The 144,179-nt window shown below is 45.9% G+C and overlaps 2 protein-coding genes across 3 annotated transcripts in view; one reads left to right on the forward strand and one right to left on the reverse strand.

Moving 5' to 3' along the window:
• Positions 1-17,381: 17,381 nt before the first annotated feature.
• Positions 17,382-60,490, reverse strand: FAM167A (family with sequence similarity 167 member A). Its single transcript, XM_045985013.1, has 4 exons — positions 60,366-60,490; positions 53,793-53,890; positions 40,407-41,206; positions 17,382-20,616 (listed from the first exon to the last, which is right to left on the reverse strand). Exons 3-4 carry the CDS (start codon positions 40,773-40,775, stop codon positions 20,353-20,355), a joined length of 633 nt encoding a protein of 210 aa, XP_045840969.1. The 5' UTR covers positions 40,776-41,206; positions 53,793-53,890; positions 60,366-60,490; the 3' UTR covers positions 17,382-20,352.
• A 32,924-nt stretch (positions 60,491-93,414) lies between these two features.
• The window catches only part of BLK (BLK proto-oncogene, Src family tyrosine kinase), a 67,730-nt gene continuing 16,965 nt past the window's right edge, over positions 93,415-144,179 (forward strand). Inside the window, exons 1-3 of one of the 2 annotated variants that reach the window (XM_045985315.1) lie at positions 93,415-93,603; positions 140,065-140,173; positions 142,366-142,417. In XM_045985315.1, coding sequence (XP_045841271.1) covers positions 140,066-140,173; positions 142,366-142,417 — 160 coding nt within the window. In that variant the 5' untranslated portion in view covers positions 93,415-93,603; position 140,065. Of the gene's footprint in view, positions 93,604-117,811; positions 117,838-140,064; positions 140,174-142,365; positions 142,418-144,179 lie in introns of those variants that run through there. The other variant, XM_045985326.1, reaches the window with a different exon arrangement.

Genomic DNA, 144,179 nt, shown 5'->3' on the forward strand with positions numbered 1-144,179 from the left:
TCACCTCAGCCCAATCTCACCCCTGTCCAATCCTGTTTTTACTTAAAAATTTGACATTTTGTTTTTCATGGGTTTGGGGGCATTAAGTTTGAGCAAATTTTGAGAATGTTGCATTAGAATACCAGTCATCTGGGGTACTGGGTTTTCGGATGCCTCCTAAAATTTTGTGCTGGAGGCAAATTCCTGCCTCATCTCACTGTAATGCTGACCCTGTTCCAGAGAAAGTGGTTAACCATGGCTCCCTAGGGCGGTACAGTGGTCTTCATACTGGGTCAGTTCTCTTTAAAGATTAGGTGAGGAAAGAAAAAAAACAAACAAACAAAAAAAAAAACAAAAACAAACAAAAAAAAAAGATTAGGTGAGGAAAGCTAAAAACCGAACTCCACAGGGAAGTCCTGTCTCTAGTTAAAGGGCCAAGTGTCCTACTCATCCAGAGTTCCACTAGTGGTGTGCCGGTAAATGGTCAACAACCTCTTGGTGGAGTGGGGGATGGGCAGGGTGGGCCTGGTATATAGTGTTTGCAGGTTTCCACGGTGTCAATGCTCCCTTCATAGGCATTTTCAAACCACAAACAGGATGTTGTTGAAAGCAGAGTTGGAAAGAAATGGCAAATGGACAGACTCAAGCCGTGAGAGGCATTAAAGGGGATGTTATTATTTGACTCTGAAATCACACCACATTAGCCAAAGATTCACCAGGAAAACGTGTGTGTAGTAAAAGAGATTTAATGCAGAGAATTGGGTATCTAGATGATGGAGGGCCTCAAAACCAACAATGCAAGACTAGGAGCAGCAGAAAGGCATTCCATCTCTAGGCTGAGAGACAGAGGGAAGAGGTGATGAGGGTCATCAGGGCCAGGGACACGGGTCCCCTGGCAGACCTGAGCCCCACAGGACTTGGGACTGCTGACAGCATGTAGATGCTGGTGGAGATGGAGCCAGAGGCAGAGAGGGAGGGAAAGAAATACCACAGCTTCTCTTCTCCTCCCACCTTTCTGTCCCCACAAGTGTCTCCCATTGGGCTAATGGATAGGGGCTTGCAGGCTACAGGATGCCCCCCTTAATATACAGCAGAGCAGGGCAAGGGTGAGGAATGAATCTGAGCACTGCCAGGCCCAGGACTTGTTGATCTAGGCATGGGTACCTAGCATTGGCCCAATTATCACCATGCCTATTGCAAGGCCAATGGGTATAAGTGGCCTGCCCCCATGTTTTTGAGTATTGCTTGGCGATCAGACAATTTATGGAAGGAAAGGCCTCTTTGGCTTAAATAGTTGAGGAATCTAGATCCAAATGTGAAACTTACATAGTTCTTACAGAGCAGAAAACTTTTCCATTGTGCGGATCTACAGATAATATGCTTAGATTTCCTAACAAGCGGAGAGGATAATTGAAATATTCAATAACCTTAAGAGATAACCTGAATTGCAAGCCTTGCAAAGCAGGTTGCAAATCACATTAAGACGACAATAGTTGGAGTACTTGGGGGGGGCTCAGTCAGTTTAAGCATCTGACTCTTGATTTCAGCTGAGGTCATGATCTCAGGGTTGTGAGATCAAGTCCCACATTGGTACCACACTGGACATGGAGTCTGCTTTAGACTTCCTCTGCCCCTCTCCCAGCCCTCTCTAAAAAAAAAAAAAAAAAGTACAAATAGTCATTTGCATAGAAACTGTGAAATAGGAGTGGTTACATGTGTGGAAAGAAATTCTTTTCATCAGTGATTTGGCTTAAGTAAATAATATTCTAACAAACCTCAAAATTTATTTAGCTATATAAGAAACATATTTCTAGTATCAAAGCTGATAGATTATTTTGATGACTGATAAAATCACTAACCTGTCATTCTAAATGAAGAAAATAAGAAAGGAAGCAGAAGACATAATAAATGAAGAAATTATGAAGAAATATGTAATTTTAAATAAAAGAAAATATCAATTATAAGAAAAAGATTATTAATCTTAAAATAAATTATGTGTAAATGCATTTTTGATGACAAAAGTCATAATGAATTTTAAGTCTTTTCAGTGTGGCTGACTGATGGTCATAAAGCTCTGTGAACTGGCGATGAATCTAAGTTGATAAAATTAAGCCAATTTTTAAAAAGATTTTATTTATTTATTTGACAGAGATCACAAGTAGGCAGAGAGGCAGGCAGAGAGAGAGAAGGAAGTAGGCTCCCTGCCAAGCAGAGAGCCTGATGCGGGGCTCGATCCCAGGACCCTGAGATCATGACCTGAGCAGAGGCTTTAACTCACTGAGCCACCCAGGCATCCCAAAATTAAGCCAATTCTTGAATATGACTTTTCAAAAGCATTTTTATGGCCTAGTTGATAATAAAAATATTGAATAAGTAGGAATATCAAACAGTATGATAAGGGCTAAGAAGTTCTTTAGTGAAATTTCCAGTAGTTTCAGTAAAAGCCAAGAGAAGACTCAGAACCAAAAACTAAATTGTTGATGCTAAGAGAAATGGACTGATTAAGACAAAAAGCCACCACCAAATATCAACCTAATGCAGAAGTTCCTGAAAGAATTTCATGTGAGTCTCTGAGTTGAATTATGGCTCAGGCAAGGGTATCATCTGGCAAGTAGTTATAAAAAAAAATTACTGTAAAAAGTTCTAAAAATGAATATGTGATTTGGAAACTACTAGAATGATTTGATGATTTATTTTCATAATAATTTATATGTCTTGATAAGCCATTGTGGTTTGCAGTATCCATAGAATTCAGTTTATTTAGATATGAAATAGAATATATTTGCTGATTTGATTTTTTTTTTATAATTAATTTATTTATTTTTATTTGCTTATTTACAGCATAACAGTGTTCATTGTTCTGGCATCACACCCAGTGCTCCATGCAGTACGTGCCCTCCCTATTACCCACCACCTGGTTCCTCAACCTCCCACCACACCCCACCCCCTCCCGCCGCCCCTTCATAACCCTCTGGTTGTTTTTCAGAGTCCACAGTCTCTCATGGTTCATCTCCCCTTCCAGTTTCCCTCAACTCCCTCTCCTCTCCATCTCCCCATGTCCTCCATGTTATTTGTTATGCTCCACAAATAAGTGAGACCATATGATACTTGACTCTCTCTGCTTGACTTATTTCGCTCTATTTGCTGATTTGATTTGCATATGATTTACATGATCATTCTTGCTGTTAAATATATTCAGGCTGCAGCTGCACGGGAAGCTCATTTCTTTGAGGAGAGGCTAGGGTTGAGTTTCAGTTGATAAGTTGAGAGAGGGGCTTCAGCTACACACCGCACATGGATACCAGCAAAAACACACGAAAGAGCCAGACAGAGCAGGCTCACTGGACAACCAGGTGTGGGCAGGAGGGCTTACTCACTGTTTCAGTCATTCAACGAATACTTACAGGACACCTACTGTGTGCCAGACGCTGTTTTAACTGTGAAGGATACTTGAGGGGGCTAAGAAGATAAAGATTCTGTCTTTCACGGACCTTACATCAAGGCGAAAGAACATAATTAAATAACGGAGTGACTTTTAAAAATTAAGTTTTGGTGTTTGAAAGTTATACAAACCTCTGCCACCAGGGGCACCCCAGTGTTGACCGGGTGGACGCAGCTGGAGAAAAGATTCAATGGGTTGGTGTATGCTGAGCTTGATGGTGAGAAAAGAGGTTATTTTCTGTGTGGTGAGCAAGGAGCCATTTGTGTAGGAACTATGTGTGTCTGAGGAAGCCAAAAATCAGGTTTGTGTCATGCTTTCTGCTCCATACATGTCTCACATAAAGAAAATGCACCCAAAGTTACTAATTTTTAATTATTTTTAAAATTTTAAAAAATTAAAAACTAATAATAAAATAAATAATAAAATTTAAAACTAAATAATTAAAAATTAATAATTAAAAAAGACTTTATTAGTTTTTTATTTATTTGTCGGGGGGTGCGGAGTGAGAGTGAGCTCACAAGCAGCAAGGAGCAGCAGGCAGAGGGAGAAGCAGACTCCCCGCTGAGCAAGGATCCCAACGCGGTAGTTGATTCCAGGACCCTAGGATCATGATCCGAGCTGACGGCAGATGCTTAACCAACTGAGCCACTCAGGCATCCTTATTTTACATGCCATGATGTAATAAAAGGCATAGTTCACTTTAATTTTTTAAATAAATCTGCATAATGAAGTATTATAGAAAGATGAATATGTCAAAATGTTAAAAAGGGTTGAGACCCACAAAACCAGGGAGTATCCATTCGGTCCTCATGTTACTCCTTTTGGTGTCTGAACATCTCATCCTGGAAAACAGGAATAACAACCTCTGCTTCCCTTCCCCTTCCTTCAAAAGCCTGGGCAGAAATAGAAGGAATGGTGCTTATCACAAATGTGTCTCTCTCTACACCACCTCCTTGCCCAGAGAAACGTTTGTGATTTGAGGTATATGTGATCATAAGTAAAAGATGTGTTTTAAAATTTGTAGGGGATGGGTACCTGGGTGCCTCAGTTGGTTAAGTGACTGCCTAAAACCCAGGTCATGATCTTGGAGTTCCAGGATCAAATCCCGCATTGGGCTCCCAGCACTGTGGGAGTCTGCTTCTCCCTCTGACCTTCTCCCCTCTCATGCTCTCTCACACATACTCTCTCTCAAATAAATAAATAAATAAATAAAATCTTAAAAAACAAGATTTGTAGGGCAAAACATAAGGAGACCCGGTGACTGTTTCCTTGACCTACCAGATTTGGCAATTGCATTGACAAACAACCCCAAATGTAACATCAGCAGTTCTCAAGTAGCTTGAGGGTGTGGGGCTCCGGGCTTACAGCTTCATACAAAGCAGATCTCTGTTCTGGATTCTGCATACTCTGTCTGATTTAAATTACTCTTTCCTTTGTGGCCACCACTGCTCTTGTACTTGTCAGATCCTGCCTCCATTTGGATTTGGAGAACACCATGGTCCTTCTTGGAAAACAGAAAATCTGGACACGGACCCTTATCTTCCCCATTCTGTGAGTCACTGGGAGTGAGCTCATGGGATTTCAGTAGGAAGTAATAGTTAGTGTTAGGACCATGGGAGAAGACTGGCCTAAGCTGGTCAGGAGGGTCTAGTATTGACTAGTGAGATCCTGGAAGGCAAAGACAACATCTTATTCCTCGCCGAATGCTCCACTGCTAATGATGCCCCACCCGCAGAATATTTGTTGAACTGAACTGCTAAGTAAAACCTAGTTGAGCGCAGCAAGCAGAATTATAGTCACTCCCTTCTTGCAGAAATACATGTGGAATGGCCCGAGCAAGAAGGTGAATGTTGTATCCCAGATGTACTTCTTAGCTCTGTTACTGTTTCTGAATGATACATTATTGCTCCTGGTGTCCAACTAATTACAACCAAGTTACTTTTCCCAGGGACACAGGGATAAGGGACATCAGAGAATATGGAAAACAAAGTTCCTTGGTGCTTGGACTTGAATCGGAGGTCTGTCATTTCCTCTGTGATCTTGGGAAAGTCACTCAGCTCTCTGAGCCTCAGTCTTCTTTTCTGTAGTAACAGAGATGACACTGTAGTGAAGAGGGGATGTGAGTCTCCGAAAAGAAACGTATGGGAAGACGTCTGGCCGTGGACCTTCTGGTCCAGTGTGGCTGTGGAAGGTTCCTGGTGATGATGACTGTAACTGTGCATGGGCTCAACCAGCAACTGCTACAGAAATAAAGTTGGCAGAACCTATAGGTGATTGCAGACAGGATCCTGTCCCTTGTGCCTCAGTGACACCTGGGGCCAAGGGAGGGGAAAGGCATTTCACAGAATCTTACCTGCCTTACGCCTCCTTCCTTCTGGCCCCTGCCTCTAGGACTCTGTAAAGTTGTGGTTTTCCTTTTCATATATTATTTATTAGTGTTTTTAAAACCTCCTTTTACCCCAGACTGCTTAGGGTTTTTTTAAAAATGAACTTTATTGAGTTATAATGTACTGAGGGATAATTTATCATGTGTCCACACCCCATTCTGATGAGGTTGGACAAATGTATATGTTCACACAACCACATTCAACATACTGGATATTCCTGTTACCCCCAAAGTACCCTGTGTCTCAACCCCAGTTAATCCCTGCCTCTGCCCCAGGTAACCACTGATCTGCTTTCTGTCACCATAAACTGAATTTGTCTTTTGTAAATGGAATTATGCAGCATGTACTCTTTTGTGGCTCACTTCTTTTGCTCACTATATTTCTCAGATTCATCTATGTTACCATATCAGTGGTTGATTGCTTTGATTGCTAAGTGGTATTCTATTGTAGCCCACTTTTTTTTTTTTTTTTTTTGCAAGAAAAGGTGTGCATGCTCGAGCAGAGGGTGGGATGGGGCAGAAGGAGAGGGAGAATCCCAAGCAGGCTCCACAACCAGCTGGGAGCCTGACTGCAGGCTTTGGTCTCATGACCCTGAGATCATGACCTGAGCTGAAAGCAAGAGTCAGATGCTTAACTGACTGAGCCACGCAGGTGATCACAATTTTTTATCCATTCATTTACTAAGGGACATTTTAGATTGTTTCCCCCCCCCCCTTTTTTTTTACAATTATGAGTAAAGATGCTATTTTTATCTCATTTTTATGTATGTTGTGAAGGCTAGCATTCACTTTCTTTCTGTATGAATAATATAAGTGTCCAGGTGTCCCAGTATGATTTATTGAAAAAGTTATAATTTCCTTTAGTGAATTTCCTTGGCAAATTGTTGAATATCAATTAGTCATATACGTGGGGATCTATTTCTGCACTGTCTTCCGTCCATTGATCTCTGTGTCTATCCTTACACTGATACTACACTGTCTTAATTAGTGTCACTCCACAGTGTCTTGAAAGCAGATAGTGAGGGCCTCCAACTTTGTCCTTCTTTCCGAGTTTATTTTGGCATTTGTGGGTCCTTTGTATTTCCATGTAAATTTTAAAATCAGCTTGTCGGGGGTGCCTGGGTGGCTCAGTGGATTCGGCTCAGGTCATGATCCCAGGGTCCTGGGATCAAGCCCCACATCAGGCTCCTGCTCAGTAGGGAGCCTGCTTCCCTTCCTCTCTCTCTGCCTACTTGTGATCTCTGTCAAATAAATAAATAAAATCTTAAAAAAAATAAAATCAAGTTGTCAATTTCCACTAGAAAACCTTGGTGGAATTTTGTTTGGAGTTGTGTCACATCTACAGATTAGTTAGGGAGATTGAGCTTTCTAATCCATTAAAATGGCGTATGTCTCCATTTATTTTGGGCCTCTTTGGTTTCTCTCAACAATGTTTTATAAGTCTCAGTTATAAGTCTTAGCCATGTTTTTTAAAATGTCTCCCTAATTATTCATGTTTTGGGATGCTTATTTTGAAAGGAGCAAGTTCTGGTTGCTAATATATAGAAATACAATTGATTTTCGGTAAAGAAGAAGTCAAACTATCATTCTTTGCAGATGATGTGATACTATATGTGGAAAACCCGAAAGACTCCACTCCAAAACTGCTAGAACTTGTACAGGAATTCAGTAAAGTGTCAGGATATAAAATCAATGCACAGAAATCAGTTGCATTTCTGTACACCAACAACAAGACTGAAGAAAGAGAAATTAAGAAATAAAATAAGGAGTCAATCCCATTTACAATTGCACCCAAAACTATAAGATACCTAGGAATAAACCTAACCAAAGAGGCTAAGAATCTATATGCAGAAAACTATAAAGTACTCATGAAAGAAATTGAGGAAGACACAAAGAAATGGAAAAATGTTCCATGCTCCTGGATCGGAAGAATAAATATTGTGAAAATGTCTATGCTACCTAAAGCAATCTACACATTTAATGCAATCCCTATCAAAATACCATCCATTTTTTTCAAAGAAATGGAACAAATAATCCTAAAATTTATATGGAACCAGAAAAGACCTCGAATAGCCAAAGGAATATTGAAAAAAGAAAGCCAAAGTTGGTGGCATCACAATTCCGGACTTCAAGCTCTATTACAAAGCTGTCATCATCAATACAGCATGGTACTGGCACAAAAACAGACACATAGATCAATGGAACAGAACAGAAAGCCCAGAAATAGACCCTAAACTCTATGGTCAACTGATTTTCGACAAAGCAGGAAAGAATGTCCAATGGAAAAAAGACAGCCTCTTCAATAAATGGTGCTGGGAAAATTGGACAGCCACATGCAGAAAAATGAAATTGGACCACTTCCTTACACCACACATGAAAATAGACTCAAAATGGATGAAGGACCTCAATGTGAGAAAGGAATCCATCAAAATCCTTGAGGAGAACGCAGGCAGCAACCTCTTCAACCTCAGCCGCAGCAACATCTTCCTAGGAACATCGGCAAAGGCAAGGGAAGCAAGGGCAAAAATGAACTATTGGGACTTCATCAAGATCAAAAGCTTTTGCACAGCAAAGGAAACAGTTAACAAAACCAAAAGACAACTGACAGAATGGGAGAAGATATTTGCAAATGATATATCAGATAAAGGGCTAGTATCCAAAATCTATAAGGAACTTAGCAAACTCAACACCCAAAGAATAAATAATCCAATCAAGAAATGGGCAGAGGACATGAACAGACATCTCTGCAAAGAAGACATCCAGATGGCCAACAGACACATGAAAAAGTGCTCCACATCACTCGGCATCAGGGAAATACAAATCAAAACCACAATGAGATATCACCTCACACCAGTCAGAATGGCTAAAATGAACAAGTCAGGAAATGACAGGTGCTGGCGAGGATGCAGAGAAAGGGGAACCCTCCTCCACTGTTGGTGGGAATGCAAGCTGGTGCAACCACTCTGGAAAACAGCATGGAGGTTCCTCAAAATGTTGAAAATAGAACTACCCTATGACCCAGCAATTGCACTACTGGGTATTTACTCTAAAGATACAAACGTAGTGATCCGAAGGGGCACGTGCACCCCAATGTTTATAGCAGCAATGTTTACAATAGCCAAACTATGGAAAGAACCTAGATGTCCATCAACAGATGAATGGATAAAGAAGATGTGGTATATATACACAATGGAATACTATGCAGTCATCAAAAGAAATGAAATCTTGCCATTTGCGACGATGTGGATGGAACTAGAGGGTATCATGCTTAGTGAAATAAGTCAATCGGAGAAAAACAACTATCATATGATATCCCTGATATGAGGACGTGGAGATGCAACATGGGGGATTGGGGGGTAGGAGAAGAATAAATGAAACAAGATGGGATCGGGAGGGAGACAAATCATAAGTGACTCTTAATCTCACAAAACAAACTGAGGGTTGCTGGGGGGAGGGGGGTCAGGAGAGGGGGTGGGGTTATGGACACTGGGGAGGGTATGTGCTATGGTGAGTGCTGTGAAGTGTGTAAAGCTGACAATTCACAGACCTGTACCCCTGGGGATAAAAATACATTATATATTTATAAAAAAAATAAAAAAATAATAAAAAAGGAAATACAATTGATTTTTTGTACATCGACTTTGTAAGTTGCAATGCCGTTAATTTCATTTATTAGTTCTAGTAGTTTTTTGTAGGTTGTTAGGGTTCTCTGTATACATGACCACATAGTCTGTGCTAAAGACAATTTTACTTTCTACTTTCCATGCTTTCTGCTTTTTATTCCTTTTTCTTGCCTGATTACATAGGCTAGAATTCTCAGTTTCCTGATGAAGAGAAGTCATAAGAGTGAGCATTTTTTGCCTCTTCCCAAAGGAAGGATTAAAGTATTTAGTCGTTTGCCATTAAGTATGAGGTTATCCCTAGACTTTTCATATTTCCTTTTCTGTTTGAAGAAGTCTACTATTCTTAATTTGCTACAAGTTTTAAACATCAACAAAAGTAGAAGCTCTTCAGTTTTTTTCCCTACATCTATGAAGATAATTTTTAAAACAAAATTTATCTTGTTATGAGGAACTGTGATTTTTGAATCTTAACCAGCCTTAAATAGCTGGGATAAATCTCATTTTCTGTGTATTGCTATATTGAATTTGCTAGTATTTTTTTTTCATGAGAGATAGTAATCTGTACTTTTCTTTCTTTTTCGTAGTGTTTTTGTCTGGTTTCAATATCAGGATAATGAGGATCTCATACAATGAGTAGGAAAGTGTGCTCTCCTTTATTTTCTGACAGAGTTTCCATAGAATGGTCTTTTTCTTTCTAAATATTTAATAGCATTCGCTGATGAGTCCAATTGGCCTGGAGTTTTCTTTGTGGGACGACTTTCAACTAAGAATTCAATTTCTGGGGGCGCCTGGGTGGCTCAGTGGGTTGAAGCCTCTGTCTTTGGCTCAGGTCATGATCCCAGGGTCCTAGGATCAAGCCCCGCATGGGCTCTCTGCTCAGCGGGGAGCCTGCTTCCCTTCCTCTCTCTCTGCCTGCCTCTCTGCCTAATCGTGATCTCTGCCTGTCAAATAAATAAATAAATTAATTAATTAATTAATAAAATAAGAATTCAATTTCTGTAGTGGCTATAGGATTACTTAGATTTTCTGTTTTTATTTTAGTTAGTTTCAATAATCTTTGTGTCAAGGAGTTTTTCCATTCATCTAAGTTGTCAAATTTAGGTAGAAGGTTTTTCATGATGTCCCCTTATTATCACTTCCATAGGAATCTATGGTACTGTTCTCTTTCACTCCTAATATTGATAATTTGTGTGTATTCTCCCTCTCTCTCTTTAGTTGATCAGTTTAGCTAGAGGTTTATTAATTTTATTGATCTTTCCAATTAACTTACTTATAGTATCATTGATTTTCTCTATTGTTTTTCCATTTCTATTTAATTGATTTATGTAATATTTATTGTTTTCTTTCTGCTTGTAACACATTTAGTTTGTTCTTTTTTCTAAGTTCTTAAGGTAGACAATTAGAAAATGTATTTAGGAATTTTATTTCTTTCCAATAAAAATGTTTAAAGCAAATTCCCCTCTAATGATTGTATTAACTGGAATAGCATAAATTTTGATATATCATGTATCCATTTTGCATGGCTTAAAATAGTTTCTTTTTTTTTGACTTAAGGTATTTTATGATTTTGTCTTTGACTCAAGGACTGTTCAGTAGTATGTTTCTTAATTTTCCAAATATCTGGGGATTTTTCAAATAGATAGATCTAGGGAAGGACAAATTTGCACAGGCTCATTTGGTTTACCTCTCACGACTTCTGGCTCCTCTAGGACACAGTATGCTCAAGACTTCTTTTATCAGTTATCTCTAATGTGTTCTAAAATAATGTTTTCTGTTTTCAAAAAAGATTTTATTTATTTGGGAGAGAGAGAGCACAGACACACACAGAAAGAGAGGGAGAAGCAGGCTTCCTGCTAAGCAGGGATCCCCATGCAGGCCTTGATCCCAGGACCCTGAGATCATGATCTGAGCCGAGGGCAGACACCCAACTGACCCAGCCACCCAGGTGCCCCTGTCTAATGTTTCCTAATCCTGATTTTTTTCCAAGAGCCAGGTGTGGTGTCTTCATACTAGGATGCTTTGATGTTGACTGTGCCTAGAAGGCGTCTTGATTTGCCTTATTCATGGACCATTGGAAGGAGCAACAGCAGAGGGGGCCAGAGACTCAGGCCAGGGGAAGTGACTGTCCAGCCGTCTTGTGTCTTAGCTCAATAGTAACCATCGGATAATACTGTTCCTTCTCAGGATCCAGATGGCCATGTTCTGCGAACACTTGAGGTAGGCGAGACTCAGAAAATCACTCTGAGCCTATTCATTTATTCAGGGCCCTGACCCTTCTGGGTACTGAGTTAGGCACTAGGAGTATAAAGAGGAAACTTCAGCCTTACTGTGGAGTTAGGAGAAGCACAGGAAAAGAGGGTCAAATGCACAAAGGGCAAAGATAAAATCACACACACACATTTTAATATACATTAATCACTGGTCTAGAGAGTGGGTCAGAAATATTCTGATGTTAAGAGTTACTGTAGAGTTTTGTTGCTTAAAGTCAGGAAGTTCACACTTAACAATTTAACATTTGGTGACCAACATCCCTTTGGAATTTGGGCTGGTCTAGAAAGAGACAATTGCACACCTGACGCCTGATGTTATAGAGGTCGTTTGGATGGTTGGGGTTGTTTAAACCTTCCTTTCAATCATTTTTGCATTCAGGTTTTGAGAAAAAAGATGATAGATATAAATTGAATTATTTCTTGAACTTGGGTTAAGAGTAAGTTCCAGAAAGCCCTTCCCCCACACTTTGTTTTAAGGAACTCTGTTCGTAATGTGTCACGTGGACTTCGCTGTGGTGCTAATTGAGATCTTGGTTGGCTGCCAGGGCCAATTAAGGTGAAAATATGCTGTTTGTTGGAGAGGAAGGAGGCCATCTGGAGCAAGGGGTACAAATCTGAGAGGCATCTTCTCCTAAAGGTTAAAAAGACAAAATAAAGCAAGCAAGATCGTAAAACCAAAATGAATTGAGACACATCCGACAGAGCACAATTAGTCATGAGGAAACACACAACAGGGAAGGGAAAGGGCTTGCAAATTAATCATTTTGCTTCTAACTCACGGGAAGAAAGATGGAGGGGGGAACAGCAGAGAGATAGAAGGAGCAAAATGAAGTGCTTGAGTCACTGTCTTAGAAAGTTGTCTCTCTGGGGGAGAAAGCCTGATTGTAGCTGGAGGCCAAGGAAGACTGCTAGAGCTTTGAAACTGGGTGAAGCCAGCGAGGGGAGTAACCTGGAGTAGTTAGGCATTTTGAGAGAACAAGTGACAGAAAAATGGAAAGCTTTCTCCCTTCTCACCGTAATTGGGAAAATGGTCCCAATAATTAGGAGCTGTAGCTTGGAAAAGTGAGAAGGAAAGCACCCAATGAAACAATAGATTTAAAAACTTCCCATATGGTTTTCAGGTTAGTGGCTAGCTTATTTTCTTGGTGAAGGATTGCATTCTGGAACTGAGATAAAACATGAGTTCCACTTTATCAATTTTTAAAGATTTTATGTATTTGTCAGAGAGAGGGAGAGAGAGCACAAGCAGGGAGGAGAGGCATGCAGAGGGAGAAGCAGACACCCATGAACAGGGAGACCGATGGGGGACTCGATCCCAGGACCATGGGATCATGACCACCAAAGACAGATGCTTAACCAACTGAGCCACCCAGAAGTCCCGAGTTTCACTTTAGATAGTGTGAAAGAAACCAAAGTGTTTGTTTCCTGGAATTGGCATAGTGCTTGGCACAAACTAGATATTAAAAAATATTAGCAGATTGATTACATGGTGACAAAGTATTCTAACTAGAGATTTTGGGTTTTGAGTGGTGGAAAGAGCATCTGAGCTTTGAGTTTTTTAGCAAACATGAACAGTGATGACGGCACACACGCCAAGAAAATCAGCAAGTATCAAGGTGTAAGTGACTGTTGGTGTTGAAACTCTGCGGAAAAAAAAATCCGCATGGGACTTGATTCCTTGGTTTCTCCAGCAGAGGGCACTTTAGGGTTTCTGTGACACCTACGGGTCTCCATGACAAAAATGAAAAAATATTTTGTTTCCAGAAGAACTTCATAGGTTTGTTATCTCAGATCTCTGCGAGGTTCCAGCAAGGTGATAGGAGGTGGGAAGGCTGCAGGGAAGACAGGGTGTTGGGAAGAGCCAGGATCAGGATGCATTTCTAGCTCGGTACCAACTGGGTGGTGACCTTGGCCAGCCACTTCAGCTCCTGGACCTGCTTCTTTATTTGCACTAGGAAAAGACCCTGTTCTGATTGCCAGAGCCCTCTGACCTGACCACATGGGATGCATATCACCTCAGCAGCTTGGGGTCGGTATAAGGCCCCTTTTATATTTTGGAAGATTTAATTCTGAGCCCCATTTCATCATGGCAAGTCTGTGTCTTTCCTCTCCGTTCTTTTCTGAGACTCATCCCTCCCTGAGGTTGCCCCTGGCTCTCTGCTTTGCCCCTTGAGGTGGAGACTGTCTTCTCCTCTAAGGTCTGGGCTCCCAGCGTTCCCTCCCACAAAGGTCCGGTAGTTCTGCATGTCTGTGATTGAGGACATCCAGCCTTCCCCCGGGAGGAGTCAGACATTCAGATCTAGAGGAACTTCAGAGAGGCTTCAGTACTTCAGAATCTTCAAAAGCGTCAAGACCCCTTTCCTTGGAACGCTCCTAGACCCGGACACAATTTGTCCACTCCTCTCCAGCAGTCACAGCGGGAGCTGGGGAGGATGGTCTTTGTCGGTGCCAAGAGTCCTGGCTCACCCTCCCCAGAGGAGTTCTTGCTGACTTGCCTTTCATCTACTTCCTGAAAGGGACCACTCAGGAGGTTTTTCTAAGGGAGACTCGCTGTCTCCTCTGCTAGAAAAAGAAGTAGCTGGAAACTTCTGACAGAAACTTGCTCTTAGAAAATCTAGTTCCACCTCCTGGGGCGCCTCGTGACATTTTTATGATGGTTTGTTCCGTCTTGTCTTTCCTTAAAATTAGTAGAATCAACCCAACTTTAGGCTGGGGTGGGGGTGGTCGGCAGATAGCATTTTGTGTTCCTCTGTCTCCTGCAGGAGCAGTGGGGACCTCCTCCCTCCCTGTGGCCAGCCCCCAGGCTCTCCATGATTGCCAGGTACCCCTCCCTCTGCGGGCTGGGCTCTGGTCCTTTCAGCAGGGCCCTGGGGGAGCTGTGCAAGAGGTGGCCTGTCAAAGGCCTGGCACAGAGGAAGAGCAGGCACTGAGATCAGCCGCTCTGCTGCAGCTGGGGTGTGGACGCCAACAGGCTGTGGGGTGCCTGGCAATTCCTCTGGCTGCTGGGCCTTGGATCCACGCCTGCCTCCCAGGACTCCATCTCAGAAACCATGATTTCTGGGCCCTGTTCTAAGACTCACCCAGGACTTTATTAAAAAGGTGGGGGACTCAGCGCAGGAAGGGGATGTCATTCCAAGTTCTTGGACTCTTTGCCAACTCTACGATTTAGAAGAAAATCATCTTTCGCTTCTTCTTGTGCCTTCTCTCTTGGTCTTGTCCCCCTTTCCGCTCTCCCTTCCTCCATAGCCTTCCTTCCCACCCTCTGTTTTCTGCTCTGTGACCAAGGGGTGCGAGCCCAGAGCTAAGGGGAAGGAAAGCCGTCTCTTACCGAAGGACTCAAGTGCAGCGAGCAGCTGCTGTGTCCACAGAGGGACGTACCTGTGTGTCCTCTCAGGAGGAAAGCACTGATCCCTGAGTCGTGTGTGGCCCAGCCTAGCACTGTGCAGCTGACTCAGATCCAGGACTAGTGTCTGCAGGCTAAGGCCCACATGTTTGGTGCTGCGCTCCATCCGGAAGAAGTTTTGTGCCTAACCTTCCCCCCGCCCGACAGATTCACATTTCATAGCATGCATTACTGGACCCATGCATCTGCAGGCACCTGTCTGGGACTGAGGTGTCTGCAGGGGCGGGTTCTCCCAAGGCCTCTCTCCTTGGCTTGCGGATGGCCACCTTCTCCCCATGTCCTCACACAGTCTTCCCTCTGTGTGTGTCTGTGTTCCGATGTCCTGTTCCCCTAAAGACACCAGTGCCAGGCTTGTGACCTCACTTTACCTAAATGACCCCTTGCGAGGCCCTATCTCTAAATATAGTCATGTTCTGAGCTACAGGGCACTGGGACTTGAACATTTGAGTTTTGAGGGAATACAACCCATAACCCTGCATGAGGCTGTTATTTCTTGGTGGAGGGCATCTGCCGAGCCTGCTGAAGTCCAGTGCATCACTCCCTAGCCATCACTTTCCAGACCCTTCCAATGATTCTGTAGCCCCCAGTTCCCCATGTCAGATCCTTCCCTCCTAGAATGCTGGCTGCCACTTCTGCTTTCCCGCCCCAGCCCTGTCTGGTAGAGATGGAACAGGGCGGAGAGTGTTTTCTTGGCCCCCGGCCCATGCCCCCTGAACCATGGCAATCCCTTCCAGGTGAGGCTCACTGTGCAACAGGTGGAAACCTTCCCTGCGGTGCCTGGGCCAGCAGTGGGGAGGTGAGGCCCCCGGGGCGGGGGAGATGAGGAGGCTGGCTCATCATTCCCTCACTCAGGTTGACCTTGGGACCCCAGATGCCCTCTAGCAAGTCATCCTTTGTTAGCATTTCAGCCATCCCTGTGTGGAGAGGCTGGTAGGCAGGGTAACAATGGGGGTTGGCTCTCTGTTTGTGAAATGGTTTAGGAAACACACTAGGGGCAGGGAAGCTGGCACAGGGAGCACACTGCCCGTGCCATCCCTGCTGGCTGGGGAAATACCCACCCTGAACTTGGCACCCTGTGGTCGTGGGGAGGGGGACCCTGCTTGCCAGAGCCCTCAAACGTTTGTAGTTTTCCTTTCCTGAAGCAACTTCCTTTGGAGACCACCTTGCTCTCTCTGTCACTGTTGAATTTGAGCCTATACACACGGTATTTGAAAAGAATCAGGTCTGAAACCTTGCAGTGAGATGGGGCGATTCCCTGAAGAGAGGGCCTGCGGTTGTGATAGGCTGCGGCAGGACCACTGTCAGCTGTCAGCCGCAGGGCCCTACGCACCCATCCCCCAAGCCTTCCTCCCCAGCTGCCCGGGTCACAGACTCCCACCTTTGCCATGGAGAGTCAGGACTCGGGACAGCCTTCTGCTCCTGCTAAGAAGCCAAAGAGAATGCTGTCAACAGAGTTCTGAACCCTTTCTAAATAAGTTAGATAAGATCTGCAGGGGGGTCTGGAAGCCACTGTGGTGGTGACCGTGGTGACCGATGTCATCAGTCCTGGAGGGATACCCTCAGCTGGGGCTGCTGGGCAGCTAGTGTAGCGTCAGGCTGTGCCCCTGAATGGAGCAGCCACACCAGCCCCAGAAGGTCACTTCTGCTCCCTGCAACAGTCTGGTCATCACCTTCCATTTGGTCTCCAGATCTCTAGATGCCGGAGTCTCAGGAGGTGGTACTTTGAGCCTTTCTCTTACGTCCTCTCTCTCTTCCTTGAGGACTTATACAGGCATGGTGCTTTTAATATCATCCAAATACTCAAATCCAGACTCCCAAATTTATGTCTCCAACAATGACCTTTTCCTGAAATCCAGGTCCCTAGAGCCAACGACTCACTCACTCCCCACTGGGATGTACATTGAAATGTACCACACTTGAGACACAACTACTGGTCTTGTCCCTCTGCTCCAATCATGCTCCCCTCAAAGCACCTTTGAGTTACCCTCTCCATCCAGCTGCCGGCCAGCAGGTGGTTCTCCATTCCTCGGTTTCCTTCACATTCCATATCCAAGCCGTTGGCTTCACCTCCAAATTATGTCCCAAGGCATGGCCAAAGTAAAGCTCAAACTCATCCTCCCTGCCTCTCTTCCTTTCTCTCTCCCTCCCTCCCTCTTCCCTCCCTTTCTTCTTCCTTCTTTCCTCCCTCTCTCCCTTCCTCCCCTCCCCCTTTCTTTCTCTGTGTGCTGTAATAGGAACGAGGTAAAAGAAAGCAAATTTCTCCCCCTTACGTAGTATCTCCTTTTGAAATATTTTTATTCACTTCTTCTAACAGCAATATAGAAACACAGAATCATAAAAAATAAGATTATAAATTGTCCATCAATTACGTAATAGCACTTGGTATTGCTACAGGGAGGAGACCCGGGGCTGGGGCAGGCCGTCTCAAGCCTCCCCAGGCTCTCCGGGCCTCTGTGATCTCTGCCAAGTCCATGAAGGCATCACACACTGCCGGGCGTGGCGGTGTCAGTGGAGACCTTGTGGTTTCCACCCAGGGTCCTTGGGGATGACAGAGATGGGTAGATGATGACTTAAATTGCAAACATTGTGTACATGTGGCACACCAGAAGGTGGGCCCAGGATGCTGGCGATGCAGGTGAGGTTACAGGTGACGCACAGACATCACTCGAGCCCCATAAGGCAGGGAATTCACAACACTCAACCGACCTGCCGAGTTACTTGTGTTCCCTGGTGGAATAAGGGGCTAACGGACACAGGGTGATGGATGAGTAAGGAGACGCACCCAGTCCATCCTCTTCCACTCTCATCTCTGGTCCCCTCCCCTTTCTCCCCCATCCTCATCCCCAAATTAAATTCTCTTGGGGTGAATGAAGCAAAAGAGCTGAGACATCTAACCTATTCCAAAAAGTGTGCCTTGATCTCGGTTTCCTCTCAGAGAACAAAGAAAGGAAGGGGACATTAGGTGAGCTGAACAACTAAATTGCCCAGTTGATGACAATTCAATTGGACCGACCAAATCAATTAAATCAGCTTCCGTTGAAGCCAATTCTTTCAATTACTGTAATGACTGATTTCTAGAAAGGGAAAAAAAAATCAGTTTGGCATTATTTTCAGAAGATGGAATGGGCTTTCCTGCGTGGGTGTGGGTGTGAGTGTGTGTGCCTGTGTGCCTCTCTGGAGCGGGTGGCGGGTGTGAGCCAGCCTGCTCCCCTGCTGTCCCAAGGACGTGTCTCAGAGAAGCCCGGCAGGAATGTCTTGATGGGACTGGGCAATGCTGGTACATAATCCCTGAGGAGAGACGGCTTGAGGTCGAGAAAATCCCCCTCCCTTCCTGCCTGAGGGGGAGCAGGTCTAAAGGGTCGGGCGTTCCACCAAGAGGTCTCCTCTGCGGACCAGTCCTCTGGGCCTTACACTTCAGTCACTGCTCAGAGTCAGAGTCAGGCAGAAAACACATCTTAGCTATGTTGCTCTACCTTCTGTGAAGGAAGCATAAAGCTTCTGGCTCTTTGACATCACCAGAAAGAGACCAAGTTCTTCTCTACCTAGGACCACTCATTCATGTCCTCCCACGGCCAGCCCACCAAAGAAAAACAACCTTCCCCATGTGGGTCAGGGCATGTGTGTGTGTGTGTGTGTGTGTGTGTGTGTGTGTGTGTGTGTGGTGTGCATGGGCCCAGAGAGACTCTATGGGAAGATGAAACACGAAAGAACATTGGGACACCTTACTTCGACTATGGAAGTGTGACTGGTAACACGTGTTCTGTGGGTCCACTTTCCAGGCACTGCTCTAAGTTGGACCCAAATATTCAGGACTGCAAAGTGAGAGGTATGCTTGGGGGCTGCACGAGGTGGAGCGTAGAGGACTTGGCAGTTGGTGGGTTTGGCAAAGCACTAGGACCATCTTTGGGGTTCAAGTTCGTTGAAAGATGATGATCTGTCTTGACATTCTCAATGATTTAACCTGTTTGGTCGTCTGTAGCCACTAGGGAGCCGCATAATCTGAGAGAAGTCATCCTCTTTCCCTGGCTTCACTTTACTCCTTTACGCCCAAGGAGCCTTGAACTAGGTGACGTCAAAAGCCACTGGCAGGAGAACCTGCACCAGGTGGCGTCCTATGAGGCTAACTTTCCTCCCTGTTGAGGCCTCAGTCCTCGCCTTGCTGATCCTCATGCTTGTCGTCAGGGAGAACCTTTCAAGTCAAATCCTGAACTACTGCACTTGACCTACCCAACTGGTGTCACCATGTGGACAAAAATCAAACAGCTCTGAACAAGTTAGCAACAGATTAGTAACAGTCTGATTCAATTAAAATTAGTGGTTTAAATCAGGCACAGAATGTCAGAGGAGGCTCAGCATGAGCTCCTGAGCTTCCTCAAGTCTTTTGAGGGAGGGCAGGAAGGGGACAAAGGTGACGCCACCAGGAGAAGTCGGTGCTGGGAAATCCACTGACAGACTTGCCTAGTTCCCTCGGGCACTCCCCTGGAGGAGCAGGGTGGCCGCAAAGGGGTTCTTTGGAGATTGGGATTGGTGTGTGCAGCCAGGGAAGGCAGCAGGGAGAACATCTGTGTTTGCTCCGCCCCCCGGGGCCCCCGTGTGTCCTGGCATGCCCTAGAAACAATCGACACAGCCCTGGTTGTGCCAGGGTCTAAGACTGACAGGAGCTTGGACGGGCCGCTCAGCAGAGAAGCTAGTGATGACTATGGGGCCTGTGTTCCCAAGCTCCACTTTGTCACTCCTCCTGGGTCCCTGTCAGGGCTGCTGAGTCACCTGTCTATGGTGAAACTGAGCCTGTACTTAGAGGACAGCAACAGCAGATGGGCTCATCTGACGTACCTAATCACCTCCTTCCTGGGGCTTTGTGCCACTGGGAAAGTTTTCTGCAAGAACAATAGCGTTTGGTGGCCCCCCTTTGGGATCTCAGATCATAGCACCAGTGATTCTGAGGAAACAGGAATGCGGGTCAGTGAGGGGAGGATGGAGATGCGTCATGATGGGAGTCAGGTCTCACTGAACATCTGGATGGGGCGGCCCTTCTGCAGAACACTTTGGGTCACAGACAGTCGAGGGGTTGTGGGGCTCCACAGCCGGGGCCCCCTGACAGAGCACCTTCCATGGGCCTGAGGGCCCACGGTTCACCAGCCACAGGGAAGCCCTGCCCCTGGGGAGACCCACTCAGGGTGATGCAACCTCCATACCTCCCCGCCTCCCCAACATTCTGTTCTGGCTCCTCTGTCCCCTACTAGGGCTTCTCAGCACAGAGAGAACCTCCTGGAGTTGATATTCATCTTGGTGACTCCAATGAGCTTGAGTGGGGTGGAGAGACTGAAGGAGGAGGCCAGCGGAGAGTCGCAGAAGAGATCAGACAGCTCGTCCCGTTCCTCCAGCTCGTAGGTGGCATCATTGAGCATTCTCCTATGCAGGTCACAGGTCTGCTCGATCTTCAGCTTGCTGATGTCACTGCGCAGGCGCATGAGCTGTCTGGCCAGCTGCTGGTCCTGCAGACGCATCTCCATCTGGAAGGGAGGAAGGGAGGCATCAGCAAAGAGGTGGGCTGGGGTTGCAGCTCCACAATCTCTGACAGACACAGACCTGCTGGTGGGAGACCTAATTAATGGCTTGCACCACCAGCTGGTCCACCTGGAGATATCGGCACACTCCCTGCTCAGGAAGGTGAAAAGACACACACAGCAAGATGACAAATGGGGACAGACGGGTTCCCCCAATAACACTTCATGCCAGGCTAGATTCTATGTCTAAATATTTCTGGAAGAGGCACATATCCGTCCGGCTTAAAGGTTCAGTCTCATTGTTAACAGACACACACGGGTAGAGTAAGAGTATAAAGGAATCCACGGGAGTGGTAAGTACCAAACTGAGAAGGATGATTACCTCTGAGTGGGAAGGAAAGAAGGTGGTTGAGGAAGGTTTATGGGGGCTTCAGCTTTATTGGTAATATTTCATAATTTATGTTGGGTGGTGGGTCTACTGTTAGATCATTCTTTAAATCTTTAAACATTTTAAAATGACTGCAGTATGGTTTTTTTTTTCAAAGATTTTATCTATTTGAGAGAGAGAGAGAGCAAATAAGAGAGAGCATGAGAAGGTAGAAGGTCATAGGAAGAAGCAGACTCCCTGGGAAGCTGGGAGCCCGATGCTGGACTCGATCCTGGGACTCTGGGATCATGACCTGAGCTGAAGACAGTTGCTTAACCGACCCAGGCACCCTCTAATATGTTTTTAAACGTATTTTATTTATTTATTTATTTGAGAGAGAAAGAGAGAGCAAGCAGGAGGAGGGGCAGAGGAAGAGGGAAAGAGAGAATCCCCAAACAGACTCCCCGCTAAGCCCAATTCAGAGTTCTGACCATGAGATCATGACTTGAGGTGAAGCCAAGAATTGGATGCTGAACACACTGAGCCACCCAGGTGTCCCTGTCTGTAGTAGTTCTTAATAACGTTTCAAAACAAACAAACAAATATGTAAATAAATGCTAATATTTACTGAATGTTTTACTATGAACCAGGCATTGTTCTTAGTTCTTCAGGTATGGATTAGTCTGCTCAGGCTGCCATATAAAACCCCACAGACTGGGAGGCTTAACCAGTAGACATTTATTTTTCATGGTTCTTGGGTTCAAGAAGTCCAAGATCAAGGGGTGGGCTGATTCTGTTCTTACTGAGGACCTTCTCTTGGCTTGCAAATGGCCACCTTCTTGCTGTATCCCCACATGACGGAGAGAGAAAGCTCAGCTTTCCTTCTTTTCAAAGGGACATTAACTTCATGATGGGGGCCCCACACTTATGACCTCAAAATCTAATTATCTCCTAAAGGCCGACCTCCAAATACCATCACACAGGGGGTAAGGGCTTCAACATATGAATTTGGAAGGGGGGCACAAAGATTCAGTCTATAGTGGGTACATCAACATGCTACAGATACTCTTCACTACAACTCTGTTAAGTAATATCACCATCATCATCCACAAGTCAGAGATGAAGAGGCAGCAACTCATGAAATCACAAAGGGCAAAAATGGCAGAGTTGTGATGAGAAACCCAGACAAACAGACTCCAGAGCCCAAGCCACTGACAAGAATGTCCCAATTTTGGCTCAGGTCATAGCTTTGGGGTCCTGGGATCCATGCTTATTGGGGAGTCAGCTTGAGTATCTCTCCTTCTCCCTCTCCCTCTGCCCGCACCCCTGCTCGCTCTCTTTCTCTCTAAAATAACTAAATAAGTCTTCAAGAATATTTTATTGATTTAGAATAGCAACAAATTAATGATGGCAGATTCATCAAAGGGCAGCTGGTTATCCATTCATTTGTTATGGAGCCCTTAGTCGTGCCTGAAAGTGGACTAGGTGTTGTCTGAAACCCTTCTGAAGGAGATGGTCATCAGATTTGTCTGAAAGACAATGCCAGCTCATACCCATTGCTTTATCTAATATGGTCTTTGAGGAGTCTTGATTGAACCATTTCTCTGGGGTATTTTCTAATTTGAAGATAGAGCTCTTTGAAAAGATAGGCACTTCATGGTTTAGGTTTGAACTCTGGGTCCAGGAACTGGATCTTAGATATTAAAAGATCCTTTGAAGTTGGAAAGTTTCAGGTTTGAGCAGGTGTCTGGGAGTATCTGTGAGATGGGATCTGTAGGGGTGCCTGTTGGGGGAAAAGGTCTGTTTTTCTAGGGCTAATAGATGCAGACAGAGATCAGAGGACAATTTAGGGCTGAAATCCCATCAGTGTTAGCTGGACAGAGGGGTGAGTGTAAGGCACGTGTCCAGCTGTCTTTGGTGGGACCAGTTCACACACTCACTGAGCTTGGATTCATTCAACTCCGCGTAAGGGAAAGAAGAGAAGTAAGACCACACTTCCCATGGGGCTGAGGATTCTGCCCATTCTACTTGTTTGCGCCCCAAGGACCATGAGGGGGACTGGAAAGCTGCTGTTTTCCCAGCAGACCCTGGTTCTGAGGGTGCCTCAGTGTGAATATCTGCCCCAGGAGTCACTCAGAGTATCTATTGTATTATGATCCCTGAATGTAAGTCCGCTGCTGCATCTGATGCTCAGAGAAACAGTGTTCCAACACCACCGGGAAAATTGGCCCTGTTGGCCCTATTCTCACTCACTAAGGATTTCCCAAGGGTGACTCTGTACCTTGAACATTAATTAGAGCCCTGCCCCCTCCACCCGCCCTTAAGAGGTAACTCTGCTGTAATCAGACCAGATCCAGACAGAAATGAGTTCCCACAGCTAAAAAAATAAAAATTAAAAAACCCCAAAAAACAAACAAAAAACACCTAAGCAAAATGTGCAGTCTCCCTGCTGCCCCACCCCTAAAATTTTTGTTTGAAAGAGAGAGAGAGAGAAGGAGAAGGAGAGAAGAGAGGTCAGCAGAACAGACTCCCTGCCTAGCAGAAGTCCTAAGTAGGACTTGATCTCGGGACTCTAGGATCATGACCTGAGCGAGCTGAAGGCAGTTGTTTAACCAAAAGAGTCGCCCAGGCACCCTAGGATTTTTTTTTTTTTCATTTTTTTCATTGTGGTAAAATACACAGAACATCAAATTTTTACTGTCTTCATCACTGTTAAGTGTACAGCTCAGTGGCATTAAGCATATCCTCACTGATATGCAACCATCCCCACCATCTACCTTCAGATGTCTTCACCTTGTCAAACTGAAACTCTGTCCCCCTTAAACAACTCCCCCTCCCCCCTCCCACCCCCATTTCTCCCACCCCCAGAACCACCATTTCACTTTCTGTCTCTATGAATGGACTGCCCCACCTGCCTTATGTAAGTGGAATCACATAGAATCTGTCCTTTTGTGACTGGCTTATGGCACTTAGCCTCATGTCTACAAGGTTCATACAGGTTAAGAGGCTTTTTAGATTTTAACCTTTGCAGAAATGTTTAGCGGACATAAGTCTTCACGGCTCCTGCTTGCAGTAAGTTGGAAGAATGGCAGCTCCTGAGGAAGGTGGGAGAGCTGGGACGGGGTCTGGCCTGGAGGATGGAGGCCCTCCTGCCTTTTCTGTCTTCTCTGCCAAGGAGGTGCCCAGGCAGCGATGGCCTCACACCCCGTCTTCTGCCACATACTGTCAGGTGCAGTGGAAGCATAGCTTTAGATGAGAGGTATTTCGATCTGTGTTCCGGAAGAGGAAACTGAGGAAACCAACACAGAGAAGTTTAAGGGACTGTCTGGGATTGGCCAGCCAGGGTGTGGTGCACTCAGATCACCGCGGGGCCCATCAGAGCCCAGAGCTGGAGGCCTCTCCATAGCTTCCGCTGACCCGGAGGTGGGCTGGATCCCAGAGGCAGTGAGAAGTGGGAAATCCATTGCTTTGGGGTTAGACTCTTGGTTCCAGTGGGACCCCCTCTTCACTAGCTATGTGGCTTTGGGTGAGTCACTAACACTGCCTGAACTCCTGTCTCTTCTTCTAGAGAGAAGGGATCCTGTTTATTCCAAGGACTATGAGAAGCATAGCAGACAATAAGTGAAAGCCAAGTGAGCTGAAGGCTGCCGGTCAAACAAAGGTAAGAGGTTCACCTTTAAGTTCTTTCTCTCTGGGCCTAGGTGCAGAATGTGGAAACTGGCCAGAACCTCCCACTTTTAAGACTTCATTAAAACAACCGAGATGCTGGCCCTAAAACCTGGTCCCGGTGACTCAATGATCAGTGTGGGTTAATGCTCTCCCTGGCAAAGACTCCACTGTAGGACGTGCTGATTTCTAATCTCCCTGCCCAGGGTGGCCTGTTGTTCCTGCACAATAGAGGCTCTTGCTGGATTCTCAGAGGAGCACCCACAGTGGCTGTAATCCTGTAATTAGGGAATAGTACTTGGTGAAAGGGGGAGAAATGTCAGCGTGTGGTGGCTGTCAGCACATTGCGGTGACAGGGCGTGTTCCCACTGGGTGAGGAAGCCCAGGAAGAAGAAGGCGGCCGATTGGTGGCCTGCTAGCAACCGTGGTGCTTGGCTGTAGCCAACCCAGGTAGGCTGGCCAGCCGCAGAAACTCATGGAAGGATCTCATGGGAGAGGGCTCTGCTGGGAGGTCTCTGGGGCCAAGTCTCAGGGGGAGCTAGAAGACAGGCTGACTCCCGCCTCTGGGCCGGGTGGAGTGAAAGCCGACATTGCAGTTGCAGTGAACCGATGTGGAGAACAGTGAGGCAGTTCCTCAAAAATGACACATAGGATTGCCACATGACCCAGCAGTGCCTCTTGCAGGTAGATCCCTGCAAGAATGGAAAGTAGGGGCTTGAACATTAACTGGTAGCTCGCGTCCATAGCAGCGTTATTCACAAGAGGCGAAGGGTGGGAGTCACCCATGTGTCCGTGGATGGATGCAGAGAAAAACGAAACACGGTCTTCCCGTACAACGGCATGTCCTTCCACCATCTTGACATATCATGGGAGACCTCAAGGATGATATGGAAGAGAGAAGCCAGCCACAAAAGGTACAAGTACTTTACAATTCCACTTACATGACATACCTAAGTAGTCAAACTCGTAGAGACAGAGAATTGAATGGAGGTTGCCAGGGCCTGGGGGAATAGGGGAGTGTGTGTTTACTGGGGACAAAGGTTTGGTTGGGGAAGAAGAAAGCCTTTCTGGAGATGGATGGTGGTGAGCATCACAGCACAAGGCTGTGAATGTACCTAATTAATTATATACTTAAAAATGCTTAAAATGGTAATTTTATGTAATATACATGTATTTTACCACCATTAAAGAAACAGCAAAAGCTACACATTTGGGGGATCACTCTGACCTGGTTTGCCCAGGACCTTCCTGGTTTTAGCTTCCCAAGTCCCACGTCCTAGAAGTCTCTGCGGTCCCTGGCACGTGTGGACGTTGCAGGCGTTGGCGAGGAGGACCTGTCCTGGTCAGCCGGAGGCCCATCTGTGGGATATGTTCTTTAACATGGGTGGCACTGGGGAACCCCCAGACCCTGAAGGAGGAGGAGTGGTCTGGGAGGTTGAAGGCTTCTCTGAAGTAGGTCGGAGGGGTGGTGACCAGAGAAGGAGAGGCTTAGACCAACTGCCGAGGAGAGAGTATTTTGTTCTTTGGTAATGGCTCCAGCAGCGTTTGGGAGAAGCGGCGTGTTTGTGGCCATCTGGATGATTTGCTCCCTTCCTCGGCACCCCTTGCCCACGTGCCCTGTGTTCACTTGCTCAGTCTAAAACCCTGAATGACGTCCTGGCATTCCAGGGAAGCCAGCATGTCCGTTCCTTGAATAAAGTCTTAAATGTGCGAGGTTCAGCTGATAACTTTAGTCCTAGTGGCTCTAGGATGTGCTAGAACACTTTCTTGGGTCTGCTCTCTGCAGGCCTAAAACACCCTGAAGATTTAAGGAGTTTGAAAAAATACAAAAGACACGTAACTAGCAGACCTTCGGGAGCACAAGAAACGATTCTTTCTGATGTGCTGCCTTTGCTCCCCACAGCTCCTGCTTCCTCAAGCGAGTGCCAGTGCGTGGCCTGTGGGACACACCCTCCTCTCTCCAGCACCGGGCCTCCCCGAAGTCCTGTTCCTGACCTGCTTCGTTTTCTTCACTTTCTGGACAATCCTGCACCTCTGCCCCTGGAAGTTTCTGTTTTCTTAATTTGGAGAAGCAACAAGATGGGGACCAGGGCTTGAGACTCGGCCCTGTGCGCCCCTGCCAGCACATCTGGGCAGAGGTTTGCAAATCTATCTCTAAACCCCAGAGAAGGCCCTATGCCCAGGGCAAACCAGAGGAGCTATGAATGAGCAGGACTGAGGCCCACAGAGATTAGCACAGATCTCGGAAGACACAAAGAATTCCACGGTGATCAAGGGCATTTCATTTAATCCCTATTTCTGAGGCTCGGATCTAAGCCACCTCAGCCCCACAGCCACAATTAGGCTCTGACTGATGTTGACAAGAGACAGATAGAAAAATCCAGGCCATTTTCAGAGTAGAAAAATCCAGGCCATATTCTCAGTTGCGCATGAAAGGACAGAACGCGCTGTATTCTCTACAAGACTTCATTCTTGAACCTTAGAAGTAGTTTTTGTGAGCTGCGTGGTGATTTATATAACTTAACCAAAAGGTCCGGCTTATTGTTTTCATCAGTGCTGGGTAGGAACACACTTAGAAGCCTGGAGAAAATATTATTCATTATTTGATCTTGGGTTTGGCCTCTGAGAAAGAGCCAGAATAATGCTGTTAGGAAAGCAAGCAAGTACTGTCACTGAAATGTGCTGCTAGAGGCAACTTTAGGGTCTGGGAAAAATTAAAAAACATTTTTTTCCAACACCCCTAGAAACCAAACTGCTTGGGGATTGATTTTCCAGCAAAGCTGTTGACCTGAGAGGGGGCTGGAACATGCTTCTCAAAGGTCTCTACTCTGGCAGCAGGAGACCACTCTTCCTGGCAAAGGAGAGGCTGTGCTCATGGCTGTCACTCTGATGCCACTGGCCTTGGGCAGGTGCCGGGCTGTCCCTGGCCCGGGGTGTGGGTGGGCGGAAGGGCACCACAGCTCCCATTCCCTGGGCAGAAGATAACCATCTGTCTCAGTTCCTCCGAGGGGCTCTTGTGTTCCCTGGGAGCCACTGTCTAATGGGAGGGAAAGTCTGAGCAGAGCCAGAGCCAGAGAAGAGAGCAGGACCCTGTGAGGGACTGTCTGTCCTCTGTGGCAAGAGTCAAACTCTACGTATATGATCAGACCTTTGATTTTCAAACTCGGAAGGTCCTAGGCCAAACTGCATCTTCACTCACAAGGCTGGCCTTTAAGAAGGACAGCCTGATGCACCCTGAAGAGACCCTAGATCTGTCCCCAGAGGCTCTGGGTTCCAGTTTTCTTTGGTCTGAATGTTTGTGTGACCCCAAAATTCACATGTTGAAACCCTCATGCCCAATGTGATGGTATTTGGAGGTAGGGCCTTTGGGATGCACTTAAGTCATGAATGGGATTGACACTCTGATAAGAAACTCTGGAGAGATCCCTCTGCCTCTTCTTCCACCATGTGAGGACTCAGCAAGAAGTCTGTGACCCGGAAGAGGGCCTTCTCCTGACCACGCTGGTCCTCCGATCCTGGCCTTGCAGCCTCCTGACTGTGAGAATTAGATGTCTGTGGCTGAAAAGCTACCCAGGATGTGGTATTTTGTTGCAGTAGCAGCAAGAGACTAAGACACAGTCCTAGATCAGCCCCTAGTGAGATGAGTGGTTCTGGGCTGTGGTGTGACCCCTTTATGGAAAGGGGATGCTGGTCCCCTTCCCCTACCTGATAAGACTGCCTCCTGGACAGGAGGTGGGCCTGGAAGCTCCACACCCAAGAAAGGAATCCTGTGTCCTTTGAGTGAGAGCAGAAGGGATGGGAAGGACAACTCCCCTCCCACGGTCTGCCCTGGGCCACTCAAGAGGCTAATGGACAGGTCTCCCCACTCTTCAAACCTTTCAAATGTACCGCCAGCCCTCCTGGCTCCCTTACTCTCTCCAGCCTCAGCTCTCCCATTCTGAGTCTCTTTCCCTCCATGGCAGTCACACCGGGTCGTTATTCCCTCTCCTAGAACCACTTCTTCCCTTCCCATCATACTTCAGGACCAGCCCTTGCCCCTAAACCCTGCAGGCTGGAAGAAACTCCCCATCCTGGGTGCCTCCTACCACAGCACTTACATAAGGCTTTGTTGACTCATCTCTCCCCCCTACCAGGTGGCAAAACACCAAGGAGAAATGACTACCGTGTATTCACCAGGCCCATCCCTGTGCCTGGTGCATAGCTCTGGTGCTCAAAAGCCATTTGTTCAGTGAATGAATGAATGAATGAAAGAAAGGAAGAAAGAATGAGTCCATCAATGGATGATACCTCCCTAGAGCCATGTTTTGATTTTCTCCAGCTGGGGCAATTCCAGGGGGCCTTTCCCGTCTTTCTCGCCCAGGCTGTCCTCCAGGCCTGTGGAGAGGCAGTGAGTAGTCTGAACAGAGCACTAGCTTGTGGGTTCAATGTCCTTCATTGATCACTCCCTGATGGTGCAACTCTGGGCAAGTTGCTCAAGCTGTCTGAGTTTCTATTTCCTTATCTGTGAAATGGGCATAATCTTAATGTCTGCTCTCGAGAATGACATGAATAACACACGTATAAGACACTCTGTATGGGACATGAGGTTCCATAAGTAGTTCCACTTTAGCCCCCAGAACTAAATGCTAGGCATTTAGTTATATCCCGTTTGTCACTCTTATCTCTCCCACTAAGTCAAAGGAGTCCTTGAGTGCCGAGGCCTGGTATCATTCCTCTTCCCTCATCAACAGGGCCCGGAGTAGAGCTGGTTGCCAAATCATGCTTCCCACACACTTCGCAGATTATTACTGACACCTGACACCTGTGTCGTTCCTCATAGGCACAGCCGGGTGGGGTTGGCAGGGTGGCGTTAATGTCCCCTTATCACGTGTCTTATCAGGGTTCACAGAGTTGGTAATGCCCAAGTGCTTCAGGTTTTGAAATGGAAGCAGGGATCATCCCAGGTGGGGTGCCCTCAGTTTGGCCGGTGCCGGGCCTTCCCCAACTTCCCGGCCAGTGCCCTGGACAGCCAGCAGGGGCCTCACAGAGCTGCACCGCTCCTGGCAAGCTGCTGGAGCAAGGCCACTAGGCAGACTGCAAGGAGAACCCAGCTCCCTGGCCTCTCTGAAGCAGGATGTCCTGCTGGGGTGTCTCTGGGTGGGAGAGCTGCCAGAGAGGGGCCTCCCTGCGGGGCTGGGTTCCTGTTCCCCGGTGAGCCTGTCGCACTGCCTTCACACTGTATCTACAGGGAGCACTATCGGTCCTGGGTGGGGGTGGCGCTTCCTTAAGACGTTGCCTGGAGGTCAGGCAGCTGTGGCCCAGGGCAGCTGTCAACTGAATGAAGGGGGCTGAGGTGCCCTGACTTCTGTGGAGAGCCCCGGGAAGAGCCTAGAGCACACCTGCTGGGACTTCTAGACTTCTCCTGGGTTCCAGGCTTCCCAGCTTGGAAACGGACAGAGTGGGAGTTTCACACCAGAGGCTGAGCAAGCCCATGAACCAGCCAGAAACACTGGTTGACCACGAGTGAGGACCACTGCTTGTGGGCCAAAAACTCTCTGGGGCTGGGGCTTGTATGAGTAATCAAGACTCCGGGGCACCTGGAGGTTCTATATATAGATTCTCACAGTGCCTTCAAGAGGAAGTGAAGCTAATCTATTCTCTGCCCCTCCTTCCAGGCATGACTGAGGCCATTTCTCTCTCCAAAGTCATTTCACACTCCATTAACCTGGAGCCTGCCTCCTTAGAACAGATGGTTTGGGCCTCATCTGCCTGAGGGAACTGGCAGCAGCCTAGGGCCGCTGGGGTGAAAGCAAAACCCACCTAGGGAGAGTATTTGCTGCTCCTGGGAAGCGGCTGTGACCCAGCTACCCCCATCAGAGTCCAGAGGTGGAACCCAAGTCAGGGCTGCTCCCCTCCCCCACACACCCCAGGAGCTTAGTAAGGCCACCAACTGGTGAGTGCTGTGGAATGTGGCCAACGGTGGCCCTGGGGCTGCTGGCAGAGTGTGAACCAAGGAGGCGGTGGGATGGAGAGGGCTGGGCAGCGAGCCTGGGACAGCTGACTGATGGACACTCACGGGATCTCTCTGCGCATCTCCTCGTTGAAAAACAAGATTGATCAGCCCTTTGGCTCCTTCCTGCTCTAGCATGTGGCGGCTCTGTGCATCCTTCTAGCTAGCGCTGTAAGAACTAGCTCTACCAGAGAGGGTCGTCCTCAGCCGCTGGTGCTGGCGGGCATGCCTGCCCTTCGGGGGAACAGTGAGGGAGGCAGAGAAGCCAGGACTGCCCACTGGCTTGGGACTCTCCTTCTCCCCGGGTTGCTCGTGAGTGCCGGGCCCTCGGTGCAGACGTGGAAACCGTTTCCCCTGCCAAGGGCTCAGCCGCCTTGAGTGAGCTTCTCTGTCAGCTTTCTGTGGCTTTTGCCTGCTCACTGGCTGTGTCTGGCTCAGGCCCGTGCCCAGGGACATGACCAACAACAGCCTTTGGTCAGTGCTTGGGTTTTTTTGTTTTGTTTTGTTTTTTATCTATTTGTTTATTTTTGGCCCTGGCGGAGGCTTGGGGACAGGGGTGGGTCCCGAAGTTTATAAAATAATAATACAGATGGGCCGGGTCTGTGCTACCAGACCCGGCCCGTCTGTATTAGAATAATGAAGACTTCTCCGAGGGAGAGGGGAGTTCTTGGAAAAAGTGCAAAATCGAGCAAACTTTGGAGAATAACAGCCTAGAACTCCAGGAGTTGAGAGGATGTGTTGAACGAGCCTACAACCTCATGAAATACAAAGTGGATTCAAGCTCATTCGATCCCAGGAGCAACTGATGGTGGAGCAGCCGTTCAAAGCAGGGGTTCTGAGGTCAGTCAGCTCTGGGTTCAACTCCCCCACCCTGCTGGTTGATCTTGGCCAAGTTACTCTACCTCAGGTTTCTCATCTGCAAAATGGGGGCAGTGCCTGCCTTAAAAGAGCACTGTATGAATGTTGTGATGACTATAAATGTTCACAGGACATTTAGTGCAGAGACCCTGACTATCTTGGTAGGTATTTATTATATCCACTCTGCCACGTAGGTATTTATTAGATCATTTTACAATGACAAAACCTGGGGATAGGTTAATCAGTTTTCCTAAAGTCACACAGCTAGGGTATAGTAGAACCTGACTGGAAGTCTGGTTTCGTCACAAATTTTATGCTTTTCCCATTCCACCTGTGTCTGGTTAGTGACCCAGTTACATTAGAACCCCAACAGGCACTTGTAAATCTCCTGACACCACCACAGATTAATGGAATCTAAATTTCTATGGAGAGTTGGGAGGGAGCTGTATTTTTTTTTTAGAGAGATTTTATTTATATGTCAGAGAGAGAGAGCACAAGCAGGGGGAGCGGCAGGCAGAGGGAGAAGCAGGCTCCCCACTGTGTAAGGAGCCCGATGAGGGACTCTATCCCAGGACCCCAGGATCATGACCTGAACCAAAGGCAGATGCTTAACAGACCAAACCACCCAGGCACTCCCGGATCTGTATTTTTAACAAATGCTCTGGGTACCTTTTCCAACACTTACTACACATTTACATATGGTGTAGTTATTATAACTTGGAGGGTGCCCCTCAGAGGAATTGGGTTTTCCTTATTATTGGAAAAATGTGAATTGGAAATAAGGAGCTGCTTAATGTCAATCACACTTGAAGACAGGGATTTGGTTGTGGAAGAAGGTAAGGATTTGTGTATTTCCCCTTGGTTAATTTGATTGTCCGCTGTGCCTGGCACACAGCGACCACTCAGCGTGCACGTCAGCTCCCGAAGGATTTTAGAACTGTACTCATTAAACCTCTAGCATAGCTCTTGTCACACTGTGTCATTATGTTTTGTGTCTGTGTCCTCCACAAAAGGGAGAACCCCATAAAGGCAGGAACCCTGTCCAATTCACCCTGGCCCCCAGCTGCACCCAGCTCCTAATTTCAGGTACTCCAGGAACTCTGGCTATAATGGATGAATGGAGGATTGGATCAATGGATCCCCACCCCGACCCTGGCTGTCTCTTACAGCCCCAGGGCTGCCTTCTGCTGCTATTCTTTTTTTTTTTTTTTTTAAGATTATTTATTTGACAGAGAGAGATCACAAGTAGATAGAGAGGCAGGCAGAGAGAGAGGGAAGCAGGCTCCCTGCTGAGCAGAGAGCCCGATGCGGGACTCGATCCCAGGACCCTGAGATCATGACCTGAACCGAAGGCAGCGGCTTAACCCACTGAGCCACCCAGGGGCCCCTTCTGCTGCTATTCTGAGTGGGTACTCCTATCAGGCCTCTGCTCCTGTCTCCCACCTCCCTCTCCTTTCAACTGCAAGACACTTAAGGGAAGGAAAGAGGCAGGACCTGATTCTTGGAGTTGGCTTCATCTCACTGGCCAATGGTCCCCACCTCGTCAGCCCTCACTGTGACTGGGGAATTTCTGTGGATCCAGGTGTCAATTTTCTTATTTTAGTCTAGGAGAATCTATGCCTTTTTTTAAAACCTGTAGATTATAAGGTAAGGAACGTGTACCAATTACATCGGCAAGACAGAGAGGAGCTTGGAACTTTTCTTTCTTTTACCTTTCATTTTTAAATCTTTTTTCTTCCTAGTGGTATATAATGCATTCCTATTTTGGAAACCTCAGAAGCTATAGAAAAGTTCAAAGAATAATACTGGCATTCAGAAATAAAGATCACTGATGTTTTGTCCTATTGCCTTTGCCGGTGACTTTGTTTGTAAATACTTCAGTAAAGACTGAAGTGTTACTAAAGTGTGTGGCCAGATTACTAGAACAGTCTTCCTCCCGCAGATTGCTCAGGCCAGGCAGGCTGAAAGCTCCCAGGTACACTGAGAAGACTCAGAGTTGGGCAAAGGAAAAGCCAGACTAGAAACTCTGGGGACTCGAACCCCAGCTCAGCCAGCACCTCTCTGGGTGGCTCTGAGCATATCCTTATCATAGAATGGCCACAGCTTTCCCAGGCCCTGCTACACGGTGGTTGTGAGGCCTCGCTCACCCTTTACACATGTCCTGTTCCGCAATTAGCAGGGATTTATTTATGTATTTCCTTTAAATATGTTATTTATTTATTTGAGAGAGAGGGTAAGCAAACAGGAACGGGGCTATCAGTAGAGGGAGAGGGAGAAGCAGACTCCCCTACTGAGCAGGAGCCCAATATGCAAGACTGATTCCAGGACCTTGGGATTATGACCTGAGGCAAAGGCAGAACTGAGGCGGAGCCCAACTGACTGAGCTACCCAGGTATCCAGCAGGGTTTTAAATACGGGTTTTTGACAACTCCTGGCCTCACCGACTAGAACACTGAGAGGGTCAGTACCTATACCTAGTACAAAAGTCAGCGATCTGGATCCAGAGCCCGGAGATGTGGGTCTGTGTCCTTGTTTGGCCATATCCTTGCATATGACCTTGGGCAAGTCCCTTAACCTCTCTGATTTCAGGCTTAGTATCTTTCTGAGCCTCAGTCTTCTCCTCTGTAAAATGGGAATAACAAGTACCTCCAAGGCTTCTCCCAGGATACTGTATGTAAAAGTGCTTCGGGGATAATACCATGCTCCCTAGACAGGAGGCAGTACCACGACTATCATCAAACAAGGCTTGGTGTGTTTGAATTGCCACTTAGCTGTATCATTCAGTGGAAATGGGTAACACTGGCCTTGTTGGCCATGCCTGGGACACACCAGTCATGTGCTTGCCAAACAGGCAGCACAGGCAAGAGAGGCTTAATCAGAAGAGGTTGAAATCAAGCTGTGGCCACAGATAGGGCCAGCCAAGTTCAAGTCTGTGACCTGCCACAGCACGTTCTAGAATTACTAAAACTTGTCAGGTTCCTCTTCCCTTTTTCTAACAACCATAAACACATTTTGGGGGGCTTTCTGTGGGTATCAAACACCTGCATGAAACTGCAAAAAACATATTTGCTCACGCCCAAGGATTCTGGCCCCAAAGACAACTCCTGAGGAAGCTGGACCCTTCTGTTTTGTTTTTAGTTTTGGCACCAAACAGGCCAAGTGGAAGATTTTCCCCTTTTCTTTATCTGTCGCATTGGCAAGGGGAACATTTTAGCAGGGTTGGAAAGGAGACAAGGAAGTGTCCCTTTCCCCCTTGTGCTACAAGCTCTAGGACCAAGCACAGAGGTTTGTGAAATGTTCTGAATTCCAGACTCAGCTAGAGAGCCGAGTCCCACATGATCTAGGGCATGCCCTTTCTAGCTCACTCTTTCCTGGAGGACTACCCCTATCCCTTGGCCACCTAGTGAGGCAGCCCCAAAGGCAAGGACCTAAGGCTGGGACTTTCTGACAACAGAAGCAGTCTGGAATAGGAAGAGATGCACCACAGCCACTGGACTGGGCTCTGGGTCCACTTCTTGCACAGAGAGGCTATAACCCTGCCTGTCCTAAGCAGATGCGACAGGATCCCTGCATACTTGGGGAAGCCAAAGGTCAGGACTTCCTAGCTTGGAGGAGTAATGCCGACAGTGTTTGAGAAATCTCCACCTTCCTTGTATCCTCCAATACATGAGACTGGGAGGAAAAGTCTGCCCTGCTCACAGGTCCCTGGAGTGTGTCAGGAGTGACTTGTCGTTTTCCCTTAGGTGAGAGCAGAGAGGGAGAGTGAATCCCGAGGGAGCTCTTAGGATCCTTTCTTGGCTTGAAAATAAGATCCAGGCAGTCACTCTCTGCCTTTGAGCTGGCTCGTAGAAGACAGGGCGTGGACTAGCCCGTCTGTCCGGACCCAGCATGGCCTGCCCCTGAAAGGGTCAACAAGGACAACTCCTCGCCTCCCTGGTTTTATGGACAGTGCCTGGGACAGCCCTGGGCTAATCACAGAGTCATTTGGGGCCTGCCCACTGCTGGGCGCAACCTACTTTGGGGCCAAAACTTCCAACAAAGGGAGGGTTTGGCTTCCCGGAGGGAAAGCAGCCACGTGATTGTCTGAATTACAGATTTTTAATGGGCTACCTTTAGCCTCATAAAGAGAAAAAACAAATTTGCCTATGAGCCTGACACACTGGTGGAGCAAGCCTGCCCAACTATAAAGAAAACATAACTCTGGGCTTAAAATAAAACAAAGGTTATTTGAAACTACTTTCACCGGGTTAAAAAAACAGGTTAATTAAAAAAAAAAAAAAGATTTTGTTTATTTGAGAGAGTGAGAGAGAGCGTGAGAGAGCACGAGTGGGATGGGCAGAAGGAGAGGGAGAAGCAGACTCCCCGCTGAGCAGGTAGCCCCAAGACATGGGGCTCCATCCCAAGACCCTGGGATCCTGACCTGAGCCGAAGGCAGCTGCTTAACCGACTGAGCCACCCAGGCCCCAATAAAAGGTTAATTTTTCATGCCATCAGCAGTGAGTTGTCAGATGACAAATTAGGAAAACAAATTGAAGTTAAATGTTTTGACTGCAATTCTCAAAATGTGAGAATCCGTTTGCTGTGCAGATGTCGAACTCCGTGTTTTCCAACCAGTCTGAGGATTTTATGAGTTGCCTGTTACTATTTAATCCCCAAAGTGGAAGTGGGCAGAAGTGCACATTCAAGTGGGCCTGCCTGCCAGTCTGCATTTGAGCTGCTTTTGACCTCAGACCTACAATCTCTGATGGAATCTCAGTCTTGGACAACTCAGTGTGGGATGCTGGGACTTCCTTCCCAGAGGCCCATTTATGGACTGAGCCCTGAGCCAAAAGGGAAACTAAGGCAATGGCTCACATCAGGGTGTAGGCCTGGGGATCCCTGGGGCTTCCTTCTGTGGTCTCTCGCTGGTCCCCTGGCTCCAGTCCTGCCTGCCTTTCAGTCCTGACTTCTCAAAGTGTGTCCGTGGACCCACAGCATAGCATTACCCTGGAGCTTGTTGGAAATTTGGAATCATGGATCATAATCTTCATTTTAATGGGAGAGCTGGGTGACCTGTATGCACATTAGTTTGGGAGTCACTGCTCTAGGAAGTGTTCCTGAGTGATTTCTGGAGCGCAGATCTGCCCCCATGGTTGCTCATACAGCAGGCCCAACTGGGCCCTTTGCGGGAGGGCTGGCTCTCTTGTTTCTCTCCTCACAGCCCTCTACCCTCAATGGAGAAGGCTGAGTTCAAGCTTTGCCTCTGGCACGTACTAGTCATACAGTCCTAGGCAGGGCCTCTAACCTCTATGAGCCTCACTTTACTCATCTGTAAAATGGAGACAATTACAGCAATCACACAGGTCTGATGTAAGACCAAGAAATAATGGTGTGAGGACTGGGATTATCATTCAGTCTTACTTCTCCCTTGGCCCCCACGCCCATGCATTCTGGTGACTGCTGGCATCTTTGTGAATGTACATTTTTAGGAATCACCCAGCAAAATCCATTGCCTTTGGAAGATACTACATAGTATGTTGGCTAAGAAGAGCATGGGCAACACAGCCAGATGGACTAGAGTTCAAATTTTGACGCTCTCACTTATTGCTACATTCCTGTCTGAGCCTTGGTTTTCTCCTCTATAAAATGTGGTTGACAAGAAAGTGACGTGACAGTCAAAAGAGGTAACACATGTGAAGTGTGTGGCACACAGCAATTAGTGACAAATCTCGGTATTATTATTATTCTTATTGCTATTATTACCCAAACATGGTACCACAGAGAAATGGTGGGAAGGGTGGTAAATACCATACAAACGAACGGGCACTGCCACTCTGGAAAACCGTATGGAGTTTCCTCAAAAAGTTAAAAATAGAGGGACTCCTGGGTGGCTCAGCTGGCTAAAGCCTCTGACTTGGTTTCAGCTCAGGTCATGATCTCAGGGTCAGGAGACTGAGCCCTACATTGGGCTTCACACTCAGCATGGAGTCTGCTTGTCCCAGTCTCCTTACTCCGTCTCTTAAATAAATCTTAAATAAATAAAATCTTTTTTTTTAAAGTTAGAAATAGAACTACCCTACTATCCAGCAATTGCAGTACGAGGTATTTGTCCAAAGAACACAAAAACACCAGTTGGAAGGGATACAAGCACCCTGATGTTTACAGCAGGGTTATCTACAATAGTTACATAAGGAAGCGGCCCAAGCGTCCATCGACTGATGAATGGTCAAAGGAGATGTGGTGTACACACGATGGAGTGCTATTCAGCCAGAAAAAGAATGAAATCCTGTCATTTGCAATGACATGAATGGAACTAGAGAATATACTGCTAAGTGAAATAAGTCAGTCAGAGAAAGATGAATACCATATGATTTTGCTCATACACGGAATTTAAGAAACAAACCAGTTAAGGGGCGCCTGGGTGGCTCAATGGGTTAAAGCCTCTGCCTTTGGCTCAGCTCATGATCTCAGGGTCCTGGGATCGAGCTCCGGGAGCCTGCTTCCCCCTCTCTCTCTGCCTGCCTCTCTGCCTACCTGTGATCTCTGTTAAATAAATAAATAAATAAATAAATAAATAGGAAAAGAAACAAACCGGCTAAGGGGAAAAAAGAAGAGTCAGAGACAAACCAAGAAACAGACCCTCAGCTACAGAGAACACACTGATGGTCACCAGTGGGGAAGGGGTGGGGGACTGGGGGAAAAGGGGGGGGGGTAGGTGGGAGGGCTAGGAGGTGGGGGAAATAGGTGATGGAGATTAAGGAGGGTACCAGCTGATGCCCAAAAGTGTTGAATCACTATATTGTACACCTGAAACTAATATTACACGGTTTGTTAACTAACCGGACAATGTAAATAAAAACAGGAAAAAGTGACTACACCGTATATGAAAAATAAGAAAATATCATGCAGGGTGCCTGGGTAGCTCAGTTGGTTAAGCAACTGCCTTCAGCTCAGGTCATGATCCTGGAGTCCCAGAATCGAGTCCCGCATTGGGCTCCCTGCTCAGTGGGGAGTCTGCTTCTCCCTCTGACCCTCTCCCCTCTCATTCTCTCCCTCTCTCTCTCATTCTCTCTCTCAAATAGATAAATAAAATATTTTTAAAAAAAAAGAAAATATCATGCAAATATAAAGCATTATGAATGCTGATATTCCCTGTACTTATTTCAGCCAGCCTTTGGCAGCCAAGTTAGCCCTGACAATTAGCCCTCCTCTCTTTGCCTACAGAGCATTGCTCTCTCCATTACCAATGGTTGTCCTTGACCTGGCCCATCTGCTTCCCTCAGCCTGTAGTCTGCCTGAGGCACTCGTACAGCTTGGCTTGCAGTGGCTGGGCAGGAAAAGGGGCGCAGGCTGCAGAACTATAGCATACTTTTCAACCTAGGCTGCGTTGTTTGGAAGCATTGGGGCGGTGGGTGGAAGTCGGGGTGGATGCCTGGGACCCACCCAGGGTCTATCAAATATTCTTTTGACAGATCTGAGGTGCATCTAGGTTCTGGGATGTTTTAAGGTTTCCCAGGTGACTAATATGTAGCTGGGGTTGAGAGACCCCTCTCTCATGTAGAGGATGAGGAGGACAAGCTCTAGAGAACTCCCTCCTGGTTTACTTGCAGGGAATACCTTCTCTACTCTCTACCCCAAACAGGGCCCACAGGGAATGTTAATTTATTTCAAAAGCAAACGCCTCCACTCCCAGAAGCAATAAAACCTCAAATGGACCCAGAGCCAAGGAACAGAATCCTTGATTGATGGGGATATTTTTGTTCTCTTTGTGAAAACAAACTAAAGCAGTTCAGCCTCAGGAGTTTAAAGAGCAGCTTTAAAGAGCCCGGCCCCTGGCGTGTCCCTCTCGATTCACCTCCTGAAGCCCCCAGGAGCACCCAGGGGCAGTGGGGTGTCCAGAGACATGGTGTGAAGCCACAGGTGCCCCATTTGCTATGCAAGCCAACTGGCACTCCAGTGACTAAAGACAGGCATGGTGGAACGGTGTTTGGGGAAGCAGTTCCAATGAAAGATTAAACATTAAAACAAAAAAAGACTTCCAATGGATGGGACACCTGAGTCCCTGAGCCTCCCCTTTCCCGTGCCCTAATGATTTATTTCAACCCTGAGGAATTCCAGGCCCCAAAGGGGATTTATTTTTCGGGGTTTTGCAGAGCAAACCAGGGAGAACTCTGCCTACCCTGATGACACAGTGGCTCTCGAGGTACGTGGCCATTGGTTGCTGGCTCACCTGTGGCTAGAGAGGCCCGACTGGGCAGGTGTGACCCGGGCCACAGGTGATGGGGAGGGGCAGGAGTTGAGATCATGGTGAGCATGAGCATTGTGCCCAGCTTTGCCAAGAAGCCACCATGCCTGGGACCATTGATTCTCCTCTGGGCTATGGGCACAGAGTTCTGAACACCCGTTCCCTTTCTCACATGCTGAGAGATGCCCCTGTTGGGAGCCTGCTGACCCCTGGGCAGAGGAAAGGTCAAGCTACTGCTCCCTACTCCCCAGGGATACCTGTTGCTCATGGTCTTTCCCTCGAATGCACCCCCTACAATCAGGTCCTGATGTCTGGGCAGACTCCCACTCGGACTCTGAGACCCAGCCCAAAGCTTTCGGGCCCGATCAACGATGCCACTCTCTGGGCAGCTCCTTAAACACAGTCCCTCCATAAGTACCCGTGACTAGAGGACTAGGGGCTGGCAGGCTGGCTGGCTGCCGTGTGGATGTCATGTCACCGTGCAGCATGAGGTCTACACTGCATTCAGCAGGAAAATGACAGACGTGCAGTTGGGAGGGATAGAGATGGGGAGAGACAGAGAGAGAGACAAAGCAGAGGGAGAGGGAGAGAAATGGAGATAGGGAGAGAGACACAGAGGAGAGAGAGGGAGAGAGACAGAGAGAGGGAGAGAGGCATCTTTTCCAGGGTTGCTTAGAGGGGCAGCCACTTACCAGTTCCTTCCTGAGCCAGGCTATAGCCTCGTCGATACTTTCAAAGCCTTCCAGCTTGCCGGTGGGCTGGGGCCCAGCGTCCTGGGGGGCACTCCCGTTAGGTGGGGAATGCCGCCTGGGCTCTCTCCCCGGGGATGAGGGGTCCTCCTCCCCACTCTCCCCCTGCTCAGCAGCTGGCCTCGGGAAGGGCCATGTCTGCTCTTCCAGCCTGGCCTGCCATTCCAAGTAGGAGGGCCTTCGGGTCTCCAGCCTCAGTTTCTCAGTGAGGGCCTTCAGGCTCCGGAGGTGGTCATCCGGAGGCAGGGCTGCTCCTGCTGGCTCTTCTTCCCCACCTACCACTTCTTCTACTTGGATCTGAGGCACAGACATTCTAGAGTCTGCTGGGGCGGGCAGACATGGGAGGCGGTGGGAGGTGGTGTGGGAATCTTGGTGGGTGGCAGGGTTGGGTCCCACTCAGGAATGCTCTCATCCGGTTGGGGTCAGGGCTCCTGAGTGTATTGCGGGGATGTGAGCAGCTCCCGGAGCTGACAGGGGCCGGCCGTGGATGAGCCACACCGGGTGCCCTCCAGAGCAGCTGTGGAGGGTCAGGATTTAAGATTCTTCCCAGAGTCCTGCTGGTGCCAGTTTCACAAAAGGCAGGAACAGACAAGCGTCAGCAGGAGTCTTTGGGGGCAGATTTGCCAAGAAGATCTATCAGTGCTGAAGGTGCAGGCAGATCTGAGACTGGCGGGGAAGCAGGACTGAGCTCCCTCCTCACGGGCCAGGGCAGGCGGTGAGAAGCTGCTGGCTGGCTGGAGGCCCTGCAGGAAGGATGCAAATGAAGTCAGTACTAATCCCTCCCCTGGCAGGAGGCCTGCCACATTCCTGAGCTCCTCAGGAGGGGAAACCGAGGCTCAGAGAGGTTAGGTGACAGGAATGCTCTTTCAAGCCTTAACTCAACGCACAGAAGTTAATAACACATCAATGCTCTGTACGGTGTCCCACCGCTGATGATATGATTCCACCTCCATTATCTCATTCAGTCCTCAAGGCGGGTCTGTAGTTACTTCTCTCTGCCCCCATTTTACACACCAGGAACCTGAGGCTCTGACAGGTTGGATGACTCACCCGAGAGCTCCTGGTGATCAGCAAGGACAAGACTGCGTTGTCTGATTCTGAGGGATCCGGTCTCTCCTCAGAGCAACAGCGCCCTGTGGGTCCCCAGGCAGACGTAGTTGTGCCCTGGGGTCCCGGGACGCTGACCCCGCCCTGCCCTGTCCATCACAGCCCCTGTCCTCAGGCGCTGGTTCCTCCAGGTCCTTCTGCACACCCTCAGCTTCTTCCTCCGAAGACAACACCTTACCACACCTCTTCCGAGGAGGAAGCAAATAAACCTGCAACCGCTTTGGGAAGAGCCAACCTCCCTCAAGGAGGATTGTTAAACGGAGTGAGGACTGTGACTCACCACCCTTCTAGAAAGATGGTTCTCACATTTACCTAAAATGCCCGCACTCCAGCACCTCGTGGACAAGGGCTGTGGCTCTCTGATCTGATCTGGCCTTCCCATCTCCGGGAAGGTGGTCTGAGCACAGTGTAGAGAAGAGCTCCGAGTCCGAGTAAGAGACTCCAGCCTCCCAGCGGCATCCCTGCACCCACAGGGTCCAGGCAACTGGAGATGGGTACATCAGAATAGGGGACGTTTGACTCAGACCGAGGAGAGAAGTCCTTGGTTCTCAGGCTGATCTTTTAAAACGTGTGCTAACTGCATGCCGAAAAAGAATGAATTTATATGGAACGATGTCCAAGATAAAGCTTACAAGGACAAAAAAAAAACCAAAACAAGGTATTTGTAGTCTGGAGGGCACATTGCTGGTGTGGAAAAGGAGGAGAAGGGACAGATTTTTATTGACTTCTATAAGAATAAAATGATCTCTGGAAGGAGAAAAACTAAAACTAGGAGTTCTGATTACTTGTTTGGGTGATGAGAACTGGACATGGGGTGCTGGGGGATGGCATAGAAAGAGGCAGAGAGTTCAGAGGGAGCAAAATAAAAACAGACTCAGCCCTCCAGGGAAGCTCTGGGGCTTTCCTCCCACCTAGTGATGGAGATGTTCAGGAAGAGCAGACCGGGTGGCTCAGACAGTTAAGCCTCTACCTTCTGCTCAGGTCATGATCTCAGGGTCCTGGGATCAAGCCCCTCATCGGGCTCCCTGCTCAGTGGGGAGCCTGATTCTCTCCCTTTCCCTCTGCCCCTGCTCATGCTCCCTCCCTCTCCTTTTTCTGTCATTCAAATAAATAAATAAAATTTGGGAGCACGTGGGAGGCTCCATCAGTTAGATGTCTGACTTTGGTTCAGAGAGTCCTGGGATCCAGCCCCATGTTGGGCTCCCAAGTCTGCTTCTCCCTCTGTACCTGACTGTGCTCATTCTCTCTCTCTCTCTCAAATAAACAAACAAAATCTTGAAGAGGAAGAAGGAGGAGGAGGAAGAGGAGGAGGAGGAGGACAGACCTTGCTGTCTTTTGGGACTGTTTCTACAATCCCTGCCTGTCACATGATCTGACCAAGGGATATCTGGCTGTCCTCCCCATGCTCTGAGCCTGGCGTGTCTGGAGGTATCCCTGAGGAATGAGGGGGAATATTCTACCCCAACGAATGGCAGAGAAACCTAGTTCTCACCTCCAGCCACCCAGATGGGAATCCCCAGAGGAACTTCCACAAAAATGGATTCCCAGGCTCCACTCACAGGGGTTTGGATTCCATTAATGGGGGGAGGGGTGGGAGCCCAGCTGTCAGCGTGTCTTTAAAGCTCCCCAGGTGGTATGAAGGAGCAGCCGGGGCTGAGAACCCCTGGTCTGGAGCTAGAAACCCTTGACTAGGGGTCAGAGGGCCCAGCTGCAGGTGCTGTCAGGCTTGCTGGGTCTCAGTTTCCTGGCCTATAAAATGGGGGTGATAATAACAATCTCCTAGGTCAGGGGGATTGGCAGAACTAAGGTTTATACGCACTTCCTGCAGGTGTAGCATGCTTTGCTAAAGCAGGGTGTTCTCCTGAGGGGTTTTCTTCGGCTCTCAAAGTCACACAGGGTTCTCAGAATCTCTCTGCATCTAAAGACCTATTAGCAGCCCCTCCCAGGCGCCAGCTGCCTCTTTGCTGAGCTGCCAAATGTGTTTTGAGTGTGCCTCGGGGCAGCTCTACCTTACAGGACTTTTTTCCACCGGACAGCTCTGATGGTTTCCAGTGAAGCTTTTGGGAGAGAATCTAAGGGCAGACAGACAGTAAGCAGTGCTCTCTCTCTCCACACCGCAGTTGCCTGAGCAGATGACACGGGCCGGAAGTCACTCCCCTTCTCTCCCTGAGCAGCATGCTTCCCTGCAGAAGTCAGGGGCAGCTGTGGCTGGAGGGAGAACCTGTTAGGGGAGGGTCTTCCCCTGGGAGTGGGAAAGAGCTATGACTCCATGACTTTAGGAGGCTGCCTCCAAGGGTAGGGGAGTTTATTTTAATTGGTGGTTTCTATAGCGATCCCAAGAAGCCCTGTGAAGACAGTGTCAGAAGGACTTGAAGGCATTACCAGGAGCGCCAATGCACGGTTGAGTCAGCAAATGATGAGTCTTTGATCCGCTGAGCTTAGGGAGTGTGTGAAAGAACGCTTGGACGCATCCTCTCACTCAAGCCTCCCAGTGGCCCCTGAGGAACAGGTGGGATCACCCCATTTCACAAAGGAGAAAATCGAGGCTGGGAGGGGTGGAGTGAGTCAACCCTGACCACAGACGGGGCCAGCAGCCAGACTTGGGCACAGTCTTCAGACTATGGCTGGACTCTCTGTCTACTCTAGAGGGCATGGGCTTTGGGGTTAGACTCCCGAGGACACCCAGTTCTGTGATCTTGGATGTGTCGCATCTCGACCACTCCATGCTTCTGTCCTCTTCTAAGAAATAGGGATAACCGGGCTCGTCTACATAATTTGCTGGGCTCGGTGCAAATGAAAATGCAGCACTCACTGTGGAAAAGTATTTAGGAATTTCAAGATGGCAACCGCAGCGCATTTACCCAAGCACGGGGCCCAGCGGGGCTGCCCGGGTCCCTTGCTCATGAAGCAGGCCCTGGGCTTCATGGGCCATTTCAAGGATTGAAGTAACAAATATCCGGTCCTTCCCACAGTGCCTGTTCTATGGTAAGTCCTAGACAACAGGATACTGTAAAACTGTTATTCTTAAGATGATGAAACCTATCCGTGCTACATCTGTCATGTGATCAGATAGCCCACTCTGTGCAACACGGGGCAGTCATCCCATTCGTCCCAGACCTGCTAGATGGCCCGAGCCACTCTGTGCACCCGGCATCCTTCCCTGGGAGCTCACATCCCCCCAGAAGTTCAGGTGTCCCCCTCCGAGTTTCATCATACAGTGGTGACTAGCAGGTATGCCATGGGAAAAGAGAAAAAAAGCCCAGTTTAGGAAAACACCACTCGTTTATCCCCACTCCCTTCCCTCCCTGTTCCTATTCTAAACACCCCCATCCCCAGCTCAGGGCCCCGGGAGTGACCAGTTTTGACAAGGTGTTATCCACATGATAAGAGCAAAGGCGGGGGGGCGGAATGCCTCAGCCCTGGCCCCCAGTGTGCTCCCCAAAACCTCATTGCTGGGACCTCAGTGTCCTCCTCTGTACAAGGAGGCTTCCTACCCCAACCCCTCTCATGATGATGCTGTGAGGATCGGCTGGAATCTGGTACGTGAAAGTTCTCTGCAACCTTTGAACCCACCTGAGGATTATTATCGCATCAAGGCATGTGTGGGTATGGGGTGGCCTGAGTCAGGGACTCGCCCCTTGATGGGTGTGGCCACCCAGAACAGGCAGGGACTGAGCCCCAGATTGTTTTCCACAGCCCCCAGCACATGCACGTGGTGAAGATTTGCTCAAACAGGATTCGTTGTCTGGTCTTCTGGTCCTTTGACAGCATCCTGGGGATCAATGCCCCTCTGGATGCCCTGGAGCCCGAGAGCCGCTGGGGGGCTGTTCCTGCCCCCTCCAGCTAGGCTGCCAGGAGCTGAGCTGGAGTGTCACTGACTCAGGTCACCGCAGGGATGTAGGCACTTAGAGGGCACTCCATGGGGTGCAGGGGAGCAGACGCCAGTCCTGGACAGCTTCCTGGTCTGAAAGGGTGGTAGGGACTTCCCTCTCCTTTGGACAAACCAGGGACCTGGGAACATGGGCACTGGGAGGAAGAGCCCTCCAATACCTGAGCAGGGGGTTTGCTTTATATCTAATCTAAGTCGTTCCTGCCACTGGGGAACAGATTTTCTCTCACTCTGAGCCTTGCAAAGGCAGACAGCCTGAGGAGGAAAGCCAAAGCACGTTGGCACAACCAGGAGCCCAAAAAAACAAGGTCAGACCCTCATCCCACCAGGCTCGGGCGTGCCCTGCCAGGCAGGCCACCCGGCTGCCAAGAACATAAGATTTCCCACAACAGAACACATGCCTCAGGGGCACATCTACCTTTTTGTAGCAGTGACAAGCCAGAGCCCGGGGACCTACGTTGCCCAGGAGGACTGCTGCTTGAACATGCTCCTGGCTCACTCCAGCCCACAGTGGCTGCGGCGAAGGAGGCCATGCCAGCCATGAGCTAATTCTTGGGCTGCTGGAGAAGCCAGGTGGGTGCAGCTCAGTCTTCCGGCCAATTAGGCCCTTGTGTCATTATGATCTAATCTGTTCACTTGGACAGCTTTCAAACCCACTTCCTAGATGGACTTCATGGGCAGGAAAGGGTGCAGGGGCTGCTGATACGTTTTCTCCTTCTCTTTCTGTCTCTGTCTCTCCAGGATTGAGGTAGGCTGAGCCCATTCCCCTGCTGCACTCACTCCCTGTTGTTTCGCGTTCTAAGACACTCAAAAGCCACCCTCGTCCTGTTTGGATCCCCAAGCTCATGCCTGTTCCCCCCAGTCTGAGGTTTCTTCAGAGAACTGTTTCATATCCTCTCCACAGTATGCAATTTCCTCAAAGTTCCTGTCCCACGGAGGAGCAATCTCTCTCACCCCCTTGGGGTTTTGCACAAGCTGTTCCCTCGGCCTGGAACACTCTTCCCTCCCTCTAGACCTCTGTCTATCATTTCTCAGGGGTTTTCTTTTTTGGGAAGTGTTCCTTGACTCACCCCAGCTGTGTGTGCCCGGGATGCAAGGAGAGCACACCAGCGAAACAATGATCTCATCACAACAACATGAGCTAACGCTTACTCAGAGCAGACGACGCCAGCCATTGTTCTAGGAGCGTTACATGTACAAACACATGAATCCTCACAACGACCCCACAAGGCAAGTAGTATCACTGACCCGTTACACAGATGAGGAGACTGAGAGACACAGAGAGGCTGAGGAGCAGAAGTAATGAATGAGAAAGTGGGGATTTCACCTCTGCCGTCTAGCCCTGGGCTGGATCTTCAACCACTGGACGTACTGGCCCTCTCAAGCCATAGCACTGCTACAAGGAACTTTCCTGATGGCTCCTTTACCAGACTCTGAGCTTCGTGTGGGTGAGAGCCAGGCCTTGCAGCCTGGAACATGCAGCACTGAGCCCCACGCTACTCTCTCTAAAGGTCTGTGGCAAGAAAAAGCAAACAGAACAGATTCCCGCCTGGGCCCCCACCCCATGCCCCGTGGCCTGTGCTCCCTCAGTCTGAGCCAGTCTGGACAGGCTCACAGAAGCAGAGGGGACCTGGTCCCCTCCCCACCTGTCCTCACGAGACCTGCCCCAACCTCAGAGTCCCAGACACAGGCTGTCAGGCGCTAGGAAGACAGGAAGTGCCAGGACAGGGAGGGGGCACTCAGGGCAATCCAGCATCACAGGTATAGCTGAAGGATCTCCTCTGTGTCCAGCGATGTGAGGTAACTTGTACCCCGTGTCCTTTCCCTCTTCCGGAAAGAGCATTTCTCTGTGTGCTTCCTGTTGAGTAAGGGACAGGTGGGACTAGGTAAGGAGAGACAGGGGCCAGGTGATCAGGCTCACCAAAAATCCCAGAAATGCTGAGGCATGACAGAACCCGAGATAAGGGAACATAACCATGCCACCTCATTTGTCACAGCAGAGATGGGACGGTCAAAGGAGAAGCAATCATGGTGCTATCAGGGGTGACATCAAGAAGATTCAAGTTCCCTGGTCAGTGTTCTGTAAAAGACAGACCATAAAAGCCCTCAGGGGTCCCTATTCAGGTCCCTTCTCACTTTGGGAAGCTTTTTTTCTTTCCTTTCTGTTATCATCTTCACTGAATAAACTTTCACTTCACTTCACCCTTTTGTGTCTGCAAGACTCATTCGTTGACTCAGTGAGACAAGAAACCTGAAACCTTTTCAAGGCGGGCACGCCTTCTCTGTCCTGAGTAGGTGGTCACATGACCCCGGCTGGGCCAATCAGAGTCCCCCTAGGTTTCTGTACCAGAATTATCCAGAAACCAGCCATGTTCCATGCTGACCTGGGGTTCCTGGGGGCCATCGTGCTCAGCACAGGGAGAAACTGTGTTTCTGACATTTATAACCAACATAAGCATGTGTTGGACAAAGAATATAAAATAACACAGTGGGTATTTGTGGGTATTTGTCCTGTTTGTTTATCATATCCTGCTTTCAGGGGGCTCTTCATCTTGTGCTGGACGACAGGCTGGGTACCTCTCCTCTGAGCAGAGAGGATCAGATCCTCCCTCCTTGCTGTCCCATGCCCTGACACCCAGCTGAGAGCATGGGACTTGAGCTTAGCCAATCAGATGCTTAGACCCAGGCCTCAGAATGTGGGGTGTGGGGAGCATGAGTGACTCAGTCAGTTAAACATCTGCCTCCAGCTCGGGTCATGATTCCAGGATGCTGGGATGGAGACCCTGCTTCTCCTTCTCCCTCTGCTGCTGCCCCCCCCCCACTTGTAATCTCTCTCTATCAAATAAATAAATAAAATCTTTATTTTAAAAAATGTGGTGTGCATGAGGCTCAGAAGGCTAAATGGTTAGGATTCATTTGTGGTCACATGGGCCTTGGAGGCAGATGTGAAGTGCAGGGGAGGGGGCATTATCTCAGCCTGGTCATCCCTGTAAAGGACTGCTGGAGAACATGCTATGTAACAAGGAATTATATTTGGTTTCCATCCCCAAGTTCTGATACAGAACTCCTGAAACCCTTGGCATGTTCTAAGTGGTGCAATGAGAATGAGGGAGCAATGAGAATATTTCTTGTTGTAATGTCTGGGTTTAGTCCTTAGATTTTTGTTGTTATTGTTGCTTTTAAGATTTTATTTGCTTATTTGTGAGAGAGAGCAGGAGTGGGATGAGGGGCAGAGGAAGAAGCAGGCTCCCTGCTGAGCAGGGAGCCCAATGCGGGACTCAATCCCAGGACCCCAAAATCATGACCTGAGCTGAAGGCAGACGCTTAACGGACTCAGCCACTCAGGTGCCCTTGTCCTTAGTTCTTGAAAGACCCCGTAGAGCCAGAGAGGTGAAAAGAGTGTCCTTTAAACTGCACCAGAGTTTTTGTTAATGAGGGGACTCACGGAAAGGGAAAGCCCACTCTGTGATGAGAAGGTTGGAACTTTCATATCCTGCTTTCAGGGGGCTCTTCATCTTGTGCTGGACGACAGGCTGGGTACCTCTCCTCTGAGCAGAGAGGATCAGATCCTCCCTCCTTGCTGTCCCATGCCCTGACACCCAGCTGAGAGCATGGGACTTGACCCTGCCTTGGGAGGTGGGGGGAAAGGCCTGGAGATTGAGTCAATGGCAAATAGCTAATGATTTAATCAATCGTGCCTATGTAATGAGCCTCCATAACAACCCTACCTGAAGGGGTTCAGAATGCGTCTGGGTTTGTGCACACGGTAATTCCGGGAGGGTGACACACCCGGAGAGGGCATGTGAGTTCTGCACCCCTTCCTCCCACATTACCTTATGTACCCCTTCATTGGCAGGTGAATGCCAGTAAATGCTTCCCCGAGTCTTGTGAACCATTCTATCAAACTAGTGACTCGGAGGAGGGGGTTGTGGGCAATTCCCAATGTCCAGCCAGTAGATGAGAAGTATGGGTAATAATCGGGACTTGTAGTTGGCGTGGGAAGCAGAGACAGTCTGCGAGACTGAACGCTTCCCTTCCAGGGTCTGACACTGTCCTTAGCTCGATGGTGTCCAAATTGAGGGAGACTGTAGGACACCCAGCTGGTGCTCGCAGAGAACTGGAGGGCTGTTTGGTGTGGAAAAATCACACATCTGGTGTCAGAAGTATTTTGGGGATATCGTGTGAGTAAAAACCTAGCACCCCACGGAGTCTGTCTCAGACAAACCATTTAATTCACAGGGTCTTGCATCCCACTCTTTGTTTTCTGGAGCTGCCTTGGTTCTGCCTGTCTTCTCCCTTGGGTCTCTACCGCCCGCCAATTCTGTGAACTCCTTACAGCAGCACTGTTTCTTGTTGCTTAGACCGAGAGCCCTGACTGGAAGGGGAGGGGGATGTATAATTCATTTGGGGAGATAGAATCCATCCCTGAGGGCTCAGCAGTGTCCTAAAACAGCATGCCAACCAAAAAGCTCCCCCCTCCCCACATTTCCACACGCGCCTGAGAGGCAGATGGGGCCCCTCCAGCTGAGAATCACAGGGGCGCCCATTTTGAAAGTGGAGCCATTGCAGTGTCCACCCCGCAGACCTATAGAGAGGATGATAAGAGAGAGTGAAGGGAAAGGGCTTGGCGAACCATCATGCATCTTATAAACTTAAATTCAGGGCAGCTCAGGCCACAACAACTCACACCTGAATTTTTTTCTTTCCTTTTTTAAAGCAGCTAATTTTTTTTTTTCTTTCTTTTTTCCGGTGAGGGGTCAGTAGGTCTGGGATGTGGAGGCAGAGCTTTGACAAGGCAGGCTTTTCCAGCCAGGTTTAATCATAGCCCCCCATGCTTATCTTAAATGGAGGGTTGGGAGTATAGTTGGTGTTTCAGGCCTGACCTCCGGCGGTGGCCCATGCAGGCTGTGAATTTCTAGTGTGTGCTCTACACTGGCCATTGGCAGGAGTGCCTATGACCCGGGCTGAGAGGCTGGGGGACACAGCCCTGAGCCCTACAGAGCTGCCCAAAGGAGCCAGGGAGCTTTGAGGAGCTGCCAGAAAGCAGGTTTTCTCTCCTGTCAGAGGTTGCCATGGTGACAGAAGGAGGAGGGGACACCCGCTGGTCTGGACCTACATAGTTCATCTTTATTCCATGTCTTGGTCTGAGCTGGTGATGGGAGGGAGCTCCTGAGATGATGAAGGAATGACATGTTGCAGAGACTGGACCCTGGTAGGGGTGAACTGTGCTGGAACATTGTGTGTGTGTGTGTGTGTGTGTGTGTGTGTGTGTGTTTATACTGTTGCATGTGAACTCTGAGTGTGCGGAGGGGGGTGTAATAAGGGAAGGGGGACGGTACCAGTGTTGTGCATGTCGATAGGATCTTCCTCAAATGCCTGTCCCCCACCCCGCCCCCATGATCTACAACCCTCAGGAGACAGCTCACCTGCAGGGGCCGAATGCTGCCCCCACAGAAGAACCCTTCATTTCCTACTTCCTGAAGGTCATCTATGTGCTGCCTGGATGCCTCCTGCCGGCAGCAAGTCACTGTGAGAATCCAGCCATGTCCTCTTAAGAGTCCGAGGCTGCTGCCTGCCTTCAAACCTTGGCTCCATCAGTGGACCTCTGTCTGATCGCAGGAACCCACTTCATGCATGTCTGTCCCCTCCACAGGGAGACGGCTCTGACCATCCTTCTTCGTTTTAATCCGTAGCTGTTATCATGCGTCATACAACTCTGATGTTATATGTTGATTTGTTTACTTGCTTATGGTGCATTTCATCCCCCAGAATGTAAGCTTCATGAGAGCAATGATGTTCTCTGGCTCATTCCTGTGACCCTAGCACTCAGAACACAGCAGGTGCTCAGTGACCTTGTTGAATGAATGAAGGGCCTGTCTGGGACTTCCCTGCTCCTCACAAAGAGGAAAGCTCTCCTTTCAAGCTCAGCCAGGGGTTGCTTTCATGCAAAAGTCCTCAAGGATACCTCTCCAGCCAGGTCATTCTTTGAATCCCCCCCCTCCAGCACCCCTGCCTCCTTCATGCTCCCTGTACATTCCCCTGTTTGACATTGAGCTAGGGAGTGTCCTGCCTCCCTGACCAGATGTTTGGCTCCTCAATAGGAAGAGCATTGCTTTCCCTTTTGCGTCCTGAATGCAAGGCTCTACAAATAGTAGGTGCTCAATAAATGCTGGGGATGGTGATGCTGTGAATCCGTGAACACATTCCAGCTAGGGTAGTTTACCTCCAAATCTGCCCCACAGAAGACCTCCTGCAAGTCATAGGTAACACTTTCAAGGTCAGAACGAGTCTGAACTGGGAAGCAGGGTGGCTTGAGGGGGCTGGCCTCAACCTGATGTCTTATCCTTGCCCCATAACCTCATGTTTAAACGTGACCAAGTCTTTGAGCCAAACACCACCTCATTCTCGAACCTTCTGTGTTCTTTCTGAATGCAGCCAATCGCTTCTTTCCCTAACAAATTTTTTTTTAGCACTTTTCTGCACCAACTAGTCTAGGTATTTGCCATTTCTCTCCTTGGGCCCCATGAGTTACATTATGATGTAGCTGGTAGGTGGATGGGTGTCTTCAGCATCCCTTCTATGGGGCCTATCCCAGTGTCATTTCAGTGTTTGGAAGGGGCTGTGAGTCCTAGCTCCCTGCCCATCACCCTCACCCCCAGGGATGCTCATGTGACCCAGACTAAGACATTCATTCTAGCCCTTACTCATCCAACGGATGTGTGGAAGGCCAAGCAAGGCCAGTCTGTATATGTTCATGGGATTCAAATACAGGCATTTGAAGAAACAGGGTGGTTTTCAGCCTGGAGTTTCCAGCCTCATGGAGAAAACTCATTGCACTGAGAAGGAATCAGACTTTAGGGAGGAGAACCAAAAGAGAGGCAGAGACAGAGACATGTCAGTATCTTCAGAGCCACTGGACCCAACAGTGTCCAAAGACAGAAACTCCCACTCCTGTGTACTAATACATTCGCTCCTTTGCTTGAGCTAATTTAAGTTGCACTTCTGTCCCCTGTCATTAAAGGGTCCTGAGTCACCTCCCTGTACTGATTGTGGGATCTGTTTAGGCACAATCTGATTCCAATTCCTCCCCATACTTCTTATGGCTACTGGTTTGGTACCACCAGTTCAATTTTAACACCTATTTTTGGTATAAATAAAAGAAATACATGAATGGCTATTTCCTCTCTGACTAAATACAGGAATAAAAATACAAATTCCTGGAATCAAGAGGAAGAGGTGAAGAGAACCATTTTCTAGTGGCTACGTGCAAACATCTAGTTGAACCTTTGAAATGGCCCTGAGGTAGGAAGAGTGTCTAGAGTTTCCCTGCCTGACAGGTCAGACACAGGTGAGTGAAGAAACTACCATCTGAGCCCAAATTTTCCCAACTCCACCATTGTGACCACGTCTCCGCTGGCCTCAGTTGTAGAAAAGTAACAGGAACACATGCTTTATAGTGTTTCAGTGTTTTAAAGCCCAGGTTCTTAGGAATCCCAGGGGGAAATAAGGCCATTTAAATAGTCCTTTGGTAATACTTCATTTTCTTATAAAATTGATCTGGGCCGTCGAGGAGGATGAGACCCAAACAGATAGACTGATGTCCCCTTCTGTTGATGATGGTGAGCCAAACAGCATGAGGGCCTCTCTCCTAGGCTAGAGCCTGCCTCCCAGAGCAGGGCCTGGCAAGTGAGGGGACCTGAGCCTCAGGAAAGTTCTTCCATTCATGACTATGACACCCCCCTGGACAAGTCACATGACTTCCTGGAATGTGAGTGGTGTGCCTGGCAGGGGAGACAGAACCAATTTCTTTTGACCGTGGTGTTGCTGTTGGGGGCCTGGTGACTCCCAGGCCAGTCCCAGGGGCAGCTGGGATGCCCAGACCTGAGGCTGTAGGCACGGGAGGATGAGCTGATGGGCTGAGGCCCAGCTGGGGATCCCAGGAGGTGCAGAGAGGCTCAGTGGGCTGGGTTCCTAACTCCCCTGGACTTTCCTGCTCCAGGCCACCCAGGCAGCCTCCCTGCCAGGGTCCCAGCCCTGATGCTGGTAGATGGGAAGGAGACAGCCATTTTGGACAAACCCAGCCCAGGGTCGGAGAGAAAAGAGCCCCTAGTCTGAGAATCAGCTCCAGGGACACTGTCCCACCCTGAGCGACAGAGGTGACTCATTTCCCCTCTCAGGGCTTTTGCTTCTCCCCTGCAAAATGCGCAGTTTGGGCACAGCGGCCTCCACACTTCCTTCCACCTTGACACGCGCAGAGTCTAGACCACAGCAGGCCATGGGTGGTCGCCATGTCCATGAGCTAAGAGAGCAGGGGGGCAGAGGAACCCACTTACCCACACTCCCCTGGGGGTCTCCCCGTGGACCTCGGTTTCCGGTGTCCTGTGCTAATGGTCGCACCTCCACTTATCATTGAGAGCTTCTGTTTCCATACCTGGAATAATGAAAACAATCACAACGATTCTGAAATCGCCCTCTACACAAAAGTTCACAAGTTTTTCCCCACACACTATGGTCTGGGCCAGAGAGCCCTTCCTGAGAGTTCAACCACAGACAAACCGCAAACCAGAGATGTCTCGAGACTCGCCTGGGGTCACACAGCTTTGTTAGTGGGGTTGTCTGGGCTCAGATTCCTCTTCTGACTCCATGTTGAGCTTTTACTGTCTAGAATACTGGGAAGCCTTGCTTCGTCTCGCTGGGATACTGTGAGGCAAGGTTCTATAAAAAACACTTGTTCAGACCTTTGCACATTCAAAGTGCTCAGCCCATGCTGAATAATTGATGGGCTCTGCTCCAGCAGCTCAGAGCAGACACACAGGCCTCCTGCCGCACACAGGGCTGGGAACGTGGAAACCTTTCCTATCATTTTGCCCAGTGAAAGAAGTTGCCCAGAAAATCACCAAAAAAGAGTTGTGCTTCCCTGTTGCTGTGGGGAGAGGCCCGGGCTCCTGGGCTCCTCAGACCTGCAGATCTAATTTATGGCCTCAGGGAAAGGAGAGAAGAAAGCACAGGGCTGTTGCAGGGAGGGGGCTGCTGGGCCACCCCGGGGTTAAGGCCACAGTGTCCCCTCCAAGGCTGTGAGGCCCTGGGAAAGGGCTGCTCCGCTCTGACAAGCAGGGAGAAAGGTGCCTGAGAATCCTCAAGTCCTCTGGTGGGGAGGGGTAGGGAGGGGGGTGGCCCAGGGAAGGGAGAAGGGGGAAGGAGCCATGGGAAATGTGGAGTCTGAAGCAGGGGCCCTCCTCCAGGGAGAGCTGATGGAGGCAGAAACGCCCAGGAGGGGGCTGAGGCAGCCCATTGCTGCTCCAGCCCACTGCTGCCTGTGACCACAGCACCTTTCTGGCCAAAGGCCATGGCACTAGGGATTAAGGGGTAGAAAGCAGACGCAAAATGGCCTTTAAAGCAATTTGCAGAAATCAAAGTAGGACACAGTTCAAGCGGGTTCTCTGGCTATAAAGTAGGGAACATTTCACAGCTGACTGAAACTCAGGGTGCCATTTCACCGCTAAGGGCACTGGGGTGCCTGTCGTCCCCTTGTGGGGTGCGGCCCATCAAAGCGTCTCCAGACGGGGATGTGTCTCAGCGCCCACACAAGGCTGATTTAGGAGTATCCAGATCCACAGGATAATTGGCTTCAACTTCAAATAAGCAGAATCAACAAAGTTCAGCTCAAATGAGAATTTGTTTTGATGACAGGGTTTCTATTTTGCTCTGCCTTACAAGTTCCAAAGCCTAATGGTTTAGCAAGGACTTCCTAAGAAGTTTCATGGTGTGCTCTGGGCTTGTGCAAATCACTTCACTTTCATACTCCGTCTGGGCGTGCGGACCTCTCCAGGGACTGAAGAGCCCTTAGCATTTCCCTGTGTTTGGGCAGGGCCCATCCTCGGGAACTGGATGGGGGGCAGGGGTGAGTCCAGGCTGGACTGAGGCTAACTAGCAGTGTCTAGCCTGCAGCTAACACGAGGGCAGAACAGCAGCCACACTGGGCTTTGGAGGGAGAACAGAAAGTGGGATGTGTGACTTTGCTCCCCACTCGTGTCAGCTTGAGCTGCTGGACTGCTGGGCTGCCAAGTTCATACCTCACAGAGGGTAGGACCCGGTAGTGGGAGAAACAGATAGGTCAGGTTAGGGATGGGGCAGGGCTGAGTGTTGGGGGACAGGGGCTGATAGCCCAGTCCCAACACTTACTAATTCTACCACATTGGGTAATTGATTTAACCCTCTAGGCCTCAAGTTCCCCATCCAAGAAATGAGGTTCATACTAGAACTTACTTCAAAGCTTTGGAAGGTCCCAATGAGCTAGAGTGTACGTGAATTCTTAGTCACGTCACTAGTCACTAGCCTGATTAGTCTACTAGTCACTAGTAGGACTGTCCCCTCCCATCCATGACAACACTTGGCTGGGCCTCCCTTGGCCTATCAAAAGGTGGAACGGCTGCCAAACCATTCAAGCTCACGTATATCTGTGTGCTCCCGAATGCTCGGAACATCACTGTCCTGTCAGCTCAGTACTCTGGGCTGCTTGAATGGTCTTGCTTAACCTGCAACCCTGATCAGACTCCACACTCCTTGAGGGCAAGACTATTGTCTTATCTGTCACACAGTGTCTATAATTGATCTTAAAACCCTTCTGCGTGGTCTCATTAAGCTAGCTGCAGCAAGGGCGCATGGCGATGGGGACTCCCCCCTCCTGACCAGTCGCCTCAGGCAGAGGGTCTGCGCTCCAGGGGGACTCTGGCAGGTGCTCTGGCTGTCCTTCTCTCTGCTCCACCCCGGGCATTTGATAATTAACAGAATAAATGTTAAAAATGCAGTCTCCTTGGTGAAAACAGAGGTATTCAAGATATGTGGGTTGGTGAAAATTACTCGAGACATCTTGACCTGGAAAGGCAGGGTGAAGGAACCTAGTGAGCTCTCAGGGGAGGTGAGGTCAGGACACCTAGTGGGACAGATGGCTGTAACCTCACCCAGTCCAAAGAACAAGCTGCATGAATTCTGCTGGGCCTGTCTGCACGTAGTTGTTAAAAAAATGTCTATAGTGGCGCCTGAGTGGTTCAGTCATTAAGCGTTTGCCTTTGGCTCAGGTCACAATCCCAGGGTCCTGGGATTGAGCCGCACATCGGGTTCCCTGCTCGGCAGGGAGACTGCTTCTCCCACTCCCACTCTCCATGCTTGTGTTCCCTCTCTCACTGTCTTTCTATCTGTGAAATAAATAAAAATCTTTTTTTAAAAAAAAAGTGTCTACATAGGGGGATGCCTGGGTGGCTCAGTGGGCTAAGCGTCTGCCTTCAGCTCAGGTTGTAATCTCCAGGTCCTGGGATTGAACCTCATGTCAGGCTCTGAGCTCAGTGGGGAGCCTGCTTCTCCTTCGCTCTCTGCTGCTCCCCCTGCTTGTGCTCTCTCTCTCTCTCAAATGAATAAATAAAATCTTTTTTAAAAAATTGTCTACATATATGGTACAATGTGGTCTGAGGCTTGCTTTCATCCATCCTGCTAACAAGGTTCGCCTTCACCTTCCTTGGAGGGGTTGCCATCCAACAAATAAACAAAAAACAACCCAGCCAAACCCTGGAGTTATGACTTAAGTCAGTTCATAGAATCTCAGTGTCCCCAGGGCACCGCATATGTCAATGCTCACAGGACTAAGGAGGTAGTGTCACTTTCCTTTCACATTGTGGGGGTGAAGGGAGGGGGAGAGTCAGGGCCCTGAGAGGCCTCCCAGGCAAGGATCCTGATCCAGGACCTGGGTACTCATCGCCCTGAGAGTTCCCCAGCTCGCCTCCGGGCCTGCAGTGCCCAGCTCACACTCAGAGGCTCTGTTGGTTTCCTGGAATGAGGAAATGCTGCTCGGCCTTCAGTAAGCCCTGAAACTGTGGCCACAGTGAAGGTCACTGTCTGGGCCCAATATGTAGCCGGAAAACCAGCTCTGAGCTGGGCCTTCCCTTCGAGGTCTCAAGGGACAAGATGTATGAGAAAGTCTTTTGGGATCCATTACTAGCTCCCACAATTAGATCAGATTCTGGGCACGTGTGGGGTCGGGTGGGGAGTGGATTTCTGGCCATACTGGAGAGATTATCTTGAAGAAATGGAGCTCAGGCTATACCCCTGGATAAGCTGAACCCCGGCCCCTTCCCAGGGCTCTGTAAAGGCTGCTGGGCAGGGGCCTGTGGGGAGGAGGCCCCTGATGCCAGAGAGCTTGTTACTCCTCTACCCCTAAGGATGAGAACCTTTCCTGGACTGGGCAGTGCCCACAGGGAGATGGGCTGCTGCCCTGTGCATTCCCTTTCCTAAGGGCTTTTCCTGGTTCCTAGGTGAGCCTGTTGCATGGTTGGGGTAGGGGGTCGGGGAGCATTCAGAAGGAAAGCAGATGGTGTGGGGAGTGCAAGCCTCTAATCTCTCCTCTTGCCCACCTTCCTTCTCCTTTTCTTTCCTTTCTCTCCCACACTTCTCCAGAGAGAAATGGGACGGGGGAAGCTCTGGGCTTTCACGCACCAGGGCAACTGTCCTAACCATGGAAAAGCTGACATTTGCAACCTTCCAAACTCATGTTGGCAAGTCGACCCTCTAGGGCAGCCCAAACTCTACAGGCTGATTGCCACGTTCCCGACTAAACCCCTTTCCCACCTCCCATCTCATTCTCCCTGCTCCCACCCTCTCTGTAGTCCCTCCTCACACCTTCCGAGGTCAGCCTGACCCCTGCTTCAGAATTTGCCTTTTCCTTCCTTTCTCCTCACCCCAATCCACGTCCCAGGGTACATTTGCGTATAGAGAGCCATCCAGGCTAATCCTAGGAGATTTCCAATTAGTAAGAACTCCCTCAACCATATTCTATAAACCAGGGAGCAAACCGGTCAACTTATCATTCATCTTCCAGCTTTGCAAGCTGCTCAACATCCCAGTCAAGCAAAGAGCCACAGCCAGTTACAGCATAGCTCCCAGAGGGGTCTGAAAATTCCAGATGCTCGTGTGGGACCACAGGAGTTTTCCACCAGCAAAATTTACCTACAGAAAACCACCCGAGTATGTGAGGAGCCTAACAAGCAGTTTCTCTCCCCCTGGCCTGGGGCTCCGTGGGTCTCTCTCAGCAAACATTTAGGCACTGCCTTGATTTACTTCCCATCAGAGTCTTGTTTTGGAGGGAGGCCAAGCTGGTAGATACGGAAATGGGACTATTCATCTTGTGGAAATCCATGCATGTATTTGGGAGGACAAGAGAGAAACAAGTGCCTGAAAAGTTGGGGGATGTCTGGTGGGCAGGGAGGAGAAGGGGGTGAGGGAGAGCCCTTCTTTACACTTGAGAAAAGCGTGGTTGAAGCAAGCCAGTCCGGCTGCAGAGCCTTTCAGGTTCCTGACGCAAGAAGTGGATTTCCTCTCTGCACGGGATCCCTCAGGATGGTAACGCACAGTCCCCGGACACAGGATAAGCCCTGCCACAGAGCTCTCATTTTCTCTGGGTGCGCCTGGTTTTCTCCCCCTCTCTGGATCTCTTCCCTCGGATCTCCTAAAGCAGTCTTCCTTTGAGAGCACATGAGGCCGACTCTCCCTGCTCTTTCACTAGCCATACAGAGTTACCTAGTCTCTTGGAGTCCCATCAGCAAAATGGGGATACAGTGTACCCTCTGGGGGCTATTGTGAGAATGAAATGACCAATGGATGACAAGGGTTCTCAAGCAGTGACTGCTCAGTAAATGTACTTAGAAAAGAGCTGTCATCTTTATCCACTCTAAGCAACGCTCATGGCTGCTCTGCCAAACCTCTTAAAAACACACTAGCAGAAACGAGCAGTCGCAGTCGGGCTAGAGGCGCCATGGCCTCCTCGCTCTTCCAGAACTTTGCCCAGCACTCTCCCCTCTCCACCCTTTGCCTGGTGGGTGGCAGGACATCTCTGGGGCATCAGAAGGGAAGCTGCTTTGGAGCCCTGGCTCCCTTAGGCACTTTGGGGATTCTGCTGTTGATGGTGACCTGAGTTCGTCCCACCTGGGATTCACCAGGAATGGCTGGGAGTTGATGGCAACTCAATCTGGGAGAACGTGCCTGTGAGTTTAAGAGGAGGTCATGACCCACCAACCTAGAATCAGTCTACCTTCTGGACCTTCTCAGGAGGAACCACATGCCACAGAGAATGAACACCAGACACAGACAATAAGGGATTATTTTAAAAGCAGAACATCCAACCTGACTTGGTAGAGGGAGACACCTGTGCCCGAGCCAAGGACCACAGACCTTCCTGCCTTCTCTTAGAGAACCCTGGGGTGGAGTGGGGGCAGTCTCAAGGCTGACCTGCTCCTTCCCCTGGTGCCCTTTGGGCGATGCAGTTCCCTCTGATCACACTGGCCTCGGCCCTTCAGAACACCCAGGGCCCAAGTGCCCTGGGTCACTTCTTCTGAGTTAGGGATTGCTTCCTTGGGGCAGGACCTTGATGTCACTGTGCCTGAAGTAGGTTGGAGGGGATAGGGCGGCCTTAGAGACGACAAGCAGTCTGGGAATAGACCTGGAGGGACTGAGTGGGGCTCCTCCCTCTCAGTGTACCCCAAATCTCCATCCAGATCTTGGCCATGGAAGGGGACAGCAAGGATGTGGGAGATAGAGTCCAACAGGCTGTCCCATTCCCCAGGACACAAGTGAGCCCCCAGGGACGGTGAGGCAGGATCCCGCTCTCCTGCGGGAGGGTTGCGGGGTGCCCACTCCAGGGTGCTTTGGGATCCGTGCTCGCCAGCCACTCCCCCCACCCCACCCCACCCCACCCCGTCCCCGCCCCGCCAGAATGCTCTCTGCCTGTGCCTGCTCTAGGGACCTGCGACCCCAAGCCCCCTCCCCTGCAGCCGCCTTTGGGCTACAGCCGCACCACCCCCAGCGGGGCACCCAGCTCCAACCCCAGTCCTGGGAACGTCTCGCCCCGGTCGCGAACCCACCTTCCGAGGCGCTCCAAGGCCCTTTCCAAGGAGTCGCTGAGCTCCCAGCCTTCTTCTCGGGACGTGGGTTCCGGGCGCAGCAGCCTCTGGCCCCGGACTCGGGGCTGAGCTGGCTTCTGCCTCCCTTTCTCTCTGCTCCCGTGAATTCTCGGCACTATTCTTTTTTTTAAGGGACTTTTTTTTTTTTTTTTGCGTTGCGTCAGGGCGGTTGCCTGGCGACGGCGGAGCTATTCCACCCTGAGCGGTTTCAGTCGGGTCTCCGCCAGCCTCTCATTCAAGCCTGTCTGCCCGCCGCTCCCGGGACCTGGGACCCGGGACCTCGGGGTCCAGCAGACGGGCAGCCGGGTCCTAAAGCCCCCTAGTTGCTCTTTCCCGCCAGGAGCCGCCGCCCAGCTCAAGGAGAAGCAAATCACACACATTTGCCAAACCCTAGACGAAACCAAACCCAAATATCCCCCTTTTTAAAAATTTTATTAAATCCGAAACCAAAGCAGTCTTCCCCCCAAGCATGGCAACGTGGCTTTGCCACTGTCAGCAGTTTGCCTGCATGGAGAGGGCAAAAGAACGCCCTTGCAGCGCGGCGCGTGGGCGAGCCCAGATCCGACCTCCCATCCACAGGGGGCTTGAGTTCAAATTCGCAGCAGCTCGTCCCATTACGGAGTGCCTAATATATGCCCCACCATCCCAGCGCCTCTGCAGGGAGATGTGGGCATTTCCAGCTTACAGATGAGGAAACTGAGGCTCAGAGAGACTCCGCAGAAACCAGAGGTTAAGTGGAAACAGAAATTTTTGCAGATCTGTCTCCCAGAGGAGCTGGGAGTGCTCCAGAGGGGCCTGCCTCTGTGTGTTTTCCCCACAAATCACGGGGTGCCTTCCAGCATGTACTTCTCTGTGCTGTGTCAACGACTGGAGATAGTTACATTGGAAGGTCCAGTCCCTGTTGTACCAGCGCCTACAGCTCCAGGACCTACAAGTCATCCAGGACCTACAAGTCATCCCGGACCCAGCCAGGGCTGCCCTCTCCTGGCCTTCAGCCTCAGTCCTGCCTGGACACCCAGGACTGAGGTCTGGAGCTCAAGGGCTCCACTCTCTCCTGGAACCTCTGACCCCAGGGGTGATTACTGGAAGTTGGCTTCATTCTTAGGGCAGCCTGGGGCATGGCCAAGTTCCTTTTTTAAGACACTTGAGGTTGGCAGGATCCTTCGAAATGATCTAATCTGCCATCCTGACAACAACACGGAGTGGGGGTGGGTGCAGAACGGGCGTTGTTTTCCCGATGAGCAGATGTACACAGTGTGGGACTGCAAAGTGACTTGCCCCGCTTCCGTGGGCAGGTCTAGTTGTTTCAACTCAGAGACTGAGCCCCTTGTGCTGCCCTCTGGTGCCCCATCCCTCACCGCAACTCCCAGTCTGGGGCCTGTCCCACTTCCTTCCTTTCTGCCTTCACTAGGATGTCTGGCCAGGGACTTTGTCTAAGGAGACATCCTGCTAATGTGAGCACCTCTTTTTGCTAACAGGTTAATGTTTCTAGCTCACAAGTGACCTTCAACGGGGATTTCTTTGAAAAAAAAAAAAAAAATCACATTATTGACTCAAACTTGATTCTAGAAATATCAGTCCAATCCTTCCACTTCTTCCCATCCCCTCTGCCAGGACCCTGGCCCAAGTCACCGTCAGCCTGCCCCAGCTCCAGCACAGCCTCCTCCGGACCGTGTTGCACCCACTCTTGTCCCCGCCCCTTAGCCAGTGACTCGCCCACAGCCAGAGCACACTCTTCAAAATGGAAATCCAATCTTGGCTTCTTCCTGCTTAAAGCCCTCCAACAGCTCCCGTTCCTCCCAAGAATAAAAACCAGCATGGCCCCTCAGGCCTGCGTGGTCTGGCTCTACCCACCCCTTGGATTCCACCTTACATTGCTGCTCTGCTTTCCACACTGTCATTCTTCTGGGTCCTTCTCCACACCTGCTCCTTCCACCTGGGGCTGGCCACATTTCTGTCTCCTGAGGGAACCCCAGGTTATATGTCCTCATAGTCCTACCTATCTCTCCTTCCTGGACCAGCTTCATTTTTTAGCTTCATTTGTGAAGTTATGTGATTGATTAATATCTGTGTCCCTTTAAGGCTGTCGGCTGAGCGGGACAGGAGCCATGTTTGCAGGCAGAAGGCTTGGTCCAGATTCAGGGACTCAGCCTTCTCTCGGGCGGGGTGTACCTGACACAGGGGCCTGTGCTGAATTCTGAGTATTTGACCTCCTTCGGTCCAGTGTGCTCTGGCCCCAGTGTGGGAAGTGTTCCAGTGTCTTCCTGGAGATTTCCCACCCCATCTGGAAGCGCTTCCTACGGCCTTCACCCTCCTAACCCCTCACTGGGCATGAGGCTCCTGCTCTGCTTTCTGAAGAGTGCACTGTCTTCTGTCTTCTTGTAGACAAGCAGCCAGGCCGGGGCAGGGATCGGGTCTTACTCTGAGCCTCCCATTCAGTCTGGCATATGCCTGGCCAGGAGGGTAGTCGGTGATGAAAGACTGGGAGAGTCAGCGAGGAAGGTGAAGAAGAGGACAAGGAACCAAGTTTCTGTTGGAACAGTCTCAGCCTAATATCTAACCCGACGCAGCGATGAAATGAGTTATGTTTAGACCTCTAGCATAGGGCAGTATGTAGTCATACAAATATTTTCAAAAAATATTTGATGGTGTAGGAAAATGCTACTGATTTCATGCCAAGTAAATAGGGCAGGGATACCAAACATCTCCGTAAATAAGACACTTTGAAAGCTTTATTCTAATATCTAATTTCTAATTTTGTTATATGTGGTTAAAAAAAGGTTAGGAGGGTATATGCATATATGAGCTGCGGTTTTATCTGGGTGGTAGATGAATAGGATTTAAAAACCTTCTATAGACTTGCATTAATTTTCTGTGTTTTCTACAATGACTAGTTTTTGTGAGTAGCAACATCAGGAAACACCACTACAAACTAAAAATGGCCTTGTGTTTGGGGTACCTGTGTCTCCTACTTTCTACGGCCTGTTATGCCTTTTATGTGGGGTGCTGTGAGGTCTGGCTGGAGTCTGGTGATGGGTGGGGATCCCCATGGCCCAGAGTGGTGGGGCCATCTGGGGACTCTTCCCTGTAGTTGGCCGTGTGGACCGGGGAATGCTGGGCCAAAGCTGCAGGAGTAAGTAGGATAGCACACTGGTGCTGGGGCTGCCTTTTGGGTCTGTCCAGTTGTCCAATTTGCCTTTCCAGGGGCAAGACGTGATGATCTAGGGGATGGTCGTCCCGGGTGTCAGGAGCACGTTAGTGAGCGTGTATGCTAGCCGACAGCGGCCTCACTGATATGAGCCCACCTCTTGACAGGTGACAGAGTGGGTTCCTTTCTTGCAGTCCCGAGAGGAGTGGGACAATGTCTTTCTTGTCCCTACAGAAATTCTGTAGGGGTCAAGAAACATTCTCCCTCCTAGCTCTGAGGGTGCCACACTTGGAGAGGTTAGGGGACTTACTCCGAGTCACACAGCTGGTAGTGTCAGGGCTCCCAGAACTGTCGGATCCAGAGTCTAGGGCACAGCCTGTTGCTGCGCACTGATCCTACGGTCCCTGCGAGCAACAGGCAAGGCAGCCTCAGGGACCACAATGTGCTTGACCCACACATGGCAGGCAGGGATGACCTGTCAAAAAGGTAACTTTAGAGCAAAGATTTAAAGGAGATGAAGGACCTGGCAGTCTCTGGTAAGGCCTCGCCTTCCTCCCAAGGAGAGCACAGGATACCCAGCTCAACCCTCCCACATTGCAAACTTTTATCGAAATTCGTCTCACTTGTGCCCACTGGTGTTTCTAAGCTACTCAGGGACAAACTCCATTGTCTAAGGCTCCTGAGTATCCTTCATGGTAATTCAGGTTTGGTCCCCATTTACTGAATGAGAGAAGGAAGGAAGAAATTTCTGTTTGGCCTGATTGTATGGTGACACCCTCTCCTGCCCCAGGGAGAAATTAGGACTTGTGGTCCTGGGCCAGAGTCCGCTAGCTCCCGCCTGCTGCCTTTAGGGGAGAGTGTTCCATCTGGGGGCCCAGTGTGTCAAGAGGATCCAGGAAGTGTTGGTCATTTGGCACCGATCTGGCAACAGTAATGGCTGTCTTCTGCTCTTATCTCTCAGAAGGGGTTAATTGAGCCTGAACACAGAAGGGAGACTGGGGAGGGGGGTAGCGTCCCCTCTTATGGGGACCTCATTAGTTCAAAGAGCATTCGTGGGTGGCTCACTCTGTCACCGGGTGCTAGGCATTGGGGCGTGATGCCTGCAGCTGCTGAGTGTAGGAAGTTAATTAACAAAGCATTGACCTTAGAACTGGAGTGAGGGAGGCAATGGGTTCCCTCTAAGCCCAGATGAGAAGGATAAGTGGGAGCTGGTTAGGAGAGGTTTGGGGGAGGCCTGAAGGTTAGAGGGCAGAAGAGGGACTAGCGTGTGCAGGACCGAAATGCACTTGAGCAGACTCTAAGAGGACATGATGGGCCCACATTAGGCCCCTGGACATGGTCCAGAAGGCAGGGAGTTAAGAAGGGAGTGTGTCATGGCTTTCATATCTCAGAGAGGCCCAGTGGATGTGGGGGCCAGACAGGAAGCAGGGTGGCCACTAAAGAGATTGTTTCCATTTTGCTGGGGGTGAGAGGCCATAGAAGTCCAGACCCATGGCAGGGAGGAGCTCACTGCATTTCCCGGGTGAGGATGGGTGATGGGGGAAGTAGCATGGTGAAGGGGGACAGCAGGTGTCTGGAGGCAGGCAGACTCAGGTTCACGTCCTAGCTCTCCTGGTTGCTGGTACGTATGCCTGTAAAAAGTCACTTGAATTGTCTGAGCTGCAATTACTTCATCTATAAAATGGAAATAGTTTTAATAATACTGTGCTTATAATGGGGAAGAGGACCTGCCGTGGATTCCACACTTTCATTTACTTATTTATATAGTTTTAAAAGATTTTATTTATTTATTTGAGAGAGAATGAGTTGAGCATAAGTTGGGGAGGAGCAGAGGGAGAGGGAGAAGCAGACTTCCCGCTGAGCAGGAGCCCATTGCGAGGCTCAATCCCAGGACTCCAGGATGACCTGAGCCCAAGGCAGACACTTAACCTGCTGAGCCACCCAGGCACCCTGGATCCCACACTTTATAGACCCCTGCTCCGGGCCTCCCACAGGTAAGGTGGCCATGCCTACTCAAGGTCCACACCTTCCCTTCTACTCCAAGCTGTAAGTATCCAGGACCCAGGAATTTCCTGCCCACATTTGGGCCTGTGCAGGCTTCTTTCCTGGTCTACGGAATGTGGGAGAGGGTTAGGGTGTCCCCTGCTTTAGCATAAGGATCCTCATGTAATAAAACAAAAAGGGAGGGCTGTGGGCGGAATTGAGGCCTTCCTCTTCCTATCCTTCCTTGTTCCAGGAATTCATAGGTACAGAATTAGAATCTGCCTTTGAGGTTATAAAGATATATTTGTCAAGGCAGGAGGAAAGAACAAAATTGTCCAACTGTTTGTTAGTCTGGTTTATAACTCTCAAATATTTAGACACACGACATGTGGGCCTCCATTTATCCGTTTGCCTTGGACCTCTCCAGCATTAGTGGTGGGCCCCATTAGAGGCCAGCTTGCTGGCTTGTTGACTCTGAGACGCCGAGCATGCTGCCCGCCGCAGGCAAACGTGAGCGACTGCTCTCTGGGTCACTCTCTTCCCCATAATGGAGTCACAGTGTCTTCTGCAGAGTTTGTCCTTTTGTCTTGTGGAGACACCTAAGAATCATGATCTAGAAGATGCTGCTGAGAGTATTTCTAGGCCCAGCACTGGCACATCTTAGTGACGATGGGAAGGAAGCCACCCTGGGCATGTATAGCATTTGAAGGAAACCAGAAATGATTCCACTAATGAAGGCAGTGAAGCAGCCCTTAAGGGGAAGGGAAAGCCTTCTCGATTCTTCTAAGCATTATCTCCCCTGAGGAGCCTGTTTCCTTTGAATGATGGAAAGAACTCTGGATAGGAACCAGGAGATTGGAGACTTCAGTCCTGGATTTATAACCATGTAGACATTTGTCAAATTACTTCACGGCCCCCCCTCCCTGCCTTGGATGGTTTCCTTCTCACCAAAATGAGGGCTTCAAGCTCTGGCATCTTCTGACCCACGATTCCATGATACTCCCCACCCATCTGTCATGCTGGGCAGTGGGAGGGGGCAGGGCCAGAAACTGCAAAGTGGGAGGGTCTGGCAGATACCCATGTCTGGACCAGCAAGGGGTCCAAACCAGCTAGACAGAGGCTGGGACCAGAGCTAGCAGGTGAAGCTCTCATGAACAGCCATGTCTCCGTATCCTAGAGGAGATCCTGCTTGTTCTCTGCCCTGCTTTAAATTGGTTGGGGGCCTGGGTGGGTGATGAGGTAGTCACAGAGCCACGGGGCAGAATGAAGATGTCTAGGACCTACAATAGAACTCTGTCCGCTCAGGAAGGGAGCACAGGGACACCCGGCTGCTTCACAAACTGAACGGTGTGCCTAGTGGCCAAGCCAACAGCTATTGTTAATGACTTCATTCTTTTCATTTCCGCCAGCCAATGTCTGATGGTACCAGCAGCCAGGAGTGCATGTCAGGAGGAGACATTGTTGCCCTCAGATGACAGGTTGGACTTAAGCATTCTGTCACGAAGAAAACCTGGACCATATGCATGGGCTTTCCAGGCAGATCTAGATCTGCTCCTGGAAGGGAACAGAGTGCTGGACATTTGTCACCAGGCACTGGGGAGGAATTCTAGGGGAAGCTGGTCTGTGGATCTTCATATTCAGCCCCTTTCTGGGAATTCTAGCCAGAGGACGGAACTTCTTACCTGGGGACATAAACCTCCTTATAAGTAACTTCTTTCCTAACATCAGCTCAAACCGACTGCCCCCACAGGTGCTAAAGCAAGTGGGATATACGCCTTCTTTTCTGCCCCATCCTGACTGGTGAGGTTGAAAGGAAGTATATTGTGGTGCGTGGTTCAGGCTTTGGGGACCCTGGTCCTAGTCCTGGCTCTGTCACTTGTTGGGCTGCTTGGGGCCAATATTTAACCCTTCCGAGCCGCAGTTCCTCCTCTACACATTGAGGGTACCAGTATCTTTCACCGTGGGTTATCTCAAAGATTAGACTTACTACCTATAAAATGCCTGCCATAATGTTTGGCAGAGAGTAATCACCCAAGAAACAATGTCTCTTCTGTTGTCCATGCACCAACTGATACTTCGATCGTGTACCAGCTGAAATGAGGTGTGCCTGTTGCTCTTCCTAGTCTAATGCACAGCGCGAGCAAATGTTAAGCAATCAAGCTGGCAGTCCTTCCAAATATCTTAGCTGCCTTGTTTGTCTTTTTGAACATGAGGTAGCTCTGTTTGGAATCTGACATCAGAAAAACAGGACGAAGCACGAGGCAGACAAACATGCCTCAGGGTTGGGCCACGGTTTTCAGGCACAGACTCAGAACACTTTCTGGTGGGGGATGAGGCAAGCCACTCAGCAGGGTCAGCTGTCATTCTACCGACTAGCATCTCATGACCAGGACTGTTCCTGGTTCACAGAGAGAACTGGACAGGAGACAGAGGGAGGGAATAGAGGCAGGCACACAGAGATGGGCTTCCTTACTGCACTCCGGGCTGGGAGAAACAACGGTGCGATTCACAGATTGCTGAACACAGAGAAATTACTTCTTCAGGATCACCCTGACAAATCACTTTCAGGCTCATGTTTCAAGATCAGCTCAAAGTGTTTGGCAAACAGAATCAGCTCTTGTTGAAAATGGTTGTGATGATGTCATAAGCCTCAAAGAAGGAAGAAGAGAGTAAGAGAGAGACAGAGAAATAGAGTTGGGGAGAAGGGAATGGAGGGAGGGAGGGGAGGGTGGAGAGAAAGGGAGAGAGAGAGGGAGAAGGAGAAAAGGAGGGCAAGGGGGGAGAAGGAGAAAGGAAGAAAAGAAAAGGTGATATGGTCTGCATGTGTCCCCACAAAATTCATATATTGGCCCTGGACCCACAATGTGATGGTATTAGAAGGTGGGACCTTGGGCGGTAATTAGGTCATAAGAGTTCAGCCCTCATGAAGGAGATTAGTGCCATTATAAAGAGAGCCCAGAGAACTCCCTCTCCCTGTCTGTCCTGTGAGGACACAGTGAGAAGACAGTCAGCTATGAAACAGGAAGTGGTTTGTACCAGGACCCCCAATCTGTGGTTGCCTTGATCTTGGACTCCCGGCCTCCAAAACCGTGAGAAATGCATTTCTGTTGTTAAGAAGCCACCCACCTTGTGATATTGTCTTAGAGCAGCCCAAAAAACTAAGACAGTGGGATACATTCTTCCTCAGTGGCCTGGGCTCTTGGAGTCAGGCGCCTCTGCAAGTGAACATGACGCAGCCAGAATGAACTAATAACCTGACTCTTCCTCCTACCCCTCTGATGAAGGTCTTGCTCCATGTAGGCCCCGGGTGGTCTAACTGTTGTAGGAAGGGCTGAGTCAGTCCCGGGCTAAGGGTTGTGCAGCTAAGCCTTAGCCACAGTATACCCCCACCTCAAGACAGCCTCACCATGCCTTCTGTCTGAGGACCCACTCTGTTCTCTTTGAACCTGACCTCCATTTCAAGAGCTAATTCCCCACACGGGCATTTCCGCATCCTTAGGCTCATGGCACTGAAGAGGTTGGGTTCTCTCAGAATTCTATCAGTGGGGTGGGGCAGATGACCTGTTGGCAGCAGGGAGAGGAGAGCAGCTTAGAGCTACTATATAAAATCCTCTCAACACCCCCCAACCTGCCTTCCCCCACTGGCCCATCTTACCCTGAAGTCCAGCTGTGTAAAAGACTCAGGCCTATGTAATCTCAGAGGTTAAAAGAAATCAGATGGAACCCAAAAGGAAGAAGTCAGAGGCCAAGTTTAAAATAAGATCCAAACTTTAAACATCATCATCCTTCTGAACTACGTCTTTGCAAAAGACTTCTTGCCATCAGAAGAACCATTAGACTTTTAAAACCCACTCACATACAAACACGCAAATAGATCCCTCTTTGCGAACTATGAGGTACTAGGCTATTTGTACTTGTGTGATTTACCTTAAGTGTTAGAAGGGAATAGAGATGTTTGTTTAATAAATCTGGTCAGGGGTACCTATTTGTAGATCCTAAAATACATAGATTCTCCAGTCTCTCTCTAAATGTATTAATTCCGTTTCTCTCTTCCCTACCACCAATATTCACTCCTCTAACCAGAATTGCTGCCCCTCGACTGTGCTTCCCTGTCACCTGAGGCAGACAGCTACTCTAACACTTCACCCTGAGGTTTGTGTCTCCCATAGATTCCACACCCTGTGAGGTGAAGGATGGTGTCTTACTTCTGTTCCCAGTGCCTGGGACCAGGCTGGACTCTGGTGGGCACCCAATCAGTGATGCTTGTGTAAGTGAACAAATGAGTGAATGAATGAATGAATGAATGAACATGTGTTCTTATAAAGCCTTGTGCTTAGTCTCCTCTGCTAAAGAAGGAATAGGAAGGAAATGAGCTATGTCAGGGATGCCAGGAATGTTCTAGATGGGCAGCTGGCCTTGGGATGGGTGGTTTGAGGGCTAGGCCATTTGTCCTCTCCCACCTAGCAATGAGCTTGCTGGGACTCCCTTCGTTCATCTCAGATGTGGTCTGGCCACCACTGGCCTCACCCACTCTGACTTAGGGAAAGACAGGGAGGGGACTCTTCCCTGTTATTAATGGACCTGTGCGATTGTTCCTCTTTTCTAAGGAGCTACAAGGGAGTAGTAGATGACTTCATTTCCTTTTCCAGGAAATCAGCAGACAGAGAGGCTGAGGCTAAAGAGAGGTCACTTCCCAAAGTGAAGGGAAGCTGGCCCTTCTCTAGTCCTGTAGCTAGTCTGGGACTTCCTTCCCCTCCAGACTTGAGCTCACGAGCAAGGCGCCTGGCAGTGTTTTCCATCCAGGAGTCACCACCTGGGAAAATTCCACAGCTTGCCTCACCTTTCCCCCAGGCCCGGGCAGCTGAGGTATTTGCACCTGGGTATCTGACTGTTCATGAGCCAACCAGGAGCAGAGGAAGGAAAGGCGGCCCTAGTATGTTTCAGGCCTCTAATTTATTCCTGTGATGGTTGTCCCTCCTGATGACTTTGAGCCAGGGAGTGGGACTTTAGGACCCCTCAGGCTTTAGGTCCTGTGTAGGCCAGAAACATTCCATGTGTTTGGGAGACTATTTGGGGCTGGAGTGTGGCTAGGACTGAGGCCAAACCAGAACTGGTGGGAAAGAAACAAGCTAGGTTGGACAGTGCAGTAAGGGCAAAACAGTGGTGATTGGCTTCTTGAGAGGCCCGAGGGGTGAAAAAGTAAGGACCAAAGGTCAGAGCAGCCTGGGTCTTCCTGCTGCTGACTCTGGACTGAGCCCTGCCAGACCCCAACCTGCTGGGGTCACCACAGAGATCCCCATTCCTGGAGTAGTCCAGTGACAGAGGTTTTGGAGCGTTTGGTTTTAGTTTTGGCCCCATTTCTCTGCAGAGGTAGGAAACGTTAGAAATAAGGAAATCAAAATGTTCAAAAAGAAAAGAATAATCGCATGTATTTCCACCACTCATAATTATTATTACTATTTCAGCGTATTTGCTTCTACATTTTCATAGTATATAGTATCTTAACAAGTACACTCGTTGTAAGTAGATCAATTCTTTGAAAAAATTAGAACATTACAGGTAAGGCTAAGTCCCTTTTGACCAGCCTCTGCCACTTGCCCCTCCCCAGGACTATTTCTCTCCCCTCCTCCCAGAAATAACTACTGCCATGAGTTGGAGGTACATCTTCCTTATTCATGATTGTACTTTTGTACTCATACATATACAGAGCATGCACACACAGTTTCATTTTGTTTGTTTTGTCCCCAATGGCATCATCTTATGTGTATTGTTCTGCAATTTGCCCTTTGCCTCCCCAGTAGGATTTGGTGACGATACACATGCATCTGAGCCACTTGGATCCATTCCCCTCCTGATGGATATTCCCATTGTTCCCCATGACAAAAGTACAGTATCATCCTCATCTACCTGGGCTGCCCCAACGTAGGTCCCTGGAGATGACATTGTGGATGACTAGGCCTTCTCCTTTTTGCTAGATACTGACAGATTCCTCTCCATATAGAGATGTAACCACTCACACCCCAACCGCTAGGACCCATTTACCCATTAACCAATCCAACCCCTGCTATGGTCTGATGTTTTTGTGTGATGTGGGAGAACGTTAGCTTGCAGTTAGTTTTTGTTTCTCTGGTTACCGCTGAGATAGAGCATATAATTTTTCCCCCTACCTGGATGTCCAAATACTCTAACACCATTTATTGGATCATTTATCCTGTTCCCACTGGTTCAAAATGTCAGCATTTTAGTATATTTTGTGCTCATATATACATAGATCTTTCTAGTCAGTTCCACTGATCAAGTTATCTACTCCTGAATCAATTAATGTCACACTGTTTTAATTATAGCTTTATTATATGCAGGTATCTGTCTCAGTCATTCTGGGCTGCTGTAACAATACCATAGATTGGATGGTTTAATAGTAAACATTTATTTCTCATGGTTCTCACAGGAAGTCCAAGGACAAAGTATGATAGATCTGGTGTCTGTTGAGAGCCCTCTTCCTGGCTTGCAGATGATCACCTTCTTGTGGTGTCCTTTACATGATGGAGAGTGAAATAATCTCTCTCATGTTTCTTCTTATAAGGGCACTAATTCCATTCAAGAGGGTTCCACCCTCATGACCAAGCCTCTCCCAAAGGCCTCATCCCCTAATACTGTCACATTGGCAGTTAGGACTTCAACATATGAATTTAAATTGGTGGGAACACAAACATTTAGTCCATAACAGTGCTAATATTAGTTTGCTAATCCTCGCAGAAATTCTGCCAGGATCATTTTTTTCTTCTTTTTGTAAATGAGGAATTGGAGTCCAGAGAGTTAACATGATTTGTCCATGGTCTGTCTCATCCAGAACCCAAGGCTGACATGGGCTTCAGATGGGGTTCTGTTGATTCTTCAGCCTGTTTTGTTTTCCTCAGGCCTTGCCACCCTTTGGTGTGACCTGAACTGAACATGGCGCACAACATAAAACAGCTTCATCCCTGAGCTTTTATGAGGAGCCCTAAGGAGTTATGTCCTACATGATTTAATGCCCCACCCCCCCAACCCAAGAGGACCCACCAGACAACTCAGACAACTCTAGAACATTGGATGTACTTTTTGTGACCACAGCCTCAGAAGAACTGAGTTTTTTGAGCACCTGATTTTTCTCTTTGGGACATTGTGATTCTTGAGCTGTGGTGCTATGTTCTTCACTCTGGGTTCTAGAAAACTCGAGGCCAAGTATTTGGCCCTCCTAGAGGACTTCATAGCAGGCTTTGGGGCTACTGTCCTCATTCCTGGCTCCATCTTACTTTTCTACTTATTCTCTCCTTTGAATTATTCTTTTCCCATATACTTTTAATATGTTTTAGTGTATTGTTAATGTGTATTTTTTTAGTTAGACTGCAGCCCCTTCTGGAACAAAGTTGTAAGTCTACCTGTAAATGAGAAGTTAAAGTATTTCAGATAGTGTGGGAGTTATTTGGGGCCTGATCTCAGTGAGTTAGAAGTTTCCGAAGTTGTGTGAGGGCCTCTTCCACTTCAATGGGGAGAATTCTTCAGATTCCAACCCCTGGAGCCACTGAGTCTCCCCAGCCTCAGTCCCAGAGCTGGCTTGTCTAAGGCTTGGTCTGTGTTCCACTGAGTTGCCTGTCTCTGTCTCAGCTTCTGCTTACTGCCCCGTGAGAGGCCAGGACCCTCCTGGGCACACATCCCTGAAACAGCTTCCACTGACTCAGCCATGACTCACCATCAGCAGGCCCCCAGCAGGCCTGGGGTCCCTTGGGGGGTGGTTTGGAGAGGGCCAAGATTTGCCAAGCTGTAGATGTTGCTGACCTCTCTTTAAACTACAGAGAAAGTCTGATTTGTGGCAGCTCAGCCTTCAGGGTTTGAAGCTCCTGGAACATCTGCTCTCAACTCAAACCAGTCATTAGTGGGATTGTGGAATTGAAGTCTGGGAAGAGTTTTCTAAGCAGCCAAGTGTTGGAAAGAAAGGAAGACCAGACCGTGGGTCAGGAGAACTGGAATCCAGTCCTGGTGTTACTGCTTGCCAGCTTGCTGCCTTGAGCAGATCTCTTTACCCCTGTAAAATGGGGATGGTAAGATCCAGATGAGGATTCCTTCATTCAATAACTGTGACCAAGCACCTTCAATGTGCTAAGAACTGTTCAAATGGCTATGGATACAGTGATGGATGAGGAGGTAAGTCTCCTTCTTGTGGGGCTCACCTGTACTCTAGTGAGTGAAGACCGGCAGTGGCAACCAAATAAACCAAAGAACAAGGCAATGTGAGCTATCGATAAGTTCCATCAGGAAAATAAAATGGTGGCTCAAAAGAGAACCCTGGGGATAGAGAAGTTAAAAGTTCCAGAGAAGGCCACTGATACCTTGTGTTGGAGTAGTAGTCATGAGGATGGAGATAAATGGGCAGATTTTAGATCACACTAGAGATAGGACCCATAGGATTTGCTGAATGGGATTGAGATGACTAGTAGGTATTTTAGATTGAGTAATAGAGTCAATGACAGCATTGATGCATTGAATGGGAGAAGTGGGACTGGGAGGGAAAATTGAGAGATTGGTCATGGACATGGTAAGATCCTAAGTTGATAGCCAAGTGGAGATAAGATGAAAGCATTCAAGCGTCCTATTTCAGAGTGTGGTATGGAGATGCAGAGCAGATTCTGAAGGCTCACGCATGGTGAAGGGCTAGCAGAAGTGTGGGTGCAGGTTTCTGTTGTTCTTTACATATTTTCCACCTATTCCAACCCCTTTCAAATGTCCTCTCACTGGTCCCCTCTCCTAGTGCCTCGGGCATCCGTGCTGGCCCCAGACTTCTTCTGTATGTGTTCTGGGGCTGTTCTCATTTCTCAGCACAAAATCCACACCCGTTACATCCTGGGCCCATGCCCAGTTAGCAGACTAGTAGGAAAGCAGCCACAGGATCTTTTTTGCTGAAAATCAGTGACATTGGGCATCTTTTCTCTGGTAGGGTACTTTTTTTCCCTCTCTTTTTTTGGCGGGGTGGGGAGGGGAGGGTTCATGTAGGAGCAAAGGAACAACATCACAGTCCAAAGGCATTACTGATGAAGTTTTAGGATGTTTTAGGTCGGGCCTGGATGTGAGCAGTTCAGTACCCTCTGAGGCCTTAGGATCTCTGTGTGAGGACCTTTCCAGAGCAGGGGTAGGCCCCTTTCCCTCAGAGAACTTTAGAAGATTAAAAGGCTGCTGGCTATACATTATATGTTTATAAAAAATAAAAAAATTTAATAAAAAAAAAGGCTGCTGGCTCCTGGTAAAGGGGTGCCCCAAAGACCCCACGTGGCAGCTCTCATCCTTGCAACAGGCATGGAAATTAATAGATTTGGGTTAACTCTGAAAAAAGGAAACATCTTAGCAACTCTACAGATAATAATCTCCATTGTTTCCAAATTATACTAAAGTGATGGGGTGCCCAATGAACTTCTGTTCCTTGCCCAATATGAGATCCTCTTCTCTGTTAATTCTTTCTAAAGCCCATAATACATTTGTTCAGTAGATATTGGCATTTCTATTTACAACTGAGAGGCAGGATGGTTCCTTAGGAAGAGACCTGGGGCTCTTGGCCAAGTTGGAATCTTTACCTCATCCACAGGATAAGGCCTGGGATCTTTGCAAGAGGGCAGGTGAGCTCTGACATGCCCAAGGGTCCAGCAGAGAACAGTTCATGCTCAGGAACTGAGATGGGACTCAGGGGCCAGCGCCATCTCTGTGCTGCCAAAGGACGCCAGTGGAGAATAGAGGACACCAGTGTTAGCCCATACAGGGTGATTTTCAAGTACAGAGCCTCTGTTGCCTCATCCTTTGGGCACGATCACACCGAATGACCAAGCTTCTTTGTCCCCTGCCTGGTGGGGAAAACACACACCCAGTGTCTCTAGCTTACTGACCTCTGCAGACAGCATGCGTGCGAGAGCCAGACTCTGGGTATCTATTCAACTCATCCTTTTGCTGATCTTGTGACTTTGGGTAAGTCACTTAACTTCTCAGGGAATAGTGAAAGAAACCATTCTATAGAGTTATTTGAGAACTAAAGGAGATTAATACCCATAAAGGGCTGAAAACAGAGGGTGGACATAGTAAGGAGCAATCGAAGTTAGCTGTCATTACTGTCATCTCTACAGCAATCAAGGGGCTCTTGTTGGCCAGGCTGGGGTCTAAAACCAACCCCTGTTGTCAGAGAAGTAGGGTATTATTGCTGATCAGGCCCTGGGTCGTTGCCCTTCTCTGTGACCAAGGAGCATGTCTCCTACCAGAAACAGAGGGACGGCAAATTTTGAAAGGGAGATAGAAAAATCCAACAGAACAAAACAAAAACCAAAGCAAAACAAAAATAACAACTTCTACAATCTTCTATAGATTGCCCCAAACTGTTTTGTCTACTGTCTTAGGGGATAGTAGTAGTCAACTGAAATGAACACTTCTGCAGCATTTAGCCTGTGGGGGTCCATCCAGAGTTGAGTGTTATGGAACTCTGTATGGGTTAGCTAGAACTGCCATAACAAAACACCACAAACTGGATGATTTATACAACAGACATTTATCTCGTAGTTCTGGAGGCTGGAAGTCCAAGCGTAAGGTGTTAGCAGGTTTTGGTTTCAAGGTCTCTCTCCTTGGCTTGCAGATGGTCACCTTTATCCTGTGTTTTCACATGACCTTTCCTTTGTTCATTTGCATGTCCTGTGTCTCTTTTGTGTGTTCAAATTTCTTTTTTTTTTTTTTAAGATTTATTTATTTATTTGAGAAAGAGAGAGAGAGAGCACGAGCATGTGCAAGTGGGGAGAGGGGCAGACAGAGAGAGAGAGAGAGAATCTCCAACAGATTCCCAGTTGGACATGGAGTCCAGTGGGGGCTCAATCCCAGGACCCTGAGATCACGACCTGAGCCAAAATCAACAGTCAGACACACAACCAGCTGAGCCGCCCAGGTACCCCTGTGTGTTCCAATTTCCATTTCTTATAAGGATGCCAGTCAGATTGGATTAGGGCCCACCTCAATGGCCTCATCTTAATCACTTCTTTAAAGGCCCTATCCCCAAATACAGTCACATTCTGAGGTGCTGGATATTTGGGTTTCAACATAGGAATTTAGAGGGGGGCACAATTCAGCCTAGAACTAACTCCATCCACAGACATCTGAGATACACAGAATACACAGACTTGAGGAAGTTTTCAGAAATCACCAGCAGGAACTCAGCAATAGCCAGATGGAAGAGATGCACAGGGCCAAGTATGGTGAAAGGGGTTGGAGCTTCCGTACCATTCCTAATGCCATACTCTCCTCAAATCTCCACGTGTTCATTTATGGGAGAAGCACTCAGAAGCATGTCCTTTTGTTTTTTAAAGGAGGCTTCCTTACACAGGCATGATTGATTACATTGCTGACTATGGGTGATTGAACTCAATCTTCAGCCCCTCTCCAAGCCCCATAGTTTGGGTGGTGTGGTTGGAAGTTCCAACCCTGTAATCATGTGGTTGGTTTCCTCTGCAACCAGATCCCACCCTTAGGTTATCTAGGGGCTTTCTAACAGCCACCTTATTAACATAACAAAAGACAGCTCTGTCATGGCCCAGCTTAAGAAAGTTTAAGGATTTTAGGAGCGCTGTGGCAAAAACTGGGATGAAGACCAAATAAATATATATTTCACAATATCACATGAAGACTTGAACATTTGCCAGTCATCTTTATCCTGCATCCTCCCTGGTCCCCCCAGCAATCCCTGTTCAGTTTGTTTTGTTTTTTCGTCAAGACTTCCTGCTGGAAATAACTGAAAACTCAACTGGAGGAAATTTACAATCTCACAAAACTGGAAAGTTTACAAGTAGGACAGACTTCAGGCTTCATCTAACCCAACAAGCCAACAACATTGCAAAGGACTGGTTCCTTCACACTTTTCTGTTCTTCCAGGTGCAGTGTTGCCTTTGCCCTAATCCGGCTTCTCTATGATCCTAGAGTAGCTACCATGAGCTCCCAGTCCACCGTGCAGAGAGAGGGGTAACTAGAGAAAGTAGGAAGTTCAAATCATGCTCTCCTATCTTATAATTCCAGACAAGAGCTCTGTTATTCACCCTGGTTGGAACCACTTAGAACAATTTCCGGCTACGGCCTCAAGGATGGGATATATTGATCTGTACCCGGGTAGTTTGAGGCCAGATTTCCTCAGATCACTTGGGCTTGAAAGGGAGAGGAGAGGATCCCTGAAAATCTGAGTTTTATGAAAAGGGGGAAGCAGATCTTCCGACATTTTCTTACGACTCTCTCAGCTGCCCAGTCCTGGCAGTCCGGCAACGATGGGAGTCCTCACCCCGTCTTTTGGGTGTGAGAAACGTATAAGTGCAAATTTTTCTCCAAACCCTTCTCAGTTCTCCCTAGCAGACAGCTTTGATGAATGTCTTGTATGTACTCTACAGCTGCCACTCATTTCTTGCCTGGTTCTGATGCATGAGTGGGCCAACTGCAAATCCATACTACAGTTCAGATCCTAGGACATTCTGAGCACCCCGAAAATCCTAAACAACCACATCAAGGCTCTGCCCAGCCTTTTTTTGCATTTACTCCAAATTAGATTTTACCTCATGTGCAGCTCTCTCCTCTGTAGCAGGGAGGGGCAGTCTGAGGGTGTTAAGAGGCCATTCTGAGCAAATAGTACCAGTACACTGCTTTTAAAAGATTTAACACCGACAAGTCAATATAGAGTTTGGCTGCAAACAGTCAGTGCAGCTATGCCAACATGGACGTGCCAGACGTTGAGTGCTCCCTGCCCTCCCTGGGGAAACTTGGATCCGCCCTCAATGTCACTTGTTTCATGAATCCACCAGCACAATTACAGCAATGATGGTAAGATTCTACGCAGCCTTCAAGTGTTGCTACCATGGAGATGATAAATGTCTACACAGGATTCATGTCTCATTACAGCGATGATGGTCAATGTCTGTACGGGATCTGTATGTCATGAATCTTTCTAAATGCTTTGTACTGTCAGCTCACTGAATCCTCACAAAACCCTAAGAGACACTAAGGCATTTTAAGGCAAAGAAACCAACCCCCCTCCCCCGCTAGGTCAGACACTTGCCCAAGTTCTCGGGACTCTTAAGTATCTATGGCAGGATTAGACCCAGCTAGCCTTGCTCCAAACTCCAAGATCTTAGCCACTAAGCTATTTTAGGGATCCACGAGACTCACCTGTAAGGACCCACATTCTTGAGGCATTGTGCCTTCAATTAAAAGAAAAGATAATGAACATTTTCTGAGTGCCTTGTGAGGGCTAAGCACTTTGCATATCTGGTACTCAAGAACCCTCAGGGTTGGGTTTTGTTCTTTTAGTTTTAGAGATGGCAAAGTTGATGCTGGGGGCAATTAGATGGGACGCTAGATTCTCCCAGATGGTGAACCTATAAAACTGGGGATTTCACTTTCAAGCTGTGCCTTGGTCAAGTCTGTGCTTGGCACTCTGGATCCAGTTGCTTCCTAGGTTCCCAAAAGTCCCTTTGAGGGGCTTTATGTCATGTTTTTGACTCTGTGGGGCTTGTTGCCTGAATGGTGGTCAAAATCAATTTAGTGCATCAAAACCAGCATTTAAAAAAGTGAAATAGGGACCCCCTGGGTGGCTTAGCTGGTTAAGCATCTGCCTTCAGCTCAGGTCATGATTCTGGGGTCCTGGGATCAAGCCCTGCTTCGGGCTCCCTGCTCAGCGGGGAGCCTGCTGCTCCCTCTGCCTGCTGCTCTCCTTGCTTGTACTCTCTCTCACTTTCTCTCTGTCAAATAAAATTTTAAAATCTTTAAAAAAAATAAAAATAAAGAACGGAAATAGAACAGAAAAAGAATAAAGCACACAGAAGAAAGGAGAAGAGATAAAAATAGAATACAATAAAATAGAATAGAATAGAAAACATCAAAAATAAGAAGTATTTTTTGGTGAAACTTGGCATTTAGTAATTCATGTGTATATTGAGCTGTAATGTAAACTCTGAGTCAGAATAAAAAACAAATTGGTCTGTGCTCTCCTGACCCTTCATTCGCAGGCATCTCCTCTAGGGCCCAGGGGATGATGATATTTATGATAGACCCTGTACTCGCTCCAGTTTTGAATTGAGCTATTTCTGAAAAAAACAAGTCCATTTCCTGTTGGAGTTCCCAAGGATTAGGGACAATTTTGGTCAACTTTGGGATGGCTGCTAAAAAAACACATTTACAGGGCACCTGGGTGGCTCAGTTCATTGAGCTTTGGACTCTTGATTTGGTCATGATCTCAGGGTCATGAATCAATCCCCGCTTTGGGGTCTCCACTCGGTGGGGCGAGGAGTCTGCTTGAGGATTTCTCTCCTTCTCCCTCTGTGCCTCCCCCAACTCGTGCAAGCACACGTGCCCACACTCTCTATCTCAAATAAATAAATCTTTAAACCAACAAACCAGCAAACCAGCAAACAAACAAACAAACCACATTTCCTTTGTGTCTCTTCCATCCAGCACTCTGAGGTTTTTCTCAGAGCCACAGTCCCAGAATCTCCTCTGTATCTGGATACTATTCCACCTGTGGGCAGAGAACGTTTCCTTCCCATATCCTGGGTCATCCTCTTCTCTCTTTTGATTCTTGTTCTTTTTTTTAAAATTTTATTTATTTATTTGACAGACAGAGATCACAAATAGGCAGAACAGCAGGCAGAGAGAGAAGGGGAAGCCGGCTGCCCGCCGAGCAGAGAGCCCGATGCGGGACTCGATCCCAGGACTCTGGGATCATGACCTGAGCTGAAGGCAGAGGCTTTAACCCACTGAGCCACCCAGGTGCCCCGATTTTTATTCTTTTAAAAAGATCTAGTTTTAGGGTCTATCAAGGTCATAAATGCATGTGATTTAAAGACTCAAAGAGGCTTTCTATGAAGACAAAGGGCTTTTTTTGCCTTTGCCAACTGCCTGCCCTTTTCTGCTTCCCAGAGCCTTAGCTTTTCCAACTGATACTTGTGACATTTACCTCCATTTTGCCAAATAACACACTTAGATTGCTACTTTTTGATTTTTCAGCTTTCGACAAGATCTTTTTATTTCTTACTACAAAATAAATTTAGCTCTTTTTCAGTCTCTTTGAGACACCCTATTTATCTTTCCTGTATAGGTATATAATAATTTTTATTAGATAAATGTTCATTGTTTGTATTATGATTATAAAATCTAATGCAGCTGAAAGGTATCATATACTATATTTACTTTTTCAAACACAAATTAAGTTTTCTCTTGATATAATTGACTTGATTTTTCATTTGCTTAATTATCTATGTTTATCGCTAATTCAACCCTTTGCCCCAAACCAGTTGTCCCTGGTTGTGTAAATCTCTTCTCAAAGCATTCAGATACAACAAGCAATGTGGTAATACTGCCCTACTGAAGACATCCCCAGAGACTCTGACCTGCTCCAAAGTGTATGGGTTGTTTCCTAAGCATGCTTCACAGCTGTACCTCTCTTTTTTTTTTTAAATATTTTATTTATTTGACAGAGAGAAATCACAAGTAGGCAGAGAGGCAGGCAGAGAGAGAGGAGGAAGCAGGCTCCCCGCGGAGCAGAGAGCCCGATGTGGGGCTCGATCCCAGGACCCTGGGATCATGACCTGAGCCGAAGGCAAAGGCTTTAACCCACTGAGCCACCCAGGCGCCCCTGTACCTCTCTTAAAAATCAATATTTTAAGATGTTGCATGACCATTAAATGTCTTTATTCTATTCTCACAATAATTAATAGTTTGGCTTAAGACAGAATTCTAAGTCGGAAATGAGTTTCCCTTAGAACTTTGAAGACACTATTACAGCACTTTCTAGTTTCTAGCATTCCTTTGAAGAGTCTGAAGCTGTTTTGGCCATTAGTCCTCTGTTCACTCTGGAAATGCATAGATATTCCTTTTACTTCATTGTTCTGAGATTTTATGTTGTTGTGCCTTGGTGCAGGTTAATATTTATCCATTGTGCTGACCATGCAGTGGGGCTTTTCAATCTGGAAACTTAACATCTTTCAACTCAGATATTTTCCTTTAACTAGTTCTTGGTTAATTTTCTCCTTTCTCTTTTATTTTTCTATCTCTGTGAGGTTTTTGTTCTCATTTTATTTAAAGTTTGGACCTTCTTGTTGGCTAATTTTCATTTCTTTTCTCTATCTCCTTTCTCTTTTTCTCTATTTCTTTGAGATTTCTTCAGCTTTATTTTTCACTCTTCCATTTCTTGTTGATCCCTAAGACTTTTTATTTTTAAAGTCTCTGTTTCTTCTTTCTTAAACATCCTGTTTTTCTTGTTTTGTGGTTCAATATTATCTGCTGACTCTCTAAGAATATCAGTAATAGTCTTTTTGAAGTTGTCCTTTCCTGTGTAGGTTCTGTTTTCTCTGAGTTGTTTTTTCCCCCTCCTGTTTGTCTCTGATGTAGTAGAGGCTTTTTTTTTTTTTTTTCAAATACTTATTCCTGACTGGTTGCTCATATTTCAGACTGGTGTACTCAAAACCCTTTAGGAAACTCTGAGCCCACGGGTGGGGACTGTCAACTGTCCTTCTTAGAGAGTGATACCATGTAAGCTGTTCCCATAGAAACTCTCATGCTAGCATCTTTAGACTCTGGGCTAGTCAGAGTGCCCAAAGAAGACCTTTCTACTCTCCAGCTTGGAAGCACAGGCCTTGATGCCTGTGCTTTGGATACAGAGTTGGAAGAAAGCTGAGGTTGGCAGTTCTCAATCTTCAGTAAACAAATTTCACTTACTCCGAGACTAGTATATAGCTGTGTCTTCAGTTGTGCCTGGAGTCTCCCAGTACAGAGTTCCTCTGTTGTAACTTCGACCGGGAATAAACCTCCAGGCTTCTGCTGGGATGAGGAGGGGCAGATGCCAGGGTGTGCTGAGTAGGAGACAAAAAGCAATGGGGTGGATTCTAACTGCTTTTTAAATAAACTTTCATCAATTATTCTGTTTTTAGTTTCCTTTTATCCTCCTTTTAAATTTCTGAATCTTCTGGAGATTCTGTGTTGAAAATGAGGTCTATTTTTTCTTTATTGATTGGTTTAGCTAAAGGTTTATCAAAACTGTCTTTTGGTTTCATTGATTTTCTTTGTGTTGGTTGATTTGCATTCTATTTCTTTGATCCCTACTCTATTATTTCCTTTCTTCTACTTACATCACATTTGATTTGCTCTTCTTTTTCATTGATTTTAGGTATTTCTTTTGTTGTTTTCTTATGCTGACTTTTTTTTAAGATTTTATTTATTTATTTGACAGACAGAGATCACAAGTAGGCAGAGAGGCAGGCAGAGAGAGAGAGGGGGGAAGCAGGCTCCCCGCTGAGCAGAGAGCCCAATGCGGGGCTTGATCCCAGGACCCTGGGATCATGACCTGAGCCGAAGGCAGAGGCTTTAACCCACTGAGCCACCCAGGCTGACATTTAAAGTTATAAATTACTCTCAAAGTACTATTTTTTTTCTGCCATAAATTTTGATGTGCTTTTTAAAAATTTTGATTCAGGTTAAGGTATTTCTGAATTTCCCTTCTAATTTCTCTTTTTTGAGGTTATTTAGAAATGTGCTGTTCAATTTCTACATATTTGGAGATTTATTAGATTTATTTCTATTATTGATTTCTAATGTAATATCCCTTGTGGTTGGAGAATGTACTTGAATAATTTCATTCTTTTCACAGTTTTGGGGGCTTCTTTAAAGGCCTAGCATAGGGTCTATCCTGGTAAATGTCCCATATAGACTTGAAAAGAATGGGTATTCTAATGTTGTTGGGTGGAGTGTTTATATGTCAGTTAAATTGAGTTAGTTGTTAGCATTTCTCAGATCTTCAAACTTACTGATTTTCTTTCTACTAATTCTATCAGTTACTGAAAGGAGAATATCAAAATTCCAACTATAATTTTTAGATTATAAACTACATCTTCTTTAAGATTTATTTATTTATTTGAGAGAGAGAGAGAGAGAGAGCATGTGAGTGAGGGGAGGGGAGGGGAGAGAGGGAGAGAGAGAATCCTTGAACAGACTCTCCACTGAGCACATAGTCTGATGCAGAGCTTGATCCCAGGACCCTGAGATCATGACCCAAGCAGAAATCATGAACCAACTGAGTTACCCAGATGCCCCTAAACTACACTTTTTAATTCTGTCAGTTTTTAACTTCACATGCTTTAGGGATTTTGTTGTTGTTTAAAGGCATGCACATTTATAGTTTTTTACTATGTATAGTAAATATATATATATATACACACACACTATATATAGTTTTATTGACCTTTTGTTACTATGAAATAATTCTCTTTTCTCAGTGATAGCTCATCTTGAAGTCTATCTGGTCTGATATTAATATAGACACTCCATCTATATTTATTGTTAGCATCATATAGATTTTCTATCTTTTACTTTATTTGTTGATCTAGCTTCAAAGTTGGTCTGAATTTATTTATTTACTTTTAAAGATTTTGTGTATTTATTTTAGGGGGAGATGGGAGGGGCAAAGGGAGAAGGAGAGAATCTCAAGCAGACTCTACACTGAGCATGGAGCCTAGAGCCCAATGCAGGGCTAGATGTCATGACCCTGAGATCATGACTTGAGCTGAAATAAGAAGTCAGATGCTCAACCCACTGAGCCACCTAAGAATCCCTAATGTTGCTCTGAATTTAGAGTGCATGTTTTGTACCCAGAATGAGGTTGGATCTTGCTTTTTTTTTTTCAGTCTGAGACAATCTTTGCCTTTTGATTGGAGTGTTTAATCCATTTATATTTGATGTAATTAATGTTTATATTTAGATCTATGATGTTACTATTTGTTTTTTACATGTCTCATCTCTATTTTGTTCTTCTGTTCATCCTTTATTACCTGCTTTTTATTAAAAAATATTTTTTGGTATACCATTTAAATTCCTCTTTACTTTTCCCATCAGCTTTATTTAGCTGTTTATTTATGTATTATCATGTTGTCACAAATGGCAGGATTTCCTTCTTTTTAAAGACTGAATATTATATATATACATAAGTTTTCATATATATACTTTATAAATATATATAAAAGTTTATATATATATAAGTTTATATTTATCCATTCATCAATTTAACAGACATATTGTTTCCATATCCTAGCTATAGTGAATAATGCCGAACTCAACATGGGAGCGAAGACCTCTTTGAGAAACAAATTTCATTTCCTTCAGATATATGCCCAGAAATGGGATCACTGTAATTTAATTTTTTATTCTTTAAGAAACCTCCACACTGTTTTACATAATGCCTGTACTAATTTACTGTCTCACCAACAGTGTAGAAAGATTCCTTTTCTGGGTGCCTGGATGCTTCATAGTCAGTTGAGCAGCCAACTCTTGATTTTGGCTCAGACATGACCTAAAGGTCCTGGGATCCAGTTCTGAGTTGGACACTGTGCTCAGTGAGTAGTTTGCTTAAGGACTTTCTCCCTCTCCCTCTCCTCTGCCACTCACTCTCTCTCCAAAAATAAATAAATAGGAGCACGTGGGTGGCTCAGTGAGTTAAAGCCTCTGCCTTCAGCTCAGGTCATGATCCCAGGGTCCAGGGTCCTGGGATCAAGCCCCGCATCGGGATCTCTGCTCCGTGGGGAGCCTGCTTCCTCCTCTCTCTCTGCCTGCCTCTCTGCCTAGTTGTGATTTCTCTCTGTCAAATAAATAAAATATAAATAAATAAATAAATCTCCTTTTTAAAGATTTTATTTATTTGACAGAGTGAGACACAATGAGAGAGAGAACACAAGCAGAGAGAGTGGGAGAGGGAGAAGCAGGCTTCCTGCTGAGCAGGGAGCCTCATGTCAGGCTCAATCATGACCTGAATCATGACCTGAGCTGAAGGCAGATGCTTAACAGCTGAGCCACCCAGGTGCCTCTAAATAAATAGATCTTTTAAAAAGATTCCTTTTTCTCCACATCCTTGCCAACTTGTTACCTTTAGTCTCTCTGATAATCATTTAAATAGATGTGAAATAATACTTCATGGTGGTTTTGATTTGCATTTTCCTGATGACTAGTAAAGTTGAGCACCTTTTCATGTACCTGTTGGCGATTTGTATGTCTTCCTTTGAGAAATGTCTGTTCAGATCTTTGCCCATTTGTTTTTCACTTTCTTGTTTTGTTCTGTTAATGAGTTGTATGAGTTCCTTATATATTTCGGATATTATCTCCTTATCAGACACAGTTTGTGAATATTTTCATCCGTTCCATAGGTTGCCTTTTCATTTCACTGATTTTATCCTTTTCTGTGCAGGTGCTTTTTTCATTTGATGCCATCCTATTTAGCATCTTTTCTTTCATTCTGAGGAGTTGGAGCATTACTGTAAGTCATGTCTAGTGGTGATAAACTGTCTTAGTTTTTGTTTGTCTGGGGAAAACTACATTTCCTTCAATATTAATGGATAATTTTGTTGGTTGTAGTATCCTTTGTTGGTAGATTTTTCTTTCAATACTTTAAATAAATTATTCCAGTCTCTCTGGAGCAGAGAGAGACTACTCCAGATTTACAGGAGTGCAAGGTTTCTGGTGAGAAATCCACTGATAGTCTTATGGGGATTTCCTTGAATGTGATGAGTCTTTTTTCTCTTGCTGCTTTCAGAGTTCTCTTTGTCCTTGACTTTTGATAGTTTGAGTATATTATGTCTTGACATAGTCCCTTTTAGGCTAATCCTATTTAGGGACTTTTGAACTTCATGAATCTGGATGTCCTTTTTCCTCCCAAGATTTGAGAATTTTCTAGCCATTGTGTTTTAAAATAAGTTCTCTCGCTCCTCTTTCCAGAAATCCCATAATGCATAAATTGATTCATTTGTTAGTTTCCCATAAATCATGTAAGCTTCCTTCACTCTTTCTCATTCCTTTTTCTTCTCTAACTAGATAATTACAAATAGTTGAGTCTTTGAGTTTGCAAATTTTCTGCTTGGTCAAGTCTGCTGTTGAAGCTGCCTATTGCATTTTTCATTTTATTAATTATATTCTTCAGCTGTTCAGTTCTTTTTAATGATTTCTTTCTTTTTGTTAAACTTCTCATTTTATTCATGTGTTGCTTTCCTGATTTTACTGAGTTATCTATCTGTATTTTCTATGACTTGCTAAGCTTCCTCAAAACAATCATTATATTATCATAGATTCATAGATTTCCATTTTTCTGTGGTTGGTTATTGAGAAATTTTTGTGTTCCTTTCATAATGTCATGTTTCCTTGATAGTTCATTTTCCTTATAGCCTTGTATTGATGTCTGCACATTTAAGGAAGCCACAACCTCTTCCAGACTTTACAAACTGGCATTGGTGGGGAAAAAGCTTCACCTGTGGGGGGGGGGGGGGGAATCTAGGGCTGGGTGAGGGGCTGCGGATCCAAATCTGGGGGGGCTGTGTAGCTTTAGCTCTAGATCTGGACAAGGCACAATGATATAGTCTCTGTGCAGCTCCAGCAGCTGAGGTCAGCATTAGCAAAGACTGTGGAGGTCCTTAGCAGCCAAGGCTGCAGGTGTCCCTAGTGATGGTGATGGATCCTTATGTGTTGCTGTTCCCTGTTGGCAAAGGCTGTTGGGATCCTCCTGTTCCCTTCATTCCCCACAGGGGAATGTTGTGGCCAAGATCTTTCTTGGTGCTGGATTTGCCATGCAGTTGTGCTCACTGTAGTGGTAGCACTGGTGTCTGAGCATAATGAAGTGGTCATAGTGCCAGGTCTGGTGCACAAGCATGTGTAGAGCAAATGTAGCTCCAGAGTCTGGGGTACAGACAGACTTGGTGCAGCAGGAGCACTGGTGTCTAAGATGTGGGCAAATGTCAAGTGACCATGGCTCTGGAATCAACAACACAGGTGCACTTGTTGTGGTCCTGCCATTGTTTGGGGCATGATTTACGTGGAGGAGCTGCTGAGCTAGGGTATGAGGCATATGTGCAGTTGTTGGGGAGGGGGAGTTGGGGGGGGCAGGGCTGCTCCAGCCCTGGGGGTGCACCAGCAGCTCTTTCTCAGGGCAGGGAGCACAGTAGGGGTTTAGGGGCAGAAGAAAGGCATAGCAGTGGCTTCTTCTTTGGGTGGAGGGCTGAGCAGTATCAACTCCAGGGAGCTTCATCATCTGAACAATAAATACTGTGGGAGCCTTTTGTGGTGAAAGCTTTTGGGTGTCTGCAGGAGTGGTAAGGGCCGCTGCAGTCCTCTAGATCTCCTTTTTCCCCAGGTGAGGAGGTCATGCTGAGGGACTCTCTCTTGGTACCAACTTAGATCAGAGTGGGGCATATGGTGGTCTAGATAAGATACTTTATATGCTTTTCTATGCAGCCATTCTTGGTTTTGTGTCCTGTTGAGTTGCTGCAAGTTCTTAATTATATTTAAAGCTTTCTCAGTGCTTTTTTCATCTGTTCATAGTCCTTTATTCATTACTTTTTTTTTTTTTAATGGGAAGGAGAAGTACTAGGACTGCCTAATCTGCTAATTTGCTAAGATCCCTTTTCATCTTTACCTTTTAACTAAGTTCCTTTGAGGGATGCCTGGGTGGCTTGGCCGGTTAAGCATCTGCCCTCAACTCAGGTCATGGTTCCAGGGTCCTGAGATGAAGCCCCGCAACCAGCACCTTGCTCAGTGAGGAAACTGCATCTCCCTCTCCCTCTGCCTGCCTGTCCCCCCACTCATCCTCTCTATGTGTATGTGTCTTAAATAAATTAAATTAAATTAAAGTTAAGTTCCTTTGAATTTGTTTTCTTTAGTTACTGTCTTGGGCATTACAATATGCACCTTCAATTTATCACAATTTACTTCAAATTAAAACTGATTTTTTTGGTGAAAAAGGAAACTTTGTGCTGGTATAGTTCCATTTCTTCTCTCCTCCCACGTTATTATTTTCATATACATTCATATGTGTTATAAACCCCCAGTGTGATGTTATCATTCTTGCTTTAAACAATCCTATATGTTTTTTTAAAATTATGAGAAGAAAAGGTACTATATATTAATATTTTTATATATGTATTTTTTATTTACCTTAATGCTTGCCATTCCCAGAGATGTTCATTCCCTTTTCTGAACTGGTTACCATCTGATGCCATTTCCTTTCAGCTAAAAGAATTTCTTTTCTCCTTTCTTTCTTTCTTTCCTTTTCCTTCTTTCTTCTGTAGCTTAAGTCAGATAAAAACAAATTCTCTCACGTTTTTTAACATGGAAAATGATTCATTTCATCTCCATTTTTAAAGATAGTTTTATTAGATAGTAAATTCTTAGGTGACAATTCTTCAGGTTTTTTTTTGCTTTTAAGACTTCAAATATGCATTCCACTGCACTCCAGCATCTATTTTTCCCAATTAGAAGTCAATCTTGAGTTGTTTTGTTGTTGCCATACATATGATGCCTTATTTTCCCTCTTGCTGCTTGCAAAATTATCTCTTTTCTTTGGTTTTCTGTATTTTGACCATGATATCAAGGTGTGGTTCTCTTTGTTTGTATTTATGTTACCATAGACTCGGTGGCTTATAAGAACATAAATTTATTTCCCATTCTTCTAGGGGCTACAAAGTCCAAGATCAAGGTGCCAGCAGATTTGGTGTCTAGTGAGAACCCTCTTCATAGGTGGTTATGTTTTCACTGTAACCTCACATGGTGGGGGGGGGCTTTTTTGGGCCCGTTTTATTCTTGGGCACTAATTTTCATTCTCTTCCAGATAAATACTACTGAGAGAATTTGATTTTACCCAACTTACATGAGGCTCCACTCTCTTGACCTAATCACCCCCCAAAGCCCCACCTCTTTATACCATCATTCTGGGCATTAGGTTTCACCGAATGAAATTTGGGGAGACACAAACACTTTGAGACACTCAGATGATAACATTGACTCTTTAAGCAAATGTTATTTACTATTGGTGGAGAAATTTCAACTATGTTTTCTTCAAATCATTTTTCTGTGCCTTTTCTTTTTCCTCTCCTTTGGGGCACCTATTATATTTATACTTGAACACTTTACATTGTCTGGCAGATTTCTAAAAGTCTGCTCATTTTTCTTAACTTTTTTTTTTGGTATCTTTTAGATTGGATTACTATTGATTGCTCTATCTTCAAATTCAAACTCTTTCTTCTGTCATCTCAGATCTGCTGTTGAACCTATCTAGTGAATTTTCAATGTTAGTTTTGTAGTTTTCCGCTCTAGAAAATCCATTTGATTCTTTTTTTTAGAGTTTCCACTTCTCTGTTGAGATTCTATTTTTGTTGGCTCTTTAATGTAATTTCCTTTCATTTTTTGAGCATATTGTCCTTTAATTCCTTGAACATAACTATAATATTTGCTTTGAGGTCCATTGGCTAAATTGAACATCTGGGCCCATTTGGAATCAGAATCTAGTGACTTTTTTCCTGGTCACAGTTTCCTGTTTCTTGGCATGTATGATCATTTTTAGTTGAAAATTAGATATTGTAGTGACTCTGAATTCTGTTTTATTTTCCTGAAAGTTGTTGATTTTTGTTTTGTTTTGTTTTACTAACTTATCTACACCTCGATTGTTTTCCTCCATGGTGTGCAGCACCTAATATCACTGTGAAGTTTTTATCTTTTAGTCTTCTACTTGGTTTTTTACTCTGGCTTTCTAAGGGTATCCCCTGGTTCTGCATTGTTTAACAGTCAGACAGTTATTTGAATGTAAGTTATGCTCAGACACTTTGAAAAAGCAAACCTTCCACCTTCTGCTGCCTCAACTTTATGTGGATGGAGGAACAAATTCAAATCTACAGTTAGCCCTTAGGTTTCCCTTAGTTTTCACTTTCTGCTTCACTCTCTTGGTTCTTCCCAACTCATGCATGTTATATCAGTCAGTAAAAGAGGTATGGAGTGTTTATTAGCTCAGCCCTTTCATGACTCTCTTACTTTCAGGATCTCCCCCATTACCTTTCTGGGTGATTATCTGCCAACTCTGAGCAGAGGCTATAACCTCAAGCAAGCAAAGCTGCAGATTTTCACTTCCTATCTAGAACTGATCCCATGACCTTTAACCCATAAAACTGAAAGATTTTCATCTCCCCATCACAGACATAGCTGTCACCACTAGCTGGTAAGCCAACTGGTTTTCACTAACTAATAGCTCTCAAACCAAGCCCACTATTCATTCCCATTGGAAAAGCTGTGATTCTCACCACTCAGGCTAAGGGATGGGAGGAGGGGGTTGAACCTGTAAGCAAGAAGACCACAAACTCATGGTCATTCTAATGTAGTAGCAGTTTTTCAAGATTAAACAATTCTTCACTTGTTGTTTGGCTTTGGTCATTTTCTAGTGCCCTGAAATGGTTGGTTTTGACATCTTTGTCTAGTTTTTTTGCTTGTTTTCTTCAAAGGATGATTGCTTCTCACACCATCACTCCTTCAGTGAATTTTCAACTAGATTACTTTAATGTTTCTTCTACTCAAATATTTTACTGCCCTTGGTTTTGATTTTGATCAGAAATGTACTGGTGTCAAGAGGTTGGCGCAACCAACATGGAAGGAGAGCTCCAAATTTTGCATAAGTCACCTCAAAAGTGCAAAAATAAACGGGAGAGCCAATGAGGCTGAACATGAAACTGGGGCTTCAGAGTCCAATCTCAGTGTAGCCATAAGAGCCCTCTCTAAGGTTCTTTAACAAACATGTCTAAAAAGGATACTCCTAGCCTCACCTTACACATTTCACAGCTTCCTATCTTCTCCCTTGGGTCCTGCCCCTATCTCCTCTCTGCCTTTCTCCTGGATTCTATGACTCTGTGAGGGTGAAAATGGCTGAAATTAACTTTCACTTCTGCTCAGACAAGTGAAACCCAAGAGCAAGGTCATTTCCTCGTTCTTTTCTGAGTGGCTGCTAGAATCCATTTTTGTTTTTTTCCGACCCCTGTCTATTGGACATAGATAGAAAGGTGACACTTTTTTTCCAGACCACACAAAGACTATCTTACCCTCCCTTTCCTGTAGACATTCACCTCCCCTTGAGCTCCAGTTTTGAACAGATGAGCCAGAGTCAGAGGAAAATATATTTTCTCCTTAGGAAGGTAGATTTCCTGCTTCCCACTACACTTTTAATATGCTCAGATGCAAGTATATAATTTGTCCAAAAGTCACGTATTTAGTCATTTATTTAATTAGACATAATGGTACATAACTCAGGCAGCATCATTTGGATGCTTGATCAGTAAAAGATTCAACCTAGGTATCTGCCTCTGAGAGTTTGAAAGATTCTTAGTCACAAACCATATTCAAAGCCATCTGCTTGGTAACTTCTTCTAATAATCCCTGATGTTCCTATTGCTTCTGCCCCTGTTCTAATACTGTGCCTTGTTGGGATTCTATGGCCACATTTCCCATACCCCGTTATTATGTCTATCTACCAGACATCCTTTCCAGTCTCCCTAGGCTGATTCCCTCATGGGAAGATCATGCTTATTTATACCTCAACCCTGAGACTCTGGCATGTGCTTAACACAGGGCAAATGTTCACAAAAGTTTGTTGTGTTAATTGAATTGAAATAACAAAGCTAAATAATTTCATCTCAAGTCAGCAAGTCTTTAGATCATGAGTTTAAGGAGTTTGGGATTCTTTCAAGTTGTATTTAATGCTTAGATCCAACTCTCAGGTGTCAGGAAATGAGTATAATAGTAAATTAATAAGAGCTATGATTCACTGAGCACAACTCATTTGGGACACTGTTCTAGGTTCTTCACTACCAAGGACAGAAGAAGACAAAGCAGTGTTAAGGATCAGATTTGGGACTTAGATTAGACAAGTTATTTGGAATTTATTATGTACTAAAAACTGTAATACAAATTTTTATGCATTGATCCATTTACTGTGACAAAAAACTTTTGGGGAAATCAGGCAGATTGTTTTCAAAGAGCCTTAGAACCCAAAAACTCCGTGTTGCTGCTGCTGTTGCTATGAACATCTGCAAAAAGCTCTTTCTTACCCCAAACTCACAGCAAATTACTGTCTTAGTCCTAAAATCCATGAGGAAACTGAGATTCTGGACTGTGGTTCCAGGCCAGGAGCAGAAGCAAGCCTATCTGAACTCCATCCCTGCCAATGTTCCCAGACATAAAGGCAGGAGAGGAGCAAGCCCATGGGCTCCCTTTTGTCCCTCGATCAGAAAGCAAGTGACCAGCGACTTACCATGTCTGGCTGGACCAGCAGTTCTCCTAAGGTTGTCTCAGCAATCTTCTTGGTCCTGTTGTTCCCTCAACTGGTGTAGTACTGGACAGCACCTCACCACTCCAAATGATAGGGTCCTTTCCCAATCACTTCTATCATTCTCTGCGCCCCTGAGTTTTCAGAGCCAAGTGCAGTGGGACAATGGAAGAGGCTCTGTGATCAGAATCAATGACAGGTTAGACTGCTATTTTTTTTTTAAATGAGAATTAGCATTTGTTGAGAGGCAATTCTGTGCCCGTCACACCCATTCTGTCATTTGTGCCCATAGTATCTCTGGGCTAGGTATTATTGGCACTATTTGGAAGACAAGACAAAACCAACAAGGCTGAAAGAATGGCTGCCCAGGTCACACAGATGGCACAAGATAGCAGAGACCAACCTCTTTCTTGTCTTGCAGATAAATGCTGCAAGGCAGAGAGAAATGCCTTGTTGAGTTAGCTTGGAGGTTTACTGACTCTGCCAAGTCTGGTGCAGGAAAGCACCACCCATGTCATTAAACCAAACCCCCATGAGAAAACTTTCTAGTAGCAGAGGGTCATTGGAACCAGCGTGGCCCAGGGCCTGAGAAAGACCAGCTGCTTGTGGTCCTTCCTCCCAGGCTTTTCTGGGTCAGCGGTGCCCACTGGACCCAGTGAAGCCGCAGATGCCTTCAAAGTGATCCATGGGAGGGGCGGGGCTCCTTGGGGGAAGCTGGTGAAGCTCTGACCACAGACCGGGGAGTCTGCCACCTCTGCTGGTGCTTGCCGCCAGCAGGAAGCCACGAGCTACAGGAACCAATTGAGACAACCATGATGGGCTTTTTCTTTGGGACTGTATCAGGAGTTGCTGGTTATCACTAGAAGGCTGTGGCATCACGAGGGTGCTGGGATTGAAAAAGCTATGGTGACAAGCTACTGAGCCTTATCAAGGTAAGACTGCATCTTTGTTTTGTTTTGGTTTTGATTTATAAAAACTCATCCATCCAGGGAGATCTTGTTTCTTGGGCTTTCTAAGCTGGAAAAGCCAGTGAATGTGCCACAGAGGAAAGACAGGAGAAGACTGTGGGGTAGGAAATGGGTTGGGCACATGCATACCGGCTGTGGGGCTCCTGGCAAGTTACTCAGCATCTCTATAAACAAGCGTAATGGTACCTAAGAGGCAGACGCGGCAGAGGCTAGCAAGGATGTATGGGGAGTGTCTGACTCAAGGCAAATGATTGGTTGTTGCCCTCTTTATATTTTGCTTGTTTTTAAATAAGGTTTTCCATTTTTCAGACATCAGGGGTAGCGTGATGGAATAGGTTTAATGATTACTTTTTGGGCTAAGCGATCAGTTTCTGAGAAGGAATGAACAGTTGACTACATATTTTGAGAGGTATTTTAAAATTCTAGGGTTTTGACAACTGTTGCAGTCATTTGCTAATTGGCCACTGCTCTCACCATCAACTGTCCACACTACCAAAGAACTATAGAATGGTTATCATCGTGCTGCCACAGTTAGAGAGAAAAATTGTGCATGATATATGTAGATAGTTCTCCTTCCTGGATGGAGTTTGATTCCCTTCACCTTTGGTGCCGAAGGGACTTAGAATAAAGTATGGAAACGGAAGAACAGTAACTCCATAGCGGGGAATGCTGGCAGACACTACCTGAATCAGGTGAATCAAGGTTAACGTCTCGAGGGATAAGTCGTGTTGTATTATATAACTTTGGTTATGGTGCAAAGAGAAACAACTTCCCCTCTGTGCTGGTCTTCCCCTAAACCCTTAGCCCTGATATCATCATGAAAAAACATCAAACAAACCCAAAGTGAGGGAAAATCTACACAATACTTGACCTTTGCCATTGTCAAGGTCATGGAAAAGGAGGAAAAATGGGGAAACTGTTACATGTCAGAGGAGAGTTAGGAGACATGACAACTAAATTCAAAATTCACATCTGGGATTGGAGTGGGTCCTAGGGGGAAGAAGTCATTAATGAAAAAATAGGTGAAATCTAAGTAAAGTCTGGAGTTTAATTAATACCATTGTGCCAATGCGGGTTTCCTCGTTCTGGCAAATGTACCATGGTTAAGTAAGACGGTAATATTAGGGGGACCTGAGTGCAGGGTATATGTGAAGTCTTCAGGCTATCTTTGCAACTTTTCTGTAAGCCTAAAATTATTCCAAAATAAAAAGCTAAAAAAGATTATACTCATCCTGCCTCGGAGCAGATATGGTCAAAAGGTGAGCCTGCTTTGGGAAAACTGGAATCCATGACATGGTGGTTTCTGCCCTCTCTTTGAACTTTCTGGAACATAACAGACCTTTTGCGTTTTTTACCACTGTCTCCCCCAACCCCCACCTGAGTCCTAGAAAGTTCTATATTTCTCTCTCTCTCTCTCTTTTTAAAGATTGTATTTATTTATTTATTTATTTAAGAGAGAGAGAGAGAGAGAGCGCACGCACAGAGGGAGAAGAAGAAGCAGGTTCCCCACTGAGCAGAGAGCCCAATGCAGGACCAATCCCAGGACCCTAAGATCATGACGTGAGCCGAAAGCAGAGGCTTCGCCAACTGAGCCACCCAGGTGCCCTTATATTTCTCTCTCTTTGTGGCATTTCTCATCATTCATGTATTCTTTTATTCAGCACAGTTTTTGAGCCCTTACTGCATGTCAGGGGCTTTAGGGCCAAGTGCCCCCTCCTCTGTCTGCCCAGCAGTGCTCACTGTGCTGGTTCAGGCTCACAGTCCTCTAAGTATACGCCCAGAGACCCAAACCTGACCTCCTCCTTGGCAATGAAGCAGAAGGCCAGAATGGAGGCAAGTTGAGGGCCCTGACCCTGTGTGGAATACCAGGATGGAATCTGCCATCTTCTGGGCCCAGCCGTCCCCACAGAACCTGTGGCCAGCCAAGCAGCTGTGAGCCAAGCTGGGAACCAATTCCCTGGGAGCCCACTGTGCCACCCTCAAGTCTGCAGCAACCCGACAGAGCCACCAGGGGCCAGCATCCTTGCTTGTAAGGGTCACGTGTGTGGGGAGGCAGCAGGAGAGCCAGAGCAACCTGACCCCACCCCCCCAACACATCCCCACCCACCCCCACCCACCCAACAGGCCCAGCAGAGCAGGTGTGCTCTGGTTCACGGGTGATGTCCCAGCCAGATTAGAGAAAGAAGAAAGAATCATGAAGCTGTAGGAAGACAGCACTTAGATGAAAATCACAACAGTTAGATGAAGATCAGAAGGGAGAGCAGCGATTACCACTGGATCTTGGGTCCTTTTCCTGTCACAGCTCCTGTTCCCCCACTGCCAGTCCATCTGCTTTGTCTAAGTCAGCCCCGTGCTGCTCTGGAAAGGTCCAGGCCATGCTCCTCCTGCTCCCTCAGTCTGGGGCCCCCTCCCTACCTTCTCATCAGGGCAAGTCCCACCTGTTCTAACTCCTGCGACCAAAGCCACTGCCTTCTCTTCTGTCCCCAGTGCCCAAATCCATCCCTGTGTCCCCGTGAACTTCCAAAAGATGCTGAGAGCTCCTTGTTTGCAGGAGTTCTGGATCTGTGCTCCCCCAGAATAGGGAGGTGGGCCTCTTACGTCCTCCTCTGGGTGCCAGAGCACAGGAAAGTATCTGGAGCAGGGTGGATGCCCTGTGAAATGGTTCTTGAGGGAAAGGAACAAAGGCAAGTTCTAGAATGCCAGTGAAGATTAAGACAGGAAGAAGAAAGCTTGAAGGCAGAAATGCACGTAAGATTTAATGACCACTCTTAGGTACAGTGGGCTTTGGTGCCATCACCACGCCTGGGGTTTTAACGGGGACGCTTGTGGAAGAAGGTGGTTGTCACTAGGTCTCTGGTGTGTCCCGCTAACTGCAAGGTGCAGTATCGTCCAGAGGAAGATGATGGACCTTGGGGCCAGCCAGTTTTCCTCTAGGATCTAGTTCTGCCACTTCCAGCTAGATGAGTGTGAGCAAAGGCCCCAGGTCTCTGTAAGTTGGGAGCAGGTGCACTCAGCTCTAAGCCCATATATGAGAACTAGATAGAGCAGGATGATTAGAGCATAGAAGAGTCTCTGCATTGGTCCCTGCTGACCCTGCAGGACCTCGGCTCACAACAGGCCACTGTGTGCTTTCTCACCAGAGGGCTGATGCTCAAAACCATGTCATATAAAGAGGTTCTCTTGGGTGCCTTGTCCCTACCTCTTTCTGCGGGCTTCTTCACATACCTTAGTATCTGAACTGCTAGGTTAGGACCAGGGTGAAGCAAGAGAGTCACCTGGCGTACAGAGTTTAAGATAGTCCTCACTCTCAGGGTTGCTTGGGCTCAGGAAATGTTTGTGCAGGTTTCTGTCGTGTCTAAAAGGATACGAGGGGGTCTGCGCTTAATGGATGAAGTCAGGAGTTCAGACCTCCAAGACCGTAGACCCTTGATGAGTTTCATGGGGTCTAGGAGCTCTCTGAACTTGTCTGTAAGGTTTTGTGCACATGTACACTCCCACACCAAACACGCCTGGCTTCTATCACATTCCCAAAAGGATCCACCAACTCCAAATATTTGGAATCACCATGTCCAATATTTAGTAATAATAATTTAATTTTAGCTCTCAGTGTGTTGTGGATCCCAGGAATTAGAAAAAAACGTGAGCATAGGAATACAACAAGGCAGCTATGGCTGAGAGGTTCTCTAGGATAGAGGTTGGATGGCCAGCCTGTGGACCAGAGCGCTTCAGTTCCAAGGTGTTGCCCTGCAGCTTCCTGACGGTGACCTTGGGCAAGTCACCAAATGTTCTTGTGAAATAACAGTAGTTCAACCTCTGTCCATACTGACATAACTCAGGTAGGTTACTTTTACCCCAGAGTCTTACTTCTTTATTTGTCAGTAACAGTTGAAACTGAAAAGTATACAATATTTCCACCTACATTCTATCCAGTTCTCCATGTAAGGATCGCCAGAAGAGTCCCTATAATTTGCAAAAAGCACTTTGCACGTTGTAACTTTTTAAATTAGTTTTTATGTACAATATTTATTTTGAAGTCTCAGAAGAGAGACCATGGTTTTGTTATGTTTCTCAAAGAGGAAATGCATTTAATATGACTGAGAAATGAATCCAGATATTTTGGGTGTGCCCCCCTCCCCTTCCTTCCCCACCATCAAGCCAGTCGGTCCAAGATGCACGGGGTGTTCAAGGGATTACGTTCCAGAATCAGGCTCGGGCACACATTCCTGGTGAGGGTATGTCGCCCTAGGCTTGAGCCGAAGGTTGCTGTAAGAAGTAAGGTAGGAAAATGTGTCATTGTTACTGTGATGCCACTAAGACCGCTGTTCACCATTCCTCTCAGGACCACCCTAAGAGTTGCAGGAGAATTTCTGTCAGGCTCCAGACTTGGGAAATCCATGCTTCTCTGGAGCAATGGATATCCTAAAGACACTTTCTCCTCCAATTAATGATTACCCACTCTGTGCTTTGGACTCCAGGACACTTAGAACCTAATTTGCATCTAACCGCTAGCAATTGGGTAGCCCCATCTCATGGTCTGTATTTCTCTGTAACCAGCTTTACCCTCAAATTTGTTTCTCTACCCTAATTTACACTTTGGTCTTGATTTCTTCATCTCTTTTTCTCTCCTGTTTGTTTCATGTTTGCTTTTATAAGTGGCTTCAAATCTTTTTGGAAGCCCCAGAAAATGAATAAATAAACAAAAACAGAATGGCATTTTTGAAAGAGCTTGGTGCCTGGTGTGGGTTCTCGGTAAGAAGTAGTTCCCTTTCTGTGTACCAAACAGAAACCAATTCCTTGTTTGTTTGTTTTGCCAAAGGGGTCAACCTATGGTGAAATGCTCAGCTGAGAGTCTATTATAGGTGTGTAAACAACTTGTTACACTATCTATTTTTAGATGTTCCACCTTGTATTGTAGCAAAGATTACACATAGTTATTTCATGTTAAGTTTTCCTTTTATTCCTTACCATACAGCCATCAAAAAAACCAAAAAAAACAAAAACGAAATCTTACCATTTGCAACGACATGGATGGAACTAGAGTGTATTATGTTGAGCAGAATAAGCCAATCAGAGAAAGACAATTATCATATGATCTCTCTGATATGAGGAATTTGAGAGGCAGGGCCGGGGTCGTGGGGGTTAGGGAGGGAAAAAATGGAACAAGATGGGATCAGGAGGGAGACAAACCATAAGAGACTGTTAATCTCTGGAAACAAACTGAGGGGGTGGGTGGGGAGGGATAGGGTGGCTGAGTTATGGACATTGGGGAGGGGATGTGCTATGGTGAGTGCTGTGAATTATGTAAACCTGATGATTCACAGACCTGTACCCCTGGGGCAAATAATACATTATACGTTAAAAAAAAAAAAAAGATTCCCTTTATACCTAAGCAAAGTTTTCTAAGGTCCGTAAAATACTTTTTACAAATTTGTTTGTACCTTTGTACTATTGTAACTCTTTCAGAGGGAACCTGGAAGGTGTAAATAAACATCTACAAAAATACTGTTTCTGTTAATAATTTATAATCAGTAAGTTAGTAAAAGTAATAAAAGTTATGTAATTAAAAACCAATTCCTTTTACTCCTGCCATTTCTATAGTAAAATCAGATTTTTTCAAAGAAATTTATTTATTTATTTATAGAACACGTGCTCAGGTTGAGGAGGGCACATGAGTTGGGAGGCTTGGGGGTAGGGAAGGGGTAAAGGGGGAAGGAGAGAGATTCTTAAGGAGCCTCCATGAGTAGCATGGGGCTGACGCGGGGCTTGACCTCAAGACCTAGAGATCACGACCTGAGCTGAAATCAAAAGTCAGACACTTAAGCAACTGAGCCACCCAGGTACCCCCAAAGAAATTTATTTTTTTTAAAGATTTCATTTGGAGATGGGATTAAAAGTGATAATCCATTTCATGATTTTGTTTGGGTGGCTATATGGGAAAGGCTCAAATCTCTTTTCCCTATGCATTCACGTGGAAAGGAATCATTTTCATGTTGTGGTATCTGTCTGTCTGATGGGTTCCCTGGCATCTGTCAGTGCAGCATTGGGTGGGGGAGATGGGGGAGATTAGGTTAAGATAGGTATCTTACAGACTGAGAGCAGTGGTATTCTGGTAATACTGGTAAAGTTTCAACAACCAGCTTTCCGGGAAACAAATATACACACACATACACATGTAAGTTAATTATAAACTGTACTGGTATAAAGAATATGTAACACATAATCCACAATAATAACAAAATATGCAATATCCTTTATTATGGATACCATAGAGATATGGATTCACCATGGAGTGCTTTGACTTTTGCCAAATTCTTGTGTCCATGGTCAAGCTGTAGTTTCAGTTGACACACATGTAAAGGGGTGGCATAGATGTCCTTGATAGTCTCATTTATGTTAAGAAGACCAAAGTGACAGAGACATATTGGGCATAGGCAGCGACGTCACTGGCTTCTTTGCTAAATTGGATAATAGTTTTTTTTTTAAGATTTTATTTATTAATTTTGACAGAGAGAGATCACAAGTAGGCAGAGAGGCAGGCAGAGAGAGTGAGAGGGAAGCAGGCTCCCTTCAGTGCAGAGAGCCTGACGTGGGACTCGATCCCAGGACCCTGAGATCATGACCTGAGCCGAAGGCAGCGGCTTAAACCACTGAGCCACCCAGGCGCCCTGGATAATAGTTTTTAATTACTCAAAAAACTTTTCTCAATTTTTCGTGCTGTTACGACTATGAACAAGACACATTTTAAAGTTGAACCTACATTATGGGCATTTTCTCCATCACCGTATTAAGTCCAGAAAATCAACAACAACAACAACAACAAAATCAGCCCCAGGTTTAAAGCTCCTGCCTATTCCTGTGGTGTAAACACTCCTAGAGAGCCAACTTCAAGCTGCTCACGGGACCTGGCTGCACAAGGGGCTGGGAAGAGACGCCCAGTAGTCACACAGTCAGACAGCATTTCCATCCCACAGATGTGACTGATGTAAACAACCTCAAGAGCAGAGATAATAGTGAAATGTAGTGAAATAACCAGAGAATGGTGACATCTGAGTTTTTATTACCTTCATTTCTAGAATAATTCACTTAATTATATTTTATATAATTTAGATTTTATGTAATTTTAATTTTGTATGGTTTAATTTTGAATAGTGATGTGCTTAGCAAATGGCTCACAAAATTCCCCCAAATTTAGCAGTTAACTCCCACAAACCTGTACAAGTTGGTCTCAGCACACTGCTGATGAGAAGCTGACTATATCAGTTTCAAACCACAGATCATCATCCTGTCTGCATCTGGCTTTGCAAAGCAGGGACAAGTGGAGAAGAGCCTGCCTCCTGGGATTTCCTGAGTCCGGAGCCTTGCAAAGTAGGTCTAGGTACCCAGGGAATCCTGCTATGTACTTGGTGGCAGGAGGGGTGTGCGTGGTGCTGGATAGAGACGTTCTCCCTACAAGGTTCATGTCCCTGCATCAGTTCCGGCTGCTGGTGACCTAACTTTTGGAGACCATAGACCCCTGATGAGTTTCCTGGAGCTTATGAGCTTCTTAAACTTGCATGCAAGCAGGGCATCTGGGTGGCTCAGTTGTTTAAGCCTCTTCCTTCGGCTCAGGTCAGGGTCCTGGGATTGAGCCCCACATTCGGTTCCTTGCTTAGCAGGGAATCTTCTTCTCCCTCTGCTGCTCTCTCTGCTTGTGCTCACTTGTGCTCTCCAGCAAATAAAATCTTAAAACAGAAAACAAAAAACTTGCACGCAAGCTTTTGTGGAGGACCTACGCAACCCTCTGCAAAGATCATTTCTGCAAAGATCTTTCCACCAGATTTCATCAACTCAGGAGGGGTTGGGACTGCTGGCACAAAAAAAGATTGACTTCTGATGAGCTGCCAAGGGGTGAAGGAGGCTTTCCCATGTCATGAGAACATGGGTCAACATGGGATGCTCTTTCTGCTCCACGAATGAGTCCTGGGAAAACTTCACCACCAATGTCAGCTAGATGGACAAAGCAGGCATTTCTTCAAGTGGATCAGAGCTCAGTGAAGTACAGAGGGCTCGTTGTTGGCGATTGTCAGAGGCTGAGATTGGTGGGACGACACCTATTTCCATCTGTCTTGACAACCAGGCCTCATGGCTCTATCACAGGTGTGGGGGAGGTAAAGTGGGGTGTCCCTTGTACCTTGATTTCTGCCAGACCCTTATCTTAGCTGAAGCTGCTTGCCTCCTGGGCTTTCAGAGAAGAGCCAGCTCTTACCCTGTCTTCCTGGTCAAATAAACCTTCCCAAGTTCCTTTGCTCCACCCTGTCCAACAAGCCAAGTGGCCTCTGAGAACCAGCAAATGGAAAATGAAAATAATACCCCAGAGGGACTCCTGGCTCAGACATCACAGGGGACAGACCCTGTGACTGATGTCTTCCTCCGAGCTAGAACCCTGGCCTCTAGAAAGATCTCATTGGCTTGTACGATAGTTTCCTCGCAGAAAGGTCACACTTCTTTGTGGCATAGGAGAAGGGTTTAAAAGCTTCCTCCAGGAGGCCCCTCAGTGAGGGTGAGTGAGGCATGCAGTGAGGGCAATGCCACCTTCATTTCACTGCTGCCAAATGACACTGTAACATTCATGCCAGTGGGTTTGGAACCTTCTGCTTTCAAATCAGCTTCCTCTAATTGCTGCTTGCATGTAAAGCCACTCTTAGGATGTGCACTCCACCCTCCTCCCGGTTCCTTCCCCTCCTCCAATTCATTTGTGTGTTGTCAAACCTGCCACGGAGAGACAGACTACATGTAAGCAAACCCATGCCTCCGTGTTTGGTCCTTCTTTTCCTGTTGATTGGAAAGCCCCTTGACAACTGAATGAAGAAAAGGCATGAGCGGAGTGGGGAAGGACTACGGGCCCATGGGAGCTTGTTTTGCCCATATATGCTATTGTCTTAAGTTTGATAGTTAAGATCTTCTTTGAATCTTCATGGTTACATGCTTTTAGCTCCTTGCAGGTGGGAGTGGCTGCTAGCTGGTCTCCACCAAACACGTGCCCCAAACTCTCCCAGTGTGGTGGTTTGTTGTTGGACGTCAGCCCGAGTGACTGAGGGTGTCTTGCATCTCCCAACTTTCTGAGATTCAGCCTGAGAAGGGAGTGTTTGTGGTTTTAGCCTTGGATATCCTAGAGCTCTCTGGCATTTGGGGGAAGCCATCCATTTTGGAACCTATTTTAAGGATTTTATAACTAGATAGGCAAAAAGAAAATCTCTTCAGGGAAGGAGGTTATTGATATAGGTTATGTTCTCTGTCTGTCTCTCATATACAGACATACACAGACACAGAGACTCACAGGTCCATGCACACACGTGAACACAGACACACACAGACTCACACACACAAGCACAGATGTATGCAGGCACACACACAGAGACAACACACACACACATACCTATCATCAACAACAAAACATCACAAAACCCACCATCACAAATGCTGTTGCAACAAAGTGAAGGAATAAAGTCTGCCCCATAAAGAGATTCACAGGTTTCATCCATTTGGTAGAAATCCAGTTGCTAAAGCACCATCTTCCCTAAAGTTCTTCTCATTCGTTCTTGTCATTGAACAGAGTTTTCTGTTGTCAGATGGCAAGCAATGTCTTCTAGTCCAAGCAGGTCCTGAGAAGGGATAGAACATCCCCTTCCTACTCCCCTCACCTCAGGGCCCAGACTGGTGTGTCGGTGGCCAGCACCAGCACCTGTGTTGACAGGACCACAGGGTTGGGGGACGTCCGGGTGTCACAAGAGGGGCCATGGAGCAGTAGAGGAAGGAGATGAAGGAGACTCTAGGTCTGCCTGAAATCCTCAGGATCCCTGCCTGGTCTTTCACCACCCTGCTAAGGGTGACTAAGTCCCCTGGCATCTCTAGGAGGAGGCTCTATTCCCCGCAGAAAAAACCTAAAACATGGACAAAGTGGGAGTCTTAGCAAAGGTCAGAGGGTGAGAGAGAACACACACCAGTTTCCCTGAGTGAGGGCAATGCTGTGGTAACATTTGTCCTCTCCTTTCTCAGATTTGTCCCCGGATCTCCACTGCTTTAGTTCAGGCCCTTCTTGCCTTTAGACTGGATGACTGCCGAATCATTAGAGCTCCTGACTCTGCCTACAGTGACCCACATTGCAGTGTTTCCTCTGTGTTGCTGTCAAGATGTGTCTGAATCTCAAATGTGGTCCTATCACCCCCAGAGTAAAAATCTTCATTGACTTTTCATTGAACAAAGCCTAGGCCTCGAGGGACCAGACATCTAGTCTACCATCCCAGTTTCCCTCCTGTCATCCTTCTTCAGATGCCTGGGGCCCAGTAGTCCTGTCCCCAACAACTCCCTGTTGCCCATCACACCTCAGAGCTTGTGCTGAGCCCCCTTTTCTGTTTCAAATGCCCATCTGCCTGAGGAGAGCTCCTGGGAATCCTTAAAGTTCCAATCTCAAGGTCTCAGCCTTTACGAACCTTCTTATGGCCCACCCACCCTGACCCAGGCACCAACAGGCATGGCTCACTACTTCTGCCACTGGGTCCAGCAGAGGGTTAGCATAGCAACAGCCTCAATCTTCATGCTAGATGAACACGGCTCTTGCCTTTGTTCTCCAGGTGCACCATTAGGTTGTATCTCCAGTTCCCAGTAGCACACCCAGAGGGCAGAATCCCTTTTCTGTGGTCACACAGATAAGCAGTGACTCACCTGACCCTCAGGCCAGACCTCCTAGCTCCTCACTCTGCCTAGCCACACTATGGGGTGTCTCTCTAAGGCATCTGTGAAATGACCTTGAAGCTCTCCCATGACCTCTTTGCAAACCTAAGGGGTAGACAACACACAACGGAATTTGTCCCTTGGCTTTATTCTCTTTTACCTTCCCAGGGTCACACACAGAAATATGTATTTGGCTCATTTATCATTCATTAAAAAGAGAGAGAGAGAATTGTTGTTTGTGAGAACAAAGAGGCTAAGGAGAAATGTTTGAAATTGTTGACAGGGACATCAGCTTCCCAGAAGGTAGAAGAGTGGATTGAGTGAGTTTATTATGAAGGTGGTCCTATTCCTCTGGAAGAACATCTGGAGGGCTCCAGGAAGTCATAAAAGAGTAGATCTGTGTGGGGTGAATATGTATCTTGGTCCACACTTGGTGTACAAAAATAGAATATCTAATCTGAGCATCCCGATTTCTGCTGGGTATTGGAAAATAACCCCAGTGAGCTCAGCACTCTCCCCCTTTCTCCAGGGTTGGGCCGCAGTTCTGGGGTGGGACTCATGGGGCTTGATTCTTTGGGGGAGCCCATCTGGTCTTCATCAGAAATCCACACAGGCCACTGCCAGGATGTCTCATGCCAGCCTCTGACCCAGGTCAAGCCTTCTTCTAGGACTTCTGTGCCACATCATGGGGCGGGGGAATCATGGCACCACTTCTGGGCCACTCTGGACTGAGGGACTCTCGCTGAGATGCCCTGAGCTCCTGTCTGCCCAGACTGGCTCACTGCATTTCTCTCAATCTGAGCCAAGAGAATTCTCTTATTTCTACTTTATCTCCCTGGGGCGATGCCTTCAACATGGGTGAGGAACAAAATATTAAGTGAATAAAAGAAGAAAAAAAATCCATTCTTCTCTCAAAAAACATGTGTCTGCTCTACCTGCTGACAGAAACCATGGCTAAGCAACACAGGACTTGTTGCTTTGTTTTGTTTTGTTTTGTTTTGTTTTTTGCCAACATAGAATAAAAATGTAAACCGTGTTTCTAAACTGTGTCTACAGACTCAGGGAGCTGTGAGAGCTCCCACTGATCAGGAAAAACAAAGGGGAAAGGAACTGAGGCAGGCAAAAGATGGGAGGACAGTTCTAGCTGTGGGAGGAATGGACACAGGCACTTAGAGAGAAGGAAGAAGAGAGCCCTGCTTTCTACTTGTGGCAGGCCACCTCACCCCCAGGGAATGATACTAGATTCGTTGAGTGTGGCCTAGACCACCAGGAGGATGTTGAGATGCAAGTAGATGCTGATGGATCCTGCAGATGTGGGGCCTGTCACTGCCTCTGAGGAGGGCAGATTGCCCTGGTTGGAGGGGAAGAGAGCACCCATGTCTCAGAGGAAGGGAAATCCACATTCTAAAGAAACTTTAAAAGGACAAAAGCCTGGTTGGTGACTCCAGTGGAGAATAAAGGAGCCAGGTCAGGGGGCCAGCCAGTACTTGGAATCCAGAAAGATCCAATCAGGGAATTCCAGGAGGCAGACTTGAGAGTTTGGGGAGGGGATACAAGAGTTCATGTGAAGACAAAGCTGAAAGGGTGCCAAAGCCCGACCAGGCGTTAGGGGGTACAGATGACTTTAGTAAGACAGGATGGTGACCTTAAATTAGCACTGGAGGAGGAGCCTGAGATCAAGAGGGGGAAGAAACCAGGAGAGATGAGAAGAGAATGGCTGGCCAAGAGGGCCAGCCTGTACCAAGCTAGTTTTGTCCCTGAGATTGCATTTCTATAACTGGGTGCTGGTCTCGCCATCTTGGCTGGGGGACTTCTCTCTCTGGGCTTCAGGTTCTAACTCTGCCAAATGAGGGGGTAGGCTAATTGGGCTCTGAGACTTCCTTCCAGTCAACCCTTTGCTTGTCTACTTGGCACATTATGCATATCAGTTAGATGTGGGAGAGAGGCCAGGACATGAGTGCTAAGAAGTGTGTCAGGTGCCTTCTGCCACAATCTCACTTAATTCCCACAAAAAGTCCTGTAACATCGTCAGGAACTCACCAACGGCCCAGGGGGCTAGAAGGCCAGAGCCCAGATGCAGACTCAGGTCTGTGGGACTCCAAAACCAGGGCTCTTAGCTCCTCATTACTTGGTCTGTCAGCTGCCTGTTGTGAACAGAGCCCTGAAGCAGGCCCACAGTAAGGACAGGAGAAGCTTAGCACCCACATCAAGGCAAAGGCTAAATGCACGCTGTGAAATTGCAGCTTGCAGAACCACACACACGGCAGCTGAGCAGAAACGGACAGCCGAGGGTGGAGGAGTGTCTGGTGTTGCTCACTTAACCTTTCGAGAAACCTCCACCTGAGGCGGCATTCAGCACCACCTTGCCTGAAGACATGCCTGCAGAAGAGGCGGACAACGCCTCTCTTGTCCTGCCGGCCAGGTCAGCACCTGCCCACTTGGCTTTTCTCCATCTGGGAAGCATCACCCCTTGTCTACTCAGTAGCTCAAGCCTCCTTTACATCCCCGTTCATTTCTCTGTTGCTCCGACAACCATCCGCCCTTGGGGTTCCATCCTCTCCTGAAATTTCCCCTGCCCCATGGTCTCTCCGCTCTGGAACGGTCAGTTGCCCATCGTTACTTATTGTGACATGCACTGCGTCAGCCAGATGCATGCTAGGCACCGAGGACACACATGAGAGTTTCTGAAGTCAAGCATGTGCCACCATCCTCCCCACACTCATCTGTCTGTGACGGGGCCGTCCCTGAGGTCCTGCCATGAGCTTTGGGGCCATCCGATGAGGGAGCCACTCATGGATCCAGGGGCCTGAAGAGCCGCAATGGAGGAACTTCAGGAAGAAGCTGGTTTCACCAGGCCCAAAAGATCAGTCCCCCTCGGAGGATTTTGAAAAGGAAATGCTGGATATGCAGTGCTGCTGCGACTGGCGGGCAAAGGGGGGAGGGCTGGGGGTTGGGGAGGGGAGGTTGCTGCTGGAGGGTTGCTGCGCCTGCTGCTAGCGTACCCCAGCCGTCCCCCTAGCCGCAGGCATCTTTGTGACAGGGAGGCAGCTAAGCGCTTAACTTGGGAGAAGGGAGCCAGAGCACGCGCTGCTTTTCTTTGGGAGGCTCGGTCGTAATGAGCAGTGTGCTGACCGTGACCTTTAAGATCCACTGGCCTCCTGATGGCTGGAGCTGCTGCCCTCCCTCCGGCAAGCTGCACTGCCGGAAGCTCGCTTGCTTGCTTGCTGGCTGGCTGGCTGGCTGGCTGGCTTTCTTTCTTTCCTTCCTTCCTTCTTTCTTTTCTTCCTTTCTTTTTCTTCTTCTTCCTTTTTCTTCTTCTTCTTCTTCTTCTTCTTCTTCTTCTTCTTCTCTCTCTCTCTTTTTTTTAAGATTTTATTTATTTATTTGAGAGAGCGAGAGCACAAGCAGGGCGGGAATAAAAGGGCAGAGGGAGAGGGAGAAACAGACTCCCCATTCAGCAGGGAGACTGATGCAGGGCTGGATCCCAGGACGCTAGAATTATGACCTGAGCTGAAGGCAGATGCTTAACCAACTGAGCCACCCAGGCATCCCGAGAAAGCTTTACTGTAATCCTCTCTTCATGACTGTTGTGAGAGCAGCCAACCTTCCAGTACCCATGGGAAACCCATGGAAACCCCCGTGTCTGTTTCCAGCACCAGCAAGCGTCAGACAAGTCATTTACCTCTGACTCTCTGGGTCAGCCCACCTGTGCGTGGCACATGGGAACACCACAGGCTCACCTGGATGTAGACACGAATGGCCTCAGGCTGCTTGCATGAACCTGTCTCCTCATTGGCTAGACTCGGATGCTGACCTAAACGGTAGAGGGTCCGCCAGGGTGATGGAGGGTGGGGACAATGAATGTGCTCTCACTGCTCTTGGTGGCAGGCTTGGTTTTGGGGGTCAGGGGAAGTCTGGGGGAACTCTGACCCGGTCTGCCCACCCTGTCTGCCTTCTCAGCCTACTCAGGCGGGAAGCTCTGGAAGGAGCCACTATTTGGAGGCAGGACACGACTGCAGCCAAGTGGACGAACAGCCTGATATTTACAGATTTATCATTTATCGCCTTACTTGACAACTGTAAACATTACTAAATACCCCCCAAATTTGAAAGGAGAGAAAAACCATCAATAATTCCACTAACCTCACACTTTTACCTAAGAGCTACTTATCTTGTTCATATGGTACAGCTTTTAATGGCTGGAATCATAAGGGGTTCCACTTTTTTTCCTTCCTTCCTTTTTTTCATAACATAAGCATCTTTTCCATGGTGACATGTCTTCATGATGATCATTTTTGTGGCTATATAACATTTCATTGTGTTAACTCTCCTTCACCATTTCTCCTGAACATTTGGTTGGTTGCTGCTGCTGAGGCTGCTGCTGCTGCTTCTTTTTTTTTTTTTTTTTTTTTTTAAGGTAATAGAGGGCTATGATTAAAAACAAAATAACATGTAGTTTGCAAAGCTATGTTGAGCCCCATGACGCGGCTGAAGGCTATTCTTTCCTAATCTCTCCAAGAAATGCCAATTATCCAGGGAGCCAAATGGCTCATTTTGAGGGTGGAGTCGGGTGGACTTTGAACTGCATTTTACGTCATGGCGATAGTGGCCTGAGCACTTCATCCTTTCCCATCCAGTTTCTTGTGGTTGGCAATCGTGTTTGCCAGCGAGGGTGACCCATGTGGTCTTTGGCTAGAGAACAGGCTTTCCTCTCTGTGAAATGAAACGACTCATAAAGAAACAAAACCAGAACGCCTGGATGGCTCAGTTGCTTAAACGTTGGACTCTTGATTTCGACTCAGGTCATAATCTCAGTGCTGTGAGAGCAAGCCTCCTGTAGGGCTCTGTGCTCAGTGGGGAGTCTGCTTCTCCCTCTGCCCCTCCCCCCACATCTCCTCACTCTCTCTCTCTCTCTCTCTCTCTCTCTCAAATAAATAAATCTTTTTTAAAAAAATGAAGAAGCAAAACCCAAGAGTTTGGTCTCATCTGTCCCAAGGGTCTTAATCAGAGGTCCGTTAATTGCTGTGGGGTTTTTTAGGGGAAAGGGTGCTGAAACTGGGCACATGTTTGTATGAAAGTTTTTTTTTCTGGGGAAAATTTATACTTTTTCCAGGTTCTCAAAGAAGGCTATGACTCCAAAACTGTTTTAAAAGACAGCTGATCTTTCTCTCTCTCTTTCTCCCCCACTCCACATGCTCCCCACAGCTCCTTTTGGAAGAGTGGGATTAAAACGAAAGGATCCTAAAGATCTGTGTCTTTATACAGAGGTCTAGTCATGGGACAGGGAACATATTATTCTCATTTTAAGGATGAGAAAACCGAGGCTCAGAAATTCTTCCAAGTGTGTACACCTAGCATGTAGGGAGCCTTGGATTTGAACCTATGTCTGTTTCACCAGCAAGTCTGTATATGCATACCCTTTATACTAAAGTGCCTTATGGTTAGGAGAATTGTTTCTATTTTTATTGCTTTAACCAAAGCTAATTGCTAATGTATTAGTGAGAAATTCTGCTGTGATTGTGGCCATCCATGGTACTTAACTAAAAGAAATATTTTGGCTTTTTTTTTTTTTTTTAAACCTTGCATTTTTCTTCAGGGAGTCGGGCTGATACAGAAATATTTGTAGTTGGTTAATTGTTCTTTCCTGCTGCAAGTATTAACCACAGGAGGTGAACTGTGTTGATCAAACTGAAATGTTGTCACTCAAGGCTTAAGGAGACAAAGAAACTGAAATTCAAGAGGCCAGATCTGTCCGTTCAACCCAACAGGGTGGGAGATTTCAGCTTATGATTTCCTGAATATCATAGGCCCTTTCAAACAGATGTTTTTATTAACAACAAACTAGGACATAGTAAGCGACTTTGGTTTCCTTTCTCTTAGTATTCCTGTGCCAAATCTCCTTAAGCTCCAGGGCTAGCTGGAGGCAAAGAAGGTGGGGCATGATTTAATTTTACTCTCCTGGCTTCCTCTGGAAATCTCTGCTAAGCTAGCCACTTCTTATTACTGAAATTGGCAGCCCTTAAAGGGGAAAGACTTCCTCAATGATACTGTAATAGCATTGCATGGTGACAGACTGTAGCTAGACTTGTCATGAGCCCAGAACACATAGACTTGTCAGATCACTGTGTTGAACACCTGAAACTAATGTAACATTGTGTATCAACTATACTTCTATTTAAAAAAAAAAAGAGGTAAGAGGGAGACTTCCTAAAATATGGGAAATAATTATGCAGTCAAAGAAAGGAAATTATAATTTAATTTGGGGCATCTTAGATGTAATACAACATTAAACATTAGATCAGCATGCTTTCTTGGCCCCAAAGTGTTGGTTGATGGTCAATAATCGACGTTTAGAATAACACTGGCTTTGGTATAAATGACACCTTCCTACCGATGTCCTGGTAAATTAAACTGTTTACTCTTCACGGGTGCAGGATGGATAAAAAGGCATTTTCTGATGTTTGGGTTTCTCTGATTAATTAATTCACTCACCCCATTCAAAATAAGAAAGATTTATTGCATATCTCATATGTTCCAAATGCTGAGAATGGTCCTGAAGATACAAAGATTTAAAAAAACAAAGCAAAACAAACAAACAAACAAAAAAACTCCCTTCCCTTGAGGCACTCACAAGGGGTCTGATTTAGAAGATGGGCATTAAACTTAGGGCCAGATATACTGTGGTTGGTGCTGTAAGGAGCACTATGGGCACAGGGGACAGGTGATGGGACAGAGTGCCAGGAAAGGCTGGTGATGCCTTTACTAAGTCTTAAATGAAGACTCGTCCTTCAATCAGACCCAGAGAACGACATACACGAAAGTCATGCTTGGTGTTCTTCAGCTCTTTTCCAGAACCTATTATCATTTCTTGACATGTTCTAGTCAAGATCATTAGCATGAAATCCTCATTCTCAACACTGTGCTGAAATCAACCTGCCAACACGTCCATTATCGGACAGGGATACAGATAGCCTGAAGACTGATGGTTCTGAACTTTTAGGCTTTGTGACTGCAGTCTCAACAGACATTTGTCTACGGTACTTTATAGTTTATGCATTACTTAATGATTTCATTTGATCCTTTAAGGCAAGTGGGGAACCCTAGTCCTAGCCCTCTCAGAGATAAAGTGATCTCTTTATCTCTTAAATCTCTTAAAGAGATTTAAAAATCTCTTCCCAGTGGTGCCTGGTCGGCTTGGTTAAGTGTCTTACTCTTGATTTCATGATCTCGGGGTTGTGAGATTGAGCCTCACATGGGGCTGTGTTGGGTATGGAGCCTGCTTAAGATTCTCTCTCTTTCTCTCTCTCTCTCTGTCCTTCCCCCTCCCCCACGCATGCTCTCTCTCTAAAATAAAAAAAAAATCTTGTTCCAAATCACACAGACTTCTAAATAAATAAATATTATGGTTTCTTGATGGTTTGGAGTCACTACTATTCTTGTGCCATGCAATAATAATAATAATAATAATAACTGACATTTATTTAACACTTACTGTGTGGTAAGGTATTATTCTAAGTACTTTACATATTTCATCTTATTTAATATAAAGTCACTCAGGAACTTCCCTGCATAAAAGCATTTTTGGCCTTTGCCTCATCTTACAGATGAATCTAGATTATTCACTTACAAGGTTTTCTGGGCAACATAATGTGATTGCCTTTCTAAAAACTTATTTATTTAAGGAAGACAGCAAGTTTCTCTTAAAATTTTTTGGCCCTCGATAGAGTATTTCTTTTCACGTCTTATCACAATCTACCTCATCCTTTCCCTCCACACCCACTGTCTGGATTAGGCCCTGATGTCCGCACCCTGGACCTGGCTGAGGCTGCTGGTCATTGTGTGGTTGGTTCAGGAACCAGGACTCTGAATCTTAGAGTGAGTGTTAACAGGTTGGGAGGTGAAGCTGCCCAAGGCATTGGAGAGAGCCAGAGGACAGCTGAAAGAAGACCCTGTGATTCGTGGACCATGGTGAGGGCAGCGGGAGTTGAGAGGGGAAGAGAAACATTTCCTGTGGGATCTCTGAGTCACCACCTTGGGCTCCACTGGGTAGTGAGAATGCAGGGGCTGGACCATCTCTGTATTCCATCCTCATTTTTGGGAGCCGTCAGCAAAGCCTGGGCTCCCCCCAGACCCCCTTGTTCCTCTGCACCTCCAGAAATTCAGTGGAATTACGGCCCACTGATGTGAAGGCTGAGGGCCGTGTGGTCCTCATGTGATCATATTTATCTGTTTATTTATTTATTTGTTTGTTTGTATGTTTTGGTCAACATCTTTCTAAAACCCTCATCCCACGGATGAGGAGGTGGAAGCAAAGAGGTGAGGCGATTGACTGGCTGGAGACTGCGCCATGGGTTACTAAATGGGATCCTGAATGACCCAGGGATGCCCTGAAGGCATGATGAGATGTTAAAGTGCCTTCTGAATATTCAGAAAGAGGTAGGACATGCTTGCAACAGGTTGGGAACATTAGTTAAATTCCACGTTATTTAAACTTGGTCAGTTGGCAGACCACGTATCTTATATTGTATGTGGAGGCTGTGTGTTAGTTAGCAAGACTTGGGGTAACCAGCACAACCCACCAGCCAGCCAGGCTGGGTGGGTCTCAGAGTTTACCAAAATGGAAAAGCCTATGCCTTCCAGAGTATTGAACTCATTGGTGTTTTCTGAGGGAAATATTAGGAGGTGGCCATAGCAGAGGAATAAAAGTGGACAAGCCCGGTTTGTAACCCTACTGAACTCCACACCTGGCTGAGGGATCGCAGGCAAATCTTGCCTCTGTCATCCCCATTTTTTTTTTAACTTTGTAAAGTGGGGTCATCAGTGCCTGCCTATGCGGGAGCAAGGGGGTTTGTGGGTGAGGATTAAATAGAATTTGGAACATAGTGTGAACCCAGGGAGCTTGTCAGTGGCTTAACACCACGTCCCCAGGGCCTGGCAGAGTGCCCAGAGCAAATAGGTCCTGGGACCCATGGGTTCTCCTCTTGGTCCTTCTAACTTGACATATTTCTCACAACATGACTTTCCTTTCTGTTGCTTCTTTGTTTCCTGTTGCCCTAATCTGTGTATTTTGTTTCTTCCACCCTTCCATTTTCGTTGACTTCATTCTTTTCCTTCTTACCTCTTTCATTTGCAGGTTCTTGTCTTTTCTAATAATAGTGTATGCATTTAAAATATAATTTTTCCTTAGAAGGACACTCCTTTCTACCTTGTACTCTACACAGTCATGTCGTAAGAAGCAGAGAGCTGGTGGGACATCACCTCCCCGTGCTGCTTCATTCACCTCTTTTCTTTAGAGCAGTGGTTTCAAATGGGAAATCATGGCCCTTTAATGGTTCATAAAATCTATTCAGTGGATTGTCACAGCCTTTAAAACATGAAATAAACAGAGAACAGGAGAAAATATTTGCAAATCATCTATCTGATCAAGGATTAATATCCAGAGTATATAAAGAACTCCTACAACTAAAGAACTAAAAAACAACCTAATTTTAAAATGGGCAAAGAACTTAAATGGACATTTTCCCAAAGGAGATAGACAAATGGCCAGCCAGCATATAAAAGATGCTCAACATTACTAATCACTGGGGGAAGTACAAGTCAATGGCCAATGAGTTATCACCTCCTACTACTTAGGATGGCCACTAACAAAAAAAATAGAAAACACGTGTTGGCGAGGATGCGGAGAAGGGGGACACATGTGCACTGTTGGTGGGAATGTAAAGTGGCGCAGCCACGCTGGAGAAAGGTATGGCACTTCCTCAAAAATTAAAAATAGAATGACCCCGTGATGCCGGAATTGCACATCTAGGTATACGCCCCCCAGAACTGAAAGTAGGTTCTCAAAGAAATGTCTGCATCCTCATTTTCTTAGTGGCATTGTTCATAGTCACCATATTTGAAGGGATAAACGATGGGCAAGCAAATTGTTGCATATTCGTGCAATGGAATATTACTCAAACTTCAAAGGAAGGAAATTCAAATACATGCCACAACCTGGATTAGCCTGGAGAACATTTGCTAAATGAAATGAGCCCATCAGAAAAGGACAAATTCTGAATGGTTCTACTTGTGTGAAGTACCTACAGAAGTGAAATTCATCAAGACAGAAAGTAGAGTGATGGTTGCTGGGTGCTGGTAGAGGGGGAATGGGGAGTTGCTCTTTAACAGATACAGAGTTTCAACACTGCAAGAAGAAAAAGTTCTGGAACTGGTTCCACAACAATGTGAATCTACTTAACATCACTGAACGTCACACTTAAAACTTAAGATGGTAAATTTTATGTTATGCCTATTTTACCACAATTAAATCTTTAAAAAGCTATGTAGTAACTAAAAAAGAAAAAAAAGAAAAAAAGAAAAAAAAAGAAATGTAGTAGAACGGACAAGAAAAGATCTACTCGCATTGCTTGCAGTAGGGTAAAAAGGGTTTCCTGAACATTTGTTTCATGGTGGCAGGGGTGTGTGAGCACATGCATGGCTGGGTATGTCCTGGCTTACAGATGCACAGTATTTCTTACTGAGGGTCATGGTGAACAAGGAAAAGAATTTTGACAAACAATGCTGTGGACGACCTCAGACCACAGAGCGTGGGGACGGCAAAAGGCAGACTGCGTGGAGAGATCTCCCCTCCCCGTGTGGCGGAGCACAGAGTCCTCAGAAGAAGGGCTGCTCCTGATCTTTTGTTGCTTTCCAGGGTCTTCCCGATCCGCTCTAGAAACACTTATTGATGTCTATGGAGAATAAGATAATCTTGTGGGTCTTATACATTCTTCATCTTCTTCCATTTTCCCCAAGAACTAAAATCAGAACGCTCGATGGGTGTGGAAGGGTAAAGAAATGACAAGTATTTAGCACACTCAGTAACTGTGAAAGGAGGGACGGGGGAAGGATGGGAGGAAGGCACAGAAGGAAGGAAATGGTGGGGAATAAAGATGGATTGGTCTAGATTTCCCAGGCCTGCAGGTTTTATGTAAACCCTCTGCACCCTCAGGAAGCTCAGAGGCTCATTGAAAGCCTTCCCAGAAGGAAGGCGCAACAGGGGACCTGAAATCTCAGGTCGGGTTTGTAGAAGCACAGGGAGAAGCACTCCATGCTGCTGGGCCTTCAAGGCATACACAGAAGGTCTCTTCTTGGGGAACAAGAGTGGCTAAGCTGCCCTACCAGTATGCCCAAAGGGAGACACTCTTTTGTCTCTAGCAACTATGGAGGGGAGCCTATTGAAAGTGAAAGTGTGGAGCGTGTGTTTAATAAAGGAGCCACCATCAGTACGTGGTTTATAACTTCTGTAGCGTGCGGCACGCAGAAGGTGCCAGAAGCTCTCCGACTAGCTCCCAGCTGAGCAGAGCAGAGTCCTGCCAAGAAGACACAGAGCTGGAGCTGACATGGATTCCCTGTGATTTACAATCCTCACTCTTCCTGCTACGACAGGGAAAGTGACAGCACTGGTCTGGGTTGTGAGGTGAAGAGAAAAGCCAAGGTTTAGAGTGAGGGAGTGGGATTCCTGACGCATCACCACATCACACCAAGCTCAGCACCCTCACCTCCAAAACCTCACAAGGCTGCTGCAAAGACCAGATTCCATGACACCTTCCATTGCCATTGTAGATATTAGGACGGGTGCCGTGTTAGAAGAGAGGCCATCCATTCATTCACTCAGAAACATTGTGCACAGTGGCTACATGCAGGGAATGGAGTTATGTCCGTGGGAAAAACAAAGGCCTAGCCTCGTGCAGCTTGCCTTCCGGTGGCGGAAGAGGATACTGAACAAATCTGCACATATACAACGTCAAGGGGCGATCAGGGCTATGGAGCAAAACAAATCCTACTGAAGCGCCTGGGTTGGGCGTGGACGGGGCTTGTGTTATCTTCAGAGAGCAGGGAAGGTCCCACTGCTACTCAGGGGACATTTGAGCAGAACCAGAAGGGGGTCAAGGAGCCAGCAATGTCTGGGGAAGGATATTGCAGGCAGAGGAAGAATGAGTACGAGTTCTTGAAGGTGGGAGTGTGTGGGTTTTTTGAACTCCCAAGAGGGAAGTCAATGTGCTGGAAGCAGAGTGGGTGCAAGGAGAGCGGAAGGAGACCAGGAGGGAGAAGAGAAGGGTGTGGCTCATGGGCTTTATCTGGTATCCATGAACTTTGGGGGGTGAGGGGGTGTGCCTGTGCGTGTGTGTGTGCACATGTGTGCACACAGTAAAATATACGTCGCACAAAACTGACCATTTTAAATGTACAGTTCAGTGACACTAAGTACATTCCCATTATTGTGCGAACCATGACTATCATGAACCTCCCAGCCTCCAAGCACACCCAGACCTTCCAGACACTTCTAGAATCTGGAGAGCCTCCTGCTATCACCGCTTATGCCTTGCTCTTCTGTGCTTCACCTGCTTTCAGATGTATTTGAGAGTTTCTCTTGGGCCTATGGGAGTGAGTGGCATCCTGTGGGGATAGAAACTCACCACCCAGCTCCTGGAGACCATGCTCCTTGCCCGGCCGAGCTAAGAGCCCAGGAGACACCCCCACCCCAGCCCCGTTTCCGGTGCAGCCCTGTTCTGCAGTCAGAGCTCTTGGCCCCGTGACATGGTGGGGTCTTACTCCCAAGTAAGGGAGTAAGGGTGGGACCCCAAGAACTGGACCCCTCTGAGTCAGGGACCCCCTCTCAGAGCTGAGAGTGACTCCTGGAAAGCCAGAAAAGTACCTTTTCCCTGAATTTCTCCATAGGGGAAGCATCAAGAGCAGCCCAGCCCCATAAGCACAGAGGGGGCTGGAGGGGTGAGGGAGCCCCAGGAAAAGTCATCAGAAGTATGTGGGAGCCAAGCATCCTCAGATGGCTGACCATCCTCAGATGGCTGACCTTCGGTCAGGCTCTCAGAGCTCACATTACAGAAGGGGAAACAGAGGTTGGGAGAAGGCAATGGAATGCCCAGGGCCCACAGCCCTTCGAAGGTTGCATCAGGTCTAGAACCTGGTTCTCCTGGTTGCTGAAGACATGGTATCCCCCCACTGAGCAGCCCTGTGGCCTCACAGAGGCCCTGGAGGCCCTTCATCCACAAGGCGCATACCAACTTCCGTCCGAATTCAGGCTCTAGCTAAGGCTTTCAATCGTCTTCCCCGATCAAGTACCCACCTTCCCATGTTTTTAGTCAGGGCGCTCACTGTTTAAAAATGGACCTGCCAAATCCTGCTGGACACTGGGTTCTACTTCTGCAGATGCCCCACAACAGGGGGCAGGGTGTGCAGCAGAAGGTTCTGATTCTTCAGGAGGTGGAGGGGTATCTCTTTCCTCTCCCCTCCCCACCACATCTGAAGGTCCTCGCCTTTTCATTGGCACCTCACCGTTTCTATGATTTCCCCCAGTTCCCCTGACAACACCCCTGTCCCACTACTCGTCACTGTGCCTCCTGGGTTGTCTCCTCCTAAGCAACCCTTCTTCTGGGGTCCCACCCCACTATCTCCTCCACATAGCAGCTGCAGCGATCTTTCTAAAAGGTAAGTCAGCCTTGTTTAAAATACTTTAATGTGGTATTTTGAAAGAAAACCCAACTCCTTCTTGGCCTGCCCCCCTTCTTTGCCTTCGCCTACCCAGCCACCCTGCTCACCCTGTTCCAAGCACACAGACCCCCTCCTGCTCCTAGAATGTGCCAAGAGCGTGCTGTCCTCAGGGCCTTCCCCACCACTGTTCCCACTGCCCTTCCCAATCTCTGCAGAGCTGTTGCCTCATTTCAAAAATGTCACCCCCTTGGAAAGGTCTTTCCTCATCATCTGAGTAACCCAGTGCATCTGAGATAATTCTATCACACTGTCCTCTACTTTCTGCCCAGCACTTACCTCTTTTGGAAATGGTTGGTCATTTCCTTACTAGCTCCCCTTCATCGGCCACCTGTCAACTAGAAAGAGAGCTCCAGAGAGAGAACCTGGGCTGTCATGTGAGTGTCTGGCACTCACCCCGCAGCACAGCCCAGGGTCTGTGCAGAAAGGTCTTTGTTGGGGGCAGAATAGGTCCTCATGCAGAGGAGAGATGGTTCTGGACTGCCCTGGGTGCAGTCAGGTGGAGCTCCTTCTCCCACGCAGCTGCTGGGAACCCACATCGTCACACTCTTTCTGGAAAGCAGTCTGACAGTTTGGATCAGGGATCCTGAAACAGCTACACACAGTATTCGTCCAAATTAGTGCTCCTTCTGAGAGCCTAAACGGAGGTGGAAGAAACCCGAAATATAGGCAGCAATTTTTGCACAAATATTAGATAAAGCTGTCCATATATGTATGTGTGCACATACAGAGAGACAGTAGGGCAAAATTTTAAAATTGTGTTTATTTTAAGTCTGAATGATGAAAAAAGCCTATGGTATAGTGTTCAGTGATAAGAGGAATACAAAAGTGTGTGTACAGCCGGATCATAGCTAATATGATTTAGAGACCATTTGCGCCAGGCACTGCGGACTTTGCCTCTATCTCCTGCCTCTCTCCTCTCTCCCCATGAGGCTGTTATTATTTTACTGCCTGGGAAAATGAGATTTCAAAAGATCAAAGATACTGGTGAATGTGGTGTAGTTTATAAACCATGAAGTCAGGATTTAAGTCCATTTCAAAGATTCCATTTTCAACCATGCTCCATACTGGTTTCAGCTTTGGAAAAATGCCCTCCCCCACACTCAGAAAAGACTAAGATGAAATACCCCAAATTATTAATAGAGTTGCCTCTGCATGTTGGGATTATAGGAAATGTTCTTCTTTTTAAAGTCTTATATTTTTAAATTTGTTGCTATAATGAGTACATATTATTTTCATACAAGGTTTATAGTTTTATTTAAAAAATAAGTTGTCACACATAAAGCTATACATAAAATTGGCTTGTCAATATAGAAGCAAAAATATTTTTTAAAAAGGGATTTGAGTCAAATATATTTAATATATTGTCACTAAGAGAAGCTCATTCCATCATGAGAGAATTCAACATTAAGAAATATATTAATCTGTCACATCAGCAAGTCAAAATAGAAACGTAATTGTTGATAATTGTCCTGATAGATATTTTTTTTTAAAGATTTATTTTTTTGACAGATAGAGATTACAAGTAGGCAGAGAGGCAGGCAGAGAGAGAGAGAGGAGGAAGCAGGCTCCCAGCCAAGCAGAGAGCCCGATGCGGGGCTCGATCCCAGGACCCTGGGATCATGACCTGAGCCGAAGGCAGAGGCTTTAACCCGCTGAGCCACCCAGGCGCCCCTCCTGATAGATATTTTGAAAGACATTATACAGAATTCAGTGGCATTCCTGCGAAAGCTTCTTGTAACCTAGAGTAAAGGAAAAGTTTCCAGATATCTACTGAAAGCCAACAGCCAAATTCAAGATAAATGAGACGTGCCTAATATTGATATTAGTTAGCTTTGTTTTGGAACTTTTAGCCTGTATAATGTAACAAGACAAAGCAGTAAAATTACATATTTAAGGAAAAGATGTAACAGATGACATATTTGTCTTCTTGAGAAATCTAAGACAAGTAATGGAAAAACTATCAGAATTAATAAAATAACTCAAATACACAAACACCAGTAGATTTCTTTTTTCAATAATAACATTAGCAAACTCATGTTCCAAAATTAATGCATGGATTTAAATGTAACACCAACAAAAATTAGCACAGCCATTTTTAACTTGTCAAAATTATTCTTAAATTATAACAGAAAAGTGAGCGAGAAAGAAAGAAAGTCTTAAAAGAAGAAATTGCACTGCATTATTAAACTGGAGTAATTAATATATGTGGTTCTACGCAGGAAAAAATAGAGTCCAGAAACAGGCCCGTGAATACATAGAAATTGAATATTGGACAAGCAAACATTTCAAATCATTGAGAAAGATGGGTTTTAAAAAATATTAATTTGTTTGGAGAGAGAAAGATGAGAATGCAGAAGCAGGGGTGGGTGAAGAGGGAGAGGTCGGGAATGAGTCCCCAGCAGACTCTGAACTGAGTCTGATGCAGGGCTTGATCCCACGACCCTGATATCATGACATGAGCCAAAATCAAGAGTCAGGCATTATGGACTGAGCCACCCAGGTGCCCCGAGAAAGATGTATTTTCTTTTAATTTATCATATAGTATTTGATTTGTCAACAAAAATGTTTCTCTTCATTCCTGAAATATTCTATATATTTTTCAAAAAATTTAATTTTTGCCCTTGACATTTAATTCTTCCATCCATTTGAATCGGACAGTTGAGAGTAATTGTAAGGTAAGGATAGAATTTCATGTTTTTTCTGTATGGAGCACCAGTTGTCCTAGCATCATGCATTGAATGGCTTGTCATTTCCTTGGTGATCTTCTATATCTCTTCTGGAATGTACTACTTTCCAAATGGGTGAGGGTCAGTTTGGGTCTCTCTATTCCATTTCCCTGTTTTTTTCATACACCTCCACCCTTAATTGCCACAGCTTTTAATAAGCATTTGTATCTCATAGGGGTCTTCTACCTGATTCTTTTTCTTCAGGGATATATTTTCTGTTTTGGGTCTTTGCTCATGGGTAAAATTTTATTTATTTATTTATTTATTTATTTATTTATTTATTTATTTGAGAGAGCACAAGCAGGGGGAGCAGCAGAGGGAGAGGGAGAAGCAGGCTCCCCGCTGAGCAGGGAGCCCAGTGAGGGGATTGATCTCCGGATGCCCGGATCATGACCCGATCCAAGTCCATTTTGGGAATTCACAGTAGAGAGGAAGGAGCTCACCTTACTGCCCTCTAAGTCCACAAAATCAATCAAAGCTATGTTGTTGGGAGAAATTCTCACAGAGAGCACAAGGGGTTATGATCATCATCGTGCAATTTGTCATCATGAAAAAGTGGAGACAACCTCTCTTCAGTAAAAAATGAATAAATGGGGGCACCTGGATGGCTCAGTGGGTTAAGCCTCTGCCTTCGGCTCAGGTCATGATCTCAGGGTCCTGGGATGGAGCTCCGCATCGGGCTCTCTGCTCAGCGGGGAGCCTGCTTCCTCCTCTCTCTCTCTGCCTGTCTCTCTGCCTACTTGTGATCTCTGTCTGTCAAGTAAATAAATAAAATCTTTAAAAAAATGAATAAATCGTTAAATAAAATGAGGTTTATTCACTAAATGGAATAAGATAAAAAATAGAAGACCTAGAGATCTATGTAGCAAAATGAACAAATCTTAAAAACACGATTTGGGGTAAAAAAAAATGCAAAAAGGTGACACGCATTCTGAAGTCACTTTTGCAGAACAGATCAAGCAAAAGTATAGATTGTTTGTGGCTGTTTATCCATATGTCACAAACGTATAAACTCGCACGTGGCAATAGCACTCACTAACTTCGAGATAATTATTATTTTTGGAGACAAAGGAAGAGGAAAATAATGATCAAGCTTTAGTTTTATCTGTGACACAAAAAGAGAAGGGAGAAGAAAAGGGAACTGATGTAGATGTACATCATATAAGTATCAGTTTGATATTAGTCTTGTTACATTAGTGTGCTTTTCAAATATATAAAATATTCATAAATAATAGTGAAAAAATTTTAAACTAGTTATATATTTCTATCATCTTGGGGTGGCAAAGACATTTCTAAGTGTGAATGCCAAAGGTAAAAATTGGTAAGAATTATAGATGGACTAGATAAAGATATTACCCTTCTATGTACAATAAATGCCATAAATTAAAAAGCAGAAGACAAGTCGAGAAAAATATTTACAATATATATGACAAATTAAATATATTTATCATAGAAAGGAATCTTGTGTATCATTAAGAACATGATAAACACTTCAGTGTAAAGTGAGATTAATAAATACAGGATAAATATTATTAGAAAATGAAATTAAAATTATGGGGGTTTTTTTTTAGTTTTTAGCCAAAAAACTATAAAAAGCTTTTCCTCTTTTTTCTTTTTCTCTCTCCTTTTTTAAATTTTATTTTATTTTTCCAGCATTCCAAGAATCATTATTTGTGCATCACACCCAGTGCTCCATGCAATATGTGCCCTGTTTGATACCCACCACCAGGCTCACCCATCCCCCCACCCCCTCCCTTCCAAAACCCTCAGTTTAAATTTTAAATTTTAACTGTGAGTTGAGCAGGTTGACAAAGATTTCTTTAAAATTTGAGAAAAGCCATTGACGAAAGGCCAGACAACTGGGCTTCCTTCATCGCTGTGAGAATGTAAATGAGCATTACCTTCGTAGAGATCAATCCAGCATCAGAGATGAAGATCCTGACATCTATGTATCTTCCTTGATGTAGTAGTTCCACTTATAGAAAAACAGCTTTAAAAATATTGGACCAGGGGCGCCTGGGTGGCTCAGTGGGTTAAGCCGCTGCCTTCGGCTCAGGTCATGATCTCAGGGTCCTGGGATCGAGTCCCGCATCGGGCTCTCTGCTCAGCAGGGAGCCTGCTTCCCTCTCTCTCTCTCTCTGCCTGCCTCTCTGCCTACTTGTGATCTCTCTCTCTCTCTCTCTCTCTGCCTGCCTCTCTATCTACTTGTGATCTCTCTGTCAAATAAATAAGTAAAATCTTTAAAAAAAAAAATTGGACCAACGACTAAATATATATTTTACAAAGATGTTTGTTATGGGTTTATTTGTAATGATCAAAGGTTGCAAATAACTTATTTGACCAATAGTGGTTAAATAAATTAATGTTGAGTCTGCACATGGCATGTAGTTACTAATATTGGCTCCAAAATTGCATTTACTTATATATAGCTTACCATACTCTTTACTGAAATAACTATATTATAATACTGTATGCACAGTTTGGCCCTATTTTTTTTAAGATTTAAATATTTATTTTGAAGAGAGAAAAAGAGGGAGAGAGAGCATGAGAGCATGCAAGCAGGGGGAGGAGCAGAGGGAGAGAATCTGTAAGCAGACTCCCCACTGAGCACGGAGCCCCATGGAGGCTCAATCTCACGACCCGGCAAAATCATAACCTGAGCAGAAACCAAGAGTCAGATGCTTAACCAACTGAGCCACTCAGGTGCCCTGAGCCCCGGTTTTTAAAAAGTGTAGATACATCTATAAAAAACTCTATAAAAACTCTGGAAATTCACCATGAAAGTGTTCATAGTGATTCTCCACATGTGGCGGGATTACAGGTCATTTTTATTTTGTCCTTTGCATGGATCCGAATTTTTCTGACTTTCCACATATATGTATTACCTGCTTATGAAAAATTAGGTTAAAAAGTGAAAGACAAGTTTTAAAAAATAAATTAACTTAGCATGAAGAGTATAATAATATTTTTCAGAGAAAGTACAGGGAAATACATACTCATATACTGTGGTATGAAATGCCTGAAGGCCGATTTGGCAAAATAGATCAGAAGACTTCAAAGTGTTACAATCTTGCGCCTAGCAATCTCACTTCCAGAACTTTTAACCTCAACCAAGATTAACGGGGGACATGAACAAGGATAAGTACATGAGCAAAGGGCACCCTTGCCGCTTTCCTTCTGATACTAAAAGATGGAAACAGCTTGGGTGTGTACAAAAGCAATGGGTAAAATAAGTACGGTACAACTTACTGATAAGATGCCTTGCAGCCTTGTAATGTATACTACAGGCCGAATGGGTAATGCCAGGAACAGATGGACATGATACACTCTTTTTAAAGCAGGTCACCACCAAACAGGATGTAGATAATGATCCCAGCTCTGCTTTTTTTTTTTAAATGGCAATGGAAAATTATGTACCAGAATGTTCACAGTGGTAATCTCTCTGGATGATGGTGCTATAAGTAATTTTTGTCTTCCTCTCTACTTTCTGGATTTCCTATAACAGAAGCTGATTACTTGTGTAAAGAGAAAAGCATATTTAATGTGATTCGTAAGAGGAGGGCGAGTGCTCCAAGCTTGGATGGAGCACAGAAAGGACAGAATTCCATCACGTCATTCATGCTTTCTGATGTTGCTCAAGGTCACATGTTCCGATATTTTTTTTTAGATAATTGCTTAGTTTCTTTTTTTTTTAACTTCACATTTTAAAATGATGTTTAATGGTATTATGTATTTGAGCATGTTGCTTTGTGTTTAATCCAAATTTCACTGAGGTATGTAAAGCAAAAATGTAAAGTTTGGGGCACCTGGGTGGTGCAGTCTGTTAAGCCCGGGACTCTTGGTTTTGGGTCCTGAGATCGAGCCTCCTCTGAGCACTGCATTGGACTCCATGCTTAGGGGAGTCTGCTTGAGATTCTCTCTCCCTCTTCTCCTCCCACTTGTTCTCTCTCTCTTTCCCTCTCTCTACAATAGATAAACCTTAAAAAAAGAAAAAGAAAAAAAGTAAAGTCCTCCAATCCTTTGGCTTGTGAATTTCATTCCCAAGAAGTGGCTCTGTTAGCAGTTTCATTTCTATGAAGGGCTTCCAGACATTTTCTTTTCATTTGCAGGTATATTTATACACGGTCTGCCTCTGCACCCCTCCCCCGCCCCCACCAACAAGGGTCAATACAACAGAGATCATTTTACACAAAGCTCCTGCAATTTGCTCTTCCACTTCACAAGCATGTATTCTGGGCCTCTTCCTTTGTCAGAAACCTTTTTTTTTTTTTTTAAGATTTTATTTATTCATTTGACAGAGAGAGATCACAAGTAGGCAGAGAGGCAGGCAGAGAGAGGGGGTGGGAAGCAGGCTCCCCGCCGAGCAGAGAGCCTGATGCAGGGCTCAATCCCAGGACCCTGGGACCATGACCTGAGCCAAAGGCAGAGGTCTTAACCCACTGAGCCACTCAGGTGCCCCAGTCAGAAGTCTTTTTTATTTTCCCTTATGTATTTGGAGTCACACTCAGTTGCTACTATTTCTCTTTTTTAAAAGTTTATTAATTTTTTTTTTAGTAATCTTTACATCCAATGTAGGACTCAAACTCATGACCCCGGGATCAAGAGTCACATGCTCTATGGACTGAGCCAGCCAGGTGTCCCTCTGCCACTATTTCTTTTATCTCACATGCCATCCTCTTTCTTGGATATTTTTTGCCCATTTTTTCTAGAGTCATTTGTTTCATACCTAATAGCATCATTAATTTTCCCCTGTGGATGTGTGTGCCTTGTGCATATATACGAGGGGAAATTTCATGCTCTTAAGGCTTAATTTAAGATGCCAGAATAGGGGATGCCGGGGTGGCTCAGTTGGTTAAGCTGCTGCCTTTGGCTCTGGTCATGATCCCAGGCTCCTGGGGTTGAGTCCTGCATCGGGCTCCTTGCTCAGTGGGGAGCCTGCTTCTCTCTCTGCCTCTCCCTGCCACTTTGCCTGCTTGTGCTCTCTCTCTCTGACAAATAAATAAATTAAATCTTTAAAAAAAAATGTTAAAAAAAAAAGATGCCAGAATAGGAAGAAGTCTTTTCCAAATTGCTAAGAACTCAACACACCATGGAATATGCAACTCAACACCCTTTGATGGCCTCCAAATCCTCTTTTTAAAAATCAGCTTTAATGAGGTATAAATGACATTTCACAAAATTTGCCCATTTTAAGTGTACAATTATGAGGCTTACAAATATATGCCTTTGGGTAAAGACCGCAGTCAAAATGTGGGCTATTTCCATCACTCCCAAAATTTTCCCCAAGGCCCTTTTTGTTCAATCCCTTGACACCATCCCCTTGTCCCTGAGAAACACCGATCAGCTTTCTGTTACTGTAGTTTTGCCTCATACAGAGTTTCATATACAAGGAAACATACAGCATGTTTTTGCATGTGTGTTCAGCTTCTTTCTCGTAGCGCAATGCTCTTGAGATTCAAACAGGTCCTTATAGGTATCAGTTGTCTGTTACAACCTTCAATGTTTTAAATCCATTCATCAATTAATGCACGTTTGTTTTCAGTTGGGAGCTAATAAGAGTAAAGCTCCTAAGAACAGATGCATACAAGTCTCTGCGGTCACAGGGTTGTTGCATGTCTCTTTGAATAATAACTAGAAATGAAATCTCTGGGCCACAAGATAAGAAGTTCCCAGACTGTTTTCTGAAGTTTCCGTTCCATTTCACCTTACCATCAACATTGTAAGAAAGTGGCAGTTTCTCCACAGCCTTGCCGACACTTGATGTGATCAGTTTTTGATATTAGCAAAATATCGCAGGTGTGTAGGGATATCCCACTGATTTTTAAAAGCTATTTTCAAAGAAGTCGATACTATTAAGCACCTTTTCACGTGCTTGCTTGCCATTCATCTATCTTTTCTGTTCTAATATTCGTTCAATTGAATTTTTATCTTCTTTTATGAAGTTATAAAATTTATTTACATATTCTTATATCAGATATATATTTTTCAAATATTTTCCCAGTCTGTGGTTTACATATTCATTTCCATAATAGTCCTCGCTCCCTCTCTCTCTCTATATATTTATATATACATACATACATATATATATACATATATATACACATATATACATATATATATGTATTTTTTTTTAGAGAGTGTGTACATAAGTGGGGCTGGGAGGCCACAGGGAGAAGGAGAGAAAGAATCTTAAGCAGATTCCACACTCAGCACAGAGCCCAACATGGGGCTCCATCTCACGACCATGAGATCATGACCTGAGCTGAAATCAAGAGTTGGATGCTAAACTGACTGAGTCACCCAGGTGCCCCAATAATAGTATCTTTTAAAATGTAGAAGTTTTTAACTTTGAAAAAGTCCATCAAGTTTTCTTTTATGGTTGATGGGTTTTTTTGGTGTGTTTTTAAAAAAATTTTTTTATTTATTTGTCAGAGAGGGAGATAGAGAGCACAAGCAGGGGTAGCAGCAGACAGAGAGAGAGAGAAGTAGACCCCCCGCTGAGCAAGAAGCCCAATGCAGGACTCAATCCCAGGACCCTGAGATCATGACCTGAGCTGAAGGCAGATGCTTAACTGACTGAGCCACCCAGGCATCCCTATATATGGTTTTATATTCCAAAAGGTTTTTTTTTTAACTAAGCCAAAATCACAAAGATTTTTTGCTATGGTCTTTTTCTAGAAATATAGCATATCCATTTTTAGCAACTTTCATGATTTTTTTTTCTTTTTGACAGGGTTTCAGCAATTTGATTATGATATAACTTGATGTCATTTTCTCCATACACGAGACTGATTGACTTTCTTGAATCTTTGGGTTTATGGTTTTCACACACTTGGAATTTCCATCTTTCATATCTTCAAAGATGTCTTTTTCTCTTCCAGCCCCTTTCTGATAATCCAATTATGGTTTTAGGCCACTTAATACTGTCTCATTGCTCACTAGAGCCCAATTCCCTTTTCCCAGTTTCATATCTCTCTGTGCTTCACTGTGGATAGTTTCTATTGCTGTGCCTACAAGCTCACTGGTCTTTCTTCTACAGGATATAATGTGCTATTATTACCTTCTAGAGGTGTTTTTTGTCTGTTTTACAGATCACATTTTTCATCTCTAGATGGTTGATTTGCGTCCTTTTTATCTTTTTTTTCTCTTCCTATTCTATTTCATGATTTTAATTTTTTAAAGATTTTATTTATTTATTTGACAGAGAGAGAGAGATCTCAAGTAGGCAGAAAGGCAGGCAGAATGAGAGGGGGTAGCAGGCTTCCCGCTGAGCAAGGAGCCCGATGCAGGGCTCAATTCCAGAACCCTGAGATGATGACCTGAGCTGAAGACAGAGGCTTAACCCAATGAGCCACCCAGGAGCCCCATATATCATGATTTTCAATTATACACCCCAGTCTAGTTATATAATTTGTAATAGCTGTATTAAGGTTCTTGTAGACTAATTACATAGACTTACTTTCTGGTTCTGTTCCTGTTGATTTGTGTTTCTCCTGGCTACAAGTTATGTTTTTCTATTTCTTTGCAGGCTTACTAATTTTTTCTTTTTTTAATTATATAATTAAAATACAGTGTTATATTAGTTTCAAGTGTGCAACATAATTATTCAACAATTCTATACATTACCCAGTGCTCATCAAGATAAGTGTTCTCTTAATCCCCATTACCTATTTCACCCATCCCCCACCCACCTCCCCTCTGGTAACCACCAGTTTGTTCTTTGTATTTAAGAGTCTGTTTTTTCCCTTGGTTCACTTGCTTTGTTTCTTAAATTCCACATAGTGAAATCAAATGGTATTTGTCTTTTCCTAACTGACTTATTTCACATAGCATTATACCCTCTAGATCCAACTATGTTGTTGCAGATGGTGTGCCTACTAATTTTTATTGGGTGTCAGATACTGATTTTTATAGGGAATGTTGAATATTGTTGTTCCTTTAAAGAGTGTTATTCTTCATTATGGCATACTATTAAGTCTCTTATCGATCAAACTGATCAAGGCTTGCTTTTTTTGATTCTTAGAAATCATATCAATGTACATCAGTCAGTTTTGGACTGCTCTGCTAGCATTAAAGATAGAAATAAAATCATCAATTTGAACCAAAAAAAAAAAAAAGAGTCATCACCAAACCGAGGTCAACTGGATTTTCTTCTACATTATCTTCTAGGAGTTTATAATTTCATGTTTTATGCTTAGGTCATGATCCATTTTTAGCTAATTATAGTGAAAGGTATAGGTCTATGTATAATTTTTTTTTTTTGTCGTGTGGACGGCGATTTGTTCCAGCATTGTTTGTTGAAGAGAATATACTTTCTTCACTGAATTGCCTGGGCTCCTTTGTCAATGACTAGTTAGCTATATTTGTGGCCGTCTATTTCTTGGTCCCCTGTTCTATTAATTGGGATTGCCTTAAATCTGTAAATCAAGTTGGAAAGAACTGAGATGGTAATATTAGTCTTCCTGTCATTGTAAATGAAACAAACTTTATTTATTTACTTATTTATTATTTATTTAGATCTTTCTTAATTTCTTTCATCAGAATTTTGTAGCTTTCTTCATATACATCTTGTTCATATTTTGCTCAATTTATACTTTAGTCTTTCATTTGTTTGGGGTAAATGGTATTGTGTTTTTAATTTCAAATTTCAATGCTTTATTGCTGTTATATAAGAAAGCAAATGACAGGGCGCCTGGGTGGCTCAGTGGGTTAAAGCCTCTGCCTTCGGCTCAGGTCATGATCCAGGGGTCCTGGGATCAAGCCCCACCTCAGCCTCTCTGCTCAACAGGGAGCCTGCTTCCCCTCTCTCTCTGTCTGCCTCTCTGCCTACTTGTGATCTCTGTCAAATAAATAAATAAATAAATCGTAAAAAAAAAGCAAATGACTTTTGTTTATTAATCCTTATTCTGCAACCTTGCTATAATCACTTATTAGTTCCAAGAGGGTTTTTTTGTTGTTGATTCTTTTGGGTTTTCTACATAGACAGTCATGTCATCTGTGAAGAGTTGTCTTTCTTCCTTCTCAACCTGTAGGCCATTTATTTCCTTTTCTTGTCTTATTGCATTAGCTTAGACTTACAGTATGGTGTTGAATGGGAATGGTGGCAGCGAACGTTCTTGACTGTTTGCTGTTCTAGGATGCTGCTTGACATTATAATCTAGATCATTAACTTGGAACTCCCACTGTATCCATCTTAATATTTTTCAAACATATTTTTCATTCATAATAACTCCTTTTTTCTGATTTTTCCTTTTCACATAAACATATTCCTTTTAAATTTGTACAATATCATGTATAATCTCTCTGAGGACACTAATTATTGGTTTTCTTAAAAGTTATTTTCTGCACTCTATCTCTGCTTTCTCCTGAATTATTCCATTTGCTTATTGTTAATCCCTTCTTCAATATTGCTCAGTTTCTTCTGATTCTTTTGACACTGGGTTGACTGTTTATATTTATGCATAAAGGACATCGTTCTGTATTGATAGTTGATATAGATTTCCTCTGAAGCTATGTGAGATTGTTTCTCCATTGACCACTTCCCTGAATAGAATGACAGAGTGTGCATTTTCATTAAGTTGTGTGGGGTCTTCTGAAGGTGCAAGAAATAAGTAAGAAGGTAATAAGACTGGCTTCCTTAAAAAGCGATCCAAGGTTTGTAAAGCTAATTGTACTGACTGGGAACAATAATCATATTAGTTGCTATTATTGGCCATGCTGGTAGTGATGGTGGTTGTATCTAGATTTGTGAACTTCATACCTACTAGAACATCTAAATCTTTTCCAGGCAAAAATTACTATTTTTATGTAGCCCAATCTACATGGCAACCTCATATATATACTATCTTTATTCTTTACAGTAATTATTCAAGGTAAGAATGCTATTTCCATTATGCATATGAGAAAACAGGTTTGGAGTAAATAAATCACATTGCCTTTTAAACAGCTATTAAGCAGCAAAGACAGAATTCCACACATTTCTGTGAGTTCCCAAAGTCAGGAAGTGCTCTCTCCACCACACCCACTATGTTGTCCCTCACACACTATTACTGAGTCTGGCCTTTCTGCTATGATGCCTCACTGGTTGATTTTTTTGAGCCTTAATTGCATGCTTTTTTTACTCTTATTTTAATTCAGCTTGTTAGTTTCAGGCTTTCATTCCTGAGGGATTTTTTTTTTTTAATCTGGCTCTGTTAGTTTTTCCCCTCATTTTATATGTTCTGATAATCTAATGAACAAAATTTTTGAGTCGGCATACAAATTGCTGAGAAAATATTGACTAAGAAAGGCTGAAGTTAGAACCCTAAAGGATGCCACTATAGTCCTTCCTCGATGTGAGATTAATCTATTATTTAGCACTACTCAGTAAGGTAGCTTACTTAGACAAATTTGCCTGGCCCTGGAATAACAAAACTTGCTCAGACTGAGACTTAGAACAGGAATTATAAATAAATGAATAACTTAAAAATCTCGTCACAAGTGTCTTATTTTTATTACTTCCTATGCTTTGGAACAGAGTGAGAGCAGTCAGACTTCAACGCCAAGTAGAATGGGTTTTTAAATATGTGGTTCCCATGGGGCACCTGGGAGGCTCAGAGGGTTAAGCCTCTACCTTCAGCTCAGGTCATGATCTCAGGTCCTGAGATTGAGCCCCTCATCATGCTCTCTACTCAGTGGGGAGCCTGCTTCCTCCTCTCTCTCTCTCTGCCTGCCTTTCTGCCTACTTGTGATCTCTGACAAATAAGTAAATAAAATCTTTAAATATGTGGTTTCCTGTATGGTCTTGGGCAAGTCCTTAAACCTCACTGAACCTCAGTTGCTCTGTATATAAAATGGGAGGAAGTATGTCTGCTGTCAGGCATAGACATACTACATATAGCGCACATGGCATAGCCTCCAACCTTGAGGAAGAAGGAGTACTAGGCACTGTGCTAGTACATATTTTCATGTAATAGGCAAATCCAACAATGAAGAGTTTTATACCTTAATTTTAAGTCTCTGTGTCTCTGGACATCTGTGTCTCTAAATCCATACAATAATCACAATTAACCCCAAAATGTCAGGGGTCTGAGACTTTTTTCTTCATTTCTTTTTCTGTCTTTAATCTTTTCCAGCTTCATCTTTGAAAGCATAAAATAAAGCCCATTTTTTCCAGTTCAAGTGTGTGCTCCCTGCCCCCGAAACCTGGTAGATAAAGGTGCTTTTCTGCACAACCCTCCCTTCTGTTTACACATTCCATCTCTGGGTTGCATTTAATAAATGTTGGAGAGGTGGCTCAAAAAGACTGAATTATGGATAGTGACTTTTTTTTTTAAGAGAGAGTGTGTGTTTTTTTAATAAACATAAATACATTATATGTTTATTAAAAAAAAAATTTGGAAGGGGAGGCGAACCATAAGAGACTATGGACTCTGAAAAACAACCTGAGGGTTTTGAAGGGTCAGGGCTGGGAGGTTGGGGGAACAGGTGGTGGGTAACGAGGAGGGCACGTTTTGCATGGAGCACTGGGTGTTGTGCAAAAAGAATGAATACTGTTACGCTGAAAAAATAAATAAAATGGAAAAATTCAGTAAAAAAAAAAAAGAGAGAGAGTGTGTGTGTATGTGCATGCATGAGTAGGAATGGGGTGGGGAGGTTGAGAAGGGCAGAGGGAGAGGGAGAGAATCTTATGCAGACTCCACACTAAGCACAGAGCCCAACACAGGGCTAGATCATACAACCCTGAGATCATGACCTGAGCCCAAATCAATGAGTCAGACGCTTAACCAACTGAGCCACCCAGAAGGCCCCAAATAGTGTCTTCTTAAAGAAGTCCAAGTCAAAGGGGCACCTGGGTGGCTCAGTGGGTTAAAGTTTCTGCCTTCGGCTCAGGTTATGATCTCAGGGCCTGGGATCAAGCCCTACATTGGGCTCTCTGCTTAGCGGGGAGCCTGTTTCCTCCTCTCTCTCTGCCTGCCTCTCTGCCTACTTGTGATCTCTGTCTGTCAAATAAATAAATAAAATCTTAAAAAAGAAGAAGAAGAAGAAGTCCAAGTCATGAATAGACAGACCTGGGAAGATACCTGTAAACTCAGTAAGAGAGAACAAAGCTTTGAAGACAGAAGAGAGACTCAAATCCTTCTTCTGCACCTCAGGTTCTTTACCCCCCTGCCTTCAGTGTCCTGTCTGGGGATGAGGAGGATGATGGTGATTCCGTTTAGCTCACAGGTAAACGGTTTTCTAAGGTACAGAGTTTTCTAAGGTACAGAGTGTGAAAATGCTTTACAAACTGGCAAGTACCATAGGGAGGCTAGCTGTTATTACAGAAAAGGAAGTTATTTCCCCATGTCAAAAACTGCAGAAATAGTTAATACATAAAGAATATCTGTAGGGAAGATAGAAAAATTCATTTCATTTAAAAACAAGATCACCGGCATTATTTATGAGGGGCTCATATGAAGAAATACCCAAGGTCTGCAGGCTGTCTTTTTAATCATTTTTACATTTTACAAGTAATACTACAAAAGTGCAGCCAAATAAAGAAAGGGTCTTTGTGAAGTGGGGTTGGTGAACCTGTCTGCATCAGTATCGCTGGGGACACTTGTTAAAAATGGAGACCCCCGGGACACCTGGGTGGCTCAGTGGGTTAAAGCCTCTGCCTTCGGCTCAGGTCATGATCCTTGGGTCCTGGGATCGAACCCCACATCGGGCTCTCTGCTCAGGGGGGAGCCTGCTTCCTCCTCTCTCTCTGCCTGCTTCTCTGCCTACTTGTGATCTCTTTCAAATAAATAAATAAAATATCTTTTCAAAAAAATGGAGACCCTGGAGCCCCACCCTGGCCCAAATATCAGAACTGCTAGGGCTGGGCCTCAGGAATTTGCAGACTCTTAGTTGGTTGTACTGCAAACCAAGGTTGAGAACAGTTGTGCTAGGGAAGCATGATTGACTCCATCAGGCAGTAGTGAACTCATGATTTGATCTTTTGTTCAATTTTTTTAAGGAAAACAATGCCAAAAAATTTAGAAATTAAAAAGTAGATTAAGACCCATAGTCCCATCAATACTAAGTATAACAGTAGTTGTATTTATGTTTTAGGAAAACAGAGACATGTTTTAATTATCATCACTGTGGGTTTTTTAAAAATATAAATTTGCATGCTGTCTCCAAATAAGGGAATTTTTTCTAGGCTAGGAATTATAACAAGAACTTAGATATCAACACAGTGCCATTTTTCCTCATAAATGCCTACCAAATTTCAAGCTTCTCTATGTCAGCAGAATCAAATGTGGGTGACTCAGTCAACATGTGTCTGTATTTTACTTAACACAGATTCACAAGAATGCTGTCTTCCTTCCTGAAGCTTGCTCAGCACCCTCAAACATTTTACCACTCAAAAATCTTTTCTATTAACCCTACCACAGTGGGGAGTAAATTTCCACTGTGGAAATATTTTTACTCTACAAAGTTGAAATAGCCACATGTGTATCTCCTCAATGTGCCTGAACTGGCAGTCAGTTTGACCAAGAGCACAACCACGCTGCAAGTTGAATCACTTCTAGCTTGGCCCCTGGCAGGGGTTCTTACGTGCTTCAGGGGCCCCACGTGCTCAACCAAAAGTTACAGCTCTGTATCTGGTCTTATACCAGTACGGGATAAATATGCTACTAGTATTTAAAGCTATCACCCAAGGTGATAACTGCAGTTTCTTGAATAATTCCGTCATACCTTCTACAATCCAGCCAGTGAAAAATACTCATTTCTGTCTCTATGTCTCTGGAAAAGCACTATTTCTTTATATCCAAATACAACTCAACCCTGGTAGAACTCTACATGGCATTTTTTTTCTTTCTGATCCTTTAATTTTTCAACTCACTACTAACAAATGTGGAAGGAATGTTGGAATTAGAGCATCAGTATTTAGTAACATTTAGTAGCCCTTAGTGGAATTATTAGTTGAAGTGTTGATGAGGAACTTGGCAATGGAGAGATCAGACCAACATCACTTGAACCCAGATCTATGTTAGCACCGTTAAAGTGGCATAGCCAGACAGCGTAAGCCTCCTGATAGTATGTGATGTGGAGCACATAGTCCTTCCATAAGGCATCCCTACAAGAAAAAGATGAACCTGGATCTCATGGAACCCACTGAGTTCAGTCTATGTCCAAGGAATAGGGAGATAGAGAAACAAGTCATTATAAGGGAGCAAAATCCAAAATCTAGAATATTCTAGAATATTCTAGAATATTCTATAGGACCACCAACCTGGTTTTTGCAAATGATGGCATGAAACTAACCAAAGTGGGGGGTGTGGGCTACTCTAGTAGAGGGAGAGACGGAACAATCACATGTGATGTATGAAGTTTGTCTGAATCCCAAATAGGACAAACCAACAGCAAGAAGCCATTTTGAGACAGTTGGGGAAATATGAATACAGATAGGCTGTTAGATAATTCCATGGAATTATTGCCAGCTTCGTTAGGTGTGATAATGACATTGTGGTTATGTGAGAAATGTCTCCCATTTTAGTGATGTATGCAAAGTATGTGAAAGTGACATGGCATGTTTCAAGCCATTTGTTTTATTTCATTTCAGAAAGTTTCAATCCTTTATTTATAAAATGATTTGTCTTAATGTCGAGAAAGTAGTGTACAATTATGGAATTGGGTGATGAGTATGTGGGTGTTCATTATTCACAGCAGGGGGCAGCCCCAGCCCCCAGACACAGCTCTAGTTCTCACATGGCCTCCTGAGTAGCTCTAGTCTCCAGTCAGAGTCACTGGGTTGGAGGGACCCATAGAGAACCTATGTATGTATAGAAACCGTGGAAAGTCATCTGTATATACACCGTTAAGGAGTTGAAGGACAAAGAAGTATAAGTAGTGGGTGATTTGATTTCAGGAATTTTACTTTTTGTCAAGTTGTTTAAACATTCCGTTACGTTGTTTAAGTGGACAAAAGCGTTTGTCAGGAAGTTTAAACTTGGCAATATGGCTGACCAGATATGGCTGATCATTTGGGCAGTGGCAGAAACAGAAGTCCAAGTTGGAAAAACTCTAGAAGCTGCTGCCTGCTGACCCTTCATTGAGCCAGGAGGTCGGGAGAAGTCAGAAAAGGCGTGAAGCTCAAGCAGCCCTCGTGGCTACTCAGTGGCTGTTCTTAAGAACTGGGGCTGGCCCTGGCTCCAGGCCTTATGCCTCTCTGTTGCTGGACCAATCACTGGTATTCTCTTTTTCTGCTGGTACAAATAATATATGCTTCCTATTAAAGAATTCAAGGAACATATAAAATCATATGAAAGAAGGTAAAAGTTACACGAAGTCCTATCACTTGAAATAAACAACATTAACATTTTAGGAAATATCTTTTTGGGCCACAATATGCGTGCATGCATGCACACACACACACACACACACACACAGGATTTTTGTAATTTGCTTTTGTTTTGTTTTTTCATTTTCCACCTCCCTTGTCTGTTTCTACCTCCCCCACCAATAATGAAAGTAAACAATTTTGCGTTCATCTTCCTAAACCTCTCTTCATGTAACATAAAAATGTATGCCTGTCTGCATAGAGGTTTCTTTTCTCATTCTTTGGTATTTCCAAATATGGAATAATTTTATGCACCTCTGTGCATCTTGCTTTTCTCATGTAACAGCATGTTCTAGAAAAGTCCTCTTAGCTTCACTTGCAAAGATGTAGTACATTCTTTTTAAGAGTTGTATGATATATTAAAAACTGCATATTTATTCAACAATCTCCCAAATGGTGAGCAGTTACAGTTTTTTTTGTTTTGCTTTTTGTAGCTACCAATATTGCTGCAATAAACATTTTTATATCACATATATTCCTACATAATGATGTTTGATTATGTAGGTTTGATTATGATTAGTCTCTGAGATTCCCAGAAGTGGGACTGTAAATTTAAAGATATATGTATTCTTTAATTTTAATAAAACTGGAAAAATTTCTACACAGTCAGTAATATTTCATATTTTATTTATCTGATAAATATCTATTAAGTCCTTACTCCTTGCCAGGCAATTTGGATTCAAAAATGAGTTAAGATAAAGATCCCAGCTGTCACTGCGGGTTGATCCTAGAAATACAATGGGGAAGAGGAGATGAATGAAAGAACAGTAATTATATTAAATACTTTTCTACCAGGAATGTATGAAAATGTAATTCTCCCTTGCTTTCCAATCAACAATTGGTATTATCATTCCTTTTATTTTTCCCCAATCTTATTGATGTAATGTGATTATTTTATTATCTTAATTTGCATTTCCAGATCAGTAAGTAATTTTATTATTTTTCACATGTTTGTTTAGCTATTGGGATTTGTGTTGGATGAACTAGCATTCACAATCTTTATTCATTTTTTTATTGAGTGGGTTGTATGCTAGACCATATTCTTGTTTATTTACATGAGCTCTGTGTATATTATCTGCAGTATGCCTTGCAAATCATTTTCCCAACCTATTGCTCAGGTACTGACTTCATAATGATTTCTTTAACTATATAATACCTTTCACTTTTTTTTTAAAAGATTTTATTTATTTATTTGACAGACAGAGATCACAAGTAGGCAGAGAGGCAGGCAGAGAGAGAGAGAGAGGAGGAAGCAGACTGTCCGCAGAGCAGAGAGCCCGATGCGGGGCTCGATCCCAGAACCCTGGGATCATGACCTGAGCCGAAGACAGAGGCTTTAACCCACTGAGCCACTCAGGCGCCCCAATACCTTTCACTTTTATAAACCTGTATTTTTGCTATCAATATGGCTTTTTGTCCTTTCAGCTTCTGACTATTCTATCATTGTTCATTGTTATTTCCAAACTCTGAGTCATATATATAGTCTCCTAAATTTTCTTTCAATTAAATTTTTTTAAATTTTTAATATTTTTTTCAGTACTTGTGCAATTTATTTTTTAATATGGTGTGAGGTAGGGGTTTGATTGCCTTTTCTTCTAGGTAGACAGCCACTTATTAAATGTCACTTATTAAAATAAACCATCAGTTCTCCTTTGAAGTAAAATGTACCTTTTTCATATATGCGATTCCAAATGCACTATAATCTGTTTGCATGCTTATTATTCTGCTCCACCGATAATATGTCTGTTCTTATTCCAATTTTATGCTGTTTTGATTACAGTCTACTTTATCATTATTTTAAAGCTAGATTAAAACTTTATTTGGTCAGATAAAATTTCAGATAACTTTATCCAATTAAAAATTGTAATTGTTATTGAAAGTTAATTTAATTTATATTAGGAACAAGAAAGAGGACATAAGAAAGAGAAGAGGTTGAAATAATTACAAGACAATACTACATAAAACTTTATGGCAACAAACCGGAAAGTGTGGAGGAAATCAAAGACCCATAAATCATATAAATCATCAAAATGGTGCATGGGAGAGGAAAAATGGGAACTGGAAAATTCTTGTAGAAGAAATTAGAAATTTACTAAAGACCTACTTTTTATAAAAGGACCCCTTGGAGTTCTAAATAGCCTTTAAAAAAGAGAGTCCCAAGGTTATTAAACAGTTCAAGACCATAGGAAAAAGGTGGACAGCTCCCTTGTATGTTATAAAGCCAGCATTATCTTGGTGTTAACTCCTCATACACAGAACACATTCAGGAATACTGGTTCTCATTTGAAATTAAATATTGGCAAATAGGATCCATCCATGTATCAAAAAGACTAGTGAATTGTAACCAAACAGCTTTTATTTCAGAATGAAGAGACGTTTCAGTAGCAGAATTCATCACATCAACAAATTTAATTATCATATTAAAAGATATTCAATAAGTACCTGATAAAATTCAATATCAATTCTTTTTTTTCTCTTTAAAGATTTTATTTACTTATTTGAGAGAGAGATAGGGAGAGTACAGAAGAGTGAGAGAGAGAAGCAGACCATCTGCTGAGCACAGAGCCCGACGTGACATGAGGCTCAGTATCAATTCTTAATAAAAACCCATAATCCCTTACGCAAAATTCTGATACCAAAAAAATCTCTGAAAACTGAAATGTTGGCCCATAACTTTGGTACCAAATATCATTTAAAAAGTCCTGTTCTTTACAAATGTGAAGTATTGCAAGCCCTGTACCCAAGGCATACTTCAACTAAGTATTCATGGATTATTTATTGTGGCTCTCTGTCCTGTATTTAAGATTATTATAGTCTTCCTTTTCTTCAAGGAGAGTTTGAAGAAAAGTAATATGGAACATGTGCTTTCACCTTTCTGGAAGAAAAGCACCACTGCATTTCATTAAATCTAAGACAGCACTGTTTGGAAGGCTAGCATTTATTTTATGTATGACTGACATAGGGAAAAAAGATGCTGCTAATTACTTTATGAACCATCACTAGTTGTAAAACACATCATGGTTTCAGAGATACTGAAATGTGAAAAAAAAGGTGGGGTGCATCTTGGAATCAAAGAAATGCTGTGAACACATCCGAAAGCAGTCAGGAACCCTCCACCAACTGCACGGCCCTTCAGACAAGAGCAGGAATTAAAGGTCCTTTCCTCTAAATGTCTGCCTGTTGGGGATGGGGCAGGTGTGAGGTGGAGTGTAGTAACCAGTGGTCAGCCAGGACTCCAGAGTTGGCTCTTCAAAGGTTAAGTGCCCATGAACCAGCTACGGAACATGTCAAACCTCAGTCTGGGACAGTGATAACGCATATTTACGCTTACTTTAAAGTGAAAAGGATGATGGAGACAGGGTTTGTGAAGTTCCCGGTCAAGTGTAAGCCCTTCTTAAAGAACCGACCCTGGAACGGAGGCAGTGTTGATGTCTTGGTGACGCTGGCTGTGGTCTCTAGCATCTTTCCCACTTCCGTCATTCTATGATCCTCTACCCAAGAAGAATCTTGGCTGTGTTTCTCTCACCTCTAAAGAAGTTTCTCTAAGATTCCTGAGAAGAGGCAATTGGCCTCAGATGCCTGAACCATCCCTGGGCCCTGAATTTATAGCCTCTCACCTCAAAATCTGAGCGGGAAAGAACCTCAGACATGTTCTTACATGGGCGGGGAGAGGAACGTGACCTTCCCATGTAATGCAGACTGTGGCAAAGTGAAGACTAGAACCCAGACCACCAGAATCATCATCGGACACTTTCTGGATGCCAGGGCTCCTGTCCCTAGGGCACTGGGGTCCACCCCAGCAGTTTCTGACAGTTTGCTCAGGCAAATGATCTCTGTGTCCTAAACCCAGTCACTCCTTCTCTCTGGACCACTTCTTCCTGCTCTGGGGGAAAAAAGACAATGCAAGCTTGGCCTGCCAGATCCCCTAAACTGGTTTCATGTTCTGATTTTTACCTTCATTGCCCTCCCACTTCCATCCCTCCTCCTCTTCTCTCTAATTGGCCTTCCGGAAGGGGTTGGGGGAGCTCTTCTGTACTGAGGCTCTGAAGGCCTACTCACGTCACCAGTCTGCTGTGTGTTCTCTGACAGGATGGGAGTGGTGAGCAGCAAAAAGCAGGTGAAGGAGAAGAGTAAGGCCCGATGGAGTCCTGTGAAGGTCAGCACCCAGAGCAAAGATCCCCCACCACTGCCACCCTTGGTGAGTGACGGCTGTTCCCAGCTGGAAAGGGAGGGGGAGGAAGAAGAGCAGAGAGCACATGCTTGTCTCCAGCCAGCAACAGGGCCATCTCTAGATAATTCAGGGCTCTGACAAATCTGCCCCTTGCCCCTGCCACCAAACGTGGCAGCCACCTCATGCTGGTGTGGCAGTATAGTAGAAGATGTTTAACAGCCAGAGTGCTGGTGTTTACATTGAATAGCCGTGTGCTTTGAAGCAAGTCACTTAACTCCCCTATGCCTCAGTTTCCGCATCTGTTAAATGGGTATAGTGAAAGTGCCTTTCTGATAGGGAGGTAACAACATGTGATGTATATACAACCATGCAATTCCATAAAGTACTACCCTTAGCACAGAACCAGGCATGCGTAGTCCCCAGTAATTCTTAGCTAGTTCTCATTTCACAAGGGCAGCCTTGAAGAGAAAAAGAAATCAAAAAGATCAGCTCGAGAAGAGGGTGTGGTGGGAATGGGTCTGAGGCACTTAGCAACGTCTGCTGCCCTTACCCAGCAGCTCCTGGACAACAGTCCCCTTCCTAGCACTGCTGCCCACCTTCCAAGGAGTTACTTTCCAGGAATGAGAAACCCTAAGACTAGCCACATCTCGCCAGCAAACCCTCGGCTTCCCGTGGAGCCTGAGATGCCGTTCTGGCTTGTTTACAGAACACTTAATACCTTTCCACAGAGGCTACTACATTACAAAGAGGCATTTTTAGATGCCTGTTTGTGACACTCCCCTCCCCCACATGGCCACCTATCCCTTTTTGGTTGGGGGCAGTTGGGAGTCATGCCTGGAACCTGCTCTCTTGCTGTCTGCCTCCAGGGGCACATTCAACTGCTCATCAGTTTAGTCCAACAGTGACCTGGTGGGACGTGGGATTGCTAATCTCATTTCTTAGACAAACAAGGCATTTTATCTGTGTCTCAACTTAGCACAGAACAATGAGATGCTTGTTGAATGAATGAATGATGGCCAGGGCGGACTCAGACTTAGACTGAGTAATATCGCCAAAGTTACATGCTAATAAGTTATAGAGGTTGGAATGTCTTAAACTTTATTTTTTTAAAAGACTAATTATTTATTTGAGAGAGAGAGAGAGAGTGAGCATGAGCAGGCACAAGGGTCAGAGGGAGAGGGAGAAGCAGACTCCCCATTGAGCAGGGAGCCTGACATGGGGCTCGATCCCAGGACCCCAGGATCACGACCCCAGCCGATGGCAGATGTTCAACTGACTGAGCCACCCAGGTGCCCCAGAGTTTTTAACTTTAAAAAAAGAAATCATATGATATATTCTAATTGTGGAGAAAAATTATAAACACTTAATATCCCACTAGCCAGCGATACCCAGAGTTAGCACTACAGAGCCCTGTTCCCAGACCCTATTCTCGATGTTATTTATATTATGTGTTTATATTTTCAATGGAGCCATACCGTATGTACCATGTGGCAAAATGCTGCTTCAAAATTGTGTTCAATAAATATGAAAGACAAACAAAAATACTCATAACGTCCATCAGATTAAAAGGATAATGAAATGAATAACTAGCACAGCCCCTTTGGTCTTCAGGAGCAGTGACCATTGTCCCCATCCAAGTCCATCCCTCACCCCAGGCCCCTACCCTGAATGTGTCCATCATTCCTTAACTTGCTGCTTTGTATCATCACACGTGCATATACTCCTAAAGACTGTTTAGCTTCTTTTGCTGGTTGTGAAATTTTGGTCGAATCAAACAGCATGTATTCTTCTGAGACATGGTTGTCAGATCTCCCATTACCTTTGTGACCTTCATCCACGCTGATGCGCATATCTGGAGCTCAGAAGTTCCCACAGCAGCGTAGCAGTTCCTTGCATGACTGTGCCCCAGTTTGCCTATTTTTCTGTCATTAGTCCTAAGGACGATGTCCACCTTTTACAGTTCTTATGTATTGTTGTAGTTTTGCTGGGAGTATTCTCATGCATGGTTCCTGATACACACATGTAGAAGTTTCTCTACAGGGTATATACCTAGGGATGTATTTGTTGAGTTTTAGGGAAATAGGTCCTACAGAGCCCCTGGGTGACAAGTACAACAACCTCCCAGCCCAGGCCTTGGGTTTGGAGGGTGTGGAACTACTGCAGTGTGTGTGTGTGTGTGTGTGTGTGTGTGTGTGTGTGTGTGTGTGTTTCTGCTGCAGGTGCTGTTTAACCACCTGGCTCCTGCACCACCAGACACATGTCCAGACCAAGGTAAGAAGGGGCTGCTTTTGAAGCCGAGGCTCTCCAGGCCATCCGCCCTGGGCCCAGGCTCTGTGCAGGCAGAACAGGGGCCCAGCTGGGAGCAGCTTCCTGGAGAGGACAGGGGATGCCCTCCAGGGTCAGAGAGGCAGAGGCTATGGGGGGAGACAACTAAACCAGGCACAGTGAGGGGTGTGGCCCAACTCTGCCACAGGCTTCACCTGCCCATGGGGGCCCCTCCGGGAATCAAGACCCAGTTCCTGTATCTGAGCTGGGTGGTTTTTTGTTTTTCAAAAAAGAACTACAAACTATAAATGAGACAAAAAGAAAAACATTACAATAAATACAAACAGCATAAAAACAAACCAACTTTTCAAAGATTCTAATTCCCAACCTCAAAGGGCAAAGGCCGATGGGTCTGCATATTCCCTCCTGCCCTGAGTCTGTTCCAAGAAAGATAGAAAGCCCTGTCTTTCTCCCCAACTTCCCCACTTTCCAAAGCGGCTGCTGGCCTTCTGACCATTCACGCCACTCTCCCTCACCCCGTCTCTACTGCCACTCTGGTGGGTAGGACAGTGGGGGGTCATGTAATGAGTGACCATGGCCGTCCTGGGTCAGGGGTTTGGAGCCTGGGGAGGGGGTGGCTCGCAGGATGGTCCCTTCCTTCAGAACTGGCTTGCAGGAGCATGAGGAGCTCTGACAGCCTGGGTGCCTCATTGCCTTACCCGGCATGCACAGAGCAAACTGTACCCAGAGCCTGGCTCTGTCCAAATACTGGAGAGGCTATAAAATTGAATAAGACGTGGCTCTCCAACCTGAGAGAGCTCAAAGTCTGTCAAACTCCCAAACAAAATGCTGAAACCAGATGAGTTATCTTACCTAGTGTTTCTCATCCTGCTGAGGCTCATAATTGATTACCCCAAGGCTCATCCTTCACTTCCTACTTGGGGGGGGGGGGGTGGCAGTTCACAGCCCCAACAAGGAAGCCCTGGGGAAAGCAATAAACTAACTATCTTTGATGCAAAGACTTGAATCTTAGAATTGAAGTGGGGGGCATCATCATCTATTCCAATCCCCTCTTCCCCCCCATGGGGAAATGACTAGTCGTCACACCACACATCGGTGACGAAGCTGCGTCATCTGCTCCCAGGTGAGAGAGGTGGTCTCCAAGTGACCTTTTCCAGTGGCTCTTAGCTCCCCAGAGCTGGCAGAAAAGCTCTCCTTACTCGCAGTGGCCATTTGGATGTCTATTCCCCGGACTAGCAGCAAGTCAGGGTACCACCTGCCAGGAGCACAAGGCCACAGTTACAGGTCAAGTTTATAGCAACCACGTTCCCAAGACCACTACCCCCTTTGGAATAGAGATGGGGAGGGGCAGCTGTGGTAGGGGAAGAGAAGGGAAGCTGATGTGACTTTGAGGCAATAAGGAATCTGCCAATGCTCATTCCCAAACTTGGGATGGCAGTCTTCAGCCCAGTGCAGCCAATCTCCCTAAATCTTTGGGCTAGCCATTCCCTGAGAGGGTAGCTCCGGCCAGGCCTTAGGGGTTTGATGTGGAGACCAGAAAGGATGACAGGATGGACTCTAGAGACAGCCTGTCCTTATTCCCAGCAGCAATGTTAGAAGGTCAGTCTGGTAGACAGGAGATTCCCTTGCTGCCTCGGTGAGCGAGAAAGCACACCACACGTTCCCCTCTGTCCCTGTGTCCTCCTGACCTCATGGCAGCCCGAGATGGCCCACAGCACAGACTCACCCAGCCCCTGCCCTCACTCTG

The sequence above is a fragment of the Meles meles genome, chromosome 2 (assembly GCF_922984935.1).
Source record: "Meles meles chromosome 2, mMelMel3.1 paternal haplotype, whole genome shotgun sequence".
NCBI classification, from domain to species: domain Eukaryota; kingdom Metazoa; phylum Chordata; class Mammalia; order Carnivora; family Mustelidae; genus Meles; species Meles meles.

Excerpts from the sequence above, each read along its gene's own strand:
- FAM167A (XM_045985013.1), bottom strand. The coding sequence starts at position 40,775 with ATGTCTGTGCCTCAGATCCAAGTAGAAGAAGTGGTAGGTGGGGAAGAA. Across the intron at positions 20,617-40,406 it reads CCTGGCTCAGGAAGGAACTG|ATGGAGATGCGTCTGCAGGA; the intron begins GTAAGTGGCTGC and ends CCTCCCTTCCAG.